The sequence below is a fragment of the Calidris pugnax genome, unplaced genomic scaffold, assembly GCF_001431845.1.
Source record: "Calidris pugnax isolate Ruff unplaced genomic scaffold, ASM143184v1 scaffold2, whole genome shotgun sequence".
Taxonomy (NCBI): Eukaryota; Metazoa; Chordata; class Aves; order Charadriiformes; family Scolopacidae; genus Calidris; species Calidris pugnax.
Window position 1 is genome coordinate 3223434 of NW_015090766.1, and position 110701 is coordinate 3334134.

Genomic DNA, 110701 nt, shown 5'->3' on the forward strand with positions numbered 1-110701 from the left:
CAAAAACTAATAGGCCTTTGATGTTCTTTTCACCCCCCCCCCCCCCCCCCCCCCTTTTTTTTTTTTTTTAATAATAATAGTTTCACATCCTACTGAATTGAATATAAAGCCTTGCTGACACTGATGGGGGAAATATCCCTCTGCCTCTCTGTTTTTTTCCTTCCCACTCCCAGCCCAGCAGCCCAGTCGTGCTGGTATGTGTTAGATCCAGAAACCCTATACTAAACTCATTTTTCTCTCAGAAAGCTGCCAATATATTTTGCTGGAAGAATTTTCTTCTGAGTTTATAAGAAGCTCACAGGGAAGAATTGATAATTGCCATAGCTGGCACAAGGTAAAAGATGAGAGTATCCAGCTGGGACCAGGGAAGGAATTAGGACTTAAAAAGGGACGTGAAAACCTCTCCCTTTTAACAAAATTGAGCTTCAGGTCACTTTACCCTACCTCATGAAATCATGCTTTAAACCCTACATTCTGACTTGGACTACATGCCATTAGAGAGAAATAAGGCCTGCAGACACCTGTATATGCTACTCAGTCCTTAGGTCTGTAAGTAGAAACTGCTATGGTGTACGTTGTTCTCTTCCAGAAAAGACTTTTGAATATCTAGGGAAAACTTTGAATTTAGATCCTAAAATCTTATACCAGCAAATTTTTGTCAGTATGGACCAGGCACAATCAGGGAAATAATGGTTCCTAAGAGATGCATGGATAGACTGGTCAGATATTACTTAAAGCAAAGTAAAGGTCTTGATGCTTTCACTGCCTGGCATTTAGCTGATGATCACTGCAGATGACAAGCACAGCACAGCAGGTGGTTCTCACTGGTTTTTACTGGAACTGGTTTTTATCTTCAAGATACCATCATCCACACTTGAGCCAAACCTATCAATATTTATAGTTAACAGTCAATACAAAAAATATAAAATTTCAAATACCTATGGTCAGTCTCTTGATATAGGTCAGAAAGGTCTTTGACATTCCTGGGACTTTTCTGAAGACACTTAAGTCTCTTTTAAAATCTGCTTAGTAGCAGTAAGGTCATCAGCTCTCTTGTCAGCAGTCCAAAGAGTTGTGGTTATTTGTCCTAGACTGTGCTGAGACTTCAGTTCCCCAAGAGCTGAGCTAAATTGGCTTTGCCATGGTCCTGTTTACTTAGAGCTGTGCTTGTGTAGGCTACCTCCCTTCTGCTGGTGCTTACCTGAGACTGAAGTTTGCCAGGTAGGGAGTTAACCAGACAGAAACACCGCAAAGGGATGGATTTTTTTCCCAGATGCTTTAGTTCCCCAAACTTGCTGTTTCTGGAACAAATCAAGTACCAGCAGAAGAGAAGGGAGGATGTACATGTCCAGGGCAGAGAAAAAGATAAGATGACTGAAGCAGGTCTGGTAGGTTTTCTTCTTCTGGCAGGTTTTATCTCAACTGCTTCTTTTTCCTCCTATCAGAGTCTCATTATCCCTCCACTAGTGAAAAAACAGGCTCTTCAGACTTGAATCAGTCACAAAGAGTCTTTTCACCTTTTCCACCATTTATCTTATTTTCCATGTTCCTTCATTACTTGCTTGTAATGCAAATCTCAAATCTCTGAAAAGCAGTCTTCCAGTGAGTCTTATTACAGCTAATGAAAAGCTATTTAAAACATGAACTACCTGAGAATCAATGACTGACAGAAAAGAACCTATTGTCTCCCTTTCTTTTTGGCACCCACTGCTTTTGAATACAGAGTAAAGTACTTCTTAAATTCTTTTTCTTCCCATGTACAGAGAAACATAAGATTTAATTACTCTGTTTTCCACACTGTGTGTATTTTTCCTAGTTATTTTAGTCCTGGCATCCTGTGTTGTTTTGTAATTGTTGTGCAGTCAAGGGATCTGATAGAGATATCTTTATTCAGCTCCTGTGCTGTTGTGGGTCAGTGCTGTGCAAGACTGCCACAACCCAGCAATCTGTTCCAGCACAAGCTGGCTTTGAGTAATTATGGGTAGGACACAAGGAGAGGGCTCTTCACCTCCAAACATATGAGATGTGAGAACCTCCTTTTCAACAGTGCTGGTGGAATTTGATCAGCTGGTGAAAAACACTGTCTGACTGATGCCTGCAGTAGTAGGGGTCCAAATTCAAAACACCCTGGAGGTGAAAAGACCTTCTTAAAAGGTGTTTTCACCACAGTGGTTATCTATACAATGCCACTTGAATAATGCCTCTTCTTTTTAGGGTATTTTGTTACTTCCATTGTAGTATGTAAGCACTTCCTATGTTTGGGGTTTTTTTTCAATATCTATGTTAGAAGCCTGTAATTTTGTTGCTACAGATCGTAATGTCTTACAGTTCTAGTATAAATGTATATTTATCTGTCATTGGAATTAGTGAAAACCATAGTAAAATATTTACATTAAAATTATACTAGTCTCTCTGATTTTAAACTTTAGAAGAAATTATAGTCAGCTCTACTTATAAGTTCATTGTATTAGGATCTTTTGCATCTCAGACATTCATCCATAAATCTGTAATAGAGTTATTAAAGCTGTGCAAAGGCTGGGCTTATTAAAGCTTCCCTTCCAAATCAAAATGATGAATTTTGTGTCTTAATGGGATAGTCCATTTAAACAAATTAAACACCATTTAAACTGTTTTTAAAAATAATTACATTCTTCTAGGCTAATTATTTTAAAGTTATTGTTTAATCTGTATGAATTGCCCAAACAGAACAAGGGTTCTTCATCCTTTCTTGCAATTTATCATCTGCTGTGATAATCTGTTTTGTCTCCACCTTCTGTAATTGCCACTGCCCTCCTGTAATGTTTGTTTGACTGGCTGAAAGGTAATATATATTTAATGGCTGTAGCATCTTTAATATTTGCTGTTGTTGACAATACAATGCTTAAAGCTGTACTGATAATGGATAAAGCTGTCACTAGTGAGCTGCTAGTACAGAGTTTGGCTTGTGTGGAGCTTTTCATCTGCATAGCTCGCAAGATCTTCAAGTGTGTCTTTCATCTTGTGACTGCGGCACATAACTGGTGGTGGGTCTGTGCAGGCATAGAAATAATTACTATATCTGACTGGGCAGGGGGACCCAGAAAGCACTGCTAGGTAGTTATTCTCAAACTGAAGCACCTGCCAAACCCAGTTCTGGATCTTCTGCAGCTGAGCGGTGGGATTCCTGGAACTCAGTGCTACCTCCGCCCTGTGTCCTACTCCCACAGCTCCCCAGGCTCTCAGCTCTCCATGGCATGGGGATATGTACCTTGTAGCTTTTGGCCATGTGAAGATTTATAGACTTGGGGGTCAGCAAACTTGGCAACTCTGTCCTTGCAGTCCTTTTGTCAGAGACTGTACTCCATTCCTGCTGAATATTTTATTCAGTGGCATCCACCTTCTGTTAAGTAGCCACATGAGTCATGTGTAAAGGAGATGCCTTACTGTTTCTGGGTGAATGACCTTGTCAGTATTAATGTGTGTTAAGAATGTTCATAAAATTAAAATTCCTTTTTATCCATCTCCAGGTCTCCAGTCTTACTCTTGGTCTTTGTATTTCTCTCCTTTTAAGTTAAAAACCCGTACCCTATATGAACAAAAACCATTAACTACCCATCAGACTGGCACAATTAAGTTATTTCTCTTCCTTTCGGGGTTCTTCTTGAAGTCTTTGCAAGTGCGGTGTTAAAATGGTGTCTTTTGAGGCCAAACTTTCATTCAATGTAATTTCTTTCAGCTCCATCTGCAGTACAGTGCAGGAAATTAAGCACAGAGAGAAACACTACAAAGTTAACTTAACTGATGGCACAAAAGCTATAGTGACCACAAAATTTTCATTAGTACCTTAGATTGAACTTTATTGCTCTGGTTTGAACTAGCTTCTTATGTGTCACTTAGAAAGTAGAAATTATCCTTGTCTGATGGCCCTCTCATCTGGGCTGCAATCATAGGAAATTCACCCAAACTGTTGTTGTCATACTTATTAGGTCATGCTAGTGTGATCTAAAATTAATCTACCATCAGTTCTGTGACACTGAGTTAAGAAGTCACTCAGTAATTTTTTTACTGTCCTTATCTCAAAGTTGCTTCTGTTGAAGAAGATCATGTCCAGATTTCCATTTCCTCTACTCATATTTTGTAGGTATGGATTAAAACTCCTTTTCCCCATGGCTCTATCTTACCTTATAAATTTATGATAAGAATTTGGCAAGCACTCAAAAATATTGTGCAGGTAGGGCCAGAAGAAATGGCTGGCTGAACATGAGTGATAAACAAGTTCTAAAAATTCTCAAGGTGAATTTTCTATTTAAGCCACCTGAGTTACAACTTCATTGTAATTAACCCTTTCTTCTGGCTCATGTATAATCCAAGAGGTGGCTCCTGAGTCAGCAAAAAATTAAAACTACCTGGTGTCTTTGAGTAAATTGAAACTGGTGCTAGCCAATGTCAGAATGTTGTCTGCAAACGTGCTTCAGAGCCCTTTCATGATCTGCTCTTACATCAGCACAGTTGGTGGGAAGCAGGCAATGGGTGATAAAAGGGGATTTGCTATCCTGGTGGGCAATTCTTGGTCATGAGTCAGAATCCCAAAGTTCACCACGAACATTTGGTTCAGCTTCTTTTGATTAACCATGTCTCAGAGAGGCAATATGAGATCAGATTACACCTTTTATCCTCTAAAGACTCTAAGGAGACCTGGCACTCCTGGGCAATTTTGTTTTCTGATATCACAGTCTTTCCTCACTGGCTGACTTGACCCATGTAACAAGCTCATAAGTTCTCATGAGGAAGTTCCAATGATCTTTTGTCCGGTCTTTTAATTCTTTGGTGTCTCTATTCCTTTATTTAATCAAATTCCAGTTCATTGCCCTTGGATTTGTGGCCCTACAAAGGCCAGATCTATATTCTTGCTTGTTCTCGTGTCTTCTTGGGACAATTAATTCCAAGAAGGAGGTATTTAAGGAATGCTTACAAGGCATGCTGGTTATAAGAAAAAGGTTAAATATCAAAGGTTGTTTATTGGAGAACTTTTTAGCTTACTAGCAGCAGGTCAGGAATTAAAAATAGAAACCTGTTTCTGGATTAGAAGACAGAGACAGCTTCTCTCTCTCTCTTTCTATCTTTTCTATCTGTATCTAGTACTCATACATGCTATTCCTCCAGGAAAATTACTGGTTGTAGCCTAGTAATAGAAACAGAGACCACTGTGTACTGCATATTGTGTATGGGAGGGACTACTGGGACAAGGCAGTCACGCCACAGCATTACCTGTTCTAGTAACATATTCTTGCATGTGTTCTGCAAAACAGGCTGCCAAAGCAGATCTATCTCTGAGGTTCCATGTAAGACACGGAAACAAAGGAAAAAGCAGATATTTCTATTCATCTCTCCACAGGCAGAAAAACCTTAAGGTGCAACGCTATAGATACAACGAGCTAGATGTCTCTGTCATTTGGACAGTAGATGGCACCATTTGTTTCATTCTTAAAAATATCTTCTGCTGTGGTTCTGTAAAGCAGCTGGTCTGCAGAAGAGGAGGTGACAACAGTGTGTGTGCTGCTTTGTGGCTGGAAAATTTCTCTGATTTTTCTTTTGTGTACCACAGCAGAGTGCAACGGGGCATGAGTTTTAAGTCTGTAGGTATCTATGGTGTGACGTGGTTTTCACAGGACCAGCCAGTCACCTCTCTCAGACACGTTACACAAATAGGCTGCCATGGCAGGGTGTTGCATTTGATAGTTCAGGGATCTGTTTGCTCCTGTGCTCTGGGTGGACAAAGGGTGACTACAAAGGGATCTGATCTTTCCTGTATTTCTCCTGCTTTTTCCAGGTTTAATGGTCCTTGGAAAACAACAAGTTTATGTCCCTTTGATAGTGCCTTGATGAAGATGTGCACCCCTGGAAAGAGCTTGTGCTGCTTCACTGGCTTGGTCAGGGCAGACAGATGGTTATGGTTTGCTCCCTTTAATGTTACATCCAATGAGGCTGTCTACTGAGCCTGGTTTCTACCAAAATGCCTCCTATTCTCAGCAATTGCTGGTCAATCAAAAATAGCACACATCTTATTTCTGTTCATTCACACTAGTGGACTCCTGTGCCTTTAATTTGTTGCACAGTTAAATGTAATGAGAGAGACATACATAGACAACATGCCCATTATTTTGCTAAGAAAATGCTTCTTAAATGAGGTGACTCAGTTCAAATCAGGTACAAGTGTTAAGTAGCTCTTCCTAACAAAAATAAGGTTGAGTAAAGCTGTGCTTTCATTTACTTACATCTTCGTGCATACTTCACAAGGAGGGCTGATCATCATATGTTAGTGCTAATATTAGTGCTGACATGGTTTCATCCTGGGCTACCTTATAACCTTACTAACAACCTCCTGGGAAGAGCTCAACCAGTCACAGACTTGTCTACTCAGAGTTGGTGGCAAAATCTGTGGTATCTTATACAACTCTTGATTCTTAGTGCTGTATTTCTTCCTCACAGTGCCTGCAAACTGCTTCAGGAATTCTTAGACATTCTTCCTGTCATGATTTTAGGGTCCTTGCACATTTACTGGAAGGTGATTTGCCTCTGGAGAAACATCCACAATGAGATGAAATTACTTTAAGATATTTGTGAAATACTGGGGACAACTCTTCGTATCTTGTTGTTCTTTGAGAGTTCTTATTCCCACTTGGGAGCTGCAACTCTTGAGGATATTACCTACTATGTCAACAGGGTCCCTGATGAAATCCCCAAACAGCAGAGGAAGGGTTTGTTTTCAGCAGAGCTATGCAATCTCACCAAAACCCCATCAGCTGGGCCAGAAGCCAAGCACTTGTGTGACAGCAGAGGTAAGTCTGCACAAAAGGTTTCATAGCACAGGTAAGACAGCAAGATGGTGTGGCTCACAGCCCAGAATTACAAGCGTTGCCTAAGACTTTGCTGATCAAACTAATGCTCCAGGCACATTTCGGAACAGCCATCTCTGAGCTGTAGATCTGTCAGGAGTTATAAATTGGATCTTTTCCTTGGTGCATACTGAGATTTTACCAGAAAGGTCTGACCCTTAGGACTGAAAGGTCACAGACATAAGAATCTGCCCTGCTGAAGTTATCTGTAATGTGATTTATGGATTCTGCAGTATTATTACAGTTATCCTGCAGCTCTGCCAGCTCTAGACTGAAAGCCACATGGATAGCATGAAAACAAATTAACAAGTGAAAAATATTTTGTTTTGCTGAACAGTTCTGATCAGGACACAATAAATTAGTGTAGCAAGTTCTATCCCCTCTTTGGCCTGACGTTGCTAAGTCTTCTCAGAGATTTTGCCTTGTTGTGTTTTTACAGGAAATGTGTTCCTAAAAAGCTATTAGTTGTCATATGTTTCCTTCCGGCAGGGGTTTTGATGACAGCTATGTTAGAAGCACTTCTGTTGTCAGTCTTTTTTTTCTGAAGCGTTAGTGTGAAGGTGCCTTGACTACACTAAATGCTCTTCCCACTTCTACCCATGCCAGGTTTTGGCTGGAGCCTGTGTTACCCAGACACTCAACTGAATGTCCAAAGTCTTCTACTGACCTTAATTTAATTGCCTATTATTATACGTAGTTGAACAAAGAAGGAAGAGACACCAGAAAAATAAGCACATCTATTGCAATTGGTTACCTATAGCAATAATTTATAATTTATATAGCAGACTGTGTTGTTAGCATTTTTGTTGCCTTTACTTTGTGAGTTTTTTAAGAAATGGGACACCAGAAGAGATTGTTTACGTAGAGGAACCATACTGCAGGTAGAGCAGAAGTGGAAAAAAGAAACATTTCTTTGTTTGTTAATAGTCAGTCAGCTCTCAGTTACCCCAACTGGATTACCTGAGTTGTGGATTTATCTGGGGTTAAATGAGTATGATGATTCATCACCAAGGCTGTATTGCTTTCAGGGTGAGCTCATTACTGGAAGCATATAGCTGATATCTCATGGAGCAGCTGGCTTCACACTGTGACAGCTTGGGCATTTTTGCATGTTGTTCCCAAGACTAGGATGCCAGTGATTTCAGCGCAGGCTCCATCTCCGTTTGGCAATAGCTCCAGTTTGATGAGGCTGATGCCCTCCAGCAGCTGAAATAGAACTGTCTCTTTATGAAATGGCTGCTTCGGTACCGCTTCCCAGGCAGTGCTTCTCATCCAGGAAGATGATTCAGTAGATTGTAGTGTCCCATGAGTACGTAGACCCTAGTTGTTCTATTGGATCAGCTGGATGAGGAGCACTTCCCAGAGGACCACTGTGGCAGGCGTGCAGTGCCATGTCTGAGACTGCTGAGGCCACTTTGGCTCTGGCAGACTAGCACTGCCTCTGTCAAACAAGCATTCCTTAACCTGGTTCAAGCCTGCCAATAGGTTTGGTTGAATGCAAACAAGTCTTCTGTCCGTTCACTGGCCTGTGCTGTCTACTACTCTTTTGTTTGTGGTGTTATCCATACTATCCAAGCTATTCTTACTATTTGCTGGTGTAGCAGCTACCCTGTTAGCTCCAAGAAAGGGCTATGTTTTGACTGAATTTGTGTAACCTTAGGTGCAAGATACTCTTTGAATGAAGCTGGTTTTGGAGACACATTTAGGTATTGACTTAACTTAAAATTTTCCTTAATCTTTTTATGTAAAATACACTGAGATCCACTATTAAACAATATTATATATTCTCTCTCTGTCTCCATCTCTTCAGTCACTTTTATACCTCATCTAAATCTTTCATGCCCTTCCTCAGTTTTTCTTCATTTGTGTCTTCTTGTCTTCTTCATAATAGCACAGCTTTTTTTTTTTTTTTCAAATTAGGTGATATCTGTTTCACCAACTGATCTTTTTTTCTCATTCCCTTCACAGCACAAATCCCAAGTCTCTCTTTCTCATGGACAGGCTATGACTGTAATTTGAAGACTGGCTGATCTAGGCCCACCTTACCTAGAGCCAGGGAAGGAACTGCAAAGTCAGCTGACTGTTGGGGAGACACATCTCAGAATTACAACATTTAAAGACCACAAGGCATTTTATCTTCCTTAGCCTAAAAATCAACATCTGTAAAGCAACTGACGGATCCTGAAAAAATGAGATAGAAGATCTTGTGTTTCTTAATATAGAATCATAGAATCATAGAATGGTTAGGGTTGGAAGGGACCTCAAAGATCATCGAGTTCCAACCCCCCTGCCATGGGCAGGGACACCTCCCACTAGAGCAGGTTGCTCAAGGCCACTTCCAGCCTGGTCTTGAACACTTCCAGGGATGCTTCCCTGGGCAACCTGTTCCAGTGTCTCACCACCCTCATAGTAAAAAATTTCTTCCTGATATCTAATCTGAATCTTTTTTCTTCCAATTTAAAACTGTTTCACCTTGTCCTATCATTACCCTTCCTGGCAAAGAGTCCCTCCCCAGCTCTTCTATAGGCTCCCTTCAGATATTGAAAGGCCGCTATAAGGTCTCCCCAGAGCCTTCTCTTCTCCAGGCTGAACAATCCCAGCTCCCTCAGCCTGTCTTCATAGGAGAGGTGCTCCATCCCTCTGATCATCTTCGTGGCCCTCCGCTGCACCTGTTCCAGCTGGTCCATGTCCTTTCTGTGTTGAGGACTCCAAAGCTGGACACAGTATTCCAGGTGTCCAGGTGGGGTCTCACGAGTGCAGAGTAGAGGGGCAGAATCACCTCCCAAGACCTGCTGGCCACACTTCTCCTGATGCAGCCCAGGACACGGTTGGCTCTCTGGGCTGCCAGCTCGCACTGCTGGCTCATGTTGAGCTTCTCATCCATAAGCACTCCCAAGTCCTTCTCCTCAGGGCTGCTCTCCAGCCAATCTCCACCCAACCTGTATTTGTGCCTGGGGTTGCCACGTCCCAGGTGCAGGACCCTGCACTTGGCTTGGTTGAACCTCATGCAATTTGCATGGGCCCACCTCTCCAGCCTATCCAGGTCCCTCTGGATGGCATCCCTTCCCTCCAGCGTGTCAACTGCGCCACCAAGCTTGGTGTCATCAGCAAACTTGCTGAGGGTACACTCAGTCCCACTGTCCATGTCTCCAACAAAGATGGTAAATAGTACTGGTCCCAATACCGACCCCTGCAGAACACCACTCGTAAGTGGCCTCCACCTGGACATTGAGCCGTTGACTACCACCTTTTGGGTGTGGCCGTCCAGCCAGCTCCTTATCCACCGAGTGGTCCATACATCGAATCCGTGGGTTTCCAATTTTGAGACCAGGATGTCGTGTGGGACAGTGTCAAATGCTTTGCATAAGTCCAGGTAGATGACATCAGTTGCTCTGCCCTTGTCTACCAAGTCTGTGGCAGTATTGTAAAAGGCCACCAAATTTGTCAGGCACGATTTGCCCTTGGTGAAGCCATGTTGGCTGTCTCCAGTCACCTCCTTATTTTCCATGTGCCTTAGCAGAGATTTCAGGAGGATCTGCTCCATGATCTTGCCAGGCACAGAGGTGAGACTGACCGGCCTGTAGTTCCCCGGGTCTTCTTTGTTTCCTTTTTTGAATATTGGAGTTATGTTCCCTTTTTTCCAATCAGTGGGAACTTCACCAGACTGCCACGATTTCTCAAATATGATGGAGAGGGGCTTAGCAACTTCATCTGCCAGCTCTTTCAGGACCCGTGGATGGATTTCATCAGGTCCCATGGACTTATGCACCTTCAGGTTCCTTAAGAGGTCACGAACCTCATCTTCTTGTACTGTGGGTGGTTCTTCATTCTCCGAGCCCCTGTACTTGCTCTCCGTGACTTGTTCAGTGTGGCCAGGGCTCCTGCTAGTGAAGACTGAGGCAAAAAACTCATTCAGTAGCTCAGCCTTGTCTGCATCCTGGGTGACCAGGTCTCCTGCTTCCCTCCAGAGGGGACCCACAGCTTCCCTCGTCTTACCCTTATCCCTGATATACCTATAGAAGTTCTTCTTGTTATTTTTCACATCCCTGGCTAGATTTAGTTCTGCCTGGGCTTTCGCTTGCCTGATCTGGTTTCTGGTGACTCTCACAGTTTCTCTGTAGTCTACCCAGTCCATCTTTCCCTGCTTCCACCCTCTATAGGCCTCCCTCTTGGTCCTAAGCTTGCCCAGCAGTTCCCTGCTCATCCATGCAGGCCTGCCAGCTACTCTGCCCGACTTCTTCTTTTTTGGGATGCACCTCTCCTGAGCTTGGAGGAGGCAATCCCTAAATACCACCCAGCTCTCCTGGGCCCCTCTCCCCTCTAGTTCTTTTTCCCATGCTACCTTGCCAATCAGATCTCTCAGGAGATCAAAGTCCGCTCTTTTGAAGTCGAAGGTAGCCACCTTGCTGCACATCCTCCTTACTGCGTTATGAATCTTGAATTCTGTCATCTCGTGATCACTGCAGCCGAGGCTACCCTTGAATTTGACATTCCCAACCAGCCCCTCCTTGTTGGTAAAGACTAGATCCAGCATTGCACCTTTCCCCAGCCACTCTGCCCGACTTCTTCTTTTTTGGGATGCACCTCTCCTGAGCTTGGAGGAGGCAATCCCTAAATACCACCCAGCTCTCCTGGGCCCCTCTCCCCTCTAGTTCTTTTTCCCATGCTACCTTGCCAATCAGATCTCTCAGGAGATCAAAGTTCGTTCTTTTGAAGTCGAAGGTAGCCACCTTGCTGCACATCCTCCTTACTGCGTTATGAATCTTGAATTCTGTCATCTCGTGATCACTGCAGCCGAGGCTACCCTTGAATTTGACATTCCCAACCAGCCCCTCCTTGTTGGTAAAGACTAGATCCAGCATTGCACCTTTCCTTGTTGGTTCTTCAATTATTTGAAAAAGAAAGTTGTCGTCAACGCATTCCAAGAGCTTCCTGGATTTCCTGTGCTCCGCTGTGTTGTCTTTCCAACAGATGTCGGGGTGGTTGAAGTCCCCCATGAGTACCAGAGTGTGTGAGCGCGATGCTGCCCCTATCTGTTTATAGAGGGCCGCATCCTCACTGTCACTTTGATCTGGTGGCCTGTAGCAGACTCCTACTGTAACTTCACCTGCCCCTGTGCTCCCTTTAATCCTCACCCATAAAGTCTCTGTTTTGTCTTCATCCGTCCCTAGTTGGAGCTCCATACATTCCAGGTGGTCCTTGACATAGAGGGCAACACCCCCTCCCCTTCTGCCCATCCTGTCCTTCCTGAAGAGCCTGTAACCCTTCATTCCTACACTCCAGTCATAAGAGCCATTCCACCATGTCTCAGTGATACCAATAAGGTCAAAGCCTTGGAGGTGTGCACACATCTCTAATTCCTCTTGCTTATTCCCCATGCTGCGTGCATTTGTGTATAGACACTTCAGCTGATTAAGAATTATTTCATGTTATTGTGTTTTGAACAAAAATATAGGAACATATTTTCCTAGGCAGGGTCCAAGAAATCAGAAATATGGAGGGTGCTTTTGATCACAGGTTAAAGGGATGCATTTTCTCTGCTCCAAAGTATTGTCGCCCTCACTGATTGCTTCATCAGCTCTTGCAGCTGAAGTCTAATATGCATCACTGCTACAGGAAACCCAAATGGTTATTTGGTAAAAATAAACACGTTGGTGGGCCAATGTGTCAGAAGACAAAAAAATATCTTAAGCAACTCAGACCTGGTAGTGGTGATCAATACACTTTTTATCATCGATGTTTGTGATGAATTAGATGACCGAGCAGTAGAGACTTGTGATGCAGATCCATCAGGCATGTCACCATACCTCAAAGGATGCTGCATTGAAAAATCTCTTTCAGGCTTGAAGACAAAATTGAATGTTTAAACCCACAGCTCATGGTTTTCCCTGATTTCCCCTTCAGTTGGTACCAACGTGATGTGATTTCAGCAGGGGCACTGAAAACACAGCAGTGTAAAACTAGCATCTGAAGTTTCAGCCAAGCCCGGCTGCTGTAATTAATGCTTATTATTACTGGCAGTGAAGAATAATAAGCAGAGATGGCTGAAAAATGTCAGTTCTTTTTTTTATCAAAAAATTAAGTAGTATTTCAGTTGAAAAGCTGAATTTAAGTGGAAATTAAATCAAAAGCAGTTTTTGTAAATGAATCTGATGAAAAACTTTATTTTTTTAAAACATCAGACCCAAACACTTATGCTAAATATGCTTTCTTTCTTTCTTTCAGTAGGTGTGAATTGGTTATTTTTTGACTAAGAAAGATTTTCTAATTAAGAATGAATGGGATTATTTCATCAAAAGGACAATAAAAAAATTCCAACCATTTATGTTGAATTGTCAGGGCCCTGACAGACTTCCCTGTCCCTGTCTGCATCTCCTCTTCCTCACCCCTCAGCCCCGACACCGGGGTGTTCCCCATCTTCCCACAGCCCAGGATCCTGTGTCAGCCCCCCAGGGCCATCAGCCCCTGCCCCAGCGATGCCAATGTCACAGTGGGGATGGTCTCCAGGTCCTCACAGCTCCATCCTGCCAGGCCACGAGGCAACACTAACAGTAAGCAAGATTACTGCCACCAATGCCAAGCAGTGAGCATTAAAAAAATGAGCCACCATCAGCAACTAAAAGCAGAATTTGCTGCAAATCAATCACTCATGGCAACTGCATTATGAGTGTCTGTGTGCATGTGTGTCTATTTCTCTCTTGCATTTGCATGGATGTGTGGAAGAAGAGATAGTCTATACCAGAAGAATACAAGCTATATTCATTTTTTTTAATTCTCTTTGCCCTTTCCAAGGAAAATACATAAACATGAGTAACATTAGCTCTGTCACATTTTGGTGCAAATGAGATGCTGCCTGTTGTTTCTAGTCCTGTGTTGTATCATGCAGTGTAGATACTTTATCCTGCTTATGTCTCTGCTGTAAGACCAGAGATCATGTTGTCACTTTACAAATATAGCATATTAGTACATCTGGAAAGCTAGTCACGCTGTGGGGTTCAAACAGGTCTGGCTGGCCATGTGCTATGCTGCTGCTATAAACAACCTCAGCGTCTCAAATTGAATAACAGCAGAGCACACTCGGGAGCTCTGGACACTTGTGTTCTTTCATAGTAGGTAAGTGACAGTTTTGCTGATTATTGTATTTGTTCAGATGTGTGGGGTCAAGGTGGGAAATGGCAGGGAAAGTGAGAAGTTTATGAGGTCTTCACTGCTGCTACCATGTTGTGGATTTTAAAATGCTAACTTATATGGGAAAAATAGCTGAAACATGGAGTGTTAGTCCAAAGTGGTGTGTTTGCTGATATGTTTATAGATAGTCAGATTTACCCCATATATAGTTCCGCTAAGTAGATTTACACCAGTGACAAATCCACACTTCATAATTCAGGAAAGCTTTCAAGACTCACTCCGTGACTCAGCTGTAATAAACTCTTGCTATTACATCTCACGGACATACCCTGCTGTGAGAATTATTTTCAATAAAAAATAGTTGGAGAGGTTGTTCATTTATCTTTGTTGTCTGTCAAAATTTAGAATGGAATTTAAAAAGAATTATAGAACTTCAGTTTCTGAAGGCCACTTACAACTAATCTAACTGGTATAGGAAATCTAGCCTGCTAAATCTTTTGTGGACAAAGCCTATCATTTAAAGTCAAATATTGTCATTATTGTTATTGTTGTTGCTACCATAAGTATTTATGTGCTATTGCTGACATATTACTTTCTGTAGGCTAAAAGTTACTGACCTCTCAATAAGTTCTTCCACTCAATAGTAGTTAACTGAGCACCATTTCAAGGATCAGTGATGGATGATAGCGCCCATTAGCCTGTGAGGTAGATCCTACCAAAGAGTTTCATCTACTTTGCTCTTCTCAGACAGAAGGTGAAGGTGGAGAATTATTCCAAGCAGGACACTCAGCTGTCCACACCACCTCTGTTTCCTATCCACAGGCATGGAAGGTTTTGTGGGAAAGGCTAAGACACAGCTATGGTGAGGGAAGAGATCTGATAAAATACAGCTGCCACCTCATAGCTGTGTGGTGGGGTTTGGATCATTTGATCAAAAATAACTTGGTTGTTGGAGCAGCTTAAAACAACATCTTCTCTTGCTTATCTAAATAGTCTGCCATATCTTCTTAAATCACAGAATTTGACTGCTTAGGAAATGGCTATGAGCGTTTTACTCATGATATGAGTAAAATGATCTTCTATCTAACATGGGAAATAGGACTAAGAGCCTTGATGTCATAGGTCAGAGATAGGTTTTTGCTTTCCTGCAGCAGAGGAAGACACAGGTGATAGAATTGTATTCTTTGATCAATACATGGAAAATGGGCCCCTGGGAGCAAAAGGAAATAAAATTTTTAAGGTGTTTGGTTTGTCTTAATTAGAAAAGGGAGCCTAAAATAACATTTATGATATTGTCATCCCCATAGATAACTTCAGATGCTGGACACTGTACATAAAAGGTAACAGTAGTAGCCTCACTTCCCAGGGACAGTCCAGATCCATTAACCTTAAGACAAATGACAATAAGTCAATTAAATGTTGTGCAAAAAAAACCCCAACATGTGGCAAAAAACAGGTCTGAGAAACCTGAGACTGTAATTTTATGCTTAATTAAGAGCATCTAATAGTACATGAAAGCCCACATGTTTTGTTCAGTGGCAGTGAGTGCAATTTGATTTGCCATGGGTCTTTGTATGAGTAATTAAGTGAGGTCTCTCTAATTAATTCTTAGCACATGCTCTACCTTTCCCAGGACTCTGATATCTAATATCTAAGACAATAGTTTTCATCTGCTGACTACAGCTACATTTGTAGATTCAACCATTTTTAAAAATTTGTAATACACTTTTGAGCTTATTGTTTTTCCTTTGACAAGAAACAACCTTAAAATAGATGCCTGTTTAAAACACATCATCCCTCTCTCGATCTTATGAGAATTCAACCTCTCTTCAGCAACAGCGAGTGAAAAAAAGAAAGAATGGATTTATGTCTGGTGTTTCATTAGCTTCATTGTCAGTGGAAGAATCCTTTTCAATAATTAGTCATCTCACTGAAGTGCTAGGGGAATACATCTCTAATAAATCACCTTGCAAATGTAACATCTATCATGCTTGATGGCAAACACATTAGTGCAACAAGAGTTGAGGAACTATAAGGAATATTGTAATTCAGCTGCTAATTAATCCATAATTAAAGACCTAATTAATGAATAACTCTGTGAAAAAATGTCTAAAAATCAAGATGTGAAGACTGTAGTGATAAAGAGGAATCTTGTTTATGAGATTGGTTAATTTACATCTAGAATAGGAAGTGATTAATGTAAACTGTCAGTAAAACATTATGCTGCAGCACTGGACAAAGAAATGCATACATAAAAATGTGTGGTAACAAAGCTCAGCCTTTGCAAATCTATATTCACATATCTTTTTAATTTTCTGATGTTTGTAGTTATTTCTACCTGAAGTATAAGGAACAGGTTAAGTTTGCTCTCTTAGCTGTGTTATGTCAACAATACAGAGATTAATTTGTGTGTGGAAGAGGCTAATGTCAGATTCTGTTCTTAAATGCCTCTTTTATGAAATAGCTAAAGCAGAAAACTCAAAAAGAACATGATTCATCAGAGCATTCAGGATTAAACTCCATGATAAGCAAATACACTAATTTGTGAAATTAACTTCACTGAAAGCTGGACTAATTAATAGCTTGAAAGTGTCACTGTCTGTCTGTATTTATTTATCTAGGTGATGGCTGGCTGTGACTGTGCTCTTGAGAGAGCAGGAGGAAACATTTCAAACTCCCAAAACATCTGGGCTCACGTCCAGGTGTCAGGACTGCTTTGTCCCACCCTGCAGCAACTTGTCCTTATCCTCTTCTATTTATTCTGCAGTGCAGCTGCATTTGCTGAATCTCTGCAGACCCAGGCCACCCATTGTGATCCATAGCATCATCCTGCCCATGTGCTCTCCAGGACCCAGCCATCACATGCATGCATATATGATTTGAAGCACAATCTAATTTGGATGCCTGACTCAAATCTCTGACTGTCAAATCTACACATTCAACAAGCTTAGTGGCAGATAAACCAGCCAAACTAGCAGGGAGAATAATTCCCTGCTGGTGTAAAGCAATAAGAGACTGGCAAGACTAGGTAGGAAAGAGCAGCTTCCTGCTTTGCAGTCCTCTCCCACTACCCAAGTGGCATAGGGAAGTACCACCTCACTTAAAAGCTGTGCACAGTTAGCGCAATATAGCTGTATATTATGAATATTGTCACCATTTACATTGCTCTTTCAGTCACAGCAGGTTTCTGTAATTTAATCTTTCCTTGATAGCACAAAAAAATGTGTTCTGTTGCTATCCAAATGTCAGTTTTCCTGTTTCCTTTGAATTATTTAAAGACCTGTGAGGTAAATGACTTGATAATTCTGAATTGAAGTGTGAGCAAGCTTATTTCCTACGAAATTATTTGCAGGATTGGTAGGAAACATGTTCATGCACATTTTCCCCTATGTAATCCTGCCAGTAATATTCATAAGATTGTTGCAGATCTCCCACAGTGATTATCTGAAAGAAAAAGGACCCAAGCGAACAAAGCAGAAACAAATTGAAGAAACCAAAACATTAATAAATTGCTAACTCGTGTAAAGCAGCAAAGGAAGTGTACACAGAGCTGCTATTGAAGGCATCTCAGGAGAGCTGTAACAGAGACTAATATTGGCTGTATCTGTGGTATCAAAACTATGTTGGACATCTTCCAGCCTCAAGAGAAGACACAAGTCTTGTTCTACAGAATGTACGGTGCACAGGCAAGTTGACCAGTATTGACACTGAAGCCAGCTGTGTTCAGAGGAGGTTAGACTGTAGTATAATAACTCCAATATGATTTTGGTTTATGACTGGCTGTATTCAACCCACTCCAGACAAGACAGAGATAATGTTGGTAAACAGGGAGGAGATGTAGAAGGGTTAGTACAGTTAATCATGGAAGGCCACAAGAGTCATCATATCTAAGAAAATTTTCCCCTGTGCTCCACTACCTTTTTTGCAAAGAAAATCTTGCCTTGTCTGTGTGAGCCAATGCAGGCAGGACACAGGAACAACCACAAAACCATGGATTAAGGGCAAAGAACAAATTAAACCTCGATATCTCATGGATTGGGGAACCTTGCAGCAGCACCCGGGCAGAGGTAGGCAAGCAGGGGATGCAGGCACCGTGGAGCGAGAGTCCTTATTAGCAAGAGTCCTTGTTAGCAAGGGAGTGAGGGAGCAAGAGAGCTCCCACTTGCTGCTTGGGCCTGTATTTCAAGGATTCTGGCAGGCAGAGTTTTCTGCTGTGCTTTGATCTCTTCTACAGCAGGGCAGGAATCTCAGGCGTGTTCAATAAGATGGCCCCGTGTCCATCCCAGGCCTATGTTATCTGAGTGCAGATGTTCTACTTGTTGAGCACACAAACCTAAGCAACAATTAGTGTGATAGATGTGTTTTCCAGCACCTCACAAGCGAGTCACTTGAGCGTATTTACAGTTCTCCTTGCTAATCTTCTGGTACTTTCCCACATTGTCCTTAACTTTTTGTAGTATGCTCCTCAGTGCATCTATACATTGATATATCTCAGATGCTGATATGAGTAAAAAGAGGCTGGAAACTGTTCATTCAATGAAGCTGCTGATGCGAAGAGCATTTCTCTGCTGAAGGCCTTTTGTCTGGAATTCAGTGTTACTTTTCCTTATTTATACTTAAAACAGTTTGGTTCTCAAAGATCAGGCAGATTATGGCATCTTATGAGGGAAGCACAGGTAACTGAGATGAACCTCCTTCAGCATTAAACACCAGGAGCTTCCAAAGGGCAGTCCCATTTTAAAACCCAATTGCCCCAGAGTTCCTCCATATCCCAGTTTGGTTGCATGTCCAGATGTATTTGAAGTCATCATTTCTCTCCTTTTTATTCAGCCCAGGAGAAAAAAAAAAGGAAAAAATAAAGAGGGGAAAGAAAAGAGGGAAAGGGAGGGGAGGGGAGGGAAGAGGAGAGGAGGGGTAGACATAGTCAGAAGTATGTGTATCTTTGTAGCAACAACATGAATAAGAATAAATAGAAAACAATACAGATTATAGACATTACATATCTTCTTTTTAATCCTGTAATTTTTCAATACGTTACTGAATAGATCCTGGTCTTGAGCTCCTGGGTACTCTTACTACTTAAAGCATAAAGTTTGAAGTAGATGATAGAGAACTGTCTGCATACCTTTAGGAGAATTTATGAATCAAAATAAAATAAGTGATAATATAAAAACAATCCATGCAGATAGGCAAGCAGATGCTTTCACTAGCAATAACATTTGACATTGATGTTGTAACACTTAAATGAAAATGTATGATGAGTATCATCACTAAGATTTTGCTTTTTTGCTACCTAATCCTCCAAATGCTTAATAGTGTCAATATTCTTATACACATAAGGATTCTATTTGATTTTAATAAGCCCATTTATATATAAAGTTAAATAAACATAACTTTTGCAAGATTGTAAAGGAACAGTGTTGCCTTCTTTTTAAAATGTGCATCTCTTATGTAGGGAAAATCTTGCAATCATTAAAAATAGAAATGTATCTTGAATGACTAGCTTTGTTTCTGAGCTAACTATTATGAGAAAGATAAGAAATCAGACTGACTTCCCAGTATGTTGTCTTTCAAGGATATTGATTAAGGCCTTATAGATTTTTTCTTGGGAGATATAAATGGCGAGGGAGAAGACTATAAAGCTTCCATAGGCACACACAGAGACCTATTTTCTCCACATTATTCTCTTGAAAATGACATTTTTTGCCTTGTTTTTATGCTCCTGAATCCCTTTTCCCCTGGAAAGCACTGTTCTTTCATTATTACACACTACTTAAGAACCTTGCTTTTGTGATCTATCTCACTAATAACTCGTAACACTGAATGAATGTTATAATCATGCATCATCTCAGAAAGGTGTGCTGATGATCTACAGCATAATTTACATGTAGATGTCACACAAGGAAAGTAGCATTACATTGCAAACTCAGTGTAGTTATGAAGTAGGGCCTTGCAGATGTAGGTGATGGTTGCTTTTGTGGTCAGGACTTGCCCTTAATGAAAGCAAGGTTGCCTGTTTCTTGGGTGAGAAATAACTTGACTATGTTATTTTGACTATGGTAATTTTCACTTACTGCCATACTAGTGGGTTGGGTAATCCTCACAAGTATCACCAAAGCTTGTCCTTAATGACCACGTGTAAGTATGGGGTGTGAAGGAGTAATGCTGAATTGCAAAAGGATGGGGAAATTGGAAAAGGAAGGAGATTGCAGTATGTGTAGATTTGGATGAACAACCATGTGACTACTTTGAGCAAGGCAGTTGGACTAGGTGACCTCCAGAGGGCCTTTCCAACCTCACTGGTTCTTTGATTTTTGACAATGGGTAAAATGCTACTGGTGATTATCTGTTAAAAGCCTAAGTGTGGAAGGGAACACAGGTGTGGAATACCAGTTGAAGGGAAGAGTTAGAAAGAAGTCTGTAATGAGGCATTTCTCTACCCAAATGTAACTTCCCCCCTGTAACTAACAGATGATAGCTGTGGGTTTTCGTGTGCTGGTCTAACCTGATGATCATAGAATCATAGAATTGTCTCGGTTGGAAGGGACCTTAAAGATCATCTAGTCCAACTATCAACCTAACTCTGACAAAAAAATAAATAAGAAATAGGAAATAAAAATTACTAAACCATATTCCTGAGGACCGTGTCTACCCGTCTTTTGAACACCTCCAGGGATTGTGCCTCAACCACTTCCCTGGGCAGCCTATTCCAATTCTTGATAATCCTTTCGGTGATATCCCTTTCAGTGACCCTTTCCTAATATCTAAACTAAATCTCCCCTGGCGCAACTTGAGGTCATTTCCCCTTGTCCTATCTCCTGTGACTTGGGAGACGAGACCAACCCCCACCTCTCTACACCCCCCCTTCAGGTAGTTATAGAGCGTGATAAGGTCTCCCCTCAGCCTCCTCTTCTTCAGACTGAACAACCCCAGCTCCCTCAGCCTCTCCTCAAAAGACTTCTTCTCCAGACCCCTCACCAGCTTTGTTGCCCTTCTCTGAACCCGCTCCAGCACCTCAATGATTGGAAGACAGCAACTGTTGCACGTGAACTTGAACAGGTACAGAGCTGTGTATTTCTAGAAATGGAAATTATTATTGGCAGTTGCTTCTTCTGTTGCAAATTCTTGCCATGCATGAGTAAGCACCGTGAAGAACCTACTCTTAGGATCAGATTAGTCTAGTTTCTACCGTCTTGCCAGGTTCTCTTTCCTGGGTGACGTATCATCAGAAAAATCATGGTGTCTGAATTTTGGGAAATATACATTCTGCCATCATGCTTGATACTTCAGGCCCATTTTTTTGACTAGGGCATGGAGTGAAGCAACAGCTCTTTGAAAGTTGTTGGGAGACCTTGTCAAAGTTGTAGATAGCAACAAAGTTTCACTCTTGTCCTGATGAGCATTTCTAAAGCCTTAGCCATGCTATGTTCTGATCAGGATTTGTGGCTTTACTCCTTTTGAAAAGATTAGTCCTGAGGAGTTATGATGGACACCTCTCACTTCCCACCCACATTCCTGCTCTGCTTTGGGTTTACCACTGAAGAAAAATGCTGATGCATTACAACCTAATCTAACATGTGGATAAAAGCTGTACGACCTTTTCCAACCTGAGTGTTTAGTAAATCAGTGTCTCAATAAAGAACAGATGACTTAACTTGTGAGACAGGAAGGTGGGGAACAAGTCAAGGAAATAGAGTACTTTCACATTTTATTCAGACTTTGTGTTGATTAAGGCCATCTAGTTCCAGCACAGGTCAGATGTCCAGCTGCCATTTCACTGTCTCTGAGCAATTCAGCTCCTGCAATAGCCCTTCTATCAAAACACTGCTATGAATTGGTCTGTTAAAATGAGTTAGGTCCTGCAGAGTGACTGCTTGTCTGCAGCTACTGTGAGGGGGAAGTCCTTGTAACTTGGTTTCTTGTCTTGGGCAACAGAGGAGAAAGTTTTAGTTTATGCAGTAAAGAGTTTCCTGTAAATTATTAGTGAATATATTTTAGAAGGGTACAGCTGATTATAGATAAACCTTTCAACTGAGAATAAGGTCATAATTCTCATTGCACTGCTAATAATGGGGTTTTGACTTGGCTGCGGTCAGCAATTGGTTCCAGATAGGTTGGGAACTATTTTTGCCTGATTGTTAGTGCTCATAAAGATGAACCAGCAATGGGAGTAACTTTATGAACAGCAAAGATAGCAGTTTATATAGATACAGATACAGATACAGAAGACTACGTCATGGAAAAATATTGGTCTCTGGTTGCAAAGGTGGACAGGTAGGAATCTTTCCCTTTGTTGTACCTATGCATAATCCTTTTTAGTCCATGTTGTGCATTTTCCAGGGGACATGAGGGTGTTTTGCGGGTTCAGAATAAATTATTCCTTATTGCAGAGAGATGTAAAAGTGAAAGGGGGTGAAAGAGAAAAGCAAAGTTACCAGTGGAAAAGTGCAGAGAGGAGGACGATTTCCCCTTCCTCCTCAGTATTAAAACAGGACAGATAATAAATAGCCCCAGTTGAAGGATGTAGAGCTTGGAAAAAATGATTACAGTAAGGTCTGAGGAAAAAGTAATAAATACAAGCTTGAAAACACCCAGTAAAGGAAAGGGCAGATCTTTTTTTAAATGACCAGAAGACCATTCGGTAGGCTTTTCTTCTTTCCTTTCTTTATGTTCTTTTTAAGCTTATGAATGATATAATTAATGTGGTATCTAATGAAACATCAAGCAAATTTTAAATAGCTGATTTTCCTTTTCTCTACTTTTACCTTGGTAGAAGCAGTTATTTTTGAAAGTCTTCAAACTTGTTTGCAGTGGTTAAGCAAACCATTTTACACAGAAGTAAAGATGACAGAAGTCCTCTGTAGACAATCTAGCTGCACTTCATGGAAAATAGTGTATTGTGATGATTGTACCCTCATAAGTGACTCCAGCAAGACAGTACAGTTTTAGCTATGCTATCAATACTTGTATCTGTACTTGTGTTACTAAGGTTTTTGTTTACTTGTGGTTTACTAAGGTATTTGTTTCCTTTGTTGATACTGAATCATTGCTACAGTTTAGTAAGGAAAACCATGGTAGCAGTCATGCTGTGTTTCACAAGATGTGAATCTGAGGTCTTTCTCTCTAGTGGTTGTTAAAGATAACTCAGTGTGGTCTTTGCCTCAAGAGAAAAGAAGATAGTGTTCATATTGGGTCGCGCTCAAGCACAATGCCTGCTAAAAGGAATGTGAGCTTTGTCACAGACTTCAGTAGGGGCAAGGTTCCTGCAACAAGTTTCTGTGGTTTTAACTGAATATGAAAAGCTTGGTAAGGTAGGGTCCAGTTCAGCTCAGTTCTTAACTGCACAGGACCTAATAAGTTGGTACTAACCCTTCAATTGTTGCAAGGTAATTCTACATATACTAAGAAATGGGACCATGTGTTCACAGACCCTTCACCTCATCTTGCCTTAGGTCAGTTTTCATTGTATAGCACCTACTTATGCAAACACTGGAAATTGCCATATTCCACTGTAACAGGATAGCTTGAGTGCATAAAGATCAATACACGACAACCCAAAATGAAGGGCTTTTGCATACTTTACAATGAAAAAATTCTTTATGAGCTCTTGTTTTAATATTAGAGAAATTGTAAAAATACAAACATTTTAAATTTCATTTCATCATTGTTATTTAATCAAAATAGTATTTCTTTGAAACTGTGTCTATCTCGGAAAGGGAAGCTTGCAAGGAATAAAAAAAAATTGAACATTTAGCTGTTGCCATAGATTTTATGTATAAGTCGATTGTATGCTACATTGACTACTGCCAGCACAAAACCCTAGACAAATTAGGTAAGATGTGTAATATTTCTTATGACTTCAGCTTTTTTTCCCCCCATAGTTTTAATGAAACACGATCATTTAGTTCCTCATTTTTCTAATTATTTCTTTCCTGAAGTGTTCATGGTGGCTTGTTCTTGCAGGAGAAGCTTAATGTTGACAGTATGGGGCATCAGGTGATAATATTTGACTTTTCTCTCATAAGAGGACTGTGGGAAACTCGAGTTAAGAAGAACAAAGAACGTCAGAGGAAAGAGAAAGAAAGACTGGAAAAAAGCTCATTGGAGAAGTAAGCCAATTTTTTTTGCTGTTCATTTTATCTGAATCCATTATTATTACCCACTAACATTACCATATACTAAGCATTGTCAGATGATTCCAATTTTTTTTTTGGGGGGGGTTGATTTCAATGATTTCTCACCTCTGTTCCTCAGATGATTGTAAGAGAAATGCAGCAAAAACTGTGCTTGTATTTCATTAGTCCCTGCTCTTTCCTATGTAGATGGTGGTTTACTAGTAGTGTATTTTGTTGTTTACTGCCTAGATTTAATGTGAAGAGAAAAATAACATATTTTGTAACATTCTATTCCTTATATGCTGTATAAAAGTATGGTTCTTTATTGTGAAAGTCATGAAAACATGCTCATAAAATGCAGTACTAAGAAATACTTCAAGTTTTTTTGTTGAGTTGGCAGGAGAAACAAAATGAATTAAACAAATGTACACGTACATAGAGAGAGGATAGAATGAAAGAATTATAGGATTTTTTCTTGTTCAAATACTAAAGAGAGCCTTGATTATAACACTTACATCCACTAATCATGTTAGTGTTTTTATTATATCTAATTTATGGTTTCTTTAACTAATATTTTGGTTTCTTTATGTTAATTCCCATTAGAAACAGTGAAATATTATACTGTGCTGGCAATGTTGGAAGCATATGACTTGTCATCTTTCCCTCTGAGAAGAGAACAAAGCAATAAAAATAACTTTCTGCTTTACAATAAAATAGGGTTAAACAGCGCCCTTGTTTAAGACTATAATTTTGTTAAACTTTCATGTGGTGCCTTGGCCTTCTCAGGAGACACCCACTCACAGATTCTCACTGCGAGTACAGCTACACTGAGCAGCTGACCTAAGAGGAGATCATGGTTATACAAAGTCTGACTGCCCTTACTGCAAGACCTTTCTCTTCAAAACACCCACAATCACAGTTTTGTTTCTCCCATCTCTACCCAAAACCAACATTAAAAACCATAATCCTAACAAAAAAAAACCCAAACAAACAAAAAAAGGAAAAAACAAACCTTGTCCTTTGGATTAAATTTTCCGGCAAGGATAAGCTTTTCTTTTTTTTGTAGGAGCTGAGGGATGGAAAAAATTTGCTGTTGTGAGGGTTACCTTTATGGTGGGAAAGAGAAGTGAAAGGTGTTGGTATGAAACTCAATCGAACTTTATTCTGTCCCAGATACTGCATTAAGAAGTGGCTTTGTACAATTTTAATGCAGATAAAACAGATGACTACTGCTGTCTACGTCAGCTAGTGGCTCTTGGGGTTACCACATCAGCCTTCTTCATAAAAAAAATGTTATAGAATCATAGAATTGTCTAGGTTGGAAGGGACCTTTGAGATCTAGTCCAACCGTCAATCTAACTTTGAAAAAAACCCATCACTAAACCATGCCTTCTAATGGTACATGCAGTCATCTTCAGAACTGATGAAAGGTCAGTCCCAATGTGGACCTGAATGTCAACATCCCCCTGCCATGTTTTGTTTGGGTTTTGGTTTTCTGTGGTGCAGTAGAAAACTTCTGAGTTCACTAGTACAAAAACAAACCAGAAGCACCAGGCAGGGGAAACTACTGTATGGAAGTGGGAAAGAGGGTAACATGATGTGCTCTGAAGCAGCTAATTTCAGCTCACATGTTTTTTATCAGTTTTTATCAGTTGCATATGTTAAGCCTTATTTCTTACTGTGACTTGTATTTTCCATAAAAACAATACATTCTCCCTGTTGTTTCTGCCTGTGGTTATTTGTCTGTAACCACCCATCCAGCTGAAAGAGTGGAGCCTGACTGCCTGTTCTGCTCTTTTCAACTAATGAGATCCAAAGTCATTCTTTTATCTTTCTGCACCAACTGGAGCTGGAGAATTTGGGATCTGATGCAGAGGAGTAGAAGGTTCCAAGTGCGCTTTCAGCAATCACAAAGGATTTTTGTTTTCTTTCTTTGGCTTGCAATTTGCATACGGTACTTTGTCTTGTTGCATGCCTTCATGCAATGAAATTGATTTCCAGCTAGTCCTATTTTTTTGAGAGCTCCTGGAAAAAAAGGAGCTTTGTTTCCTGAACACGAGTGACCAGTATTTCACCTACTGAAATGAATGGCAAAGTTCATGTCCATTCTTATGATGCAGGCCTCATAGAATGGATAAAGCTGACAGAATAATGGTCAAATTAAATTTAAAGAAAAATCCTCTTTGTTTTACGAGGTGTGCAGTGACCACTGGCCTTTAGATCCAAAAGGTCAGATCTCAAGTTATTTCTTAGATACCTTTCAGTGCTTCCAAAGGTTGAGCCAAAAATAGGACAAAATTCTGTTGTTATCTTGAAAGCATAGATAAAATTGTAATTAGAATTAAACGTTTAACAGAAATAATGTTTCCCTGTAAAAATTATTTTCAGTATTTTAGGGAATTCTGTGTGTGATCAAACTCTGGTATTCTACTTAGATATTAAAATTTTACTACATTACTAATTACTACTAAAATTAAAATACACTGCCAGGTAGATCCCCTGAAATTAGTGACAGTACTTACTGTCAAATCACAGTAAGAAAGCACTTTGGAAAGTACTGTGACTCAAAATGTTAATTACAAAAATACATTCTTAGAAGGCAGTTTCCCAAATTAAGCACTGCATTCTAGCATTTAAGATTCTAGACATTTACTTTTGCCAGCAGCCCAACTGAATTCCCAAGTAGGGCTGAAATTAATAGAGTTTCTCTGCAAATATACTCATGTAACAGATGAATTTGAAGTCTTGCCTGCTGAGGCTGCTTTGTGTTTTTTTTTTTTTTTAAATAAAATCCAGTTTTTTTTTCAAAATGGTTAAAATTCATTAATGCCCTTGAGATTGTGCAGTTCCTTATCATCTGTGTTGCTATGTAAAATGACCTGATAATATATAGTGAAATATAGCATTTATTATTTGAGGAAAAGGTCCCAGTGAATATCTAGGGAAATTTGCTTGCCTTCAGGCAAGGTAATTCATACAGGGTCAGTAAGCAGTCACATGTAAAATATTTCTCTTTTTTGGTTGAAGGTTTTCTAATAGGAAAGCCTCTCAAATAAATGCAAAACCTGAACTGTATTTGCATTAATGGTGAAGTCTTGCAAAGATTTTGGGAATTTACAGGTCTGGAACAAATGTTTAAGAAACTGGCCAGTGAAAGTTGATTCTGGAGAATATTCTACTGAGAATATTGTGAGAGGCTCATATTTAGCTTTCTGAGACACTGGTAGCAGATCACTTTGGATGTAGTTAATTCAGTCCTCTGTTTCCCCATTGGTTTTGTGGGAATGTGGAAAAACAGCAGTCTAAGGAACTCCTACTTCTGGGCAGCACGTATATACCAGCAACTGAGTATGAAAGAAAAAGAGACAGTACACTGTTTTGCAGAAGTCATTTCATTTTACTTCATGTCCTTAATCCCATCAGACAAGCCCATTCTAAAATCCCAGAGGATATGAAACACAAACTGTTACAAAAATGCACTGTTCTGTGGATATCCAGGTCTTTATGAAAGTCTGTATTGTGGAAAGCAGTTTGTGTTTATAGCACTGTTTTATATTTCGTCTTTTAGATTGTGGTAGTGCTGAAAATCTTATATTCTACCCTGAAATCCTGAAAGCTGTCAGACTAATTTGATGTGGTATGATGATTTTCCTCATTATTTTTTACTTCCTACTTATCATTTTTTTGGAAAGGGAAAAAGAGCGAGCATTTATAGTTAATTTTTTTTTTTTTTGAAGGATTGCAACATGTTTGTATTCTGTGTGAAATGCAAGTAAGGTAAAAATTGAAGTCTGACAAATTAAGCATTCAAGTGAAGAAATGCCAGAGCTGTTTGTCCAGATTAGCTATCAAAGTCTTTGCTGTAAAGCGGCACAGCATCCCCTGTCCACCAACGAAACATGCAGCAAAAATAACAGCTTGTTCAGCCACCTCTTTCAGTGTCTCTCTTCTTGAGAAATTTCCTCTCAAGGTCTGGCTAGCTAAATGTGCATGTAATGTGCATGTATTATTTTTCTGAGCTATGCATTTCTTTAATATTAAAAATCAAAAGAAAACTTTCACTTTACAGGCAGACAGTGACTATTTTTCCCTTAGAGGTTGTATGTTTGTTTAATAAAATGGATTTGTCTCTATTTCTCTGCCAAACTGAAGTGTTATAACTCTACTTGTACCTGAATTAAGATTTTATTTGTGATGTTTATCTTTATTTGCCCACTCATTACCCAATTCAGAAACTTTTCTAAGCAAGACTAAGACTTAAGCTGGGACTCCTTATCCCCAAACACAAATTATAAGCAGTAAATTGGGAGTAGATCTGCAGCACTAATAACCACTTACGTTGTTTGATTTTGTTCTTAGATACTTGTGCATACAGACCTTGCATCTAATATAATGCACCTAAATGGATTGAAAGATAAAAGCTGCTGTTCAGCCACAATCCTTTAAAAGCCATGAAAGACACCGTCAGAGGGATTGAAATTAAATCAAACCAATTGAATTTGAAGCAAATGTTACTCGTCCATCAGGAATATCAGTCTGGTCTGAGCTCCAGATTAACTCTACTGCTCTTATAAGAATTCCATAGGATTATTTAATGTGTGGCTAGTCATTCTGATTTAGACATCACCATCACCCAAGAGTACTAAACTGATGTCACCATGTAGTGCCCTGGCTGTTTCTTCCATCCTGATTTAGACAAAATGGTGCCATCTAATGAAATTTCCTTCCTTTACCTAAGAAGCATAGATTTTTCTCAAAGGTTGATAATTGGACACTGAGCAGTTAGTAACTGCAGAAGGAAGAACCATTCAAAGAAACCGAGCTATACCTCATTTATTAGAATGGCTCTGAAATACTCACTAATGCAAAAATTCTTCCAAGCTGGTCACATCACTGAATTTATTCTACAGTAATTCCTTCGATCAGGTTAATTTGATTCATGATTTTGCTGGAGAATCTAAAATGCCAAGCACGGAACTCCCATATCCTCAAAAGGAAATATTCATAATTAAAAAAAAAAATAAAATTGTATGTTGTTAAATCTCTTTGCAGCAGATACACTCCAGTAGGGAAGTAATGTTTGGAAATGATTACCTGAAGACAAGTTCAGTACTAACCAAAAGGGAAATACTTGAATATTCCTTTTTCCTGCTAATCCTTTTTGACATCTATAGTGTATTGTCATGAAAGCTTACTGAAAAACAGAAATGTATTGGGAAATAGCTTGCCAGAATTAACCTTTCCTCTATACCATTTACAGTCTGCTTTATTGACAAATATGTTTTTGTTTTACAGGTGTAAAGGTATGAAACATAATTTTTTTTTTTTTGACAAACATAAATGGCATGAAATCAGCCTTTTTTAAAATTAGTTGGACTATTTGCATGATTGAAATGGAAATACTGGAGTGTTTAGTTGACTTAGAGCCTTAGACCTCATCTGAGTCCTATGTCTAGAAAAAATATTTTTTTGTGCTCATACTCCCACCTAAGTTAGGCTTTACTTGAGTAACACGCTCTTTTTGAATATTGAAAATGATAGTTGTTTCTTTAATCTGACTGTCACTGTTTGATCAAGCTCTAGAGGAAGATTAAAATGTATAACTGCTGAATAGTTATAAAAAGACACAAACTTCAGGAGGGCTGTGATTTTGAAACTAACTCATTTATTTGTCATATGTGAAAATGTGTTCCAGGAATATCAGCAGCCTTTAAAGTGCCAAGATGAGGAATTTAATTTCTCTATATTAGCATATTTAAAGGCTGATTTTATTAATGTGGATAATTTTTTTTCTATTTGCCATTTTGGTTTCAATGCTTTTCCTGTCTTTCTTGAAGATTCATGCAATAGCGTCCATATTCAACAAATGTGGTGGCAATTCTATTTTATTTGATCACTGTTACCAAAGGAAGGCTCAAAATGGTCTTTATTTTCATAAAGATCCTTTAAGAAGTACCATCATCTCAATATTTTTTTGCCAATGACATTGCTGAGTAACAACCATGTAGCTGAATAGATCCCTTTGGTTTGATCTCAAATGTAACCTGTAAATTACAGCTTTGTAATCTTTGCTTAATGATACATACCAGCTTGATGTAAGTCACACCTCCAGGCCAGGAAGACTCACATTCATTCATTTGGTTAATGTGCACACAAAAGGTGCAAACAGGGGCTATACATTGTTAGATCCTCCACCCTTGGGATGTATCATGTTTTCATTCTGAGATGTACAAAATTACGCATGTTTCTAGCTCCATTATTAATTCACTTTCCATCTGTTCAAAATGGGCTTGAGCACAGTAATTAGCCTGGTGATCATAAGTGGGCATTCTTTAAAAGCTTTAAGAGCATATTGCCATTATTTAATATATGAGTAAAGAAGAAATTTTACACAGGATTTCCACATTACTGCATGATATCCACGTTGAATTCCTAAATAGGTTTAATTTTTATGCCTGGCTTTCTTCTGAGGTCAATATTTCACTGACTGATTTGGTTAACAGCAGTTTTTGTTATGTGCATTTTGTTTTATTTGGCTAACAATGTGTTGTGACCTCCTGAGATTTTTGTTTTGAGCATGTTGTCAGTAAGGTGTCAGAGGACAGTTTATTCTTTCATCTTCTTGCCATTTTCTATGTTCCTTGTTGTGAGAGAGTAAAATTTTAGATGTGAGCCCTTTGGCCTTGTGTTCCTGGAGTCTACCTGACAGAACCAGCACTGAGGTGTAGTATAGCGGCTCAGTGCCTTACTTTTATCGACAATTAGACTTTTTGACCTCCTTTCTGTTTTTTAAGTTTCTAACATTCTTAGAACTTATGCTACGAGGAACAGATCAGTCATATTTTTGCTTAAATGAAGAGCAATAAACACAAAAGAGGGCATCTTGGAGGCAAGCTTTTTCAGTGTATTGAATTATGCTCGGAGCTGAGATGATTATTACTTCGGTAAAAAATGAAGGATTTCCATGGAAATGAGAGAGCAGTAATGCAGAGTTAAGCTTCACAGAGGGACAGAAAAGCTGTATGTGGAGGACTGGAGGAGGATGTGAGAAACAGCAGTACAGCAGTGGTAAGTAAAGCTAGGATTATTTAGAAGATTTTAGAAAAAAAGGAATGTCAGGGTTTTAGTCATTTTCAGTTCTTGCCTTTCAATGTTTCAGATCCTTTTGTTGTTCTCTTCCTTGGGGATTCAGTTAACTTTTTTTTTTTTTTCCCCTGCCCACTTTACCTCCCACCCGCAGTAAGACAAAGCTTTTCTAGCTAATTAGCTATGCTTACTGGTAGATGAGTTTTGGAAAAAGGATGAGTAGGTGGTTTTGGTCTGTTTATTTTTCTTATAGTATATGAAAGTGTTATTTTCTAGTTTTTCCTAGGGATCTTTTACTATTGCGTTGTCTACCTTCTGTTGTGCTGGTAGTCTTTGGGGTTTAAATGACAGATTGAATAAGCAAGATCAACGCTAAAAATTGAATTGGCTCATGTATCAAAGCGTCTGAAAGAGGTGTTTCATGTCTGCTGGCATGGAAAATTCTGTTATCTGAGTACTTCCAGAATGCAGCTGAAGGGGATACTCTTTGGTAGGGCTAGAGATCAGGTACTTGGGTGTCTCTCCCTCTGTAACCAGAAGTATCAGATGCAGAATGTTGAAGAATCACAAAATGGGCTAAGGAGCTGTGTCTGCTCTAACTTATTTTCCTGTCTTCATTATATCAATTAGCTTCAGAAAAGATTTTAAGATGTTATGGGTTGGTGGTGTACTCTTCCTTGACTGTACCGGCAGTGTCAGTGCCCCTCTAGGGACCCCTTGAGCTAAGCATGTTGCTGGACATGTTTTCTATCTGTCCAGTACTTTTTTTCCTAACTGATCTACTCATCACAGCTTGCTGTGGTATAAACCAGTTCACAATTAGACACTAAGAGAAACCATGACATTTACTTCAAATATATACACATATTTATTTTGAAGCCTCGTCTATTGACACTTCAAATCTCAGAAAGTCCTCCAGATGCCTACTTGTAAAGAACTTACTGATCTCTCTAATGAAAACTGAAATGAAGCCAAGGATCAGTAACTTTTCTGCAGCTCTCAATAACTTCTTTAACTGTTCCTTCACTAGTATTTTCATACCTTGATAAGTTATTGCTCCCAATGTCTCCCTCAGAGATCTTCTGCTTCTGATACGCTAGAATTCCTTTTTCTATTCATTTATATACCTACAATAAGTGACTTCACTTGCTTTTTTTTTGTGTTTTCACATTTAATTTATAAGAGCTTATACTGCCTTATAATTTCTAAGTGCCATTTTATCCTTTTTTTTATCTTTCTATTTTTGGAAATGAGGGGAGAAAGAGATCCTTCCAGTGGCTTCATTAGAGTGAACTTACTCTGATGTTGTGCTGTTGTCATGCAGTCTGCCACCGCCTTACCCAGTGAACTGTACTTTTAACCAGCCTCACTGTTATATGAAGCTCACTTCTGATATATTTGTAGAAAATATTCTTCCTTATTTTCTCTTTACAAAAATGTTGCATGGGAAAACATTGCAGTAATTATTACAGAATGAACTTTCTGTAATTCTCTGATGGTCCATGTATAGTGTGCTGCTCTTTGAAACTAAATCAGGGCTTCTTGTGGTCTCTTAGGCTAGCTGCTCTGATAAAGTCATACATAGTTTACAAACTTGTATGTTGTCTGCAGCGTGTCAGTGTGCTGTGTGTATGCATATAGGTGAGGTCTTGGTGGTGGTGTTGTGCTCTCTGCTTTTGTTTCTAACATACTCTAGGGTTTTAGTAAGTGCTATAATTTGTGCTGGGCAGCTTAGAGCTGTCTCAGTAATACCTTTCCTACTTAGGCATGCAGTTTTGTTGTGTAATGATTTATTTTGATAGCATGGAGTCAAATATGACTTTTAATTTGTGGCATCATATTCTCATAAATAAACTCTGCCCTGCAGTTTCTGTCCCATACCTTACTATGAGTGTCCAAAAATTACTTATTTTAACACCAAGCCTGGAAGGTACTTCTTGTACCCAAGTTTGTGACTGAATTCTTGTATGTGACTTGAAAGCAGACATTCAGTTTCATGTGCCGTTGTTTTAATATCTTAGCATTTTAGAGACAATTTCATGCTTAGGTAGGAATAATGTAAAGGTTTTGTTACTTACTACTTGAATTTTACAAACTTGGACCTGATTCTCTTCCTAGGACATGCCATTTTTCACTTTCTTTAGGGGGCATATTATCTTGAACTTTGTGCTCTTCTTCACTTGTCAGTTTTCTTCAAGTCTTTTAGCTTAAAATTTCTGCCAGAGGGTGGAGATCACATAAACCCACAAAAATCTAGCATTCAAATCAGGAGATCAGATTTATGATGCAAGGGTCTCTGCAGAGTCCTATTTCATTATAAGGAAGGCTCTCTTCAGTGCTAGTGGTCAACCAACCTGTGCCTTAGTTGACTAAGGCGAAATACATTTCTCTTAAATTAAAGCACAGGATTTTAACAATACTTAATTATATCACATTGAATTTGTACCTGAAGTTATAAGGGTAGACGTTTGCCCTGAAGGTGAGCCTAAAGTTAGACTGAAATTGAATGTGAAATTAGTTGACATGTGGTCAACTTTGACCCTTACCTACACTTTCTAAGATGATATTGGAAGATAATGTGAAAAAAAAAATAATCATTATACTTGAACAAGAACAGTCAGGGGAAAAGGAATATTTCTAACTTTTTACTTTCTAAAATAACATTTTTCTAAATGAAAAATTTTGCATATATCACCAGGTCCTTATTTTGTTTATACATATAACTTATTCTGTGAAAATTTTCTACTCTATTGAAATAAAGGGCATCATACATGCTGTTCTCTATTACAGTGTACTTGGTCTCCACTTTACTATCATTCCCTGGGTGTCACTGTTTTATAGTCACTAAATGAAATCTGCATCTAAGTCTAGAAAATCTAAGCATAACTCCAGGAATACCTTTTTTTTTTTTTTTTTTTTCCCTTTAAAAATGGCCAATACATTAGCTGCATAATTATATTTTGTTAAGTACTTGTGCCAAAAAAGATCAAGCTTTAAGACTTAATTGCCGTATTGTTTCAGCTGATTCACATAAACCTTTTTTGGCACTATTTCAGGATAAAGCAGGAATGGAATTTCATACTAGAGTGCCGGAAGAAAGGTATTCCTCAATCAAAATACCTTAAGAATGGCTTTGTAGACACTGATGAGAAGATCTTGGACACTTATGGAAAGACTCCTTGGCTCCAGAAGAGGCATAATTTGTCAGATGAAGAAAATAAGGAAAAAAACAAGTTTATTTTTCAGCTTTCCGGAGAGCAATGGATGGTAAATATAATGGAAAATATGTTCCTATTGTTAAAGAGTTTGGGTAGCATAGCACTGCAACTTTTAATCCCCCAAAACTCTTTTTTTTTGCCAATACATATGAAGTTGATGCTATTTCACAGTATTAGAAGTGATGAAAGCTTTTCCTATCTTACCTTGATCCAGTGGTTTAGTTTTTAAATGTGCTTATTTTAAATTCTCTACTGATACATGTAATTTAGCCCTCTCAAAAATTTTGGTATAAGCAATCATATTGCAATAAGGTATCTTTCTCGAAAATTCCCCGATGGATGGAAAGAGATGAAAATAATATTCATCTTTGCTGGCTTGTGGATGTCTTCTATTACTTAGAGATCTGTCTTCTTGCTTTAATGGTCTGATAACTTTTTACTGAAGCTCTGCTCAGGTCAAATATTAACATCAATCCACAATGGTCTTGCTGAAAAAAGCACTTTTTACTTGCAGTTATGTTTGATGTGAAATATCAGTTTGGAAGTAAACTCTGAATAAATGCTGTTTTGAAATTCAGCAAGAGGTGGATTAGAGTTGGTCTGAAGGTTTCTAGAGCTGTTAAAGCTTTGACTGAAATGTATTTTGGAGATGCACTACTTCATTAATTAGAAAGTAAAAATCAAATTTTTACTTTTGTGTAGTTTATAAATATGAAACATAATTTTGAGATTTTCCATTAAAAAATGCAAGTTAAAAAGTCAATTGATAAAGTGACTTAATTTTACTAAAACAATTCATTTGATTGACATGAAATGTACCTTTGTCCCAGATTTGATCTTGAATATGAAGGTGTTTCCTTTTTCAGCTTTTGGGTGGTTTTGTTCTGGCTTTAGATTTTTTCTGAATAAACATAAAATAGATGAAATTTCTAGAAAATAGAAAACCCTGGTTCCCATCCAGTTCTAGTAAGAAGACTATTCCTTCAAGTGATGCCAATCATTCATGCAGTTGGATTGGTTGCTGGAGAACTATCATGTCTCATCCTTCAAGAACCTTGGACATTGAAAAGTATGTTAAAGCTGTGTAGTCTTATACTGCACACTTTCCTGTGTGGTAGTACCTGAGGAGGAAAAAAAAAAAAAGGAGATATTACAGCTCCTTAGACACTGCTAGACATTGGTATAGTAGCAACTGCAAATGTTTTCAGTGAGTCAGGGAACAGAGAGCTCCTTAACAAAACTTTTCTCTTACTTATTATCTTTTGCTAAATCATTAATATTTTGTTTTGTCACCATATGTTTTACATTAGGGGGTAAAAGCAAACATACATAATCTGTTCAGTTTTCCAGAGCCCTTTATTTCAATTTGCCATGCTGAAAGATCTCATTTAAGAGATATTGATGTACTGTTAGGTACACTATGCCACCTTGAGCAGGACGCTACTAACTACCATGCGCTTTGATTCTGTCTCCTTATCATATGCTCACCGTGACCACATCATACAACCACTGTGCCTCATTGTCCAGCTCCAGCCTGGTTAAAGCATGCTTCTTGTTTCAACAAGATACTGTGGCATAGTTCAGGTGTCTGCAGACAAAGATAAAATCCAAGCTGCTATATTTAGAGAAGATCAATGCTCCTTCAAAATCAAAGAACATTGCCAGGCTGTGACAGCTGAATATTACTTTAAAAATGTGAAAATGCACTTGATAAAGTTATGAAAGAATTGTATTTCCCCTTCTTGCTGGAATTTTGTAAAAATTACATTGGTTATACAGATCTTACCACTTATTTTTCTTTTTTGGATCCCAACTACTCCTTCTTAACCAAAGACAGAATCAGAAGTGACATGCTGCCCTATTACTCTCTCACAAAAAGATGCACTTAGGCAAAATGAATTTGCAGACTTTACAACCAAAGCTGCACAGACTGGCAATTTGCATGTGAAAAGATTTATGAACATGTGATAGTTTTCTCAGAAATGCCTGTATGTTATGTAGCTGGGAGCTGTGGTATTAATTGTGGTTTTGCTTTTGTAATGTGATTTGCACACAAATACATCTACAAATTGAACTTTTGGAAGATTGAGCACTCAGACACTAGGAGAAGTCAGAGCTGGGATTGCCTGTGCAGTTTTACAGGGACACAAGCAGCTTTGCTGTTACAAACACAAAACAGGTTTACTGTTGGCTGGCCACTTAGTGTTGGCAGAAGCAAACAGCACAGACCTGTAAAGTGTCCATTGGGAGCTAGCTGCTGAATCCTCTGTCTCACTGGCTTTTAGCTGATAAGTGTTTCCATTATGTTTCCCCTTTCCTCTCATCAATGAAGCAGTAATACATCCTCTAGACAGTTGATAGCTAAATCCAAGTAGGTTGCTGGTATGATTTACAGATTTAATTTTGAGAACTGAGCTTGCTTCTGGGCTGTGTCAGTTCTCTTTCTGGATGCTGTGAAGTCTCACAGGGAAGTAATCCCCTGCATAAGGATTTTGAAGACCAAAGCAAGTGGTCTTACTAGATTCTTCCCATAGATCTCATTGTAAGGGCTTTTATTGGAAACTTCAGCAGCAAATGAGCCGAGTCCACAAATCAACTGAGGTGTTGTTCTCAATGTTGCAGTCAAGTAGAATGGTAGCTTGCGCTGGGCACTAATCAGTGCCTAGGCTGTCTGTGGTCTCATGCTCCACATCTATACAGTATAACAGTGCATCTAGCCCACTGATTCTTCACTGTTAAGTACGAGGTTAAAAATGGGCTTTGTAAAGCTGGGATAGCTGGGACAATTACTTTGAAAATCACCCGGATAGTGCTTTTTTGAAAATCATCTTGTATCCCCTTCTGAGAACCACTGTAAGGAAGAAAATCAGAGCAGATAACACATTTTGAATTCCTAATAGGAATTCCTTCCCTTAGTACCTCTGTGCCACTTTTTTCCCCACTTCTCAAATGTCATTGAAATGATAATGTATTTTCATTAGGTGGAGACCTACTGTTCCTTGTACTTGTAAAGTAATTATTTTAACATATCTGAGGAAAGATGAAGCTCATACAATGAATATTAGTTTAGACAAATCGGCACAGAGTACTAGTTTAGAAGAGAAGGGCTTGATTTTACAGTATATGAATTTTGAGGAATTGTATTCTCTTTATGCAGATCCATAGTTAACATTCAGTTTTAAGCTAATTTTTTGGGATATGCAGTTTGAGCCTCTACCAATCTCAAGTCACGATGGTTTTCTAACAGCATGATCACACTAACTGAATAGAAATCTTCTGAACTACAATGCTGTAAGTAGGATTATTATCAAGCTTTTATGCTTGAAGAATGTATAGTCAATGAGTCCCTCTGAATCTGAAAGTCATCCTGTAACTTTTGTACTGGTTTGGCTATGCCCGCCCAGGATGGTTAGCTTCTGGTTGTGGACAATGATTGGTAACTGCAGCGATGAGATAGTTTTAGCCTTGTCTGTCAGAGCTCCACCTGGAGAGGCTGTGTGGCAGCATCCTTAAGGTTCAGTGGTCCTTGCTTTTTCTTTTACATACCAACTAAACATTTATGACTCAAGTGTCTACATCCCTGGGTGATACATTTCTGCCAGCTAGGAGCAATAATGAATTAATATTTCTATTAAGGAAGGAAAAGGCCTTATAATAACAAATGGGATAGTCTTAATATCTGATGTTGTGAATGAAATCAGACAGGCTTTTCTCTTCTCTTTGTAAAAAATGGGCAGAATCCAGTTGTGCTACCCCAGCAGCAAGTGTCCTAAACTCTTCTGTGTTTGCAAAACCTTTGGGACTTTGCAGCACAAGAATGGTGAACTGGGCCACAAGTAATCTGAGGTTCCCAAGGTATGTTTCAGATAAACTTCTTATTTATCTGAGAGTTTTCCAGGCAAACCTATTTTGCTTATATAGCAAGGAGCTATATGAAGACTTTGGCGCCTTGAATTGTGTGTTGGAATCAGTTGCCTAGGAGAGAATAATAAAGAGTTGATGAAACACTTGAGATCCTTTGTACATGTAAACATGTATCCACTGAATTAAATTAGTTCTTCAGAGAAATAGCACTGCTATTAGAACAGAATGAAAACTGTGGCAAAATAATGCCATGAATATTCATGTGAATTTTTCAATGAATTTAAGTCTGTTTTTCCCCTCTTAGTGTTTACTTTCTGCTCCTAGCTAATGAATGTCTATTCTCTAGTGGATCGGTGAATTTTAAATTATTTTCAGAAAATATTCAGGAAAAACAAATTTTTGAATTTTTGTTATCAATATTGGTAAAGGAAAGGTGATGATGTTCACTTGAATACAGAGCAGGACTGTTCTTGGCTGTGTTACTTGACCTAAGCAGAGGACCTGGATGAATACCTGCTTTAAATAACTTTAGTGTAAAATGCGCACAACAAGTAAATGAATGACCAATGGTCAAATTCTTTACTCGTAAATCATGACCTTCTTGCATGTCATTTCTTCATAGAAAAAGGCAGGAAACTGATTATTACATTTGTATTTATTCTTCCAGTTTTATCGTCTATCATGCTGTTTATTTTCACAGAGAGCAAAAAGATTCCATTTCTTATTCTCGGCTGTTAGTAAGGTATTTATTTGCCGCTAAGGGTTAAGTAGAATTGCTGTATTGAATGGACAGAGAAAATCCCTCATGCTTATTTACCTCAAGATCTTTTTCCCCTAAAAAACTATAATATTCCTTACCCAGTCAGGTAAGGATGGCCCTGAGACATATTAGTTTGGAATAGTTAGAATTAGCTCCAAACTTTCTCAAAGATGAGGGAGATTTGGATCCAAAGTTTTGGGTTGGCCCATGACAGATAAAACTACAGAGCTGGAAAGGAAACAAAATTGAAATTTCACAGAGCTTTTATCACGCTTTTAGTTCAGGCTCACGTCTAGCAAGTAAATTATCTCCTAATTAGAAATAGTATAATCAATCAGCAATGGTTACAGGTTTGCTATTTATTTCCTTTTAATACCCTTCTCTTTTTTTTTTTCCTCCCTCCCAAAATCAAGGGAGTCTGAGTTTTGCTGTTAAAAGGCAAATGACTGGCTATCCTCCAAGTGTCAGTCTTTGTGGAGCAATTTATCAGCAGGCTGCCAGCTTTAGCGTGGCAACAGAAGATTACAAAAGAACACAACGGAACTGGAGAGTAAAGCAAATGTAAATCTTGTGCAAATTTCAGTTCCCACCCCTATGTAGCTTGTAAATGAAGTAAAATATCATGTCAATTTATGTTTCAGCAACACAAAAAAATGTATTGTAAGACAGAGAATGCTAAGAAAACACACTACAGCAAAGTATTTGTAAACTTATACTTGTGTGGTGGTTTGTGCCAGATTGACCAATGACGGAAAGCTGATGCCCTCCCTCACCTCTTGCTCCAAGGAGAGATGGAGGAGAAATAAAGATATTTATGAGTTGAGAAGAAACAAAACTACTGTAATAAAATATTTATAATAAAATAATAATAAAAAAGTGAAGTAGATGTAGTATATACAAAACCATATCAAGATCCCAGGATGACATCACTGGCAGGCACTGGTGAAGTCCCAGACTGAAATCAGTGACAGAAGGGAACTGGATTCCAGTTCCGGAGTCAGGAACGCATGGATTGGGATCAAAGGCCCTGACAGGGTCCTCCTTGGAATTCAGGCATTGAAGAAACACTGACCCTTTGACCCTTTTATACCAAGCATGTGGCAGATGGGATGAAATACCCTGTTGGTCAGTTTTTGGTCACCTGTCCTGTCCACTCCTCCTGTCCACTTTATGCTTTTCTGTTTCTGACCCTCCAGTGGGGCAAATAATGAAGTTAGCTGACCTTGGTTGTTATGGCAATAAGTCTGAACAGGAACAGTTTTCTGCACAATATGCTGTTAATTTCAGAGAGTTAGAAGCAGCTTAGCTAAGAAATAAAATTACTGATAAGGAAGATGGTTCAGTTCGACCTCAAGCCAGGACAAACTGAAAATTGTAAATAAGATTATAAGATATAAAGAAATCATTTCAAGAAAGAAAAGTAAGTCAGGGCAATTGGTAGAAGAATGGTACCTCCTTCCATTCTTTTGAAGTCCTGTTTGAATTTATTTCGGTTGTCACACAAGAAATTTCTTGGTGCTTTACTTTTAATACAAAAATCAAGATTTTTAAAAATCTTTTCCACTTTAATAATAATAAAAAATATTTTGGCTTAATTATTCTAAAATTATGATGGGGTTTGGTCTATGATCTAAGAGAGTGGTTTACGTGCTGCACTGTTTTCAATGTATCAAGAAGTTTGTGAGATACCCCCTTCAGTTTGGGAGAACAGCAAGGCTGTTGGCTTCAGAAGGGTAAGCATTCCCCTTTGCTCCTTGTTGTATCTGCTGGTAAGGAGCTGGAGATGGTCTGTTGTGACAAAGTGCAAAAAAAAAGTAGGTCAGTAGAAAGACAAAGACAGACTTGGGCTGTGGAGAAATACAGTGGCAAATGGTATCTGTTACCTAGACCTCTTTTTCCCTCCAGTATGATGCTGCTGCATTGGCTTCTTCTGTGAATCAGGGTTCTTCCCTACAGTGGCATCTGTGATGCTCCAGCTAAATGCTATTCCCTATGTGCTGCATTTTCAATTTTGTACAGGTGAGAAAGATAATACTAATTGAATTTGCAGTTGATATTTATTTTTATATATTGCTGCAGAAAAATGTGCAATCCTGAAGGTGGTGGAGTGGAAGCTCACTCCAGAAATGTGGATAGATTTCTCATTACCAGCCTTTAGGTATTTCAGGCATTTTATTTTTTAACTGCCATAAACTGACAAACACAGAAGATGGAGCACAATGCAATACACACTGAGTGGGAAAATAAAGCAAGACATGAAACGATCCATATCGGATATGGAAGGGCAGGTAGCAAAGCAGAACTACATATATAGGCTAAGTGTCTGCATGTGTAAATTTGAAAATAATTGAAATTAGAGGCAGCAACAACCAAGCAAAGAACAGCTTATGATCAAAAGTCCAGTATATCTTTCATTACAATAAGATTAGATGTTTTAATTTAGTTAAGAGTTAAATAGCACTATTCCTAGTTCAAAAGTTCAGAATTAATAAAAAACAATTAAAGCGCATCATGCTTGTTAATGTCTTGGGCAACCTACAAAATCTAAAAGGATAAAAAAAAGTCGACCATGTCCTCTGTATAAAACCCAGTAATTCCTACTGTGTCATATTTTTCATGCACAGGAAACAAACTTCGAAGTTAGAAAGGCACTAAAGGCTGAAATTCTTACATCTCTTCTTATGAAGCAAAGATAGTGACAGCATCTCATCCAGATAATTAATTCCAGGTGTTACCAATGCACAGTGATATAAAACCCAGGACAGGCTGGTAAATTATGTGCTGCTTAAGAAGGTGGAGTTTAAATCATCTGACCTTCAACTTCATGAACTGATTTCTTTCTGTTTCAAGTTCAAAGAATTTGATGTCATAATTCAAACAAATACATCTGAATACTAATTAACTAAAGCAATTTTGTAAGAATTCAATAACTTTTAGTTTCAGTAACTGTTACATATTGGAGACTTTGGACAAATAGAATAGTCTGAAAATTACTTAGAAGCAAATTTATTTGCTGTGTATTTGGAACAACTCTAGAATTCTTAAAGAAAAATATTCTGCATGGCTAAAGCAAGAGTTAATTGCAATTATGGACAGATTTAAAAATTGAATATTTTTATTGTGTAAGTTTAGTAAAAATTTTCAAACATTGCTGGAATACCTTTAGGAAGTTGTCACTTATTTGAAAAAATACTTTGAAAAGGTGATATGTATACATCCTATCTCAAATGTTTCTGCTCCTTGGACTGTATTCCATCTTGGCAAACAGATTTTGAAACACTGGCAGGTATTAAGACATTTTTGTTTTTACAGACATTAACAGACATTAATATTTTACAGACATTAACACTTTACAGATATTAACACATGCCTGTTTTTTTTTGGTTTTTTTTACAAACCTTATTTAGATATTCTCCATATACCCTCTCTTCTGTTCTGTGTTGCATTTTACTGTATCTTGATGTGTGAATTAAAGAACCGAGATGTGTTTTATAAAAAGTCCTCCAGCTGGAAAAAGGACATAATATGGGAGACACCAACAGTTTGAGTGCTTCATATATGTTTGTTTTAGAGCAAAAAAATTGCACTAACAGTTAAAAAATTAATATGTAGTGACAGACAGCTGCAATGCTGTTCAAAAGCAAATAGCTCCTATGAGGCTTTGGCAAACTGCTGTTCTACATACATCAAGATAATCAAGGCAAAGTGTTGACATTTGGCTGTGGAAGTTTTTCCCCCTGTACCTAGAAACATGGTAAACAAAATTCCAGCTTGATGCTTTCTGTTTACCTGTTTTTGTTTCATTTACAGGAATTCCCAGATTCTCTGAAACAACAGACCTATCTGAAAGAATGGCATGTGTACAATACATTGATACAAACCATTCCAGCCTACATTGCATTATTTCAAGATCTGAGAGTACTGGAATTGTCAAAAAATCAAATCAACGATCTCCCAGTGGAAATTGGTAAGTGGATTCAAGATATTCAGCTGTTTAAGTCTTATTCGAGGTTTAGCCTCAGACAGAAATGAAGCACCACGTGGCAGCCGCTCACTTGACCCCTCCCCTCAGAGCCGTGAGGGGAGATTCGACTAAAACGGAGGAACTTGTGGGTTGGGATAAAGGCAGTTAAACAGGACAGAAAAGGGAACAACAGAAACAACAACAATAACACTGACAGAGGAATGTACAAACACGATTACGGTATCACGGGTCACCAACCCGACTAGGATTCCCCAGCCCGCTCCCAAGCTGTGACTTCCTGCCCTCTGCCCTGGCCAGCTCCCGGCTATAGATTGGGCATGGCTCACATGGGATGGGATACCTGTGTCCCTGCTAGGTCCTGGGGAGGATTAACCCTATCCCTGCCAGAGCCAGGACAACCTTCTAACTATATTGCAGGGAAATGAGAATCCATGGATATACATATTCATTTGCTGGTAATTGTCTTCTCACTTGTTTCCAGTAAACAGTCACCTCTAAATGTTTACAGCTCTCTGGCAGTAATTGTACTTGCTGAACTGTATGCAATACCATGTGTCCAGTACAGCTCAAAGTTGGGAAAAAACTGACACATTTTTGTTATCTGACTATAAGGTAGTTATTGCTGGTATTCAAGTAGATGGAGAGTGCTTTATGAGAATAGGTGGTGTTTTATGTTCCTTACAAGTTAATAGAAATAGAAGTATCACAGAATTGTAAACCTTAAACAAGAAGAATTAAAACACAAGATTGTGGTAAAAAAGAATCAGAAAGTTGCATAAAATTCATCTTTTGAATTTTGTAATGAGTTTAGTAATGATCCCCATTTAATAAAGTGGTGTATCCAACATGTCATCAGGGTTTTTAGAGAAACAAATTTTTAATGCTTGCATACTTTGGCCTTTGCTATTTTAAACTACATAACAACAAGAATTTTAGTGTTTGGCTTTCCTGTGTTTTCTGATCTTACAATATAAAAAGCTTGTTTGAAAGGCTGTAATCGTTTGAGGGGGATTTACTTCTCTGAGAAGTAAGAGCATTGCTGTAACTAGTGGTATCTTTGAAAGCTGAAGAAACTGGGTTCACTATGAGGCACTTGTAGTTGAGTCCATACACCCGGGTATACTAATACCTCAGCCTTTGTTTCTAAGTTTGGTAGTCCTAAGCTTTCCCCGTGACTGGTATTCCTTATGTAGACTTAAGAGCTCAAAACTTTCAAAAAAAGGTAAAGACTAAAACCTCCACCTCCGTAGTTATCATAAGTTTAACAAAGAAAACCAGGAAGAGAGAGCATCCTGAAACACAGAAATCAGTGCTAGACTTTTCTACTCATTTTTCTATTCTATTCTATTAGTAATGCTTTTGATTTATTTACTAACACGATAATTTACACACAGAATTTCCCACTGACATTGAGATATATTTTATAGTTTCAACCTGGCAGCTAAATACACCAACAAATTATAAACAAGATACGAGCAGGAGATAATGGACATAAAATAAACACTAATATTTTTTTCAGCACTTTGCCCATGGAAATCTGATGGGTCAGAGAGTTTAATGGACAAACACCTTCTACAAAGTCATGTGGAAGAAAGAGGAAAGGACAGAGGTCCCTTCCAGAGGCTACCCTAAGCCAGTAAACATAAGGTTTTAAGAAGTCGCTGCTTAACAATTGAGGCAGATAAAGGCTAATACATTTTTTTCTTTCTTCTTGTAGTATTATGCATTGTTAATGGAAATGATCACCAAGAAAAAAATGATTATGAATGTTAATAAAGTCTATTTCTTGAATAAAGGCTCAAAGCCAAATGACTCATAACCAATTCTCTGTAGAGGGTTACTTAGAAACCATGTCAGACCTTTCTTGGGAAACAAGAAAGTTTCAGGTGCTTCTAGTAGCATTACAGTTCTTTCAATTGGATTTAAATGGTGTGATTTCTGTTCCTCAGTAGTTTTCATGTCATTCACATTTATTCACTTTCCCTCCAATATGCTCATCTCTCTAGCTTATACCCAAAGTGTTACTTTCTTCCTTTCAGTGTTTAAATTTCTGCTTTTTTATGTAAACGTTTGACTGAAAGGGATAGTGAGTATTAGAAATCTGTTTGCTGGAGGTCTTGCCTCAAACACAATGTTATAGCACTCACCATCCTCTTCTTAACAGTAAACTCTTGTTCATTTTTTTTTTTTTCAAGATGCATTAAATGAGAGTGGACAAGACTGTACTAAATACTCATCTGGAGAAACCTGTATTTGAACCTTTCCTTTTGAGATACTGCATAACAAAATGAATACATTTAATTAGCTGATGATGTTATTTATACAGTCATTCTGCACCACAACAGTAATTCTAACCTCTCCAGAGACACAGATTCATCCATGTAGTTTAAAAACAAGTAATACAAAAAAGCCACTCCAGGACTGTGCAACTGAACTCTTCAGCATTTTTTTTTTGGCCAAAACTGCCTAATGATTTTCAGCCTCAGTGAATATTCTGTGTTGTTAGACCACCCATTAGTAGTGCAATAGAGCTGTGCTTGTTGTTAAGGCATAAATTACAGAGAAGTTTTTATCTGGATTTGTATAATGCTATCTTTGTTGACTTGTAAGGTGGTATGCCTGCAAATGGCTATGCTTTTATGTCATGTAGTATATATGCACACAGGCGTAGACACTAATATATATTGGAAATGTTCATTATTTTAATAAGACATTATGAAAGGTCTTGGATATTTTGAACTTTTGGAATCCTATTTCAAAATGAAACCTCTCAAAATTTAGTTGTCTAGCTGCTAAATTTTCACAGCAAAAATAATCAATGTGGGTTTGGTTTAGGAGCTCTATCTAAGCAAGGAGTGAGGACTGGGTACTAAATCAGCAGGTAAGGTCTCTGGAAAGGTTAAGTTAAGGTATTCTTCATTTTCTGTTCTGTTTACAAAACAGCAGTGAGTAGGTAAATATCACAGCTAAAATATACTTGAGAGTAATGATGGATGGTTGAGGTTCGCAGTGACATGCATGCTGATGAGTCTTTCATCCTTAGACAGAATTGAAGCCAAGTTTAGACCAACAAATCATCCAGCAGAAGCTAAACAGGTGAGCCACATTTTGACTACTTTTGATTCTCACAAGAGGGCTTTAAAGGTGTGAGAGAACAGGAGATGATAAGAATATTTTCAGTGAAAAAAGTATTGCTGCAATAGCAGTCTCTGGCTTAAAATGTCTGCAGGAGCTGAAGTTCATCTTCATGTTTTGCCTGATTTAGGATGGAATACTTTTCTCTCAATCAGAGAGAAGATAGACTTGAATCCATTCTCAGATATTTTAAATTATGCTTTTAGGTATAATCACCTATGCACTTGAACAGATCAAATTTGGATTGGAATACAGATAAGAATATTTTTGATATGATTCTTTCTTTGTGGAATAGCAAATATTTTCGTGGACAGTAAGTAAACAAAAAAGAAAATTGCAAAATGGAGTTGTTTTCTGTCTCAAAGTTGTCAGGTCTGGTTTTCCCAGGAATAGCGGAAAAATCACGAGCCAGGGGTTTTTCTTTGGGAATGGCTTCTGGATCAGTTTGCAGTTAGTCTCTGACTTCATGGTTGAAGTACAGTCACTGTGTATCAGTTAGTCCTAGTACATTAGTAACAGCTATAATTGAAAATATCCAAGAGCATGTATTCCCATATTCCCATGGGAAGCAGTGAACTGTGTTTTCATGTGATCCCAAAGCTTTTGTACTAGGATGGGATAGTGATTAGGTGATAGTGATTTTTTGTCCCACAAATTATTCATGAAACATCTCAAAGAGCTGTTAATAAAATCTTTGTATCTCATTATGTTATCTCACATTTTTGATATACCAAATATTTAAAAGGAAAAATAACGTAGCTTTGAGACATGAAAAATCACAGGGATTTTTTTTTTTGTTTCCTCCACATTATAAAATTTCATTTGTGTATATCATTAATCCAATTTCCTAGAGCTCAGAGGGGAAAACTGTAAGTGATAGTTTTAAATGACTTCTGGATACCTAAACCAGCTTTTTTCTATTAATAAGATTCCCAGTTTGCTGATGTATAAGTTTCCAAGAAGAAAATGCATATTCTCAGTTTATATTCGGTCTAGTTCTGAGGAGCTGCAGACTCATCTCTTACCCTTGCCATTTATTCTGTTTTGAATTTTATCTGTCCAAGAGCTCAGTCTTATATCTGTTGCATCCAGCAACAAATAGGATGAGCTGGAAGCCATTGTGCAGCAGGACAGCTATGATGTAGTCGCCGTCACAGAAACATGGTGGGATGACAGTCGTGACAGGAATGCTGTGGTGGATGGCTATAAGCTCTTCAGGAGGGATACGCAAGGAAAGAGAGGTGAGGGTGTGGCTCTGTACGTCAGGGAGTGTTTTGACTGTATAGAGCTACATTGCAGTGATGATGAAGTTGTGTGTTTATGGGTAAGGATGAAGGGGAAGGTTGTCACAGAAACATGGTGGGATGACAGTCGTGACAGGAATGCTGTGGTGGATGGCTATAAGCTCTTCAGGAGGGATACGCAAGGAAAGAGAGGTGAGGGTGTGGCTCTGTACGTCAGGGAGTGTTTTGACTGTATAGAGCTACATTGCAGTGATGATGAAGTTGTGTGTTTATGGGTAAGGATGAAGGGGAAGGTTAACAAGGGAGATTTTGTGTCGGGAGTCTGCTGTAGACCACCCAACCAGGATGAGGAGGCAGATGAGGTATTCTATAAATGGCTGGCTGAAGTCTCTCAATCATCAGTCCTTGTTGTGGCTGGGGACTTCAACCTACCAGATATCTGCTGGAAATACAACACAGCAGAGAGCAGGCAGGCTAGGAGGTTCCTTGAGTGTATGGAAGATAACTTCCTGATACAACTGGTAGGTGAGCCAACCAGGGGAGGCACCTCGCTAGACCTACTCTTCACAGAGAGGGACTAGTGGGACATGTGGTGGTCAGAGGCTGTCTTGGGCTTAGTGACCATGAAATTATGAAGTATTCAATTCTTAGTGAGATAAGGAGGGGGGTTAGCAAAATTTCCACCTTGGACTTCTTGGGGGGCAGACTTTAGCCAGTTCAGATCACTGGTTGGGAAAGTCCCTTGGGAGACAGCCCTGAAGGGCAAAGGAGTTCGGGAAGGTTGGGTGGTTTTCAAGGAGGAAGTCTTAAAAGCTCAGGTGCAGGCCATCCCTGTGCACTGCAAAGCGAGCTGTAAGGGGAAAAGACTGGCCTGGCTGAACAAAGAGATATGGTCACAGCTCAGGGAAAAAAGGAGAGTTTATGGCCTTTGGAAAAAGGGGCAGGCCACTCAGGAAGATTACAAAGGTGTAGTAAACTTATGTAGGGAAAAGATTAGGAAGGCCAAAGCCCAGCTAGAACTTAACCTGGCCTTGAACATTAAAAACAATAAAAAGAATTTCTATAAATATATTATTAACAAGAAGAGGACTCGGGAGACTCTCCATCCTTTATTGGATATGGGAGGCAATGTAGTGACAAAGGACGAGGAGGAGGCTGAATGCCTTTTTTTGCCTCAGTCTGTAGTATTGGAGTAGGGGGCTCCCAAAGTACCCAGACCCGTGAACTAGCAGACAGGGGCAGGGAGCAGAATGAAGCCCCTGTAATCCAAAGGGAGGTGGTGAGGGACCTACTCCAACGCCTAGATACAAGCAAGTCTATGGGCCTAGATGGGATCCACCCAAGGGTACTGAGGGAGCTGGCAGAAGTTCTTGCAGCGCCACTTTCCATCATTTAGCTACAGTCCTGGCAAGCTGGGGTGATCCCAGCTGACAGACATCTAGCAAACGTGATACGCATCCACAAGAAGGGTTGGAAGGATGATCCGGAGAACTACAGGCCTGTAGTCTGACCCCAGTGCCTGGGAAGGTCATGGTACAGATCATCCTGACTGTCATTATGTGGTGCATGAAGGATGCCCAGGTGATCAGGCCCAGCCAGCATGAGTACATGAGGGGCAGGTCATGCTTGACAAACCTGATCTCCTTCTATGACAAAGTGACCCACTTGGTGGATGAGGGAAAGGCTGTGGATGTTGTTTACCTAGACTTTAGCAAGGCCTTTGATACAGTCTCCCACAGTATCCTCCTGGAGAAACTGGCTGCCCATGGCTTAGATGGGTATACTCTCCATTGGGTTAAAAACTGGCTGGAGGGTCAGGTCCAGAGAATGGTGGTGAATGGAGTCAAATCCAGTTGGAGGCTGGTCATGAGTGGTGTCCCACAGGGCTCAGTACTGGGGCCAATTCTCTTTAACATCTTTATCAATGGTCTGGATGAGGGAATTGAGTACACCCTCAGTAAGTCCACAGATGACACCAAGCTGGGTGGCAGTGTCGACCTGCTGGAGGGTAGAGAGGCTTTGCAGAGGGATCTGGACAGGCTGGATCGATGGGCTGAGACCAATGGGATGAGGTTCAATTAGGCCAGGTGCCGGGTCCTGCACTTGGGTCACAACAACCCCAGGCAGCGCTACAGGCTTGGGGAAGTGTGGTTGGAGACCTGCCTGGCAGAAAGGGACCCGGGCGTGTTGGTCGACTGTCGGCTGAACATGAGCCAGCAGTGGGACCAGGTGGCCAAGAAGGCCAACAGCATCCTGGTCTGTATTAGGAACAGTGTGGTGAGTAGGACTCGGGAGGTGATCGTCCCCCTGTACTGGGCACTGGTGAGGCCTCACCTCGAGTACTGTGTCCAGTTTTGGGCCCCTTCCCACAAAAAAGACATTGAGGTGCTGGAGTGGGTTCAGAGAAGGGCAACAAGGCTGATGAGGGGTCTGGAGCACAAGTCTTATGAGGAGAGGCTGCGGGAGCTGGGGTTATTCAGCCTAGAGAAGAGGAGGCTGAGGGGAGACCTTACTGCTCTCTACAACTACCTGAAAGGAGGTCGTAGAGAGAGGGGGGTCGGTCTCTTCTCCAAAGTCACAGGTGACAGGACCAGAGGAAATGGCCTCAAGTTGTGCCAGGGAAGGTTCAGGTTGGATATTAGAAATAATTTTTACAGTGAAAGTGTTATGAAGCATTGGAATGGGCTGCCCAGGGAGGTGGTGGAGTCACCATCCCTGGAGGTGTTCAAAAGACGGGTTGACATGGTGCTGGGGGACATGGTTTAGTGATGTTTTTTTTGTCAGTTAGGTTAATGGTTGGACTAGATGATCTTGAAGGTCCCTTCCAGCCTAAATGATTCTATGATATACAACCAAGGAAAATTTTGTTTATATTCCCTATTTAGAGGTAAGTATTAAATACCTCTGTTGCAAGTTGAGTGTTTTTAGGAGGATTCCAGTTGCTTTAAGGCTAGCAGCTAAAACGATGTCTTGCTCATACTGGAACAGCTGGTAAGCTCCCTGAAATTTAACCCTTAGTTAGTGCATCACAAAAGTACAAAATTGTACTTTTTATTGGACCAACTAGAGAGGAAATAATATTTTTTATTCATCTGCTTTGGCCACCAAAAAATGGCAATATTATACTAAAATGCAATACAAACATGCTACTTCAACAAATTTCAACATCATTGCATATTGCAAAGGCCAGTACTTTATTAAGAGGAATTTCTTGAAAGGATTTTAAATAGTGCCATTGGGTTCTGAGCTAAGACTGCCACGGAAACAACTCATTACATAAATTATTTTTGCCAAAAGATTCCAATATATTTACTTGTAATATTGCTTTATGTAACTACATTATATATAACAATGTTATAACATGGTCCTTCTACACAAAGCAGATTTGCATTAGCAAACTTTTGTTTATTACTCAGTCTTCACTTGAGTTGCAGTGGGAATGTTGGAGGTTGTTCCATCATTTAGCAACAGTCCTGGCAAGCTGGGGTGATCCCAGCTGACAGGCATCTAGCAAACGTGATACGCATCCACAAGAAGGGTTGGAAGGATGATCCGGAGAACTACAGGCCTGTAGTCTGACCCCAGTGCCTGGGAAGGTCATGGTACAGATCATCCTGACTGTCATTATGTGGTGCATGAAGGATGCCCAGGTGATCAGGCCCAGCCAGCATGAGTACATGAGGGGCAGGTCATGCTTGACAAACCTGATCTCCTTCTATGACAAAGTGACCCACTTGGTGGATGAGGGAAAGGCTGTGGATGTTGTTTACCTAGACTTTAGCAAGGCCTTTGATACAGTCTCCCACAGTATCCTCCTGGAGAAACTGGCTGCCCATGGCTTAGATGGGTATACTCTCCATTGGGTTAAAAACTGGCTGGAGGGTCAGGTCCAGAGAATGGTGGTGAATGGAGTCAAATCCAGTTGGAGGCTGGTCATGAGTGGTGTCCCACAGGGCTCAGTACTGGGGCCAATTCTCTTTAACATCTTTATCAATGGTCTGGATGAGGGAATTGAGTACACCCTCAGTAAGTCCACAGATGACACCAAGCTGGGTGGCAGTGTCGACCTGCTGGAGGGTAGAGAGGCTTTGCAGAGGGATCTGGACAGGCTGGATCGATGGGCTGAGACCAATGGGATGAGGTTCAATCAGGCCAGGTGCCGGGTCCTGCACTTGGGTCACAACAACCCCAGGCAGCGCTACAGGCTTGGGGAAGTGTGGTTGGAGACCTGCCTGGCAGAAAGGGACCCGGGCGTGTTGGTCGACTGTCGGCTGAACATGAGCCAGCAGTGGGACCAGGTGGCCAAGAAGGCCAACAGCATCCTGGTCTGTATTAGGAACAGTGTGGTGAGTAGGACTCGGGAGGTGATCGTCCCCCTGTACTGGGCACTGGTGAGGCCTCACCTCGAGTACTGTGTCCAGTTTTGGGCCCCTTCCCACAAAAAAGACATTGAGGTGCTGGAGTGGGTTCAGAGAAGGGCAACAAGGCTGATGAGGGGTCTGGAGCACAAGTCTTATGAGGAGAGGCTGCGGGAGCTGGGGTTATTCAGCCTAGAGAAGAGGAGGCTGAGGGGAGACCTTACTGCTCTCTACAACTACCTGAAAGGAGGTCGTAGAGAGAGGGGGGTCGGTCTCTTCTCCAAAGTCACAGGTGACAGGACCAGAGGAAATGGCCTCAAGTTGTGCCAGGGAAGGTTAGAAAAAATTTTTACAGTGAAAGTGTTATGAAGCATTGGAATGGGCTGCCCAGGGAGGTGGTTGAGGCACCATCCCTGGAGGTGTTCAAAAGACGGGTTGACATGGTGCTGGGGGACATGGTTTAGTGATGTTTTTTTTGTCAGTTAGGTTAATGGTTGGACTAGATGATCTTGAAGGTCCCTTCCAGCCTAAATGATTCTATGATATACAACCAAGGAAAATTTTGTTTATATTCCCTATTTAGAGGTAAGTATTAAATACCTCTGTTGCAAGTTGAGTGTTTTTAGGAGGATTCCAGTTGCTTTAAGGCTAGCAGCTAAAACGATGTCTTGCTCATACTGGAACAGCTGGTAAGCTCCCTGAAATTTAACCCTTAGTTAGTGCATCACAAAAGTACAAAATTGTACTTTTTATTGGACCAACTAGAGAGGAAATAATATTTTTTATTCATCTGCTTTGGCCACCAAAAAATGGCAATATTATACTAAAATGCAATACAAACATGCTACTTCAACAAATTTCAACATCATTGCATATTGCAAAGGCCAGTACTTTATTAAGAGGAATTTCTTGAAAGGATTTTAAATAGTGCCATTGGGTTCTGAGCTAAGACTGCCACGGAAACAACTCATTACATAAATTATTTTTGCCAAAAGATTCCAATATATTTACTTGTAATATTGCTTTATGTAACTACATTATATATAACAATGTTATAACATGGTCCTTCTACACAAAGCAGATTTGCATTAGCAAACTTTTGTTTATTACTCAGTCTTCACTTGAGTTGCAGTGGGAATGTTGGAGGTTGTACACACCATTCTATTTATGATGGAAAGATTTTATCCAAGAAGTAGCCTTTTCAGTTTCCAAGGTGATCAAAATGGTTTGTTCTACCCTTCCCAAACATTTTACCCTGTGTTTATTTCTGATGCTCAGAAAGGGTTTTCCAGCCCAGAGACTGAACTTATAGTCCACTTTGCCCTTGGAAGTTAAATCCTTTTTTGGGGATCCCCATGGACACCAGATTCTATGTTTCAGCTTATCTGCTCACATGAAAAAAGGAAGTCACATATTTTTCTATAGAATTTTGGATCTACACAAATATCTTCAGCTGAACTTGTTGCATTTTTTTTTCATTAATTTCCTTTTCAGCCCTTTCATTGGACCCTTACCCTACATTTTTTTACCCAAAGATCTTTCACTCTACCATTTAGTTCACAGGAACTTCATGTTCTTCTACCTCTATTTTGCTATAAGAAAACCTTCTCCTTGTTTTTCTCCTTACGTTGTGCTAATAGTCTTCTGATCACAGATCAAGATCCTTAGCTTTATCCTTTTTATTCTTTGTTTATAGTAGTCACATGCAATCTGTCTCAGCATGTTTGAATGTTTCTAATTGAACACATGAGGGTTAGTTAAAGAATGAAATCTTACTAGCCCAGGGTCAGTCTGTTACTGTGCTACAACCTTTATGAGCCTTAGTGGCAAAAAAGGGTTTTGCAACTTCGTTGTGCAAAATAGAAATGTGTGGAGTTCAGGAAGCCTTCATCCTGAGTACCCTCTGTATCCTCACCTGTATTTTGTCTCTGACACTTGTTTAGGAGCATCAATGTAGGCTTGTCTAAACAGTGAAGTTGTATTATCATTATTACTATGCTGCATTGTCCATCAGAATTGCAGAGTTAAATTTCTTTAAAATAATGAATTAAAAATTTAAACTGGGAATAAACGCTATCCTAGGCCAAAACTATGGCATTGCATCTCACACTTGAAAATAGAATATTCTTAATTATGGAACTAGCAGAGAAGCCATGGATGTCATTACTGTTTTTACTGCCTCTCCTCGGAAAACACAGAGATTTAAGCACAGTTAAGAACAGTATTATGGCAGCAACAATTTTATTATTACTACTTTTAATTGAGAAGTTGTGCTTGAGTATTATTTGAACGTATAGGTGGCAGATGTGGCAGTCAAATCCTGCTCTACATTTGTGCAGTTGTGAAGGGGTTGTCAACTCCTCTGTCCCTTTTAAGGTTACTTCAATGACGGTGCTGCATGTTCATTAAGCCTGGTGGAGGCTGGGGAGAATACCTAAGAGTGTGGAGAACTTCTGCACTAAGACACCATAAATAAGCCCCTAATTACAGATTACAGAGTGGTGAAGTATTTCATACTGCCTTACAACCCCCTTCAGCACCCCCTAATCCCACAGCTGTTTTTTCAATAACATCCAAAATGTGGGTGAGAATGGGTGGAATCTTACTGATAATTCCTATAGCATTTGAAGGTTAGTTAGGGACTCGCTGCTTCTCAGTTTTGCACTCCTTCAGCCAAGATACCTGGATTTGAGAATCTTGAATTGTCATGGACATTGTCTTATAGTTGTGTATTTGTGGTCTCTCTGTGACAAATATAGCCTAGTGGCCTTGTTTAACAGGTCTAGGGGAAAAGGAAAGTGACAGTCTTACTCCATTTGTCTGAGAAAGAAAAAGATCTCCATTTGTAACCTGGATTACCACTCAGGCAACCTAATTCTATCCCTGTGTAGATTTTTGCTTGTAAGAATTTTAAACAGTTTTGTAGGGGAAAGAGTAATTAGACATGCGGAGCTGAATGGAGTTGAAATAAAAAATTTATAAAGGAAAAGCAAGTTGTGCTCAACTCGTTTGGTTTCTATTTTTCTTTTGAGAAGGTGATTGAGCTTCAAGTACTAGATCTTGTCTATCTGGCATCCCATAAAGTATTTGATACAGTGAACTATGGAAAATGAATGTTTGAATCTAAGAAATTGGACTTTGATGCAACAATGATAAAAGTGATCAAAGAACTTTTTAAAGCAGAGGCATCAAGGCACTTGTTTGGAAAGTGAAGCTATTGGTCGGGAGGAGAATCACTTGTGGAGTTTCTGAAGGATCAGTTTATTTCTTATTTTAAACAACTGGGCTACTGAAATTTTCTGCTGACACAATTTGGGTGTTATTGTCACTGCACAAACATGAGGAAATATGAAAAGCTGGATGTGCAGGTGGGCTTTCAAAACATAGAGAAATTAAATTCATGATTGCAGAGTTCAAGGTCATGTACTCTGGAGCTATTGGTAGCAGTATTTGTGCAGCAAGTTGTGACCTCATTAAATCCAAATAATAGCAGAAATGAAATCCCTAATCTAACAGTCGCAGCAGGGCAATCCAGTATGATACATACATAAAGTTGTGGCCACCCAGATTCAAGAAAATTTATGGTGGGGATACTGGTGGACGAGAAGCTGAACGTGAGCTGGCAATGTGTGCTGGCAGCCCAGAAAGCCAGCTGCATCTTGGGCTATATCAAAAGAAGTGTGGCCAGCAGGTTGAGGGAGGTGATTCTGCCCTTCTACTCTGCTCTGGTGAGACCCCATCTGCAGTACTGTGTCCAGCTCTGGAGCCCTCAAACCAGGAAGTACATGGACCTGTTGGAACAGGTCCAGTGGAGGGCCATGAAGATGATCAGAGGGCTGGAGCACCTCTCTTATGAGGACAGGCTGAGAGAGCTGGGGTCGTTCAGCCTGGAGAAGAGAAGGTTCAGGGAAGACCTTATAGTGGCCTTCCAGTACCTGAAGGGGGCCTGCAGGAGAGATGGGGAGGGACTCTTTATGAAGGAGTGTAGCTATAGGACAAGAGGTAATGGTTTTAAGCTGAAAGAAGGGAGATTTAGATGAGATATTAGGAAGAAATTCTTTCCTGTGAGGGTGGTGAGGCAGTGGAACAGGGTGGCCAGAGAAGTTGCAGATGCCCCATCCCTGGAAGTGTTCAATCCAGGCTGAAATGGTCTTTGAGCAACCTGGTCTAGTGGTAGGTGTCCCTGCCCATGGCAGGCAGGTTGGAACTTGATGATCTTCAAGGTACTTTCCAACTCTAACCATTCTACAATTCTATGATTCTGTGATTTCAGATGGGAACAGGTGCAAAATTAGGACCATTTAGGGAGGGGAACTTTTATTTTGCGTGAGGAGATTAGAAGAATTGGCTTATTCAGGCTTGTAAAATAAATTCTGATATATCTGCTGCCTATGAAAACAACAAAATCAGGGAAGGAAAAGAGCAATTCAAAGATAAAATTGGCAAAAGAATTAATGATTATACAACTTCTACAAAAAAATTCAGACTGGCAATCTGAAGACCATTCCAGATCATGAAAAGGATGAAATTTGGTAACTTTGTTTCCCCATAAAAGAGTGGATGTCAAAAAAGAAATTACTTTTAAGATGGAATGTGATAAATCAGAAAATGGAATTATGTGAAGTAATGGTGTAAGGATCCAGGAGATCCTAGTGAGTCCTATATATGTCTTATGGTCCTAGAGGGAGGGTTAATTCTTGACTACTGCTCAGCTGTAAAGTGGCATAACTTATTACAGTGGGGAGATGGAAGGTGAAAAACAACCATTACACAGAATTCCAAGAGATTTCTCTCTGCAGACAGGTCTCAGTGATCTCTATCCTACTCATCTATATTGTCCTGACTTTGTTATCAGAATTAAATTCAGTTGTAAGATGCATGGCTTTTTCCAGTAATTTTCATAGTCTTAGCCACAGCAATTACTGACAATTGTGTGTAGGTTCTGTAGTGTGCTTCACTACAGATTAGAGAAAGATTATATATGACAAGAAAAAATGTGGTGCATCTTCTATTTCCTTGCTTTCTCATACTTGCAAGCAAGACAAACCATATTGTGAACATTGACATACATGTTAGAAATTGTGAAAGAAGATAAAAACTTGAAGAGCCATGCTTTCAGAACGCAAGAAAGTCAGAAAGAGAAGTGTGTTTGTCTCCATTACTCTTCCTAGAAAGGCTGCTTAATTTTTGTGGTTTTTTTTTTGTAAGCAATTCTGTTCCATGTCTCCTAGTTATGCACCAGAGATGCATCCTCTGCGCAGAGTTAGGCAAGAGGGTGATTAGGATGCTGGTGACACTAGATGCCTTCTCTGCATTAGTTCTCCAGCTACTAATGGAACTGAGAAGCAAAAGTTTCAGTGTTTGAAAAGTTAGCAACTACATCTGTTGTGAGTTAACACTCATAGGCAGCTAAGCCTCACATGGCTTGCTCAGGACCCTGCAGCAATTGGAAGGGCAAAAATGAGAAAACCCATACATCAACATAAAGACAGTTTAATAAGTGAAGAAAAACAAACAAGCAAACAAACACACAAACAAGCAAGTGATACAAAAGCAATCACTCACCACTAGCTGACCAATGCTTAGCCAGTCCCTGAGCAATAGCCACCTTGCCCATTCCTTCCTCACTCACAGCTTTTACTGCGAGTCAATAATATCATGGTTTATGCTATAGTATATTTCTTTGGTCAATTCAGGTCCAGTGTCTTGGCCCTGTGCCATCCCAGCCTTTTGCCCACCCCTAGCTGCCTCACTGGGGCAGCAGAGTGAGAAACAAGAGAGGGCATTCATGCTGTGTAAATTCAAAACAGAGCAACACAAGGTCTGCTCTGAAGAAAATTAACTCCATTCCCGACAGACCCAGTACAATAACCCATTGCTAAAAGAAAAGACAAAACATTCCAGTGCTAGTGAGTGAGTGGCTCCTTTTTCTTTTCAGTGGGATTTGCTCTCCTGCATTGAGGGATTAATTGGATGAGGAATTAATTTGTTAATTTTGTTTTAAGGCATTTCTGCTTCAGTGATTATTTTGTGGCAATATGGTGGTAAGTTGATGTTTATGCAGCTTAGAATGTGAAGTAATATCTTCATTTGTCTACATTGTGGTACTAAACCTGGTGAGGCTTCATCATGGGTAGGCTGAACTTCCATTACTTTTGTGTGCTTAAAAATCCCAAAATAAGGCTGTTCACCCATTTACACCTTTAAGTCACTTCTATCACTCTCTTGCACCAGACCAATTACCCTTGTGCAACAGTAATGTACTGCCAAAACAATGTCTGTTGTAGTCATACAGAAAATTTTGCTTCTGCTATTTTAACTGAAATAGCACTTCACAATGAATAGGAAAGACAAGGTTACCTTCCTAAAAAGACAGCTGAATTTTGAAATACCACCTCAGTTTCTGTTTCCAGCAGAGCTAAAACTCGGAGGAAGCTGAGTGGAAACTTTTATTTGTTGCAAATTGTAGAGATTAATATAATGGAGTTCTTACCATATGGGGTAAGAACTTTCTGTGAGAAAGATTTGGGTGGTCCAGCCGTCATTTGAAGACAAATTTGTGTACAAGGGAGACTCTGGGATTTGTGTAAAATGCTTAACATGCTGTGAGATTTGGTGGCTGCTGGTACTAGTCATCAAAGTGCATAGCTCTTCCTTTAACAAGAATAAATTTCTCAAGGAAAACCCATGGGGCTTTCAATTCTCTGTTTCTCCTCTGCCTTTTCTGGGGAACCATCATCTGGCTTCTGGTGAGGATTTCCACACATAGCAAAACTTTTGCCTTGGAGGGAGTTTAGCTAAGTGTTAGTGCCTTAAAGATAAGCTCACAATTATTGCACTATTTTGAGCACTTGAGATGTACTGTAGGGAGAGTCTCTCCAGTGTCATCCAAGTCCCATGAACACTAGATTATTTTTAAAATTTTGATTATAAATAGAAGAATGAAATAGTATAAAATTGTGAATCTCATGTATGTCTTGTCTTGGTTTGCCAGTATATAGTCTGCTCTAAGAACCTGTTGACATAAGATGGTGTTCTCTCCCAATTTCCAGCTGCTGAATTCCATTTTAGTTTCTTACTGCTGCTTTTACTTGGGAATGCTGCACTCTATCACTGGTTAGAGGGGAATATTGCAGATGATATGAAGTTAGTGGTGTGGTTGATACACTTGAGGGAAGTGATGTCATCCAGGGGGACCTGGACAGGGTTTAGGAGTGGGCCAACGTGAACTTCATGAAAGTCAACAAGGACAAGTGCAAGGACTGCACCCGAGTTGGGGCGATTTCCAATGTCAATACAGACTTGGGGATGAATGAATTGAGAGCAGGCCCACAGGGAAGGACTTGGGGATATTGGTGGAAGAGAAAACGGATATGAGCTGGCAACACACATTTGCAGCCCAGAAGCCAACTGTATCCTAGGCTCCATCAAAAGAAGAGTGGACAGCAGGTCAAAGGAAGTCATTATCCCCTTATACTCCATGCTTGTTGACTCCAATTGGAATACCGTAACAAGTTCTGAGGTCCCCAGTACAAGAAAGACATGTAATTGTCTGAATGGGTCCACAAGAGTGCCATGAAAATGGTCAGAGGGCTGGAAGGTTTCTTCTATGAGAAAAGGCTGAGAGAATTGGAGAAGAGAAGGCTCTGAAGACGCCTTATTAGAGCCTTTCAATATATGAAGGGGGCTTATGAGAAAGATGAAGAGAGACTTTTTACCAGAGGTTGTAGTGACAGGACAGTAGGCAACGGTTTTAAACTGAAAGAGGGTAGATTTAGATTGGACATAAGAAAGAAGTTTTTTATGATGAGGCTGGTAAGCCATTGGAACAGGTTTCCTAGAGAAGTATGGATGCCTTATCATAGGAAGTGTTCAGAGTTAGGTTGGATGGAACTTTGCAGTAGATGATCTTTGAAGGTTCCTTCCAACTGAAACCATTTTGTGATTCTGTGGTTTACTGATCTATGCGTTGCAACAGCACAGCTGTCCATAGTATGTTCTCATTTTGTTATGTATGTATTTAAGGATTCGTTTGCTAAAACATCAGCTATGTGATACATTCAAATTCCTTACTTCCTTCCCCTTTGATTGTATCACAATATTGTTTGCACTTTTTAAGTATAATGCACTTTGCATTTTAATGATATTTCCAAACTTGTTTTTATGTAAGATTATATAATTTTATAAGCTGAAGAAACAGAAAGTATGAACGAAACAGAAACAGAATGGGACTAAATTCAGCCTAGAATATTATAAGGGGCTTAAAATTAGGCTGAAAAGGATGATAAATTGCAATTAAAAAAATAGTGAAGCAAATGGACACATCCATTATCTTCTATAATCAAAAGTATGAAATGCTGGATATGAAAAACAGAATTCTTGATGTAATAAGTTTAGCAGGAGAGATAGTTTGCAATGAACAGTTTCTATAAAAAAATACTAAGATGTTTTTCAGTTAGCAGGGAAGTTTTCTACAGTGGCCAAACCAGAAGCCAACTTGTCTAGTTTCAGCTGAGGTCAATAGGCATCTCCTCTCTGGTAGAATTAAGATCTTTGCAAGTCTTTCCTTTCAAACTCTCACCAAAACTATTTCTGATTAAGGGAACTCATACAAGTGCAACACAGCACTATTGCATCTACACAATGTTAGGGACCATGCAGAAAATATTTATTAATCTCTTATTCATCAACACATTTAGGAGTTTTCTCCCTGCTAAACTGAGTATGCCTCTTATTTTTATTTTCTTCCTTATTTTTTTTCTAAAATGCACTGATTTTAATTATCTTTCCCTCACAGGCTGCTTAAAAAACCTCAAAGTGCTCAATGTGAGTTTCAATAATTTGAAGTCAGTCCCTCCAGAACTGGGTGATTGTGAGAATCTGGAAAAACTTGATCTCTCTGGAAATATGGAAATAAAAGAGCTCCCGTTTGAAGTAAGATAAAACATCTTTTTTCTTTGGCTTATAAGATATCTTATCATAGTCTTAAAATCTTTTCTTAACTGATTAAATCACATTCTTTGCAGTTTTAAGCAATAACATTTTAGTACTAATATCACTGGAAATGCTTCAGCAGCAGTTAAACACGACCAAGTTTCTTTGTTTTGGTTTTCAAGTGACTAAATTTTGCCTGTATTTATTCTGATATATGAAGGAGGACATGATCCCAAGGGGATTTGTCCAGTGATGATAAAGAGAAGACTGCAAATAGCTATTTTCTGTGAAAATGAAGCGCATCTTGACAGTCAAATTCACATACTAACCTTCATTTGTTCCCCATGTTTTTCTTTAAAAGAATATGGAGAGTTCCATAAACAGCACTGCATGTTTCTATGAGCATAAACACCTGCTGAAACGGATATTACGTGTGAGGCATGACATGAATATATAATAAAGACTGAGAAAAGGACTTCCAGGCATGAACCAACATTATTTTTTGTGTTGGATGCGTAACTGCTGTCTGCCACAGCGGCTCTGAGGCTTATTATTCACGGAGAAATGAAACCATTGGCTGGTACCTAACCACTATTTCAGATGTCATCTGTATTTTTTAGGTTCTTAATATCCTGATTCCTGGAGAATGAGTTGGGGGAGCTTTAGGGAGCTGTGTCATGCTCTTCTTTGCTGATTTCTACTTTTTCTCTTAACATTTGTAAATGGTGATGTGATGTTAGAGTGGATTAAAGTTATGTGAGATTTGACCATGACTGTGTTCTATTCTGAGGAAATGTGAACAGTGATTAAATTTCTCCTCTGACTTTTCACTGTAAGATATTTGTCTGAAAAGAATAGTTTAAAAATGATGTGAAGTTAACAAAAACAATGAGTGAACATTAACTTCACGTCATAATTGGACAATGTATAAAAGTGCTAGCAGCAGCACAAACAGTGCAGGTCTCCTTTCTTCTTTCCTTCTCCTTCAGAAGGCAAAGATAGGAGATAAACCGCATGAAACTTAACTGCTTAAAAAGAACCATAATGTAATCCGAAAAACATACATCCTGAACAAGCAAAGGAATTAAATATAAGCAAGAGTAAGTATATTCAAACCTGTGGACTAGAATAGTGAATTTAGCCTCGATTGTTGGTGTGTTGAAATCATGAGCATTTTCCCAGTTACATCTAAAAGCCTTGTAGTGCATAGTCTTACCCATGTCTGTGCATTATGGGTAGCCTTTGCATGTAAACCAGCTGTGCATGTAAGTCTTTCAAGGGCTGAGAAACACTGAGATAACTTTCTCCTGGAAAGTGCAAAAGTGTTGTTCTCTTCTGGCAGTGTCCTATTCAGTGGGACTGAGAGCTACTAAAAGCACAGTACTTTGTGCTCACCAGCACAAAGCAGAGGAGGAGAATCACTTGACCTGCTGGCCACGCTTCTTTTGATGCAGCCCAGGATACAGTTGGCTTTCTGGGCTGCAAGAGCACATTGTTGGCTCGTATCCAGTGTTCCATCCACCAGTATCTCCAAGTCCTTCTTGGCAGGGCTGCTCCCAATCCTTTCATCCCCCGACCTGTATTGATGCTGGAGGTTGTCCTGACCCAGATGCCAGACCCTGCACTTGATTTTCTTGAACCTCATGAGCTTCACATAGGCCCACTCCTAAATCTTGTCCAGGTCCATCTAGATGGCATCCCATCCATCAAGCATGTCAACTGCACCACTCAGCTTGGTGTTGTCTGCAAATTTGCTGAGGATGCATTCAATCCCACTGTCTCTATCATTGTCATTGATGAAAATATTAAACTGTACCAGTTCCAATATGGTCCAATATGGTCTCCTGAGGGACACTGCTTGTCATTGATCTCCACCCAGACATTGAGCCCTTACCCACTACTTTGTGGATATGATTATCCAGCCAATTCCTTATCCACCTAACAGTAAGTATACCCATCAAATCCATATGTGTCCAGTTTAGAGAGAAGGATGTTGTGGGGGACCATGTCAAAGGCCTTACAGAAGTCCAGATAGACAACTTCTGTAGCTTTTCCTTTGTCAACTGAGGTAGTCATCCCATAATAGAAGGCCACTATGTTGGTCAGGTAGGATTTGTCCTTGGTGAAGCCATGCTGAATTAAACCACCTCCTTGTCCTCCACATGCCTTAGCATAGATGATCTGTTCCTTGATGTTCCCAGGCACAGAGTTGAGATGGAGAGATCAGTAGTGTCCAGGATCCTCCTTTCTACCCTTTTTAAAAATGAGTGCAAAGTTTTCCTTCTTCCAGTCACCAGGGACTTCATCCAACTGCCATGACTTTTTTAATATCTCAGAGAGTTATTTGGCAACTACCTAATTCTCAGGATTCTGGGATGCATCTTTTCAGGTTCTATAGACTTCTCTATGTTCAGATTCCTCAAGTGGTCACAAACCTGATCTTCTCTCACAGTGGGAGGTACTTTGCTTCCCTAATCTCTGCCTTGCAGTCCATCCACTTGAAAGATGTGGGAAGGGAGGCAAAAAAGTTGTTGAATACCTCAGCCTCCTTCTTGTTTGTTGTTACCAGTTTGCCAGTTGTGTCCGTCAGGGGGGATACACTTTCTTTGACCTTTCTTTTCTGGTGACATAACTGTAGAAGCCTTTCTTACTAATCTTTGCATCCTTTGCCAACTTCAGCTGTGCCTTGGCCTTCCTGACCCCATCCTTATCCAACTGGGCAGTGACCCTATACTCTTCTCCGGTTACCTGTCCCTGCTTCCACTGTCTGTGCATTTCCCTCTTGCTCTTTAGTTTGACCAGCAGGTCTCAACTCAACTGTGCTGATCTCTTGCATTCCTTTCCTGATTTCTTACACACATTTCTTTCTTTAAGCATACTTAAAGCATCCTTAAAGTTCTGCCCAGCTCTGTTCTGCTCCCTTGTCCCTGAGGGCAGCTTCACAGGGGTTCCTATTGACTAACTCCTTGAAGAGCTGAAATTTTCCTTTCCTAAAATTCAGGGTCCTGACTTTACTCTTCGCCTGACCCATGTTCCTCAAGCATTTGAACTCCGTCACTGCATGACTACTGCAGCCCAAGCTGCCTCCAATCTTGATGTCACTGAACTGACTTGTGTTGGTGACCAACAAGTCCAGTATTGCATCTCCTCTGGTAGGGCTGTCTCGAGTTACAGGAATAGTTGGTGCCATTTCACTGTTTACCTGAAACATATAGAATTATAATTGCCTGTCTTTTGCATCTTTCAACCATACTAAAATTAAAAAGCTGATGTGATTAAAGATTCATTAAGTGCTAACATTAGTCTCCTAAAATTTTCAAACACAGCAGTATCCAGAACAGACATAAATAACTTTTTATATATTAATACAATTTCAAAAGATATTTTAAAACTGAAGTTTAACACTTGGAAAGTTTTTGGTCTCTTCTGGTCTGGTTCTGTTTTTCTGACCAGTTCTATTTAACAAAGGAAAACATTTAGCAGAAAGGGCAGGCACAAGCTCTAGGCAAGTGCAGGGAGACTTCAAATAAATCCCCAGTGGGCCTTTCTGTATACCTGATTATGCAGGCAAGACACCAGCAGTCTCAAAAGATATGTAGAACAACAGATTGTTTTACCAGCATGTTATTCTTAAAAGCTGTACACTTCCAAGCCTGTTTCTTTCCCCTTCCATTTATTTTTTATGTGTGTAACAATTATGAAATGAAAAATACAGTCAGGGGGATGTACAGGACATTAATTTCCCAGGGATTTCACTATCCAGTCAGGCACTGGAAGAGCTCACCCTTAGCTCCTTCTTCTCCCATGCAATGGGATTATAAAGGACCTGTAAATTCTTCACATTTGTAGAATCTTTAGAAAGTTACAAAGGAGTCATGTATTGGAGTTGTTAAAAAATGCACTTTTTTTTTTGGTGGGTGTTTTTTAGGACCACAGAGCAGAGAGAAGTGGTGTAATAAAGTGCTTAACAGTGCCAACAGCATTAAGCCAGCCTCTGGTGAAATTCTTAATTTTAAATTATTGGCAAAAGTTCGTCTGTTTTTAATCAAACCAGCATTTCTCTACATATATTTTTCCAGTTGCTTGGTTTGGGTGCATTTCAGTTACACAAGCTGTCATCTTGCCCTTCTTTGCTCAGTGCTTTGAATTTGCTCAATGCTCACAATGAGTTGCTTTCCAATACAGTTGGCCAAAGTGCTGTCAATCCATGCAGAGCAACAGCTGCTTATAGAACTGGTGTAAGATGTAACATCAAATGTTAGCAGCAGGGGTGTGAAACTCAAAAGAGCAGGTGCAAAGGTGTTAGGTGTCAAAGGAGATGCATGAAGGCCTTACTGTTGCAGGGGCTCTCATAAATGTTTTAATAGACAAGGGGCTAAAGAAGGGTGTGTGTCTATGTTAGGAAACAGGATTATGTAGTTAGGCTTAGGAAAGTGTATCAGTTGATCCTGATCTTGACAGTGTACTTCCAAAGTCTACTAATTAATATAGCATCACTTCAAAACCACTCCACTATCAGAGCAAATCAGCAGCTAATAATAACAGCCCACTTCATTGGAGAACTGACCCATGCCTACCTCCATGCTGTGGTAGCCAGTGACCTTTCCTTTACCTTTCACATGAGTTCAATAAATGTAACATCACCTTTCATGGTCTGAAATTTTTTTATAGTTGGGAAGGACAGAGAAGTAGTTTTACAGCATAAGGGAAGACTTAACAATGAGCAAAGGGGCATAATATGAACACTTCAACATGCCTATGTTTTTACAAAAAAGCATGAGTCTCATTGTAAAATAACTCTGTGGTAGGAAGAGTGCCACTGTTTTCTCTAAAACAGTTCAAACTTTCTCTGAAAACAGTTCAAAATCTCTTTAAGTGCAACGGCAAAATAGGTTTTCAAAATCCTGATTGTATATCCTCCATTCATCAGTGACATAGTCTGAGGGAGAATTTGCCTAACTACTGAATGGAAGCAGAGAGGAAAACAAATACATAGCATTATCACATTTGCATATTTTAACTTAAAGAAGAATGTCTCTGGTGCCCACATGGGTTGATGAGAGTCAGAAGGATTGTGTAGGTGAAGGGAGAAAAGCATGCTATTTGTTATTCCATAAAGTGCAGCTAATGAGAGGTGTTATTTATTCTGTAAGAAGAATAATGTTGGAGGGTCTAACTGAAGTTAATGTATTTAATTTATTACTGAATACATTCCTATCATTGTTAACTCCTTATAGGTAGTTACATGATTGATCAACTCTTCACAGCTGTAAGCAACACTTGGTAAGGCTGATGGATTTTTATTTGTCATCATTGATCAGTGGGAAAGGCATAAACTAAAAAGGCACCCACATCAGTTGAAGGCATATATCATCTTATGGTTTTGTTTCATATAGAGCTCAGCCAGTTAAGATCTCTACTCTACTAGTGCTGGTCAAAAGAGACTAAAATTATACCCAAAGTGAAGTGGAAGTGATGTTGAAGATGCAAGGGAGTTCAAGGGAGGATATGGTCCAGTGGTCCATGATTTTCTTATTGAAGAGATGCTAGCTCCCTAACCTGGGCCTCTGTCATGGTTCTGAACTGCAGTGTAAAGCATGATGAGTTTCAGGTTAAGACATTAATGGCTGGAAAACTCAGAACAAATATCAAAAAGAGGCATGTCTTCACCTGCTGTTTAGACTATCCATCTAATTCACTATTGTGGCTTGCCATTGAACTGGTAACTACTAACGGATTTTAGTAGGAGTGTAATTTTATGAACAATAAAAACACAAGTTACAAAGGTTATGGTAAGGTTAAAGTGACTTCATGCTTTATGGAGTAAATGCAACTTTGCAGGAACAAGATTTCCCAGACCTCCCTTATCTTTTACTTTGCAAAATCAATCCTGGTAATTTTTTTCTTCCAACCTATTTTTAATTGACATAAGTTTTGTTTGCTTCCCCATCACTTCCATTACTCTAGGCACATAAGCCAATTACTTTGCACTAATCTGAGGTGATACCATAAATCTTGGTCTGCCAAATTCCTTGGCCCACAACTAGAGACTCTGTGCATCAGTTTACACGGGCAGTGTGGTTTCTGGGTATATGTGGCCAATGCTCGCCTCTGTGTAAAGTTTCTGTGAAGAATGTGTGTGACTATGCAACAGAACTTCCCCTGGCATTGTCTGGTTATATGATACACAATTATATGGCAATATGATTGAGTAGAGTATGGACCACTAGACTGCTGAAGAGGGCTATGACTCCTAGCTTCAATCCTGTCAGGTAGCTTGTGCTTCCTGGCAAGCTGTTTTGAGGCTGCTATTTTGTCTCATTGTGAAATACAGAGCTGGTCAGATAAAAGTTATGTCTGACCTACGTGATTCTGATGAGAGAGGGGCTGCAGTGAATTAGAAGATACATGTGTCAGGATCACACATGGGCATCACTGTTTCATGATTCGTTGTTATTCTTTTCTGCCTTTGTTGCTGGTGTTAGGTTTTTTGGTTGGTTGGTCGGTTGGTTTTGGTATAAGTAGTTTTTTGGCGAATTCTCTTTTCTCTTTGCATACACTTCTCACAAGGCAGGGAAATCGTTAAGAAGAGGCCATGTTTCCCCAGACTCCTTTTAATATAGTTGAAATATTTTTCATTCTCAGAAGCTGGCTCCAAGTCTTCAGGTTACTAATACAAAATGCTTGTTGAAATGCTCGTTACAAACAATAAAAGGTTGACTAAACTCAAGGACCTAATGTGATGCTGGAATTGTAGAATGATGGATGTGGAATGATTTATTAAAAAAAGGAAGGAAATGAGCATGTTATAAAAAAATATAGAGTATCTTAAATCCCCACTAATTTTATTACCATAATCAAAGAAATTCTTGATAGTTGCCTGAGACTTTTCACAATACACACCTGGAGTGGTCCTTAGTACCGCAAGACTAGAAATCAAGAAGCCCGTGTTGTACTTTCTCTAATGTATTTTTTAACCTTGGTAAGTGACTTCTTGCCACTGTGTTTCCTTTTGCTTTCTTCTATTTACTTGTCATGGCTATTAATGATATTAAAACTGGACAGTTGAGATCTCTCAACATGTTTTTCCAGCATAGCATCACGGAGCTTTATTTGCTGTTCTATGTACACTGGTAGTAATGATGCCAGTATCATACTACACTGCTAATAATAATGCTGAATAAATAGTGTTCAGTGTTATTCTACTAGAACATCAGTGAGGTGTTTGTGCCATATTCGGAGGTTGAAAGAATTTGAACTCTGATTGTTTGAAGTGTGACGTAAAAACAGAAGTTTTCATTATTTGTGTAAATGTCAGCTTCCTCTGAATTCTATAAAGTTCTTGAACTGAAAAACATGTTGTTGCAAAACATAGCCTAATTGTATGGAATATTGATTTTGTTGGGAAATGCAATGCTTTTTGGTTATGTTGCACTTGTGTTGTGAAGGATTTGGCCATCTTTTGGTGAGGGAAGAGAATATTTCTTAAAAGGGTCTGTTGATATATTCAAAAGACATCTACAGTCCATTCTGGAGATATAAGTTAATACCCATGTGCTACTGACATTGCTGCTCTTCCTCTTCTAATTTTTTTTAATGAAAACATATGAAGAGTATGCACCCGAAGTAAGATACTGGAGCCGCTTAAGTTGATGAGAAACCTGTAACTGACTTCTAGTAGAGCCTAGGTTTTCCTTCTAATGGGAGTCCTTAATTTACAAGTTTTGCAGATTTGAAGATGAGATGACTTTTTGATGGCAAAGTGCTATAATATATGCAGACTGTGTGTATCTGCAGGAGTAATATTATTAAAATTTAATGTAACCAATCAACATAAATTTATTTTTTGAGACAGCAGACTTGGTTTGGCTTCAGCCCAGAAAATCATTTATCGACTGCTTAATTTCATGCCCATGACTCAGCTGTTGGCTTGGGACAGCTTCTAAACTTAAACACATGATTCACATTCTTAGGGATTTTAACTGTATGAAGGTAGTCCTGCTCTTATTGCTATGTGATTCTTCAATCACCTTTGAATGATCAATACCTGTGAAGTGAATATTTTTGTGAATATTGCATGTGCAACCAGCTTTCTCATTTTTTGCAGACTGGAGGAAAGATTTATGTATAGAACAAACTGCTCTAATAAAAAACAGAGTCCCTTTCTATGAACTTTTTATGCTTAGATCATCATAGCTGTAATTACTCTACTAGACTTTAAACATTAGGTGTTTGAATTGGGTAACGCTCCAAAGATGAGAGGGGGTAATGTTAAACTTCCAAGTAAACAGTTTGGCATCAGAATAACAGCATCTGTTTGTGGATTAACTCTGCAAAAGATTTAGGATTTTAGGGTTGCAAAATGAGAATAATGTCATTTGGGTGAAGACTTACTTCCACATATATTTCTTGGATTTAGCTTATCATGTTACCACCAAATGAAGTGCTGTTTGAAGTCATGCATTGTTATGTTTTGGAGGGTTTTGTCACAAAATACGTGAAAGAGTACCCTGTTACTAAGGGGTGGTAATGCCTTTGCCTCCTCAAGTTCATGCGCCCAGTTTGGAAGTCCAGTGGTGGACTGGTCTATCAATATGCAAATATGTATTCATGAAAGATATCTTCTGCCTCTAAAGATGCCTGTACACTGTTTCTTTAATTGATGCTTTTCTCCAGAAATGTGAATGAGATTATAGAAGAGGTTATACTTACAGCTCTGTGAAAGAAAAGCTGAGGATTTGGTTTGAGTGCATGATATCTAAGTAAGCAAATGTGCATTTTGCACCCAGGGTGCTTCTGTGTCATATATAATGTACTGCTTTCAGCAGCCTAATGGGATACTGAGTGCCAATCTATGCATTTTTGGAGCCAGCATATGTGATGACCTGATCCTACTGAAGTAGTACAAATTTTCTTTGAATTCATTGAGTCTGATATCTCTGGACAAAAGTACGTTTGTAACGGAGTGATAGACATCTCCAGATTAATCCTTTGTTTTGTCTTGTCATACATTGACTCTGACGGGAGGCTGTTTCTGTCACTGAATATTTACATGTAATTGAAAGTACAGTGTTTTTGTAGTAGGGTGTCGCGGATGGGGTGATTATGATGCCGAATTTGCCCCAAAAGGCGAAATAGAAACTGCAGTCTTAGAAAATAGAAACTGCTCATAAAATAGAAACTGCTCAGAGACTAAGTTTTCAAGTCCATAAGCAGGAGGTATTTATTAACAACGCGTTGGGGAACTCTCCAGGCCGCCCTGGACAAAGAGTTCCGTCGGTTAGCAATCAGTGCAGCTTTTTTATACAAGTTTGAGTGTAGGTTACATCATCTTTACATGCATATTCATATATAGGCGGAGTCTTCCATTTTGGGGAGTCGTCTGGTGGGAGTTCCGGTGCCTTCATCAGGGTGGGGGATCGTCTTGTGAGTCTTCCTCGGATTAAACTTCTGAACTCTTCCTAATTTGGGTAGCTTCTTGGTGTACTTGGCAAGGTCGGAGTGACCTTGGTTCATCCTAAAATTGCTGAAGCCACTACTTCATGTTCTGGTGTTCCTTCCTATCAACTCGTTCTGTTCTTTCAGACAATTTATTACCTTCGTGATTTGGTAAGATCTAGCAAATGTAGCCTGACTGACCACAAACGGGGCCTGCAACTACTCAGAGCTATGACAAGAGAGGATGCAGGAATGTAGGGAGTAGTCCTGAGACCAGCACAATGATGTCTTGAAGCAGCAAAACAGTATTGTCGACCTTGTTAGGAGATAGGGGATTTAAAGAAGGAACCTAGCTTACATTTTAACTCCTTATTTCTCGAAGACTGCTTCCTTTGAGCGGTTTCAATTAACTTCACTAGTTAGAGTGAAGCAGTGAAATATTTATTAAGGTGAAACAGTGATTTAACAAAACCAGTAGTAAGTGCGATAAAAGCGGTGGTAAATGCGATAGTGTTTTATGAGATTCCATGTCAGGGTACACTCTAATATTTACTGCATAGAGGACAGGGTCAGACAAGCTGTCAGGGAGACCTTCCCGTTGAGTCACGAGGTTCAGAAAGGACCCCCTTGCTTTCTAAACTCCTTCTCAGAGAGGAGTCTAGGTGCGGCTGGATCCAATCCTAGTCCCAGACTTGGTCAACGGTTTGTGTCTAAAGGATCATATGTGCACAATCAATCCTTTACATTACTTAGCTAAGATTTCAAAGTTTAGCATGCTATTAGTCACTTACCGAGAATATGTTGCGTCAAGGAATCTCTCAACCTCGAGGAGTAGAACCTTAAGCGAGCGTCCTCACAAAAGGGGAGATCCTGGCGTGCAGCCGCTGCCATACAGGAGAGCTCAAAGGGCTCTTGGGCTGTCCACTATTTATACAGTAAGATAATTGACCTATAGTCATATTTTCATGGCAACAAAATTTCTAGGTCCCCACTCCAGACAGTATTTTGACTATGCTGCCAGCCATCCCCCAGAGACCAGGTGCAAGTTATCACGATTGCTGTTGTGATGGCCGTGGTGGCCAAGGCTGGGCAGGAGCCGGTGGGGGGGGCAAACCAGGGAGAGCACACCGCCACATAGGGCTTAACATGGCTACACCTTTTCATTTGTTGGTTGGTGCTAAGTAGTAGGTAACTCATAATAAAGTTACATGGAACCTCATCAGTAAATCCTGTTCATGGTAAAAAGCAGAACAGAAATAAAAGCACACCCGTTAATCAAATAACTTGTTCAGCCTTTTCTTTATCAGAGGGAAAGAGAAGAAGTGGAGTTCTACAGTGTTATCTGGATTATTTCTATGAACAAAATTATTAAGATAAGCAAAATGGGGCCATCTGTAAAATAAACATGACAATAGTGATTAAACATAAGGACCATAATGAGTGTGTCCAGGTAGCTAGACTATCAAATATAGCTATTTTTTAAAAGGGAACTTGCATGAAGCCTGTATACTGATTGATTCAAAGTTACATAATAAAGGAAAATAGCAAAAACCAACATCAATCAAAAATAAACTGTAACATAAAAATGATAAGGTAGCCGCTCTTGTTTGAAAATGAAATGTTATAAAAAGTGAAAAAATCTATCAGTCCTTCAAGAAAAAATAAAATATATAAGTTTTTCTTCAGAAAATATAGTACATAGCTGCCATAATTTCTAATGCATCTTATATCATAGGTGTTTGTTGGTAACATATCAGAGACAGATTAAATAAAAACCCCATTAGGTTTCAACATACTGTAGAAAATGGATAGGTTTTCATAAATATTACCCCAAAAGAACAAGCATGGAGGGCTTGCAGCTTACACAATACAGTCATGGATCCATATATTCTGCGGCATGCTGAACCAAGCTTCATATCAAGAGAGTCCATGGTCCTATATTTTGTTAGTACAATTTTATGGGAGTACAAACTCCTGAAAAATGTAGTTTTTCTTCTAAACATGTATTAAACCAATCTATTTCAATACTATATGAAAAATGGTAAGGGTAAGAAATACCATTTTAACATCTAGTGCTAATGTTACCACAATGTTTCAGCATGAGAGGTGACTGTATGTGAAAACAGTGTTTAGGATCTTGGGTGAACAGTGATGTAAATTTATTTTAAAATAATCTACTGCTTGGTGATTAGAGACTGTGGCTTTTCTTCTTTCTGGATGGTTTGAGAATATTTTGGGTACCATTTAAGCCTGTGAGACTTTGTTCTAATTCTATGCCTCTTAAATTCCTTTTGGGAGACTTTGTTGAAAGAAGTGTGTCAGCAGTTTTACCAAATTGTTCTGAGTACAGAGGAACTTGAAATATTTGCTTGGGATTTGGAATTGTGGCAATATTTCGAAACAACAGAGTAAATGCATTGTAAAGATGGTGTCAAATATTATCTTTATTCTCCCATTGCTACAATCTAGAAGAATGACTCTGTTTTCCTTGGTCAAAAGGAGGTTCTGTTTTCTTGGAAAAAATATTTAGTATTTGGAAAATATACAGTAGAGGAGTGAGTGTTCATTGCCAGTAGTCAGTCATCAAAATGACAAAATGGTTTTGAAGTGAAAGCTGTCAGAATAATATGTGTGCTTGCCTGTTCTGACTCAGAAGTGAGACATTTTCATGGTAATGCCTCACCAAGTTTGTTTTAATGTGGTGATGGGCAGATTTAGAAATTACACCTTTGACCTGAGAAACTTTGCTCCTGTATTTTGTTTCGAAAAGGTAAACTTAATTGTGTAGTCATTTGTAATATGATAACTTCCGTAAGTCTCCCTGAAAAGATTTCCCCAAATTTTAAGATCTGGCAGAAATTTAAGGTTATTTCTAGGAAGAAACCCTGAAAAAACCCCACACAACTACAACCAAACATGCCCCCCTCACCAGCAACCCCCCAAACAACAGCAACAAAAAAATCACCGAAAATTCCAAACCAAAGTGGCTGTGACGCAACACCAAGCTGTGAATGTGAGCATTTTAAATAACAAGGGTCAAATTAAGAGGGAATTTCACTGAATTTTGCTGAATTTTTAGAGTTGGAAGGGACCATAGAGATCATCTAGTCCAGCTCCTCTGCTGAAGCAGGATTGCCTAGAGCTCGTCAGAGCATGTTACTCAGGACTGCATCCGGGTGGGTCTTGAAAATCTCCAAAGAAGGGGACTCCACAACCTCCCTGGGCAGCCTGTTCCAGGGCTCTGTCACCCTCACTGTGAAGAAGTTTTTCCTCATATTTGAGTGGAACCTCTTATGTTCCAACTTGTGCCCGTTGCCCCTCATCCTTTCACTGGGAACCACTGAAAAGAGTCTGGCTCCCTCCTCCTTCAACCCTCCCTTGAGATACTTGTAAGCATTAATAAGGTCTCCCCTCAGCCTTCTCTTCTCCAGACTAAAGAGTCCCAGCTCTCTCAGTCTTTCTTTATAAGGGAGATGCTCCAATAGCCACAAGAGTGCACTGCTTGCTTATTGTCATTTTACTGTCCACCAGGACCCCTAGATCTTTCTCTTCAGAAGTTGCCTCCAGCAGGTCCACCCCTAACCTGTACTGGTGCTTGACATTCTTCTTCCCCAGGTGCAGGACCCTACACTTTTCCCTGTTGAACCTCATGAGGTTCTTCCTTGCCCAGCCCTCCAGCCTGTCCAAGTCTCGCTGGATGGCAGCACAGCCCTCCGGGGTGTCAGCCACCCCTCCCAGTTTGGTATCATCAGCAAACTTGCTGAGGATACACTCTGTCCCCTCGTCCAGGTCACTGATGAATATGTTGAACAGCACTGGACCAAGTATTGACCCCTGGGGGACACCACTGATTACAGGCTTCCAACTCGAACCTGCTCCATTAATCATTACCCTTTGAGTCCTGTCACACAGCCAGTTCTCAGTCCACCTCACTGTCCCCTCTTCCAGCCCATACTGCCTCAGTTTCCCAATGAGGATGTTATGGGAGACAATGTCAAAAGCCTTGCTGAAGTCAAGGTAGATGACATCTGCTGCCCTCCCCTCATCCAACCAACCAGTTATAGCGTCATAGAAGGTTATCAGATTGGTCAAACATGATTTACCCTTGGTAAACCCGTGTTGCCCACTTCCAATAACCCCCCACTCTTCAACTTGTTTGGAGATGACATCTAGAATGAGTCTCTCCATTACCTTCCCAGGGACAGAGGTGAGACTAACTGGTCTGTAGGTCCCAGGGTCCTCCTTCTTGCCCTTTTTGAAGACTGGAGTGATGTTGGCCTTCCTCCAGTCTCAGGCACCTCTCCTGTTCTCCATGACTTTTCAAAGATGATAGAGAGCGGCCCAGTGATAACATCTGCCAGCTCCCTCAGCACTCGCGGGTGCATCCCATCAGGGCCCATGGACTTATGAATGTCCAGTTTGGCCAAGTGGTCCCGAACCTGGTCCTCCTCTACTAGAGGAAAAATTTCCTTTCTCCATACCATCCCCCTTGCCTCCAAGGCCACAGATTCATGAGGGGCAGTCCTAACAGTGAAGATTGAAGAAAAGAAGGCATTCAGCAACTCTTCTTTCTCCGTGTCTTCCACTACTAGGATGCCCACCTCATTCATCAGTGGGCCCACATTATCCTTAGTCTTTCTCTTACTGTTAACATACCGAAAAACCCCCTTTTTGTTATTGTTAACTTTAATGGCCAAGATGAGCGCAGCTTGAGCCTTGGCCCTTCTAATTTTCCCCCTGCCTATTCTCACTGCTTCCTGGTATTTCTCCTTGCCTGCCAGGCCCCTTTTCCAAAGATCATAAACCTTCTTTTTGTTCCTGAATTCCAGCCAAAGCTCTCTATTTAGCCAGGCTGGTCTTCTTCCTTTTCTTCTTGTTTTTTGGGACTTGGGTATGGCTTTATCCTGCGCCTTTAAGAATGCCTCCTTGAAGTAAGACCAACCTTCCTGGGCCCCCTTGCTCTTAAGGACTGTCTCCCAAGAGACTCTTTCAACCATGCTCCTGAAGAAGCCAAAGTCTTGATAGTATTGAGGTAAAAAGAAGTTTGGCCATAAAATGTAACAAAATATTAATATATATAATAAATATATATTAATATATGTTTAATTCTTAATAAAGAAGAATAAAAAAATCTTGGTCAAGTGTTCAGAATGGATTCTATCACTTTCTGCTTTTTTCATAATTTATACTGTTGCTTGCATTTTGCTCATTTTGGAAGTGGAAAATACATATGTTTGGGGGGTTTTGGTTCCTGATTATATTCTACATTCTAAGAAACCTTCAGGCAAAGACCAATGAAAAATTTTTGCTACTTGCATGTTTTTATGAACATTGGTAGTGAGAATATTTGATTTAGTGCACTGAGAGCTTTATTTAACACATTTATTTAACAGCTGTATTTTATATTTGTAGTTAACCTTCATTGCGCCAAAGATTTTTAACTTAAAAATGTAATTCCTTTGAAAAGTATTCAAAGTATGCACCTTATTGTTTGCAATACGGATGATGTATTTTTAAAGAACTTCGAAAAATATTGGACCAAATTCTCTGACGCTGATAGTTTCATTTTCTAAGGGTCTTCTAGCAATACACTCTCAGTGCATAACAGAGTTATGCCAAAGGAAATCTACACATTTTTGATGGGAGTTATAAAACCTCTGATTTTGAGAATGATAACCTGACATCTTCTAATTGTCAAAACTGTGTTTTTTCACTTCAGAGCTTAGTTCATATGTAACCTAGGAAGGAACCAATTCAATGTCTGGTTTCAATATTGGTGTCATCTCAAACTATAGGTTTTTTTAGATTGAAGATTTCATTCAATGTCATGAGAGCATTACAAAAGTGACGAACATTTTGGAAGGTAGTTATTTCTGAAATCCTTTTTCCTATGAAATGATATCTAAGAGATAAGACTGGCAGAAAGCTGAATAAAAAAAACCCATGCAATTTTTATTTTTCTAAGTACTTTGCGAGGAATAAGAATGTTTGATGAATGAAATGTCTTCTTGTATTTGAAAAATGTAACTAAAATAAAACACTACTTCTCTCTAGCTGAGTAACCTGAAACAAGTTACAGTTGTGGACGTGTCAGCAAACAAGTTCCATTCTATTCCAATCTGTGTGCTCCGGATGTCTAACTTGCAGTGGTTGGATATTAGCAGCAACAACCTGACAGATCTTCCCGAAGACATAGACAGGTAGTTTATTTTTTTAATTCATTGACAGGCCTGTGAACTGTAAAGCAAATCTAGACAATAACAAGCTTCTGAGGGATACCATTAAAGAAAAATCACATTAAAAAGTCACAGAAACTGCATTTTCTAGCTTGTTGATTGCGGACTGCACAGTCAGTGCCTTTACTGTTCTGTTAACTAATTGTATTTTCTGCCACATTCATGATAATTTGTCATTATATTCAGGCATTGTTATTTGGGAAGTTCATGGGGCATAGTCTGCCCCAGTTCCAGCTAAGGAAACTCCCCAGTTCCAGCAAAGGTGACTCACCGAATGGAATTGGCAGCAATGTCTCTCTGGAGGATAGATGGGATGGAGGGGAAGATGAACTAAAGTATATCTAAGTTAATGAAAGCACCTGATAAACTTTGACAGTAAAGCAGAAAAAATATTGGTAAGATTAAAAAGAACACTGACAATCCTCCTCTCCTATTCTGAAGTATATATGCATGTACACACATCACCTCAATCTCTCAATTTAGAGATCCACTAGAACTAGTTTTAAAAAACAAACATGTTAATCTCTTTAATGGCGTATACCAGCCTGAGAAAGAACTTTTCTTTTCTCTTGGTCTATTTATTCAGTCTGATGTCCTGTTGTAACTCAGTTTACAAAACTTTACATAGCCATAAGTAAACCAGAACACATATTAACACATATTGGAAAAAATATGGATTGTTTATTTGTCTGGGAATAAGGATCTCTGAGGCACAAGAAACTTAACTGAAAACTCATTCAACCTTAACTTTCACAAGAGTTTTGTTGCTGGGCAAAAAGACTTTTTTGGGCATGGTGTAATCACAGATTTCTCTGACAGCAGGGCTGAAGTCTTAATTTGTTTTAGTAATTTACATAATCTAGCCACAACAGCATAAACCTGCCATTTTTTTCCAGGGGATCTGAGGAGATATTTAATTGCACTTCAAAGAGTTTCTAAGAGGATATTTTTACTTTATGGAAGGATACCCACTCAAATTGATGGGCATTTATTTTCCCTGTAACCTATATATATATATTTTCTATCTCCAAAATATTCCATTTCTGCATTTCATCTTCTCCATTTTGCACTGAGTTGCCAGCCTCGATACTAAAGCATCATATTCAGACACCACAGAATAAGGTTTTCTTTGTTTGACATAGAGTTTTGAATTTTGAAATCTCTTGGGCTCACGTGCATTCTGAAGACTAGAAAATTTCAGGGTATTCCCCCCCAGTAAATTGATACTCTTATTCAGACTCGTGGTTTCACTACCTGCAGTGTCAAAGAACCTCAGTGAACTATCATGAAGCCTGTAATTAAAAAAGATGAGTTGGCATAAACTGAAACCTTACTTATTGTCTTTCCCTGAATTCAAACAAACCGTACGGGCCTGATAAACAGTAGCCTGCAACACTGTTTTAGGAATGGACCCTTCTGGTCAAATGAGACAAACTTGTTTCATCAGTTTGTTATGCTTTTCATCTTCTACATACTCCAAGGAATGAATGCTCAGCCAGAAATTACCATTGCGTTAAGAAAAGCCAGAGGAAATAAAGTAAAAGAACCACAACACATTCCTCCACAAAATATTGTCATTAAATTGATTTCAGTGGGACAAGTTGCAAGAACCATATGACCAGGAGCTGGTCTTTCCCTTGCTCCCCACTGTACTAATTAGTCATGAAAAACAATAGATGTATCTAGCATGGAGGTATCTAGTTCACAGAAATCAACATATGGGCAAAGGTGTGAGCTAGTGACCCACTTTTTTTATTAGTTCCAGGATGCACAGGGTTAGGGTTTAGATCATATTATGTCGATATCTTCTGTACGAAAGCACAGTAATTTTTGTAACATTTTATCTTGGGTATGCTTCTGAGTAGGTGTCAGAAGTATGCTATTAATATCTATAAAGTTGAGCCATGACTGGAAATTTTTGTTAAAGTTGATTACAATTTCTGAAAGTGCAGTATGAGTAATTTTTGAGAAGCCAAAGATGGTGCATGTAGTTGTTCTTCTTTTACACAAGATTACATCTGTATTGCTATTTTAGATAGATGCTTCTTGCTGAAACAAATATTTTAATTTATCTTTATCTTTTACATTTTTACAGGTTAGATCAACTGCAGACACTTCTTCTACAGAAAAACAAGTTGACTTATCTTCCACGAGCTCTGGCCAATATGCCAAAACTCAGTTTGCTTGTTGTCAGTGGCGATGACCTGGTTGAAATACCCACAGCCATCTGTGAGTCAACCACAGGTTTAAAGTAAGTAAATGAGAGAGAGAAAGGAATCTGTTCTTAAGATAAAGTAGATGCACCCAGGAGAAATACTTTCACAAGCATCGGTTTCTACAGTACCTGGTGGTCAAATTCTGACCCAATTTATATCAGAGCCCTTAAGGAGGCATTAGAGAGATTGGAAATTGCAAAGGAGCTGCGGCTTTTTGATTTTTATCTGACAGTTGCCCACATTGTGAATCTGTATGCCTAAACTGATATTCCTATGTATACTTGGTCATGATACCTCTAATTGTGGAGTCACAAAGCCATGCCTCAGAGTGGCACCAGTATTCTGGCAGTTAGCCATTGACAGCCAGTGCTGTCAAAAGTATGCTGCTAGGAGTGGGAAATGTGGCTATTGAAAATTTAAGTAGTGTCACATGAGTTTATTAGTTCATATATTCTTTGTTGTGAAACAGTGCCTTGTTGCTGCATGCAGGATAAGACTAAAAGGTGTTTTAGTCTGCAGTTACAATGACCTTGCATTTCTGTGGGCGATGTTCAGGTTTTTGATTATGAAACCATTTGAGACTGTAGACTGGGTCTGGCTGGGACGGACTTAACTTTCCCCATAGCAACCCTCATAGTCCTGAGCTTTGTATTTGCAGTTAGAATGGTGCTGATAACACACCAACGTTTTTGAGTACTGTTGAGCAGTGCTCCTACAACGTCAAGGCTGTCTCTCCAATCCTCTCACACAGAGGCCAGTAGGCTGAGGATGAGCAAGAAGTTGGGAGGGGACATATCTGGGTCAGCTGACTCAAACTGGACAAAGCGATATTCCATACCGGCTCTTATTAAAAATAAGAGCTAAGAGAAAGGAAAAGGGAAGTGGGTCATTTGCTATTGAGGTGTTTGACTTCCAAAACAACTGCTACATGTGTTGAATCCCTGCTTCCCAGGAAGTGGCTGAATGTCACCTGTTGATGAGAAGTAGAGAATAATTTTTTTTTCTCTGCTTTGTTCCATACCTGGCTTTTGAGTTTCTTCATTAAGATGACTTTATCTCAACACGTGAGTTTGTCATCTTACATTCTTCTCCTGCCCCGCTGAGGAGGGGGAGTGAGAGAGCTGCTTGGTGGGCACCTGGCCAGCCAAGGTCAACCTGCCACAGACTCACAGCAATTCATGAGACTTTAAAAAGCCATATTATTTGTTGGAACATTTATTCTTTTGAAAGAAACAGTTTTATTTCCTCTTGGAGTGGTAACATCATCAGACATTTTCAAAATACTGTGCACTTAATTTGCACATTATGTAAGTTGCTCATGTAAACACCTAGTTTTTCACCTGCATTGTGTAGCTTTAGGAAATTTGCTAACACAACATAATGCAAATCCAGTCATGCATTGGAAAATAGAAGTTACATAACAACAAAAGAATGGAGTTACATATTATCAGCTATGTGACGCTGGCACAATTCAAGATTAATAAGCAATATTGTTAGGATGAAGTTCATACTGCTTATTAACAGGTGTGAAGTTATGGTGTCAGTCTGTCAGAAGTTCCATAATAAAGGAATATACCTGTTATTGCAAAGAATGATTTATATAGATAGGCAAAAAGAAAGAAATAACTCTGATAATTTTCATATGGAAAGTGGAGTACAGAGATGGTGCCATTTGGAATATTTATTTCTAATAATAACAATTAATCCTAACAATGCCATAATGCAAAAATTGAGCAAATGTTTTTTACACTTCCTCTTCTTCCCCTTCTGGCTGTAGTAGCAGCTTCTAAAATGTCATTCATATTGGCCAACGATGTTCAGAAGCCTGTTGCATGTATTCTTACGTTAATCTCTCTCTAGATTCATAAGTCTCAAGGACAGCCCAGTTGAGACTATTGTTTGTGAAGACACTGAAGAAATTATAGAAAGTGAACGTGATCGGGAGCAGTTTGAGAAAGAATTTATGAAAACATACATTGAAGACATAAAGGAACGGGGTATGTGCTGACTTACAGCAAACTTCCTGCTATCCTGGATATAAATGTAGACACACATTGGGAACATTCATTTTTAGCAGCACAAGCAAGACACCCTTAAACCGTAATTATCTGTTACGATATTAAATAAGACTAAAAATGAAATTGTTGAATGTGTTTTGTTAGAAAGTGTGGGCCCTAACTAAAACACTTGATAATGAAAAAATGTATATAAAATTAATTTTGTATACGTTAAATAATTTTATAAAAAAATAATGTTGTATTAAAAAAATGTCTTGTACATGCTTTAACCACAATTGAGTGATAATGTATGCAATGATTATCCTCATTCTCCAGATTTACTTACGTCTCTTGGGATTAACATTAGTCATTTTGAATTCGTGTGGTATTGCTTCTCCTCCTCAAAATGAAACACAGTGTATATATCAAATGCTCTTTGCATTGATAGAACATGCCATAACAGTGCATCTATATCCTAATTGTTTAACTACTGTAACATTATTGTAGTAAAATCACTGCTTTTGCCTTTATTGCACAGCACCTGAATGTTTACCTATTACTTTATTTTTTATTCTGAACTATATCTACTGTAATTAAATTACTGTCAATATCTTGTGTCCTGTTTAGTAAAATGTGTTAGGAAACACAGGGAAAATTTCCTGAGACAAAATACCCCATAGGCTCTGTTTAAATCTCTTTGAGAGTATGTGTGTAGAAATTAATTTTTGTGGAATTATTCTTATGGTATCTTTATTCCTTGTATTTCATGTAGGTAGTCTGTATTGTGGTCCTACAAGACCTGGTGAAAAGAAATGTAAAGAAATGCCACCGAATGTGGCTGCAAAATATTTTTGAAGTTCTGAATGAACATTTGTTTCTTAGTATCCATAAGGTGCAGACTTGAGTATTTAAGCTGTCTAATTCTAAAGTGAAGTTGGCTATAAAAGTGCCAGATTCTCATAATGGTAGCTACAGTGGTTAAAATGGAGAGAAGGAGTGGAGGAAAAATTAAAATAATAATTTGGCTTTAGAGGTACTCATGAAATATGTGGTGATGGACGTGTGAAATGTGGAGTCTAAGATAATGGCTGCCAGGCTGCTTGGAAAATGCATTTGGTCCCGTCAAGCAGAGTCCAGCTTTGTACTCCTTTGGAGCAAAGCAACTCAGGGATACACTTTTCTGCCTTCCCAGACAAAATTTATCTCCATGCTTTTTATGATGAGGCTGGATCATGAATGTCTTTTTTACTTCCTGCTTCTGAACTTTTATGCTATAGAATATGCCAATATCTGCTTTTGAAAAGAGGACTGGAGAAGGAATAGCTTCAGTATAATACGAGCCAGCAGAACTTCTGAAAGATAACACAGAGATCACTTTGAAATAAAACAAAACCTAGCTGTCTCTAGCTAAGGGCTCCATTTATTTGTGCTGGATTACATAGCTGAAGTCTGAGATGTATTTCTTTTTTCTCTTTTCACAGATTTGACTCCTTCCTACACTACGAAAGTATTACTCAGTCTTCAGCTCTGAAGATCAAAAATATGTAAATCATAAGTGAATATCAGAATAACTCTACTTTTTTCTATCTGAACAGAAGCACTTCAAAATCATAATGAATTTTCTTATTTGTTACTGTAGTCACTCCCAGTAACTACAGATAAAACAAGAGTAGAATAGCCTTTTTAAGACACTGTTTCACCTTTTAAATCAACGTATTTATTTTCAAGTCCACAGCAACAGCTACTAATTTACATACAGTCCTTCTGAAAGTAAATATTCACTGTAATAAAATATGCACAGGCATAGATGTCCTCAGGATGAAAACATTGTATGTTGTAGTGGAAACAGTACAATATAGATTATAATCTTAAAAAGATATTTGATTTTACAAGAAGGGAAGGGATAACTTCGAAAATGAATGTCACCTGTCTTAAGACCAAATAACACATTTAGTTCTTTACAATATTTAAAGTGCAAACACACACACAGTTCTTTGTATTTACTTTCTGTTGTTCAAGGAAATTGTTCCTCTTGGGATTTTCAGTTTAGATAAGTTCAACAGCTTTAAATATAGAAACTGTAGTAATTCTGCTGTTTTTTCAAGCATATTACAATCTTTTACCAGTTCGCAAATTCAAGATCCAATGTGACTAAAACTTCTGTGCTAAGTAATCTTCTAATATAGCAGTATATTAAATAAGATTTTAAGGACTGATCAGCATGAACAAATACTATTAGCAAGATGATGATAAAGATCTTCTACTAATCATTTCAGGTTACAGTATTTTGTGACATTTATTGGAATTTTCCAAGTTGTATAGCAACAAATTTGCTGGATAGAAAGTTATATTGCTTACTTTTTAATAATCTGTTTATATGTAATTAGATAAGTGTATATACTATAGAGTCTCAGAAATCTAGTTTTAAATATATATTTTTTGTTTAATAAATCAATTCTTTTTAATCTAAAAAGACTTGAGACTTTGGGGATATAGACACAAAGTAGAGAATTCAAATAATCCTAAACTTATGAGTGCAGTCAGGAGAAATTATATTTATATCTTGCTTTTTATTGTAGATGAGCTATGTCCAATTTTGTGCAGTAAAGTGCCACTTAAGTCAGTCTTATTTAAAAAGCAAAACAGTAAAGGATGTGCTCCTCAAGACTTCCACGTAAAAAATACCACTTTTGATGTTTTCTTTCCCTTTTAACTTTTTTGTATTAATTCTTTTGAAATAAGAGAATTTGTAAATACTAGGTATGTTATTTATTCCAGTCACAAACTCCTACAGTCATATGACTATTGTAAATTAAACCCTCCTGAGTTGGTCTCTAGGTGTTAATGTTGATTTTAAACAACTCTTGGAACAAAGAGAAAGTTTTGAAAAGCTCCAAGAAAAGTTGACATTGATCTGAAATGGAATAATGCAAGATCTGTATTTGTTTTTATTACTAAGATATTGAAATATGATTAAATAGTGGCAATCAAAGTGGGCTTACAGATATCAGGCTATCTGAAACTACCCTACTGAACTTTCTTTTAGTGGAATTATAAATTTGGTTTATTAGGTATTGATATTGATGTAATAAACTTCTGTAATACATCTGATTTAACATTGCTTGAAATTCTATTTCTAGAGGTCTGGTGTAGTCTAATATGATCCACTGGAAATCACAGAAATGGAAATCACAACTGTTATGTTTATAGAATGGAAATGTCCATTAAGGGAGTTATAACTTTAAGAAAAACTAGAGGTGCAAATGTAATTAACTAAATAAAAGTTCCCAGTGCAAATTCTAGTGTCAGAATTGTTGGCTATATTAACAGAAGGTACTTGAATAGTGAAGTTGTATTAATACTTATTTAGCATTGCTGTTAGTCTCACTTGAAAGATTTCTGCTGTTCACAGAGAAGAGTGATGCAGATAAACTGGGGAACATTCAGTAAGAAAACAATAGCATAAAGACAAAATATACATTTTGAAGTTCATTGAACAGTGAACAAGTCCATTTGCTTGTCAATATTTATCAATGAAAAATTACAGTCTAGAAACATGATTTTTTACTGCAGCAGACAAACGTAAGACAGAGGACTAAAACTTGAACTCACAGATTTGAACTAGAAACAGAGCCTGTGTTCCAGTAAGAGTAACCATGAGACCCAGAGAACCCGGGTTTCATGGTTCCATGAGAACCCAGAAACTGGCCTGTGTTCCAGTAAGAGTAACCATGGGACAAGTTGCATAACTGATGAATTCTTAGTCACTAGCAATCTTTAAGTCCAGGTTAGCATTTTCATTTAAACATTGCTGCAACAAGCCACAGAAAATGTAAGGTCAACAGTATACAGTGACTAGTCAAACGAGTGTTCCCCAACTTGACTTTGAAACTATGTGAATCAAATTTTCATAGAATCATAGAGTGGTTTTGGTTGGAAGGGACCTTCAAAGATCATCTAGTCCAACCCTCTGCCACAGGTGGGGACATCTTTTACTGGATCAGGTTTTTCAAAGCCCTGTCCAAAGTGACCTTAAATACTTCCCATGATGGAGCATCCACAACTTCTCTAGGAAACCTTAGAGTTTGCCTCAAACCTTAGAGGGTGCCTCAACACCCTCATCATAAAAAATTTCTTTGTGAAATCCAATGTAAATCTATTATATTTCAGTTTAATACTGTTACTTGTCCTGTCACTACAGGGCCTGGTAAAAAGTCTTTCTTCATCTTTCTCATAGACCCCCCCCTTATATATTGAAAAGCTGCAATAGAGTCTCCCCAGAGCCTTCTCTTCTCCAGGTTGAACCCCAACTCTCTCAGCCTTTCCTTATAGGAGAGGTATTCCAGCCCTCTGATCGTTTTCATGGTCCTGCTCTGGACCTGCTCTGACAGGACCATGTCTTTTTTGTACTGGGGATGCCCGTTGTGGATGCAGTACTCCAGATGGGGTCTCATGAGAGCAGAGTAGAGGGCAAGAATCACTTCATTTGACCTGCTAATCATGCTTCTTTTGATGCAGGATATAGTTGGCTGTGAGTGCGTATTGCTGGCTCATGTCCAGCTTCTCATCCACCAGTATGTCCAAGTATTTCCCTGCAGAGCTGAGAGCCTTTATTCCTGGCTCTTGTAGAACATTATTTCCTAAAATTTTATCCACAGGAAGAAAAGATTATTTTTGTCACAGAATTTGTCAAGTACCTCTGTTTAAGAGGAAGAAGGTGTACATGTATAATTGTCTCCATTACACCTAAGATGTCCAATGGGTACTGTCAGCTATAACTGAAATTCCTAATTTCAGCATAATTGCATCGAGTTCTACTTCTATGTCCTGTACAGCAAAAATAGTGTGATAACATACTTAGCACATACTGTTAAATGCAATTTTATTAGTATCATCCATTGCAGTACAAAATTTGTGTGCTGAAAGACACCTCATTTTGAATTTAGTCTAATTTTACTGGTTTTCTACCCAACTTGTTTTACTAGTAGTTTTACTTAAACTGTTATCTTTTACTAAAATATAAAACTTCCAGAGAAGAGAATTGTGCTGTTGGCCTGTTGAAAATATTCTTTTTCAATTTTTGAAAGTGAATAATTTTATGAATAAACGGAATTTTGTGCACTAATAGCAATTTATGCTGTTTTCAACCTTTTGATGTCAAATGCTTATATGCCTAAAGGAAAGCAACATGTTTTTAGTTCTGAGCTGCAAAATGAACACACATATTGTGTAAAGCATTTTTATTGGCTGTGACAAGATGCCAAATATGACACTTCAAATATGACACTATTTCCTTCTGCTTCACAAGTAGCTGCTATTCAAAGGCAGCAACACTGAGAACAGTTGAAATATGTGTTATAGAATACTCACTGGCTCAATGTGTAAAAGTAAATCGGAGAAATACTCTTCATTGTGTTCCTTTTTGTGTTCTGCATTGTTTTGGCCTTGTTTTGAGGATAGCAACACATAAGCTAGGGAGACAAACTTATAATGAAAGAAAATAACCTGGAATTTAATTGATGAATACCTAGGAATAACATAGTCTTGTATTAGGTACTGGTTTAAAATTTACAGTTAACACTGGACAATATATTGTTTCTTTTCCCCTTGAACATTTACACACCATCAGAACCGTTTTACTGTGTATATTTTCTGCAAAGGAAGCAACGAGTGAAATGGTAAACAGGGAATGCTCTTTTCTTGATGATCTGACTTGACTTCAGTAGCTGCTAGGTCCTGGTCTGTGGAGGATTTCTGTACAGATTAGTTCCTGCTTCATAGAGGATGGAAGCAGATTGGAAAGCAGGGGTTTTTTTAATTGATTTTGAGGCCTCTTTTGAACGAGTCCTACTCAACAGAAGAAACGTTAACTCAGCATAACTCTGGTTGTCTACCTCTTGGGTAATCCTTCTGTATGTTGTGCAGCTCAGGAAGAGCTTCCTTTCTTTTCAGTAGCCGAATCTGCTACTTGGGCTGATTGTAGCTGTGACTATATTCTATTGTACAGTCTTCTGTCTTCTTCACTTCACTGGCCCATTAACCACTGTGGGTGTTGCTTAGTGTTAATAGGGTTCTGCATGGTGTTTTCATTATGTGCTGACTGGCATTAATATGAAAAGATCTTTACTCTCTCTTACCTGTCCCTGGAATTTTCTGTTTTCTTGTTGTCAACTCCAACAAACCTACTTGAGGTTTAGCAAAATCTTAGTAAAGATGCATTTATATCTGAAAAGCTTAAGGCTTTTAGCAAGTTAAGGCTGAGTCAGCCTTTGGCCTTGTGCATCATGTAATGACAATGTGTTACACTGCAGGGCCTAAAGCTGATAATTGCCTGTGGTACTCCTCTGAGCTACTGAAGCTGCTGTCAGTGCTGGGATATGTCAGCTTTTTCGTGTGTACACTAGTTGCAGTGTTTTGCACAGAGGAACACCACAACATATTTCTTTGACAGGCTTATGAATGGCATGAAAGGTTATTCAATGTTTCATTCTTATTCTGTGTTTGCTGGTTTAAAAACAGTATGTTATGTCACCTGTGGTGTCTGTATAACTTTCTGTCAAGATAACTATTTGAAAATAGTGGAAAGCAAATATTCTAGTCTTCAAGAAAGGCAAGAGGGAGGGCCAGGGAACTACAGGTGAGTCACTCTCACCGTGATCCCTGGGAATGTGATGGAGCAGCTCATCCTGGAAACCATTTCTAGCCTCATTAAGGACAAGATCATTAGGAACTGTCAGCATGGCACCACCAAGAGGAAGACATGTTTCACCAACTTGATAAACTTCTATCTTGAAATGATTGACCTGGTAGATGATGGGAGAAGTGTAGATATTGTCTACCTGGACTTCAATAAGGTCTTTGACATTGTCTCCCAGAAGATCCTCACAGACAAACTGTTGACATCTGGATGAACAGGGAGGTGGACTGAAAATTGGTTGAATGGTCAGGCCTAGAGTGTGATAATCCATGGCACAAAGTCTAATTCAAGGCCGATAACGAGTGGTTTACCCCAGGGGTCAATACTGGGTTTTATCCTTTTTAATATCTGTATTAATGATCTGGATGATGCAGCAGAGAGTATCCTTGGCAAGTTTGCTCATGATAAAAAACTATGAGGAGTGGTTGATTCACTAGGTAGTCGTGCTGCCACCCAGAGCAGCACAATTGCTAGCTAAATGGGTTGGAGAAATGGCCTGACAGGAAATTCAAGAAAGAGAAGTGTAAAGTTCTGCACCTGGGGAGGAACAATCCAATGCACCATTACAGGCTTGGGGATGCCAAGCTGGAAAGAAACTTTGCAGAAATTTCCCTGGAGGTACTGGTGGACACCAAGATGAAAGTGAGTTAATGTGCCTTTGCTGCAATGTGGTGAGAGGAGTCTTGCCAGCAGGTAGAGAGAGGTTGGCCTTCCCCTCCCCAGAGGACTGCTGAGATCACACCTGGAGTCCAGGTCTGGGCTTTCTACTATGCAAGAGGTACGGACATGCTAGAAAGAGTCCAAAGGGCCACTAAAATGATTAAGAGTCTGGAGCAACTCTCCCATGAGGAAAGGCTGAGAGAGTTGAGACTGTTAACCCTGGAAAAGAGAAAGCTCAGGGGGATCTTATCAATGTATATAAATACCTGAAGGGAAGGTACAAAGAAGATGGAGCCAGGCTGTTTTCAGTGGTGCTCAGTGACAGAGTAAGAGCCAGTAGGCACAAACTGAAACACAAGAGATTCTTCCTGAGCATCAGGAAACACTATTTTGCTTGAGGATTACTGAGTACGGGCACTCAGTAACCAGTGTTACTGGTTGCCAAGGGAGGTGGTAGAGTCTGCATCTCTGGGAGATATTCAAGAATTTTCTGAACATAGTCCAGGGCCATCTACTCCAGATGACTCTGCTTGAGCATGAGTGTTGTATCAGGTGATGTCTAAGGGTCCCCTCCATCTTTAACAAATCTGTGACCCAGAGACAGGATGGGTGTCCTGAAAGCTCCTTTGCTTCATGTGGCTAATTCCAGCTCTATGTTTCAGCACTACTGAAAGTTTTTTTGTGTAGCCTGGGTGCAGGTTCGTATGGCAGATTTAATAGAAGAGTGTTATCTGCTGTGTTGTCAACTCTGACACCCTGAATATAAATCCTGATTGAATATTTCTATTTCATTAATGTTCAGGAGAATTAGATGGAAATATTATCTTAAGTTGTGAGTGAATACTGCTTGACATTGATCATCATTTGTGGATATTACAAGCAATTTGCTCTGTGCTAGAACAGCTTCCCTCTATATCTGCTGAAATCAGTACCACTGTACTGTGCATCAGATCTTTAGATTAATGCCTGTGAGTACTGCAAGGAAATTCAGCAGAAGTTTGCTATGATACTGTCATTATGTACCCTTACAGGAATGTTCCAGGCATCTGATGTGTATCCCTTGGTGCTGTATGGTGAGAAGGCCTGCATAGCCTTGGATTTCTGTTAAAGCATGAAGTTTGGACTACATCTTATTTGCTATTAGACAAGACTGACGGACCCTTCACAAGAAATGGCCAAATGGTCAAACAGTATTTTACAGTACTTCTTTCATCCTTGTTAGTACTACAGGGCTTTTTGGTAAAGGTGGTAAACAAGTATCTAAGCGGACAATTGGTTTGGGTGTGCAGATGCCATGTTTTTGTTAGAGGTTGTTCTTTCAGTGTTAAAAATAAAAATATTTAAATCCATTTTGAAATATAAGAAGTACTGACAGGTTCAGTCAGTAAGTGAAGTCATTTCAAATATAAAAGACTGAGTGAAGAGGAGAACAATTTCAGAAGAAATCTCTGAAGGCACTAATAAGATATTGTGGTCAGAGTTTGACAGTCATTTCTTTTTGCAGGGGTGTCAGCATAATTAATTCTTCATATTGCTTTCTGTCCCCTCAGGGAACTAATGTGGGTCACGTTTTTTTGTGGATTATTTTTAATTCAAATCAGATCCTCAGTTGATTTGACTGTATCTACTATCACAAAGGGGCTTAGGAAAGCCCCTCTGAAAACAAAATCGAGCATTACCTCTGAAATAAATGTTCACCAAACTACAGACTTGCTGTATAGGCAACCAGGTTGTGAAAGAGTTGCAGTTAGACCTGGCTCCTGACGTTGTGTGATCTATTTAAAATTAATGTAGCAGATACACGTGAGATACATGTATTCACAGATACTATTCTGGTAGTATCTGTGAACTACCAGAATAACAATTGTAATCGGCACTTCTGTAATATGGGAGTAGGAATGAACTCTGGAAAACAAAATGGTACATAAGTAATGTATTTTATATACAATCTTTTGGGAATTGTACTCCAGCCCTTGTGCTCTGTGCATTTCCTAATTTCAAGGGCTTACATATGTTGTTGTTTGGTTTACTTCCTTCCTTCAAAAGCTCACAATGAATTCTTTATGACCTATTTAAAACCTATATAGACACAAAAATAAGAGAAACAAAGAAAATCCAAGGCAAACTAATCACTGCCTGAGCAATGATAGTTCTGAACAGAATTTACTGATCATTCCTATACTTCTTTTGTAGGGGCATAAACATTTCTGGAGAAGTTTTCTATCAGAACTTTTAATTTAATTAAAACTGATCTTATAAATTATATGTGGGAAAAACTGGTGAATATTTTTGTGTCCTCAACATTTTTTTAATAAGCTCAAGGCTTTAATTTTGAATACAGCATCAAGGGCCAGCTGTTTGGAAGAAAACACTGATATTTATGCACTTTCAAATCACTTCAACTTGTTACTGCGATCAAAAGTGTGAGGGTTACTTTTTTTAGTATCTTCCAGTTTTATGGCATTTTTTTTCTCTTTTATTTTCTAAATTTCTAGGAGGCAATATAAGGTATTTTCAGGACAAATAATTGGAGGGAAGAAGCTTGAGGCTTTAGTAGAAGGAAAGTCCCAAAAGGTGGAAACAGGTGTTTCTCTTGGTGTTCCTGAATCAAATGAGTAGCTTCCTATCGTCTGGAAGGTATGACTGTACAACTTAGTATTTCTGAAAGGTTTTAATTTATATTGATACATTACATCAGTCTGAGGCTTCTAAGGTTTCACTTGTTTTTTGGGCGGCTGTTCTTTTAGGTGGCTGTTAATGTTAGAGAAATAATTGCTGTGTTATACATGAGAAAGGAGTTTTTAAGAGTATCAGAAATTTACATCTTTATCCAGTGTTACCTTTTAATTTCAAATTGTATTGAAATTTCTAGCAAGTGTAGTTTGAACTGTTTTCAGTCTCTGGATATAATTTCATTGGCCAAGTAGGAAAAATGGTCCACTCTTTGATACAAGAGTGTAAGTTTTTGCTGGGATCTCTTCCTTGAAAAATGCTGGAAGGTTGCTGAACCTATGATGTGCTGTTCTTATTAATGTTGCAATACGTAAACAGGTGTTCTCTTCCAAAGCCAAAGGGTTCTCAGCACATACTACACCTGTTGTCAGAAGTTTCCATGGCTTAGTATAGTTCTTCTGTCTTTACTGCTGTAGTCATGTCACACACACACACGTAGTGAGGAGTGCTAAGGCAAGTGCAGGACCATTTCCAGCTCAGCCAGATTCAGGCTGCTCCGGATTTGTTGGAGACATGGGGGGAGCATAGAGGCTGACTGTAAGGACAGCCAGTGAGAGAAGTGATGTATCTGGATGACTTCTGTGGTGACAAGAAAACTAGCTGCTGTCCTGTCTTCTGTTCGACAGGGAGCACTGAGGAACTTATAGTAAAGTGCAGGGGAGATTTGCTTTCTGGTCTCGTTCAGAGATTCCTAAATGTGACTTATTTGGGCACTCCACATGGCATGAACAAAGAAGAGGCTAAAGGAGCCAGGGTGGACATCTACTGCCATGTGTAGGAGCCAGGTAGAACCCTCCAGCACCTTTTCCCCACTCCTATTCCATACCTGGCTACCTGTCCCTAGACACCTCACATTCACAAAGCAAAGCTCCAGCTCACCCAGTAATCCTGAAATCTCTTATCCTGCTTGTTGTGGTTCTGCAACATGCACTGGTATTAGTGCAGGCTGTGGAGAGCATGTTGCCGGCACCTCAGTTCATTGGCATTTCATGACCTTTCCTTGCCTTGCTGGAGAAAAGATGTACGCCCAGAACTGGCATGCAGCTGCTTGAAGGCGGCTTGAGGAGCACAAATGTTAGGTGTATTGCCATATGTCTTATCCCTGGGATTTGTGTTATGGCCTAGAGGTATATAAATATGTGTTGCAAACTTTTCTTATTCTTTATTTAACAACTACTTGAGAGAGGCTTTGATCAAACTATTAGGAATCATGTTTAATAACCACAAAACAGAACACAGAGATTTTCTTCCCCAGTATTACTGCTACTGAAGATTACTGTAATATCTAGCACTTTAATTTAAAGCCTTGCCATATTCTAGATGTACAGAGGCTTATTAGAAGGGAAGTTATCTGGCATGATCACATGATTTCACATGATTTTTATGTCTTGGAAATTGGTAGAATTTTGCCAGTGGAGAAGGGTTCACAAAATCTACTTTAACTTCTGAAGTTGTAGCAGAAATTTTCAGGAAATTACATACACTTATATACATTAATTTCTTTTACATTGACAAACCTTAGGCTAAACGCTTCTCTGCATTTTAATGTCTGTCCAGATCAGTTTAGTTAAAGAAAATAGCATGAATTTTGTGTTCAGATAATTTTTTATTAATCAGGTGTTTGTAGTAGAATTGTTGAAGGAAAAAGACTGCAACATTGAGTACACTGTAGCAATAAAATTGATTGAAAGGGATTATTTATTAACATAAATAAATTTAAGATTTCTAGATGAAACGTCCATCATTGTGGAAGAGACTATCAAATGCACTATGTGGGTGGATAAGTAGGGCTTTTCTTTTTCCCCAGAATCTTTATATAAAATTACAAAATTAAAAAGTAAGTGTAAATTCACAGTATCATGCTTGCATTGTTGATTTTGAACAGTTCTGGAGCTGGACAAATATTTCACTTTCCCTCTAGATTGTGCATTTGCTACTACTGTTTCCTTCAGGTCTATGGGGCAATGCCTTAAGATTTGTAAGATATTAATTTCGTGCAGACTCTAGATTCTTTCTGGGTTCATAGTGATTGTAACTTCTAATGTAAGTACCCTGCGACTGATTTCTAGCCAAACTATCTTACAGATCCCACTGCCCCACAAATGGGTGTCCTCTGTGATTTTAGGCAACCCTTTGCTAGAATACCGGAATTACCAGTAATGTCGGATTATCTTTAATGAAGTTTTTGAAGCTTGGTGATTTAACTTCAAAGCTGAGACTTATTTTTAAAAATGCAAGCAATCCCATCCTCCCCCTTCACTCCATCCCAGTTACATGGAAAGTTTTGCAGAAATGATAGCATCCTGGCAAAAAGACAAGGGAGTACACTTTTATGCAATATAGGATGTAGCCTGACTTATGTCATGGCTGTATAAATTTCACAAGGTTATCATGTTGCTTTTCTTGACAGTTTTAAAAAAATTACATCTGTATTTTCTTTGTTTCAACTATGCTTTTCAGATATATTTTATTTTATATTTTAATATATTTTAATTCCTTTTTGCTAAGTTTACAGATTTTTTCAGCATATTTTTAGCTGGTTTAGAAATCTATTATTTTTTATTGCCTTTTGTGAAGTTCAAAATGTAGTCTTCTTCACAAAAGAAATTATAAATTGATACTATTAATATATAATCAATATATGAATGTTTGGTGAAGAGTTTCACAGATATCAAAAGAAATCTGTCAGAGAATTAGATGGCTGGATAGAGGCAGAAAAGTTTTCTATGTAGCTGAAGCCAGCAGTTGCTGTTTTCTAATTTGACCTGCTATTGGAAGTGTTTTTCTTTCAGTGTTCTTGTAAACCAGAATAAGTATTGATGTAAAAAGCCAATTTTTTTTTGTTTAAATCCCCTGAAATTTAATTCCAAACTTACAAGTCATTAAGAGAACGTAATGACAAAGCTTGAACTTAGTTCTCCACATTCATCACCGTATTTTTGTACTTGAGTGCTTGCTCTTAACTGGGTGTTGAGTAAGTTGACTGTTCATTGAGCACTTTGAAAAGATTTGCCATTCATGGCATCTTCAACATTTTACAAGTTGCACTTCAAATACTTATAAAATTTCCTGGCTTCATAGGTTTTTTTTTATATTATATAATTATTTTGTGCTCACATTTCAGTATAAATATTTCTTAACAACATTTTGGTTTTGTTGTGGGAAGACTGATATGTCTTATTATAAAAAGTGCTTCATCAGCCTGTCTTCTGCTCGATACAACTTTTTTCATAATCAGTGAATGGATGTTTTCCCTTGCCAAGCAGAATGCAATATACCATAACATCTTGGTGCACTTACACAGTTCGGCAGACACAATTTGTATGTTTTTAATGTTCTTCTCTTTCCTGCAGTCTTTGACAAATATTTTCAGGTTTACTCTTTTAATGTTTACATACTGCGTTCCTTATTACTACAGTGATGTGGTTTTGCTTTCAACTGGAACCAATATGTGATTTCTATCATGTTGTGGTCATACCGTAATTTATTTTCTTAGCTAAGGTCTCTTTTTCAGTGCAGATGTTAACTTTCTAAAATAATGGAGACTGTGTTGTTCTGTACAATGCCAGGCCCATAGGATTTAACTTTGACAATAACTTGCAGTATATATTTCAGATTATGAGTATCCATCATTTTTGTATTCATTTGTAACTACCGAAGATTTCAGAAGTAAAATATTTGTTTTCTTTCTCTTCAGGAAACAGCAAGTTGTTTTAAAAACTGAGGGAAGTGCATCTTATCAAGTTTGTTATTTCTAGAAGACTTCTATAGCTCTTGGGCTACATGCAGTGTGGTGTTTTGACATGTAGGACTGGAAGACATATCCTTCAAGTCCAGGCCTACTTTGTGCAGAACAAATGCTCATAGTGGTCTCTCTTGGAAACTGACATATTCCAGCCAAATATTGAAGGAACTCTCAAATGCTGCTGTCAAGCCTTGTATTCTGACAATTAGAAACTCCCTTCTCCTTCCTTATTTTTGTCCAGTCAGTGTTTGTTTGGTCTTGTACCAAAGCTCACTTTAAATAGATTTTTTTTCCTGTCCTTGTACATAATTCTCTACTGGCAGCACTGATCCTAGAAGCTTTAATCTGTCTGATAATTATGATTGTTTTGAATAAGCATTTTTTTGGTTATTTGGTGGTGGTTCATGTTCAACATAAGCTGTAACACTTACCTTTTAGCACTGCTGTGTGCAGCAACATTAACATTTTGCCAGGTACCTAGAAAAATATGCTGGTTTTCTCTGGCTGTCCTGCACTAGTGACTTATCATCATGCTGTTGCTTACTCACAAATCTGGATTCTTCTCATCATGTTGGAAATGGCTGAAAATAAGCCACATGACTCCAATTTTAACTAATTCCTGACCTTGTAGAACTTGTGCTAGTGTGCATCTTCTCAATTTCAACTTTCCACAAGTACTTTATCCATTCATATGCAATGAAGAAAAATGAATGTTCTTCATTTTGTAGGATCTCTTTTTGCTTTAGGAAAAGTTTTATGGAAAAAATGGGATATTTTTGCAATGACTCTAGTGTTCCTGTCTAGTATGTTGCCCTCATGAAATATTCAACCTTGCCAAAAAGTTTTGAGTTATGGTCAAAGGTATGTCTTCGTTCTGTTTGTAATACCATAAAGAGTCTATATGAATATTTTAAAATATTTCTCAGACCTTAAACATATGATTTCTGCCACACTCAAAACTGAAAAAAAGGCAAAATGAAGCTTCTTATAATTCTGTTTAAGAGTCTTTATTTTTTTTGTGAGTGGTCAAGGACATTCATGGTTGTTTCATTTATCTCATTGAATTATCCTGTATTTTTAAAATTTTCAAACACACTTTTCCCCAGGCAAATAAAAAAGGGGAAGGAAAGCCAAGAAGTATTTTCAGATTTTCCAGAGGATATTTAAACCAGAGAAAATAAAAAATGGAGAGGAGATATTCAAGTAAATGGACAGTGCGAAAAGTCATGTTAAATCATAGAGTAAGTGTGGTGGGTTGATCCTTATCAGCAGTCAAACATCCACCCAACTTTCCATTCACTCTTACAGGACTGGGATAAAACAGAAGGAAAGTGAGAAGTCTTGCTGATAGAGACAATAGCAGTTTAATAGGAAAGTCAAAGGCTGAGTGAGCAAGGAAAACAAAATGAGGATTTCATGCACCATTGGCAGATGGCACTCCCTGGGCACCAGGACCTCAGCAAGGGTAATGGTTACTTTGGAAGGCAAATGCCAGACCACAAGGATCCCTCCTTCCTCCTCCCTCCAAGCTTTTATTACTGAGAAAGATGTTATATGGTATAATATAAAGCTTCTGCCCATTTGGATCAGCTGTTTTGGCTGCATGCCCTCTCAACCTCAACCCAAGCTACTCACAGGTGGAGATGGGAGAAAGCCTTAATGGAATGCAAGCACAGACTGTTCAGTAGTAGCCATAACACAGATGTGTTACGAGTACTGGACGAGCCATGAATTCAGAACACAGAACCCTAAGGACTGCTGTGTAGAAAATTAATTTCATCCTGGCCAGAACCAGAACAATGATAAATACAGATAGAATTTAGAAATGTTAATTTTATGGACTCTCAACATTTCAGAATGAGTTTTGTTAGTCAGTTGAATATTAGATTTTTTTTCCTTTCCAGCTGAAAAATAACAAGGACACCCAGTGCAGTTCTCCACTTTTCAGAGACTCATCAGTTTGTTACAGTAATGCATTTCAGAACAAGGTAATCAAGTGCTTTGTTAAGATCAGTTTCATTATTTTGCTGGGAGTTGTTATCAAAAAGGAAATGGAATTTTTTCTTTGAAGATACAACACCTAACCGTTAGTCATGTAGTAGAGAGATCTCAGATAATATAGGCAAATCTGTTATTGTAATCTGATGTTTGTCTTCCTGTGTCTTTTGCATTTTCTTGTAATTCTTCTTGTGATTCAGGTTTACAGTGTTTGTTTGCTCTGTCATCACCCCAGTGCCATGCTAAAGACCTGTTTTTTTTTTTCCTTCTCTCTATTTCCATATGCTGGCCTACCCCTTTTCTCAAATCCTTCCTCCCTGCCCTTTTGGCAATGGGCAGTCATTTTTTGGTCATCTGTAATGTCTGTCCCTGTATAGATAATGCTTTACAGTACATTGCAACTAAGCTTTCTACTTTGTCTAATGAAGGATAAAGCTGTTTTTGCTTTAAGATCTAAGGTTGAGGACTTTGATTTTATGACTGCTGGAGTTTTATGTAATTCTTCCTCAGTTGTCAGATGAGTTGGCGTGCTATACAGGTGACCTATTGATATTATTTTAATAAACAGAAGCTTCTGTCCTAGATGTACAATAACTAATTGATGGCCATCATGATTATGATGTTCAGGAAGAGCTCTTACAAACATGTCAGTGATCTTGAGTTAACAGTTGATAAAAATAGCTCAAGTTAGGAAAGATCTGAGGGATCTTATATCCCTCTGCTTTCACCAAAAGAAAGTTTCTCCTATTTCAGTCACCAATGAAATGCTCACTACGGCATTTCAGCCACTACTGAAATGCTTCTTGTAGGCTGAAGACCTACAGATCATCCCTAGTACTCACATGTGGAGCTGTGCACTTCACCTGTGAATCTGGTGCTGGCTCTCCACATCACATTACACTTTGATGTTTCATGTAGTTTGCCTTGCCTTTGTTTGTACCTGGTCTAGTCTTTATTTTCTGAACCTAAAGAAACATTCCTAATTATTGAAGGCCTGCAAATTCATATTTAAAGTTATATTTTCATCAGCCAATGTACTGCAGGTAGCAAATGTTAGTTCAGATGATATTAGCTAGGTCTTTTTTACAAATTTATTGTTCATATAGTTCAATATTGTTCATATTGCTCATATAGCCAGGGCCATTTTGAACCAATTGCTTTACAGAAGTATACTTAGTATGGGCCTGGTCAACCTCAGTAGAACACTTTCTGGAAAAGGTTTTGTACTGATAAAAAGAGTAACAGTCTGGCTGTTGTCCAAACAGCCTTGAATTTGTACAAACTAACTACTGCAGAATATTTACAGGTGGGAAACAGAGGTGTTGTGTGAGACTTCAGGCACTGATTGTGCAGATACCTCTGCTTGTCTGTTGAAAACATGACATTCTGTCTCCAGAGATTGTCTTAAGGCGTCTAAGTGTTTTTAGTAATGTGCTTTTAATTCTTATCTTGTGGTTTCTTAATTCAGCTATAATAATGCTTATTTTGAATAATAGGAAAGCATGTTTATACATTGTAAAACACAATCACTCACACACCTTGCATATGTTTAAAACTTTAACCAGGAAACCACTGCAAAGTCAAAAAGTAGCTTGCCCTTTTTGTTTAAAAACTTAAAGGCGTAATTTAAAGTCTCTTCATTAGCATTAATTCCAGCACTTGCACTGTCTCTGCCATACATTACTGTCAAGGTCTGGATTGCTGCTAATGTTGGAGCTGTGAAAGTGTTCTCCTTCCTTTTGTCTCACAGCCTGGTACTGCCATGGATGCTGTGTACTTACTAAGGAGATGTGCAAAATCCATTGCAAAAGCAAGAGGAGAAGAATGTTTACACCTTTTAAGCCTAGCACCTTTTAGCCTAGCAGCTATGTCATGTCCTTATATTGCCATTGTTAGTGTGGGTATGTGAATTGCAGGGTTCCTATGCGACTGCATACAAATTGTAGGATTAAGAAGAAAGGGGATTTTTTGATTCAGGTCCTCATTTTAGTGTTTGAAACCAACTTGAATGAAAGAAAAACAATGCCCAGTGTTTTATACGAGCTTTCATGTGAGTGTGAAAGTAGATTTTAGTGCTTCTGCTAAATTTACTCCAACAACATTCCACATAGTAGGATTAATTGGTATAATGAAAAGATGAGTAGGAAAACTCTAGCATGAGGTCAATGGGAAAAGAAGGTACAGTGGCATAAACAAGTAGCAGGGCTCAAAATATCATTATTTTAATTAATTTCTTCCTTCTATTAAAAAAGAGCTGTTTCAATTTTAAAAAATAAAATATTTTTCTTTCAAAATCAGTGCTGACACAATGTATAACTTCCTTGGCATATTGTCCACATTCTCTGTTTTAATGTGGCGCTGTCTACCATTCCTTTCTTTTATATTTACTACATTTTCTGACCCTTACAGACCCATACAGACGCATACAGAAACATTTTGAAATAGTAGATTTGTATCATAATCAATAGTTTTAAATCTTGATGTGTATCTTCTGTGTATTTATAAATGAGAGAACTCACACATTTTGGTTAAAATGGTTAACAAGTGTAATTTCTGTGATGCTTTTGTGTTTTGTATTTTTAGCTGCTGGTAGAATAACAGTATATTGGAGGAGAAACTGAAGACAAAGACTTTCAAAAAGACTTCTTGTAACCCAACAAGTAGGAAACAGCCTTAATAGAGTAAATAAACAAGATTAACCTGATACCATATTGTTAATTGACATGATAATGTTACTTCTGCTGTCCTTAGACATATTTCAGCCACATAATCAGATATTATCCTGTCAGTTTATTTAGGTTTTTGCAAAACAAACAATCAAACAAGTGAACTAACAAAAAATGAACAAATGAACAAAAGGATAGACCTCTTAATTGGCTAAGTGCACTCAAGAAATTTCAACAGAAAAGTAAAAAGTGTTAATTATAAGCTCAAAGCCACTTTTGTCATGCTAGGAATCACTATATTTTCTGTGATATCATGTATGAGGTGCCAACAAAGTTTGTCATCTTTCACTCAGGGAAATCTTTCCCTGTCCTGCCAGCTCCCTGTCCCAATGAACAAATACAGAGAAAATATATGTTTTTTTAAATCTTTTTTCTATCTTGTGTCTGCCATGTTTTTCTTCCTTTTTACTAGATGGTTTAATAAGAGTCTGTAAAATCTGACATGTTTATGTGACTTCATTAATTCAATTTTCTTGCTTGACATTCAAGGTTAGTATCAATTCCAGCATGAACAGCAAAACACAGATGGAAACAATGTTTGGGAAGAAACTAAATAATTTAGAAAATAGGATTTTTGAGCTGGAGAACCTTAATGAAGATCTTGCAGAAAGAAACAACAGATCTGAATGTCATGAACAGGCACTGAGGTGCAAGCTTTCAGGGTCTGAAGACGTATCCAGTATATCATCCAATCCTTCAGTAGTTAATTGAAAATTAGCTCATAAACTGTCGTGAGTCCAAGGGGCGCTCTAGTTGCTTAAAAAAAATTAAAATAATGTTGGGACAAAACCAGCAGGTGTACTGTGGTTTTCCCACTTTCCTTTCTTTAATGAGAGGATACTGCGATGCAAGTAAAAATAATATTTATCTTTCAAACTTTCTTTTTATGCATTTGTGAAACTTAATACCAAACTAAGTGGGCCAGGCACTTAACTGTTGTAGCTGGAGAAAGATTATACAAGAAGGCATCACCAATTTCTTTAATCTCATCTTCTGAAGGCAAAGTGTTTTGCCCAAACATCTGCCACTAAACCTTTACAATGCAAATCCTGTGAATGCTGGCGTGTAGCACAAGTAGAGAACTGGGGAGACCAGGATGCTGTCAGCACTTACAGCTTTGATACTGGTAGGGAATCAATCAGGTCTCCATAACATCAGAGGTAATGTCAACTCCAAACCACTTTTCATGCTGCAGTGAAACTGAAAAAAATATCTGTAATTCTTTAAGAATTTTCTCCCTGATTCTATGTCATAATCTTCTTGACTGCACAGGACAACGATTTATTCTACCAGTTTCCTGTTTCTAGCTATAGAAATTGGTGTAGCTCCATTTCAATCAGTGAAGCTATGCAGGCTTTCAGCATCTGAGGATTGGTACTTTTTTCTGGTGTGTAGAATGAACTTCTTCATAAGATTCATGTTTCTGTAGACTTAGGCTTAGCATGCTACATCCATTCTCTTCAATTACTCCATATTTTTGGTTTAAATGCAGTTGATACTGAAACATTTCCTCTCACATACCTCAATGCTGTGTCACTACTGACCTATAATTGTATGTTTACTTCTCAATTATGCAAATCCCTGCTCTCTGACTGAGGAAGGTTTGATTTGCATAATTATTAGATAGTTATTACTGAATAACCATGAAGTATCTATCACATATTTCCCCATTAACTGGCTACAGCCATCAGGCTCTCTTTCTCCTGAAGCCATGCCAGAACTTTTTGTTTCCATGCTTACTGTGTCTTTCTTTGCCTTAGAAATTTAAGTGCAACTTATCTTCAGGAAGAAATCACTACCTCAGAAGAGGCAATATAGACTTGGCAGTAACCTAATCAGTTAAGACTGACTGACTGATGTCTTAGTGCTTCTTTCTCTCTCTTCCATTTCTTTCTTCCCTCCCTCTCTTCAGCCCTTCAGTCTAGAGGACCATGTTGTGTATTTGAAGAGATGCAACTGCTTTGTACATCAAAAGTGTTGAACAAAACAAAAACTCCCTTTCCAGAACAAAATATAAGATGTAAAAAAAATAAAAGCAAATTGTTACCCAGTCAAGTTTTGGGCAGCAGGTTTTATATATATACAGATTTAGAGTTAAATAATCAGTATGAAAAAGACAATTCAGTGAAACAAATGTATTACAGGTTAGATGCCATCTGGCTACGAGTTGCAATAAAATCCTTTTATAGAAGGTGAAACCTTCAGTTTTTGTGTGATTAGAAGCCTGAATATTAAAAACCATTAAACAGATAAAAAGATTTTGATCACATTGGGAAAACTTATGGGAAAATCTAATGAAAAATGATGTATAAAAGGTTTATTCTTTTTCACAACACATCTAACTATGGTTAAACACATAATTTTTCACAGCCTATCAAACATTGATTAAAAACAATTTATGATCACACTTGTCAATTGTCTTGTGGATGGGAGTGTGTCTTGATAGCTCAGAACATTTTTTTTTTCCTATTTAAAAATAGGTTTTAAATCAGTTTAAACCTGTTTTAAGACATAAAGATCACAAGCACACAAGGAAATCAATGTTTTAAAGCATTGATTATAGTCACAGTTTAACTTAGCTGTCTTTTGTGTTTGTGGTTTTTCAGTTTTTCTTAGCTTTTTTAGGATTTTAGGTTTGTTTGTTTAGGTTTTTACTACCTAAACTAGAACTGTTTCAGCTTATGAAGATAATAAAACATATACACATTCAATTTCATATAAATGAAAATTGACTTTAGTTTACTCTTAGCTTTAAGCAGTGGCTTTCAAATGCTAAGTAGGAGAACTCCATAAGTTTCAGGGAAGCTTTATATGTAATAAGTTTGTTTATTGTTTTAAACTGACACCTTGTATAGCCCCTGTTTAGGCTCTACTTAGGAGGTGTAATACATGTCCCATAAACTTATGGTCTAAATGTAGTTACAATCAGAGAGCTGAAGCATCCCGTGCTTCTTTCTGGCACTGTGGCTGAAAGTAAGATACATTTTATCAAGTTTCCACTAAACCAGACAAAGGTTAATGGGTTATGAGAAAATTCAACTTAGGTAATAGTGTAACACTGAAATTTAAAAAGGTTCATTCTTTGCATAAGGGCCAAATGTCTTCTGTTTAGTTCCCTCTGCCTTCCTTCTCATAATGCTTTCAACTGCAATCATCAAAGGGAATTTGTTTTGTTGATTCTAACATGCAGTTTCACTATTTCTCTGTCTTCTGCTGTGTTTTCATTTAATAGGAATACAGGAAGGTTAAATAAGAAGTATTTCTTTGCAGAGAAAAAAATTTAGTCATGACATGAAAAGAAAGAACTAGTGAATCAACACAGTATGCGTATTACTGCCCTGAAACAAAAAATGAGTGATAAGAGCAAGTGATCTTAAGGGCCACAGATGTCTAAGGAATTGCCCAAGAGTACAAGGTTGCAACTTATTTCAAGAGCATGAGGCAGCAACTTGCTTTCCCCAAAATCTTAAAATTAAATGGTGAACTGTTAAGTCTTGAAGCTTTTTAAAAAATGCACTGCTGAAGGGAAACTAATTTTGAAAAGTCTTGGTACAGATATAAATAACTAAAAATCTTGATACAGATATAACTAACTAAACACTTATTTAGTTGATCGATACTTTGGTCAAATATGAAATACACATATATTTCTGAAAATTTTATTTCATGAATACTGACTTAATCATCAACTTCAAAAGGTAAATATTAATAATGAAAATGTAACAATGTTTTATTTCCTCTCTTCTGTTGAAAGCTACAAGAAATATGGATTCTTTTCCCAGCAGTCTTTCTCAAGGTGCGGCAAGGGTACACATTTCAGTTACGGTACCTGATAAGGGTATTCTGTACTGTGCACTGACTGGATTGTCAGAAAACTACCTGTGAAACCCGTGTGCTTCTAATAGGTGTTACTTTCTTGCAGCTTTTCCAGGCTTCTTGTTAAATGGATTTTGCAGGCTAAAAAATTATCTAGGAGCTAAATGCTTGATCTTCTGTTGCTGATTCCCCAAGCTTTCAGAACGCAGTACTACTAATTTAAGCATTAATTTATATTTCCATTTTCCTGCCATTATCCCAAAGTTTTCTTCCAGAACAGATCATAAGAATCTCCTGGGAAAAAGCAAGCTAGCAAAAAGAACAACGCCAAACTGGAAAGCCTGAAGTAACTGTGAAATCCTTTTCCAGACAATTTCTGGAAGTAGGGTGCTTTGTAAATAATGAAGCAGGTCTGTAGCTCATTGTGTTCCCGTTTTACAGGCTGAAAGCTCCAAACAGAAATGAAGTATTTAATTGGAAACATTAAGCAAGAAGATGTACTGGTACTGCAACAAGAAAAAAAAAAAGTTGGGAAAAAATGAGGAAGCTCTAGAAAGCAGAATTTAACAACATGTAGCAGGCTCTATAGCAAGAAGATCCAGTAGTCTCAATGTGTGTACCCGCAGCAAATTTAGAACGGGACTACAGAAACAAAGCTGAACTATGGTACTTGGACTCCTGTGGGGGTTTCAGGGCAGGCATGTTTTGATTATGGTTGAAATCTTTCCTCTCCCTGTTCATAATTTTACTTTAGAGATGACCTATATCTTTTGGATAGATAAAGAAGATAAATATGAACAATGATGCCTTGTTTGCACTTCTCCTTACTTTGAGAAGGATAGAAGGAAACTCTTACCATGTTTCTTGTGAAGACTAAGTTGCCAAATTCATTAATTTGCTATAAAATTACTTTTCATAGTCCTTAAAAGTGCCTGATACAAACTCAGCAGCTGATCAAAGGGATCTTTTTTTTTGATGCAATCCAAGCTGCAAATAAAATGATTTCTTGTTTTTAAAGCTGATTGTATAACGTATTTCTATGTGTGCATGTCTAACCCAGACAAATTCCACTTTGTGTTTAAATTCATAGCATTTAGAAGGCAAGAGAAGTCTCCAGTAAGACCTTGTAGCAACCTTCCAGTTCTTAAAGGGAGCCTACAGGAAAGATATGGAGGGAGTCTAGTAATAGGATGAAGGGTAGCAGTTTTAACCCCAAAGAGTTAAAAGATAGTAGATTTTTATTAGATATTAGGAAGAAATTTTTTACTGTCAGGGCTGTGAGACATTGGAACAGGTTCCAATGAGGTGTTCGAGGCCAGGTTGAATGGGGCTTCAAGCAACCTGATCTAGTGGAAGGTGTCCCTGCCTGGGTTTGGAACTAGATGATCTTTAAGGTTCCTTCCAACCCAAACCACTCCATGATTCTATGATTCTTATTCAGACTTACCAACCTGTATGTGACATGGCACAGATCAAGATTAAGTATTAAACTCTTAATTCTATGTTGTGGCAGAGTTGTTGTCTAATAGAAATCCAACCTACCAACAAACCAAACAACCAACCAAAAGACAATAAAAAAACAGTGAGGAATATATTTGCTATTTCTACACTGTGACAGCTGTTTGGAAGTGTGTTTGCTGGACCATAACCACAGTTCTGGTTATTTTCAAGTAGACAAGGTAACTTAGCCGGTCATATCTCCTTACACAATGCATTAATGCATAATCATGTTATGCTGTTCTCTTTTTATAATATACAAAAGTACAGTGTACTCTCAGTCAGGAATTGACAGAACTATCAGGAATCCAATTATATTTTCAGCAGAGCTGAATTCAATTTTCATTTAATTTTTCCTTTAGTAATTTCCTGCATAAATAAACAAATGAAAGAAAATGAAATTGTGTGGGTGTGTGGGATATTTGGCCACATTGAAATGCCATGCGCTGGCAACACTGCTAATTTAGCAGCAATGCAGTCTAGTCTAGTGAGTATTTGTGCACTGCTGAACTGTAGAACAGGCAAAAACTCTGTACACACACAGATACAACACTAGCATATGCTTTGGGTACTAATGAAAACTAACTAAGCTTCCAAGTCCTTAGTTTGTCTGTGGATGGGTTACTGTGCAGACTGCAGAAGAAACAAAAGGTAGCTGAGCCATCATGCATACTGGAATCACTGCTTTCCCAATCTGGTTTACCTTTACAGGCTTTTCATATGAAGCTCTGCAATAACTGCTAGATGTTTCTGGTGCTAACTCACTTGTTTAGATACAATTGATATACTTGTATTGCTATCTGAAGTACAGACATCTCAGCCTTGCGCCGAACCTCTGGCTCCACAAGGCTTAGTGTTGCCTTAGCCCGGAGCCATTATATGTTGTCTCAGAAGCATTTTTGAAAATGTGACTGTATTTTGTTTCCCCAATTTAGAATATCTTAGACAATTGTGCAAGGCTCTTTTTCAAATGTAAGGGAGATTTCTGAAACAGATCATTTACGTTCAGACCAATGAAACCTGCGTGTATTTCTCAACACTGTTTCAAAGGACATAAAAAATAAATTACCTATCGTCGTCTTCACTCAGTTGTCTTCAAACCAGTTGCCAATTAAGCACCAGAATTTCTATCCTTATCTCACTCCTTGTCCTTAAAAAACGGAGAACAAAGGACAAAGGTTTCCAGAAAGGTGGCCATTCTTTGTAAACACCTGAACAACAGAGGGTATCAGCAACACAGAAACATTCCCTCCTTATGCTGTCTCTTCTTCGTGTTTTATCCTTTCAAATAAGCAGGAAAAGAGAGAGGAATTCTATCTAGCATGCTTTGGCTCAAAATGCTAATAAAAATAAAGGAAAAAAATGTAAGTAAAATAGTCAGTGGAGAAACATTAAATGAGATTTGTGATTGTGTAATGCTTTCCAAATTATACCGACACAGTAGGGGATTTTATGCCTCCAAATGATTGTTGTCTTGAAGGAAAAGGTTTTTGTTGATTTTTTTGTTTGTTTATTTGGATTTTTTTTTTGTGGAGTCCTAAGGTGTATAGCAGATGGTACTGAACTGAAGCTGCAGATAATATTCACAGTAGAAAAAAAAAGTATTAAGAAGATATTGACAGGTTGTACAGAAGTGAAAATGCATCTCATTAGCTCAGTGAAAGATGCAGGAATATAGCAACAGGCTGAGGTATTAAAAAAACTAGAGTAGAAGAGCATGTTGATGTGCACTTATCAACTAGTGTTTCATTAATTTTGAGCCTGTCTGGTATATGCCATCTAACAAACTGAAAAGCAGGGTGATTGCTGTGCTTGTTAGTTGTAGGACTGGCTACCCTTAATCTTTCTGTCCTACTGATGAGGCATGAATACACACTTTGTGGGCATTAAAAGAAATGCTTTTTTGTTTGCTGTGATTTAAGGCTATGAGTTAAAAAAAAATTAAAAAGTAATTACAGGTAGGTGAACTATTTAGGTTTTAGTTTATGTTTAACTTGTACTGTAGCAACTAAAAAAAGTAATAATATAATATCTAAATTCTTAAATGTTCTTAAAAATGAAATGCATAATAGTCAGATTATGTGCAGAAGAGCTATGAAAGTTGTCTACTAGCTATGTATTTAATCTCCTTGTCTCTCTTGAAGATATCAGGCCAGTCTTAAACTTGACTTCCATCGGCTTTCCCTTACCAGCTGCTGCTACAATGCTCAGTTAATTAACTTTAAAAATAATAATTCAGATGTCATTCTATTTTCAAATATCATTGTCTGATTTGCAGTAAACTCCTTTGAAAGCTTTCATTTCTTCATAGTTTCTCCCTTTTTTTTAAAAAAGTGTCTCATCTCTCAAAATTACGGATGGTCATTCACCTGGGACTATGAAGGATTTGCATCAAAGTACTTAGCGTTTACTAAGCATGTTTCTTGGTCACTGTTCCAGGACCAAAATTGCTGTCCGTGATGACCCATACTTATTGATATTGTAGTGCTAGAAGAGGAATATTAACTTTTTGGGGCCAACAAACCGAGTCTGTAGCTCTAAAGCTAAGGAAGTTGGTCAGCTGTCCTCAGCCATACCAGGAGTTGCACCAGTTATCTTTATATTTAGAAAACCTAAATTAATATTATTTCACTTCTGGTTTTTTTGGTTGGTTGGTTGGTTGGTTGCTCCCCCCCCCCCCCCAAGAAAGTGGTTGTTTGGTGCCCCCCCCCCCCCCCCCCAACTAAGAATTTCCATGTTATAATTGGTCCATTTCTCCACAGATGAAACTAAACTGTAGTATATGAGTCTGGGCATTTCTTAAGAAACGACTGTCAAAATGTCTTCAGAGACATCATCTGTATAAACCTCTTTATGCTCTTCTGATGACAGGCACAGCTGTACCACCCAATTATCTTTCATTTGGGTTTTGGTTTTGTTTTTTTTTTTATAGGGAGCAAGGAATGATCCTGGAAACTACAGGCCTGTCAGCCTGACCTCGGTACCGGGAAAGGTCATGGAGAGGATCACCCTGAGTGAGCTCTTAAGGCAAGTGCAGGGCAGCCAAGGGATCAGGGCCAGCCAGCATGGGTTTATGAAAGGGAGGTCCTGCTTAACCAACTTGATCTCTTTCTATGACCATGTGACCCACTTTCTCAATGAGGGGAAGGCTGTGGATGTTGTCTACCTGGGCTTTGGCAAGGCCTTTGACACTGTCCCCCATGGCGTTATCCTGGAGAAACTAGAGAATCATGGCATAGACAAGTGTACCCTCCGCTGGATAAAAAACTGGCTGGATGGCCGTACCCAGTGAGTTGTGATTAATGGAGTTAAATCTGGTTGGTGGCAGGTCACCAGTGGTGTCACTCAGGGCTCAGTTTTGGGGCCAGTCTTGTTTAACATCTTTATTGATGATCTAGACAAGGGGATTGAATGCACCCTCAGTAAGTTTGCAGATGACACCAAACTAGGTGGGAGTGTTGATCTGCTTGAGGGTCAGAAGGCTATACAGAGGGATCTAGACAGGTTAGATCATTGGGCCAAGGCCAATGGGATGAGGTTTAATAAGGCCAAGTGCCGGGTCCTGCATTTTGGTCACAACAACCCCGGGCAACGCTACAGGCTTGGGGAAGAGTGGCTGGAAAGCTGCCTGGCAGAAAAGGACCTGGGAGTGTTAGTGGACAGCCGGCTTAACATGAGCCAGCATTGTGCCCAGGTGGCCAAGAGGGCCAATGGCATCCTGGCCTGTATCAGGAATAGTGTGGCCAGCAGGAGTAGGGAAGTCATCGTGCCTCTGTACTCGGCACTGGTGAGGCCTCACCTCAAGTACTGTGTTCAGTTCTGGGCCCCTCACTACAGGAAAGACATTGAAGTGCTGGAGCGTGTCCAGAGGAGAGCCACCAAGCTGGTGTGGTGTCTAGAGAACAAGTCATATGAGGAGAGGCTGAGGGAACTGGGCATGTTTAGTTTGGAGAAGAGGAGGCTGAGGGGAGACCTCATTGCCCTCTACAACTACCTGAAAGGAGACTGTAGAGAGATGGGGGTTGACCTGTTCTCCCAAAGAAATAATGACAGGAGCAGAGGAAATGGTCTGAAGCTGCGGCAAGGGAGATTCAGATTAGATAGTAGGAAGAATTACTTTCCTGAGGCAGTGGTCAGGCACTGGAACAGCCTGCCCAGGGAGGTGGTGGAGTCGCCATCCCTTGAGGTATTTAAGAAACGTGTAGATGTGGCTCTTCAGGGCATGGTCTAGTGCCCAAGATTATTGGTTTGTGGTGGGGTGTTGTGCGTGGGGACGTGGGTGTGGGGTTTATTTGGTATGTGGTGTTTTTCGGTGTGTTTGTTTGGTTTTTTTGTTGTGATTTTTTTTTTTTTTTTTTTAGCAGTAAGTAACAGTGAATCAAGTCACTTTTTTTTTTTTTTGTTTTTTTTTTTTTTTTTTTTTTTTTTTTAATGTGGTTGGACTTGATGATCTCGGAGGTCCCTTCCAACCACTAAGATTCTATGATTCTGTGATTCTGTGAATTTGTGCTGGTAGCCATTAAGCTACAGGGCATTAAACGGGCTAAGATGTTTTGGAGAATGTATTCTAAGATGCTACTGGAATTGAGAGTCTATAAAAATTTTATAGGTCATATAAATACTTATGAGGTGAGTATGGTGCTCATCACTGGTAAACGTGGAAAGGTTACCAGGGGGTGCAGATGTTCAGTAAAAGATTCTACTTCTGTATAAGATTTTCTAACAGCAGTGAAATTTTTCATGAAAGTCCCTCTCTGTCTTTCTCATAAGCTCACTTTATATATTGAAAGGCTGCAATAAATGCAGAGCCTTCTTCATGTTGAACAATCCCAACTCTTTCAGTCTTTCTTCATTGGACAGGTGTTCCAGGCCTCTGATAATATTTGTGGTTCTCTTCTGGACCCACTCCATGTCTATTTTGCGCTGGGGATGCCAGAGCTGGATGCAGTATTCCAGATGAGGGTCTTGAGAGAGCAGAATAGAAGGGAAGAATGAAATCCCTTGACCTGCTGGCCGCAGTCTTTTTGGTGCAGCCCAGGATAAGGTTGGCCTTCTGGGCTGCAAGTGCACATTGACAGCTCATATCTATTTTTTTCATCTACAAGTATTCCCAAATACTTCTGTGCAGGGCTGCTCTCAATCCATTTACCTTCAGGCTGTACTGATGTTGGGCATTGCCCCAACCCACTTGGTCTTGTTGAAATTCTCCTCAACCCTGTCTAGGTCCCCCAGGATGATATCTCTTCCCTTTAGCATTTCCTAATGTTCAAAACTGAAGATGAAAAATGCTGTCCTGTATTAATGTAGACTAGAGAGGAAAAGGAAGGTTGGAAAATGAGTTGGTGTTCTTTTAGAAGGATCTGTATTTTAGTTCTGGGTTTTCCTGTAAAAGATTTTCCATCTACTACTACTGCAGGTATTTATAGAAGTAAAACAGCCTTGTCCAGGGAGCAATCTCTAACATGTTATTATTTATGTTTCTGAATTACAGTTTACTGGTACACATGATGTTCGGCCCTGTAGAAAAGGATCTAGGGGTGCTGGTTGACATCAAGCTCAATATGAGTCAGCAGTGTGCCCTGGAAGCCAAGAGGGCAAGCTGCATCCTGGGGGGAATCAAATACAGTGTAACCAGCCAGTCAAAAGAGGTGATTATCCCACTATATTTAGCGTTGATGTGGCCTCATCTTGAGTAATGTGTGCAGTTCTGGGCCCCACCATTTAAGAATGATAAGGTATTTGAACAAGACCAGAGGAGGGCAACAAAGCTGGTGAAAGGGCTAGAAAACATGTTCTGTGAGGTACAGCTGAGGTGTCTGGATTTGTCTGGTTTGGAGAAAAGGAGGTTGAGGGATGACCTTATTGCACTCTACAGCTTCCTGAGGAGAGGAAGATGAAAGGGAGGTGTTGGTCTCTTCTCCCTGGGATCCAGTGACAGGGCACTTGGGAATGATTCAAAGCTGCATCAGAGGAGATTCAGACTTGACATTAGGAAACATTTCTTTGCCAAGAGGGCAGTAGAACACTGAAACAGGCTCTTTAGTGAGGTGGTCAATGCCCCATGCCTGTGAGTGCCTTAAAAAGAGTCATTTAGACAATACCCTTCAAAAGGCACTTTAACTTTTGGTCAGCTATTTAACGATCAGGAAGTTGGACTAAATTATTGTTGTAGGTCCCTTCCCTTCCCTTCCCTTCCCTTTCCCTCCCTTTCCTCTTCTTCTTCACTTTTTTTTTTTATTT

The 110701-nt window shown here is 38.8% G+C and overlaps 1 protein-coding gene across 1 annotated transcript; it reads left to right on the forward strand.

The window, feature by feature from the left end:
* Window positions 1–13875: 13875 nt before the first annotated feature.
* Window positions 13876–85714, forward strand: LRRC2 (leucine rich repeat containing 2). The gene is made up of 9 exons (XM_014936010.1): window positions 13876–13988; window positions 23967–24112; window positions 34261–34471; window positions 42857–43013; window positions 60566–60702; window positions 76195–76340; window positions 78472–78627; window positions 80453–80589; window positions 82071–85714. Exons 2-9 carry the CDS (start codon window positions 23988–23990, stop codon window positions 82118–82120), a joined length of 1119 nt encoding a protein of 372 aa, XP_014791496.1. The 5' UTR covers window positions 13876–13988; window positions 23967–23987; the 3' UTR covers window positions 82121–85714.
* The last annotated feature ends 24987 nt before the right edge of the window (window positions 85715–110701 follow it).

Excerpts from the sequence above, each read along its gene's own strand:
- LRRC2 (XM_014936010.1), top strand. The coding sequence starts at position 23,988 with ATGGGGCATCAGGTGATAATATTTGACTTTTCTCTCATAAGAGGACTG. Across the intron at positions 60,703-76,194 it reads TAAAAGAGCTCCCGTTTGAA|CTGAGTAACCTGAAACAAGT; the intron begins GTAAGATAAAAC and ends ACTTCTCTCTAG. Across the intron at positions 78,628-80,452 it reads GAGTCAACCACAGGTTTAAA|ATTCATAAGTCTCAAGGACA; the intron begins GTAAGTAAATGA and ends ATCTCTCTCTAG.